Source organism: Myodes glareolus, chromosome 9 (assembly GCF_982192425.1).
Source record: "Myodes glareolus chromosome 9, mMyoGla1.1, whole genome shotgun sequence".
In the NCBI taxonomy this organism is placed as follows: Eukaryota; Metazoa; Chordata; class Mammalia; order Rodentia; family Cricetidae; genus Myodes; species Myodes glareolus.
The window spans coordinates 27,006,522-27,150,131 of NC_142034.1; the positions used below are offsets into that span (position 1 = coordinate 27,006,522).

At 46.6% G+C, this 143,610-nt stretch overlaps 2 protein-coding genes, 3 long non-coding RNA genes and 1 pseudogene across 8 annotated transcripts; 3 read left to right on the forward strand and 3 right to left on the reverse strand.

Moving 5' to 3' along the window:
- Positions 1-6,869: 6,869 nt before the first annotated feature.
- On the forward strand, positions 6,870-7,344 carry LOC125408576 (small ribosomal subunit protein eS12 pseudogene; annotated as a pseudogene).
- Positions 7,345-8,855: 1,511 nt separating this feature from the next.
- On the reverse strand, positions 8,856-63,867 carry Znf652 (zinc finger protein 652). Of its 2 annotated transcripts, XM_085695683.2 has the most exons (7): positions 63,646-63,867; positions 22,954-24,108; positions 19,957-20,104; positions 19,536-19,651; positions 18,947-19,091; positions 16,948-17,493; positions 8,856-12,879 (listed from the first exon to the last, which is right to left on the reverse strand). In XM_085695683.2, exons 2-6 carry the CDS (start codon positions 23,848-23,850, stop codon positions 16,973-16,975), a joined length of 1,827 nt encoding a protein of 608 aa, XP_085551809.1. In that variant the 5' UTR covers positions 23,851-24,108; positions 63,646-63,867; the 3' UTR covers positions 8,856-12,879; positions 16,948-16,972. The 2 variants fall into 2 exon arrangements, with proteins under 2 accessions (XP_085551809.1, XP_085551807.1); XM_085695681.2 differs by having other exon boundaries at positions 8,856-17,493.
- Positions 63,868-63,904: 37 nt separating this feature from the next.
- Positions 63,905-65,860, forward strand: LOC125408578 (uncharacterized). Its single transcript, XR_007234497.3, has 2 exons — positions 63,905-64,206; positions 65,588-65,860. It is a non-coding gene; the product is annotated as an uncharacterized LOC125408578 (long non-coding RNA).
- On the reverse strand, positions 65,387-90,416 carry LOC146893259 (uncharacterized). Its single transcript, XR_015003775.2, has 2 exons — positions 90,182-90,416; positions 65,387-66,108 (listed from the first exon to the last, which is right to left on the reverse strand). It is a non-coding gene; the product is annotated as an uncharacterized LOC146893259 (long non-coding RNA).
- LOC125408577 (uncharacterized) lies at positions 73,087-76,022 on the forward strand. 3 transcript variants are annotated; one of them, XR_015738764.1, is made up of 2 exons: positions 73,087-73,223; positions 75,702-76,022. It is a non-coding gene; the product is annotated as an uncharacterized LOC125408577 (long non-coding RNA). The 3 variants fall into 3 exon arrangements; XR_015738765.1 differs by lacking the exon at positions 73,087-73,223 and adding an exon at positions 73,588-73,715; XR_015003431.2 differs by lacking the exon at positions 73,087-73,223 and adding an exon at positions 74,927-75,078.
- Positions 90,417-99,952: 9,536 nt separating the features above from the next.
- Positions 99,953-111,949, reverse strand: Phb1 (prohibitin 1). Its single transcript, XM_048446978.3, has 7 exons — positions 111,815-111,949; positions 110,688-110,802; positions 107,972-108,133; positions 104,700-104,842; positions 104,474-104,590; positions 101,908-102,003; positions 99,953-100,309 (listed from the first exon to the last, which is right to left on the reverse strand). The coding sequence occupies exons 2-7, from the start codon at positions 110,773-110,775 to the stop codon at positions 100,097-100,099; spliced, it is 819 nt and encodes a 272-aa protein (XP_048302935.1). The 5' UTR covers positions 110,776-110,802; positions 111,815-111,949; the 3' UTR covers positions 99,953-100,096.
- Between the last annotated feature and the right edge of the window lie 31,661 nt (positions 111,950-143,610).

The following is a 143,610-nucleotide window of genomic DNA, read 5'->3' on the forward strand; positions in this document are numbered from 1 at the left end:
TCTCTCCAGCCCCTTCAGCTCTGTTTTATCTCATTTAGAGATAGGGTCTCTTTATGTAGCCCTGGCTGTCCTGGGTCTTGTAAGCTAGGCTGGTTTCAAATTCACAAAGATCAACCTGCCTCTGCTTCCAAAGTGTTGGGATTAAAGGTGCAAGCCGTCATGCCCAACCAGTTTAAATCACATTTTAGTGTGTGTGTGTGTGTGTGTGTGTGTGTGTGCACGTGTGCGCTCACATGCTCTAGTTTGCATGCACGTGCCTGGCCACAATGGTGCAAGTACGGCAGTGAGAGGACAAACTGTGGGAGTCGCTTGTCCCCTTCTCCCATGTGGACCCCATCAACTGTACTCAGGCCGTCAGGCTTGGTGGTCCTTTCCTTCCTGGGCCGTCTCACCAGCCGCACTTCACGGTTTTATGTAGTCCAGGTTTGCCTTGAAGACCCTATCCCTTCTGCCTCTACTTCCCAAGTGCTGGGATTTATCCCAAGCACAATTCACTACTCCCAGCTTGCTTTATTTATATATAAAAAACAAAAGAAAATTATTTGAGTGTGCGTGCACGTGTGCGTGCATGTGCATGTATGTAGTCAGTTCTCTGATGTTTCATGGGTTCTGGGGATTGAATTCAGGTCCTCAGGCTTGAGGCAAGCACCTTACCCATGGAGCCATCTTGTCTCGGGAATTCCTACCTCCCCTGTGGCTAGCTTTTCATTCAACAGTTCTTTCCTGGTGTATTTTTTTCTTCTTCTTACATGTTACCATGAGCAGCAAACTAGCAGGCAGGCTTTGCCCTGGAATTTGCCGTGAGCATTTGCAAACTCTGCTTTGCATAGAATAACCCAACACAGTTCCGCCAAGCTGGCCGCTCCTCTGGCTTCCAAGGGCACATTCCTCTCTCCTGCGCGTTCACTGAGTGTGTCCAGCTGCTTCTGTTGATGTCCATTCCTGAAGATTCAAGCTTTCTGCTGGGTGTGATCTGTCACTCAACACTTGAGAGCCAGAGGCAGGACTGCTGCAAGCTCAAGGCCAACCTGGTCTACACAGCGTTTCCAGTCCCATCAAGGTGGCTCCCTGAGACTGTCTCAAAAGGAAAAGGAAGACTGATGAAGTCTTCTCTGTTTAGGATATCTTTCTTTTTTTCTTTTTCTTTTTCTTTTTTTCTTTTTTTCTTTTTTTTTGTTTGTTTGAGACAGGGTCTTACTATGGCCTGGACTTGCTTATCCAGACAAGGCTGGTCTTGAATATCCTCTGCCTCCCGAGTGCCTCTATGCCTGGCATTTTTACCAAAGGTTGTTCAAGGCAATCTAGGATTTCTTATCAAACTTCTCAAAGTTCTTCCCAGCCCCCTCTCACCTGCCCAGCTTCAAAGCTGTGATTGTAGATTGCAGGTGCATGCGGTGCCGACTTCAGAACCATGTTCTGGTTGCCTGCTGTGTAACTCAGCAGCGGTTTTTCTGAGAAATGGTCTCACTGTATAGCTCTGGTTGGCCTGGAACTCACTCTGTAGACCAGGCTGGCCTCAGACAGACATCTGCCTGTCTCCGTCTCCCCAGCACCAGGATTAAAGGCATTTATCTCTGTGACCAGCTCAAATGGAGTGGCTTAAGCAACTCAGAGTCCTGTGACTTTACACTCATTCCTGTTTCTCCATGTGTAACAGAACACCCACAGTCGTTCTTCCTCCAGTTCACTGTCTGTGTTCACCAGAAGCCCAGGCAGACTTCCCTGATCAAATCCCCTGACCTGCATCGAGGGCTCTCCCTGGCTCAACACTGCACCCTTTAGCACACCGTACTTAAACTACCACTGGGGTGGAGACCTTACTACGAGTTGGCTGGAGAGTCCCACGTGAGAACTGCCTTCCTCCAGCCACTCAGCCTGTCGGATGTTCTGGGCACTGATACCAGCACCCAAAGCCAAAAGCTGGTTAGTGAAGCAAGTAGGCCAGGTCGGAGGTCGTGCTGGACACTAGGCCTGGCTGTGATAAGTCACCATGAAGTCTGCAGATGATGTCACAGGGGTTCAGGAGAGGGTGACTCTTGAATTCCATCTCGTCTAAAGCAACAGGTCTGATCTGTATACCAGTCATTGGACGTGGGCCTCCCCCTCAGTGCTGGGTTTCTAGTGGTGTACAAATGTGTTGTCTGACTCTCACAATCGTGTGTGTGTGTGTGTGTGTGTGTGTGTGTGTTTTGACATAGGGTCTCGTGTAGCCCAGGCTGGCCCCAAACTTACCACATTGTCAAGGATGAGCTTGAGCTTCTGATTCTCTTGCCTTCATTTCCTGAGGTCTAGAACTGCAGGCGGGCATGTGCGCCCTGTCTGATTTATGTGACGGTGGGAACTGACCCAAGGCTTTGTGCACACAAACACATACCCCTGGTCATTGTGATTATACTTTTATTGCTTCATAACAAATTATCCCCAGAAGCAGGCCTGGTAGCACAGTCCTGCAATCCCAGCTTCTTGGGAGGCTGAGGGTATGATCTGAAGTTAAAGGTGTACACGGACTACAGAGTGAGTTCAAGGTTAACCTGGGCAACTTCTTGAGACTTGAAGGACAAGGTGCTGGGGCTATATGCTCAAAGAGTGTTTGCCCAGCATGCGTGAGGCTCTCAATTTCCAGGGCCACCCAAACTCCCAACAAAAAATAAAATTGCTGTGCCGGGCAGTGGTGGCGCATGCCTTTAATCCTAGCACTCGGGAGGCAGAGGCAGGAGGATCTCTGTGAGTTCGAGGCCAGCCTGGTCTACAAGAGCTAGTTCCAGGACAGGCTCCAAAAGCTACAGAGAAACCTTGTCTCAAAAACCAAATATAAATAAGTAAATAAATAAAATTGCCCCCCAGATCTCAGTGACTAAAAACACATTCCCTCAGAGTTTCTATTGTCAGGTGGCTCTTGCTCCCGGCTCAGTCTCAAGGCTGTGCCGTGACTAGAGAGTGATCTTCTGACCTTGTTTATGTGACTGTTGGCAGGCTCTTGCAGAACTACGTCCAAGATCTCTCACATGGCTGCTGGCCAGCTTCAGTTCCGTGGTGTCCTGCACAGGCTGCCTGGGTGTCCTCATGACATGGCAGCTGGTGACTGAAGATCGAGGCCACGTCCAGAAGTGACTTTGCTTTTGAGATTATGTGTCATATAGCCCATACTGGCTCAGGACTGACTACACAGCTGAGGATGCCTTTGACCCGACTTCCTGAGGACTGGATGGCAGGCCTCCACCCCCAGACTAAATTTCTAGGGTTCTTCTCTGTTTCACCTTGTCAGTGGCATCCAGTCACTCCTGTCATACCACACTTACCAGAAGGAGGTCACTGGATACAAGCCAAATCAATGAGGGGGTTTTAAGGGTGGGGTCGCACCAGGGACATTTTTGAGTCACATGTTATTGGAAGTTACCTGTCCTCAAACCTACCTGGCAAACACTGAGCTGAGTCTTTTCCCCGCATGGCTTCACTTAATCCTCATGGTGACCTTATGGCAGTGGTTAGGAATACCACCACTTGCAGACACAGCAATAAGCTCCAAGTGGCTAAATTGCTTACTCACAGCCATGGACTATGATTCAGGGGTTCTCAGCCTGTGTCTCAGGGCTCCCACAGGGTCACCTAGCAGATATTTACACTATGATTCATAACAGTAGCAAAGTTACAGTTACAAAGTAGCAATAAAGCAATTTTATGGTTGGAGATCATAACATGATCTGTATTAAAGGGTCACAGCGTTTGGGAGGTTGAGAACCACTGGAGAGATGTGTCTTGTTCACCGGTGAACAAGCCCATGTGTTCCTGCTTCCTCTGCTCTAAGATCCCCTTCTGCAGACCCGGGAAGAATCCACGTTGTACAGATGAGTAGGGCTGAACTGGGGCTTGCCAGAGGGCTGGAAAACCTGACATGTCCTGACTGCAGAGTTCAGGAATGGGGCTGGCAACAGAACGTGGAGCGCATGCCCGAGGGGAAGCTTGAAATGGTTGTGTAGGTAAAATCCCTCCTCCTTCCTACAGAACAGAATAGAGGAAGCAGTGGTCTAGAAATGAATCTAAGCGCTGACAATTGCAATCAAGAGTATTTCGTTTCTTGTACGGGGGTGCAGGGGGGAAGGAGGTGCAGCGGAGGAGAGGGTACGGCTGTGTAGACCAATATCTGTGGGCTGTTTCAGGTTACCTACTGCTGCACTGCTGTTGCCCGACTCACATCTTAGTGGCCCAGGACAGCATTTGATGTCTCTGAATCTGAGGGTCACATCTTATGTCCCTGACTCTGAGGGTGGGTTGGGTGGTCATGTGCTCACTGGGGCTCTGAGCATGCCATCAGCTGTTGGGTCAACTGACCCGGGGCATTTCGGATCATCTTCTATCCTCCGGCCTCCACTGCAGAAGGGCTGGGGGCAGAGGTGTGTGCCACCACCATACCTGATCATAGCCTGGGCTCCCCCTTCCCTCTTCACATCTCTCCGAGTGTACACACATGTGCACACGCGCATGGAGGCCTGAGGCTGACGTCAGGAACCATCTTTCATTGCTCCTTCATGACTAAGGCATGTCCTCTAAGCTCCCCGGTATGGTTAGTCAGCGTGCTCTAGGGATCCCGTCTCTGCACTCTGCAGCATGCCTATGGGTTTGGGAGTATCTCAACTCTGGTCCTCAGGCTTGTGGGGCAAACGCTTCAACTGCTGCACCACCTTCCAAGTCTGTGTCTTTATCGGGAGTCATGTTCCAAGGAAATAAAGGCAGAAGCTGCCAGACGGCACCACACATGGGGAATTTGATGAAATCTGACGCACTATAAAGGGTGGGGACATAAGGAGGTTTTTGCTTTGTTTCATTGAGACAGGGTCTCACTGTGTATCCCTGGCTCACCTGGAACTCACTCTGAAGATCAGGCTGATTTGAAAATCACAGAGATCCACCCACTTTTACCTCCTAAGTGCTAGGATGGAAGGTGTGCACTGTGCCCAGCACAAAGAAACTTTAAGTCACAATAACTTAGAAAGCATGGGTTATGAAGGGCCTGGAAGGAAGCTAAGTTGAGGGCACTTGCTTGGGAAGTGTAAGCCCTTGGGTTCAATCCCCAGCACCCATTTCCCAAGAGAAGGCCTATGTTTGAATTGCAAAGAAGTACTAGTAGTTAGCCTCCTATTACGGTACTAGTAATGGGGTATGGTCTCCAGTGAGAAGGGACTGCAAGTGTCTGGGAGTGAAGCTCTTCACTGCAGGAGACAGGAACGAAGATGGCCAGTCTGTGTAAAGGGTCAGAAAAAGACACTGCTAAGACATTGGGAAATCCAGTTAAAACAGCCTGATTGTCTGTGAAATTGAATTCAGGCTGCGGCTGCGAAGGGATGGAACCGAGCTGTGCACATGCGCTGCTGTGGGACAGGGTTTTGTACTCCAAACAGGACTCACTGATGAGTCTCAAAATTAATTTAGGAGCTCATGATTCACATTAAAAAAAAAAAAAGTAATAAGGCCAGGGGCTGAGGAAGACAGTTCCAGAGTTCATCTGAGAATCCACACTAAAAGGCCAGGCATCGATGACACTTCATTATAACCCCAGTGTTGCAGAGGCAGCAAGTCTAGCCCAATCGATGGGTTCAAGGTTCAGTGAGAAGAGACCCTTTCTCAAAGGAGGGAGATGACATCCCTGAGGGTGACAGCTGAGGCTATTCTCTGGCCTGCTGACACACACACCCACTCACCCACCCACCCACCCACCCACACAAATAGACCAACACACACATAAGCACACACACACACATAGGCCAACACACACATAAGCACACACACACACACACACATAGGCCAACACACACATAAGCACTCTCTCTCTCTCTCTCTCTCTCTCTCTCTCTCTCACATGAACGAGCAGGCACACACAAGCATCAACAGGCAGATAAATAAAGAGATAAAGCTGGGCCCGGTGGCACACAGTAGTAATTCTAGAACTTGGCAGGCTGAGGTTGGAGTCTGTACTATACTGTGAGCTCCCGGTCAGCCAGAGGCTCATAGTGGAACTGACTCAAATAAACATATAAATAGAAGCACAGTGTATACAGCTATCTTTCTTGATTTTTTTATTTACTTATGTAACATTTACATGTTTGTTAGATAGAATATATATATGTTTGCTTATGTTTGTTTTGTTTTGTTTTGTTTTTGGAGACAGTTTTTCTGTGTACCCCTGGCTGTCCTGGAACTCGCTTTGTAGATTAGGCTGGCCTTGAACTCAGAGATTCACCTGCCTCTGCCTCCCAAGGGCTGAGATCAAAGGTGTGTGCCATCACCAGTCAGCTATAAATATATTTCTTACTAAAGTTGTGGTCAATGTCTAAGAGCCACTGATGTAATATGTGCTGGGGTAAAGGTAGCTATAGCATGTAATAATACGAAAAAAGTGTTGCTGGGCACAGTGGCACACACCTATAATCCTAGCACTTGGGAGCTGGAAACAGGACGAACAGAAGTTCAATGTCACCCTCAAACACATAACAAGAAGTATGTAGCCATGACTACATACATCTGTCTCAAAAACAAAACCAGCTGGGTGCTGTGGTTTTAATCCCAGCATTGAAGAAGCAGAGGTAAGCAGATCTTCACAGGGAGCTTCACGCCAACCATGGTTACTGTGAGACCTTATCTCAAAAGCAAAATGAGGGGCTGGAGAGATGACTCGGAGGTTAGGAGCACTGCCTGCTCTTTCAGAGGACCTGGGTTCAGTTCCCAGCAACCACATGCTGGCTCACAACCATTTATAGTGAGATCTGGTGCCTCTCTGCCTTGCAGGCATGCAGATGAACAGAACACTGTATGCATAATAAATCTTTAAAAAAACAAACAAACAAAAAACAGCTTTTCCCCTGCCGCCGAATTGCGGAATTGCGCGGAGGCGGAGCCACGGGTGCGGGTCAAGATTCAGCCTCACCGTAATCCACTGCCATGGCCAAGGAAGGCATTGCTGCTGGAGGTGTAACAGACGTCAACACTGCTCTTCAGGAGGTGCTGAAGACCGCCCTCATCCATGATGGCCTCGCACGTGGCATCCGCGAAGCTGCCAAAGCCTTAGACAAGCGCCAAGCCCATCTCTGTGTGCTTGCATCCAACTGTGATGAGCCTGTGTATGTCAAGTTGGTGGAGGCACTTTGTGCTGAGCACCAAATCAACCTAATTAAGGTTGATGACAACAAGAAACTCGGGGAATGGGTAGGCCTCTGTAAAACTGATCGAGAGGGAAAGCCACAGAAAGTAGCTGGTTGCAGCTGTGTAGTGGTTAAGGACTATGGCAAAGAATCTCAGGCCAAGGATGTCATCGAAGAGGACTTCAAGAGCAAAAAATGAATAAATAAAAAATTTGGCTCAAAAAAACCCAAAACAAAACAGTGTGTTAGTATCTGTCAGATACAAAAGGGCTGGAGAGGTGACTCAGCAGTTAAGAACCCTCAGTGCCCACAAAGGGTAGCTCATAACTACCAGTAACTTCAGGTCTGGGGAACTGACACCCTCTTTCTGGCCTCCTAGGGCACCTTCACACACACACACACACACACACACACACACACACACACACACACACAGCTCTGTTCCATTCTGAGAGGTTTCAAACAGAGGGAAATGTGAACAATAAGGTTTCCTTCCGAGACACTGAACCCTAATTGGAACCCTGGAAAAGGAACAAACAGGGTGGATGTGAGCTGGGAGGGCTTGTGACAAAGCTGGCTTATCTTCCAGCTGGCACAGCCCTATCTCAGAGGGCAAGCTTCAGGTTGCAGGGACCCACATCACCTGAAACCACATTACATAATTTTAAATATATACATGCCCCCTCCCCAGTGCTAAGCATAGCACCCAGGATCTTACTCATGCCAGGTCTAATCACTCTAATCACTCAACACCAACTCTAGAGCTCTTCTTGTTTTATATGTTTGAAACAGGGTCTCGCTAAGTTTTCCAGGCAACCTTCGACTTTGTGATCCTCTTGCCTCAGCCTCCCAAGTGGCTAAATTACAGGCTTTGGTTTCAAACTCAGTTGACATAAATACTTGTCAGCCCGTCTCCACTGGAAAGCACGCTCCCAGACAGTAAGGACTCCCTACCTTGCCCACTGCTGACTCTCTAGGTCCTAGATCCAAGCACTCAATGGACACAGGTGGTGTGACTACCTGAGGGACTGAACTGGGTGGGGGTGAGGAAAGGAGCTACATCGAGTACTGAATTTCCAATTGCTACCGTTCACTAACTACACTTGATAAGCTGTCTGCCCTGTGTTTAGCTGGGTCACAGCCAATCCTGATCCTTTCCCAAACACCCCCTCGGAAGTTCTGTGATTCCTGCTCAGTTGGTCAGGGCAGTGTTACTGCAGCCGAGGAGCAGCAAGGCAGCAACACTGCAGAGGGGACATCAGGCTAACTGTGGTCAACAGCCTGGGAGGCATGTCACTCAGCTGAACCTGGTGGTGCAGACCTGTGAGCCCAGATACTCAGGAGGCTGAGACAAGAGGATGGCATGCCTGAGTTCTGGAGTGAGTTCAGGGCTAGCCTGGGCAACTTAATAAGACCCTGGGTCAAAATCCAAAGTGAGACGAGGGCTGAGGAGGTAGCAGCAGCACAGCTGGCCCAATGTGCACAAGCCCGGGATGCAATCTCCAGGACTGGGCGGGCAAGTGACAAGAAATATGCTATTCATAAAAGTTCAGGCAGGATTTGGGGCTTGGGATAGGTGCTACCAACCAGAGATACCAACCAATAATCCAGGTGTGGCTTGCAGGATTATTTTATATAAAATGAGCAGTCATTAACCAAGGGACCCTCAGAATGTCATCTGAGCTTAAGGAAGAAATGAAGAAAGACACATAGGAATATGGCTACTTTTTCTTCTCTTTTACTTTGAACATTAGCATGAAGTTGGTTACCGTACACATCCAAAGGCCCAGCATGTTGGGAAAAAAATCATTATATGGCACACCTTGTACCAGAGTCTTAATAAGAATAAAATATACAATGCTACATTGAGTGGTTAAAAATACACAAAAAAGTAGTTTTAACAATCTATAAATTTTTTATACTTAAAATCATGATTGAGTTGAAATAAAAAAGTGCATTTCATTGCTAAAAAAATATTGGTATACTTAACACAGGAAGAAACTTATCACCGCGGGGGCTGGACAGGACGCTAGGAAAAAGGATGACTCGGACGCCAGGCATTGTGGGCCAGCTCAGAGGCCGCCTAACTCCATCCATCACACAGCTCCCTGGGCCAAGCAGCCCGCCTCTTCTGCCATGCTTCCCGTCTCAAGAGATCCTGTCCTACCCACCTGCCAACCCCCCAAGGTCCTTTAAGCTTCTTTACAGCATGACAGGTACCTTCCTTCACTAAGTTCCACCTTGACTTGACCTTCAACTGTGCCTCTACAGAGACACAGGGAGACACTGCCTCAGTCTATACAGTCAATCTTTTGACTTTGCAGGCTGGACCAGAAGCAAGGAGCTTCTCTCTTCTCTCACTCATTTGGACAAACATTCAACAGCAAGCTTTGTAAACCTAAGACTAAAGATTCCCGGCAAGCAAACTGAGTTTCCTTTAAGAAAAGAGAAAGCACAAGTGACCTCAGCAGTATGGGGACAGCCACCTGCTACCTAACCTGGTCACAGCTTCCATTCCACTTCTGCCTAGTGCTGGAGTTACAAGGAGTCCCCAACTCTATGCGTCCGGCATTGATCAGGTTCTTGGGTCTTGCTGGGGAAAAGGGATCAGCAAGAAAGAAATCAATAAGGGATGCCCTTCCACGGGTAAACACTTCCTGATCTTACAGGGTAAATGTTCACAGGCTGGTGTTTCCCCTAGTGAATACCCAACTTTTCATCTGAAGATGCTCAATGAGCACAATCAAAATTTCCAGAGAGCTGATGAGGGCCAGGAGCCCAAAGACAAGGAAATTCTGGCTTGAAGGGGTGCATGCTGTGGGAGGCCTCCCCACTCAACTGGAAGACCTGGTATAACCGATACCTATTGGAGCAGACCAAGTGAGAGCACGTGCCCTTACACACACTCCAGCAGCCCCACTGCTGTCACAGATGGGATGGTGCTGGGCTGCAATGGGACGCAGAGGAGGAAATAGGGAAGAGGCGTGCCTTTCAGCTCTGCATTTAGTTAGTAAACACTGGATCCTTCGTGACAAGGGCCTCGCTTCCAATCTCATGTCACCAGTGTTAACAAAGGCTGGATGATTATGCTGCCTGGCCCACACAGATCTCAGACCCAGGAATCTCTGCTAACATCATGAGGCCGGAGCAACTACTGAACTTAGAGATATGTGAAAATGTTTTCTTCAAATTCAATCAGTGAGCCAAGGGATACCCTAGAAGGGCATTAAAAGCTGAGAAGAAAGTACTTTAGCGCTCCCTTATGGTCAAAACAAGTACTGCAGATGGAATAGAATTAGCTCAAGGAATGAAAAAAATTATATTCAAATTTGTGGAAGATAATTGACTTGATTTTCTGGAGCATCTGGCGATAGAACTTGAGAAGTAAACACTTATTACACCACACTGTTTCTTTCTTTTCAACTTAGAATCATACATGGGAAGATACTTTCCAATGCTGCCAAGCAGTCTCAGGTCCTATGCAGGGTGAACGAGACCCTGCTTCTGGCTACACGGCCCCGCTCACCTACAAGGCAGACTGGAGAGGCTGTGTTCATTTAGAGGAGCCAGGGATGCAGAAACAAGCTGCTTCCTTCTCAGACCCGGACAGGCAGGCTCTTGACTCCACTGAAACCAGCCAGCACAAGCATCAGATTTCCTTTTGACCTTAAGCAAAACCCAGCTTCCAGATCCTTTTGAGTATCTCCATTTCCTATGAAAATCATTTTCAAGTAATTTGTCACATTCCCGATCTCACCAGATGCTCAAATAGGACAACGGTAACCTGGAGTTAAGCAACGGAACACTTCGGAGGGGGCAAGATCCCTCTGATACCTGGCCAAAGGCATCCTAATAACACACAAACAAGTGGCCATCCTTTCCAAGGGATGTAGTGCCCCCCAGTGATAGGTAAGTATGGCTCTCCACTACCCGAAGGCCTGGAACTCTGGAGAGAAAACTGACTGGTTTAAAAGCAGGTACTTTTAGGCATCCAGTGCTCCAGAAGTGACTGTCTAGACCACGGATGGAAAACAGCAAGCTGAAGCTAGCTAATGACTTCTACAGTACAGAATCTACATCTGACAATTTGCATACTGCTCTCATTCTAAATAGCCAGTGAAACATTCAAACGTCTTGACTCTATATTATTGAACTGGTTCTCACAATTTGGTACTACCCCACCAATTAACATCCTGTCTGTTCCCAGACAAAAAGTATTACAAATTTATCAACAGCTGCCCTTTGAGATGCCTGCCTCATGCAGCTATCAGTCCTGGATGCCTCAGTAACAGTAACTTTAAGGATCGAGGCAAGAGCTTGTAAGTCAGAAAGCAAAGACTAAGGTCAAATGCTCATTAGTGTTCACTCACCTACAAAAAAATAATTCCAATTTCCTCTCTGAAGGAGCTCATCTGTTTCCACTTTAGGAGGAGACAATGAACCCATTACACAGCACAAACTTTAATCTGAGATGAGCAAGACCAGCCAGTTGCTAAAGGAATTCTTATCAATGAAGTGCACATACTACACACAGAACACACTTCGGTTTCCTTTTTATTACATCTTTCATATATGTATACACCAAGTACACTTTTGAAATGACCTGTAAGAGGACAACTAGAAAAGAAAATAAACTGGGGTTTGCACGGGGGACAGGTGGCTGGATGAGAGGGGCTGATCAAAAAAATCAATAAAGGACTTCTGTTAACCCGAGAGCACTTTTAAATTCCTATGACTAAAATAAGATCACGGGAGGAACCCTGTAAAACATTTATGAAAGAAAGGATGTGCAGCAATAGCAGCATTCAGGAAGACTTCAGACGAGAAAAAGATGGCCCAGAGACACACTGGATGACCTTCGATTGTAGAGGAACACCCAGCCTGCAGTGAAGGACAGAAAGGTGGCAAAGGACAAGAACAGCTCTAGTACTAGAGGTGTCGTATGTGGGGAGTAAGACAAGCAGAGAAGCTACAAGGGTAACCCAGCAGCAATATGGAGGAACAAAACACTGATGTGTTCCCAATCCTCAGCCAGGTTCTAGTGAGTTTGTAGCTAAGCCCTTTGGAATAAGGGTGAATTCCAATACTCATGGAGAATGAAACAATCAGAGGTAGGATCCAGACCAGGGAAAGAAGGCTCCAGGACACGGGCTTGTCGAAGGCACTCGAGAGCAGAGTGATAGACAGCAGAGGGTCAGACGGACAGCAATTACTCACTCCTGTGCTACAGTAAGAGAGACAACTCCAGGAAAATGTCACTGAGTGAGCAGAGTGGAAAGACCACTTCATCACAGCCTCTAGCAAGGAAACAAGAAAAAGGAACTTGTTTGCAGAATATGTAGGTCTGCAAAGCACTTCTGATTTTAACATGATTTTTAAAAATAGTATGGCATCTGATTCTTAAACAAATTTACTGAAACTAGAGTTTCAAGGCTGGGAATTTAAGGAATTTTATTTTCCTTGGAGTCTTGCAAAAGCTATCCTCTAAGATGAAAAGGTCTGAATGTAAGTCTATAAAAAAGCTTAGTGAGTACAAAAGTATAGAACTGTGAAGGTGGCCAGACTGACAACGTTTATGGCTTCCATAGAGTGTAGCGAGGATCTCTGGGTTGCTTTATCGAGGTAGTTCCAGGGTTGGAAGGTCAGCGTTACTTCTCATGAATGCTACGGATGACAAGCAGATTAGCTAGTGAGTTGCTACTGCGTAACGATGCCATTATTTCTAACGGCCAATGACCTTTTATTCCTGAAAAAGAAAGAAAAAGATGGAGAGAGAATTCTTGGGAAATTTTCTAACTTAGTTTAAGTAAAGAAAAAAAAAACTTAAAAACTGGTAATTCTTTACTCCACTTTAGAGTTTGAAGAATTCCAACTGATTTTTTTTTTTAAGTTGATAAAATGGTTAGATCTAACATACCTCTTTTCATGATGTGTTCCACATATAGTCTGGAACAGCATTAAAATCTCTATCATGTGGACCATCAAAGCAACAAAAGTGGTATTTCTGTACGGCAGCGTAAACAGGAGCTTTAACAGAAATGGGTTCTTCTGACAGGCATTTTAGGTTTTCTCTCTTTCTCATAAAAACTCACCTACCATAGTGTGTTTTCCTAACCAAAATCTGCAAGAGAGGAATAAATCCACACACACACACACACACACACACACACACACACACACACATACCCTGCAATGGAGTTCTCTACTTCATATTCTCAAATTTTAAATCTTCCAGTGAGATAAAAATGAAACTAAATACATATCTATTTAACAACAGTAAAAACTGAAAAAAAAAATTCAAGAAGTTAAAAATTCAAAGCTTCAGAGAGTTTGCATCTGCTTGGCAGTGTGTGTGTGGGGGGGTCACGCTCAGAAGCCGAGGTTCTTAGACAGGCAACTCTGGAAGGGGCCCGTGCTGAAGGACTAAGACAGTACATGGAAATGATTTTCAAAGGGTTTTTCTGAATTTTATTAAAGTTTTATACGGAGACTTCTGCACTTGCTAAATATAAGAATTAAGTAAAAAATATACAGAAAAATGAAGCTACATGCCATTAAATGGTTCATCTTCTCTTCATTCAGTTTTAAAGTCTAACCATTATGAGCCTACCTAACTCAATCTGAGAGTAGCAGCCTTTCATTAGGCTAAAAAAGTGTATATCCAAATGATAAATCTATAAGAAAAGAAAAAAAGATGTACAACCCAACCTCTAAAAATGTAATGCCAACTCAAAAACGCCCTCGTGGAAGCCAGGCAGGGTGACGAAGGCACCCATAATCCCAGCACTTGGGCAGCTGAGCTGGGGGAGTCATTGGTTTGAGGCTATGTACTCCACATAGGGAGTTCAAGGCCAGCTTTGTGAGACCATTTCTCAAAACAACAACAACAACAACAAGTTCCTGGGTGCTGGCTGTTATAGTTCACTCCTTTAGACCCAGTCCTCAAGCGGTGAGTTTGAGGCTAGCCTGGGCTACATATAAGTAAATTGGTAACAATAAAAACCATTTGAAGATAAAGTAATCCTTGTGACAATATGTGATTTTGAAGATAGCATAAAATGGCAACAAGAAAGCCTCAATTTAATATCTGTTATTTTGAAATGAGGTCTATGTCTTTACAAAAGTACAGATATGGGCTTAGAACTCAAACTCCTCCATGATCTTTTTCCATGAACAGATGACAAGAACTGAACAGGTTCTGCAGAACCGTGGGTACCACAGCGCACATGGAGAGCACACACATGACGCAACTTCCATCTTAGTGGCGGACCTCAAGCATATTTTCAACCCTGAGTTTGAGTCTTCAGCACGTTAAACCCAATGCACCTGCATGTTTCAGGCTCAACCCTGTGGCCCTGGGCTCAGAAGCATCTCGGTGTGAATTTCACTATGCATATGTTCATTATTCAAACATGACACTGATGAGACCAATTTTTTAAAGAACAGGTTTCTTACAAATCCCAAGTCAGGGAAGATATACTTATCCAGGAAAAAAATTGGCATTTCTAGAATGTTCTACAATACATTTCAGTAAGAATGTATTACACAGTGTGACAGTGCTAATTCACTTTCTTAATTCCTTACTTTCTGCTTTTGTTAAGGATAGTGGTGGTTATTGAGTTACTACTGGATTTCCTATGTAGCAGACACTTTCTTATGGCTATAGTCATTTGAATAAAAAAAAATCAGATCTGACTACCTGAATTTTTCAATGAGTATTCATAGTACATCCATAAAATGGTTGATTCAACAGCCTCAAGTCTAGAATTTAGAATCTCTGTCCAATACTGTATTTAGCACAAAATAAGATAAAACCAATTAACTAAGCTATAACATACTTTTTTGATAAAAGTATTTTAATATTATAGGCTTGACCATGAAATATTGATATGTCTACATGAAAGTGTAGATCTGCAGACTTTCCATGGGATACAAAGGAGACTGTGGAAGTGATCAGAGAAGGAACTGGCTTCCTATTTGGCTTGGGTATATGGGGGCTCCAAGAATGTATGCAAATATTAAAACTACCATTCGTTAAAATTTATGCCTAGAATTGGAGGAAAAGTGTGTCCCGAGATACTTTCCTGTCTCAGCACACAATCTTTCCTATGCATTACAGAAGACAAAGGTAAAACTGTAGTAAATCTAGAAATATTAAACCAAAAGCTAATGCAGAGTATGATATGTGGAAGCAGGAACCTAACTTCAATCCAGGGTCCACGTGTCCCCCTCCAGAGTTACGTGGCCAGAAAAAAAAGTGCGTGACGCATATCTGCACATTTCATATCAAAGATAAATAAATAACAGCTAAAGTTCTGATTTACGAGCCTGAGGAAAGAGAAGTGAGGAAGAGAAGTGGAGGTGGCCACTCTTGGAACTCAGTCTCTAAGGTGAAGAAGTAGAAAACGTGTAGTTTCGTGGTCCACATTTGCCAGCTGACTGAAACCACTGTGTCGGCCCTTCTCTTCAGTTTCCTATATAATCCGCTCCAGGGTGATCATGCCCTGTGGAAGTTGCCCAGAGGCAGGGGTGTTGCTCCTTCCTCGCCTAACTGTGGAGGACGAGGCAGCAGTACCTGGGGTTTCCTCTCACTACAATTTAAATGGCATATGCAGATCAGAGTGACACCCCCATTTTAGACACTGCAGACATTTTAAAACTTAGAAGCCAATTGTCTTCTCATTCGCATTTCTCAGCCTCTATCAGCAATCACACTTATGATTTCAGTTCACCATTTAGCTTCTCCTAGTGGTTCTGGGAAACATAGCAACCTCAAAATTAGAGATTCCAATTTATCTTCCCCTAACAGCTGAGTATGACAAAGTTCCTAAGAGAAGTGAGAAACAGACGTGATCGAAGGGAAACCTTGCCACTTCGTTCTGAAGGTATTCACAATGTTACTCAGATTTTCAAATCAGACAAGCTTTTGGTGATCCTACTCCAACTCACCACCCCACTGAATCCACAGAGGGGCTCAAAGGGACACCAAGGATGGAGCATGTCAGGGAGCTGATGGACGGAATGCCCAGCAAAGATGGTCAAGTTCCTGAGTACTTATGAACCTTGCTCTTGCAGTAACCTGGTCTGGTGACCCTCACCCAGCCCCAGAAGCACCTTTGTGTTGTACGGATGTTAGAATAAATTTGAAATAGAAGTTATTATATGCATCTTTAAGAATCACATTTTGATGATTATAAAAATTTATCTATTTTACAACATGGGTTTAGCTACACTGAAAAAATTACACAGCTTATTGAAATACATTTCATTTTAGAAACAGACTACTAAAGTCTATACAAAAACTCTAAAATAATTTCTGTAGTAAAATAAAGAGTGTGTTAAAAGAGCTACACAAAGAAGAAAATTCCCATTTTCTCTATAATGCTTGATATTGTGTGAATTGTGGCCAGCTTGACTGCAGTCAGCACCAGAAGCTGAAAAGAACTTATTATATTACACAGTGATACAGTTAATGCTCTGGATTAATCTCACAGCCTTCCCGATTAGTATAAAGGAAACCAGGCCTGTCCCCTCTTTGAGGAGAAGACCAGGATATAAAAGCAAGCATACCTCATCCGCTGATATGAAATTATAAAATCCCACAATCTAAGTATCTGAAATTTATAAAAGTCATCAGAAAATGCAAGCAGATTGGGCTGTAGTTCAGTGGTTCCCCTGGTTGCGAGGGCAGTCTTCTTGTTCCCTCCTTTGGGTCAGTCTGATCGCTCCCCAGGACAATGGTCAAAGTCCGGAAGGGGCCATGGAGACAAGGAGACCCCAGAGAGGCACAGCTGCACCCCTTCTGCCAACTCACCATGGGGATGACACTCTGGCTGGCGCTAATGATGCTGGGCCTGGGGCACGCTGTTCTTCTCTGTCAGATGTCTCAGAAAGGTGTCCTCACTCTGGCCTCTGTGGTTTAGGGGCTCACTCTTGAAGAGGGCCGGAGGTGGGGGCAGGTGAGGCACAGGTGGGATGGGGAGGTGATGTGCGTGGTGTGGATGCGTGTGGATGTGCAGGTGCGAGAAAGGATGTGGGACCGGCCTTGAGGGAAGCGCGCCACCCACGGGGTTCATACTGACGGCAGGGGCTGGGCTCGTAGGAGTGTTGGCCACAGCTGGAGCAGGAGCAGCTGGCGCCGTGGACAGAGGGATCTGGACAGCTGGCGGTACGTTCACTGGGCTGGTCACTCGGAAGCACTTCTCCTTGTGAGCCTTCAGCATGTTGGAGAAACGGAACCGCTGACCACACACGTCACAGGGGTAAGGCTTCTCGCCTGTGTGAGTTCTGCGGTGCCTCTTCATGTTGGGGCGACTGGTGAAGCTTTTGCCACAGATTTCACAGATAAAAGGTTTCTCTCCTGGGATGAGCACAGACAAACAGGGTTGGTGTTCCTGCCACTCACGCTTCCACCCACAGCACTTGATTCCCCAAACGGAGACGTAACAGGTCACAGTAGGCACAAATACAACTTACAGCCTACCATGCTGGAAGGAGAGAGGAGGAAAATGGGAGGTAGTGGTGGATGGTGCAGGTGGGGCCTATGGACACCGTGTCTCTCTCCATTATCTACCGCTGTGCCAGCTCACGGTCTCTTCAGCTACCACCCTCTTTTCCTTGCAGCAGGTGCTCACTCTGTTGTGTATTAAGTATTCAGGGAACCTGGCTCTACTCCAGTCACTATATCTGGTAGCTTTCCTTCTTACAGCAACACGAGTTAAAGGTTTGTAAGATTCTTATCCCCTGGTGGTGGTAGTGGCTGAAGTCTTTAATCCCAGCACTTGAGAAGCAGAGGCACGTGGGTCTCTGTGAGTTCGAGGCCAGCCTGGTCTACAGAGCGATCCAGGACAGCCAGGGCTACAGAGAAACCCTATCTTACCTATAGGGTTTGATAAGAATATATATATATTCTTATCAAATGCTATGGTGCATATATCCTTACATACACAGAGATGATTAAAATGATTAACTTCATTTAGTGGATGTTTTCTTGAAAGATACTGAATTTTGGTAAATCAAATCCAATCAATCCTAAGAATTTTGAAAGGGCTGGGTGTGTAATCCCACGCCTTTAATCCCAGGACTCTGAGACAAGGCCAGCCTGGTCAACAGAGAGACCCTGTCTCAGAAAGGAGGACAAAACAAGCAAGTCATTTATGGTTGGACATGGTGGGAACACCCCTGTCTGTAATCCTAGCACACGGGAGCCAAAGGCAGGAGGATTGTCATGGGTTCCAGGATAACCTGTGCTTCAGTATGACAGTCTGTCACAAAGAACAAACAAAAAAAATTCAAAAGGCACTCACATAAATAACTCTTTTAAAAATAGTTATAAAAGAAAATTTTCAGTATTATAGATTAATTTTTTTTTTTGAGGCAGGATTTCTTTGTGTATTTTTGGTTGTCCTAGAATTTACTCTGTAGACCAGGCAGGCTTCAAACTCACAAAGATCTACCTGCCTCTGCCTCCCTGGTTCTGGGTTTAAAGTATGTGCCACCGTCTGGCTATAGATGAATTTTTATATCTCAGGCTTTCTTAAAGTGAGACTTTCATTTACAAAGCAAGTCTGTCCCAGGTATGGTAGAACATGCCTCTGACCTCAGCACCTACAAGACCAAGGTAGGAGGACTGCTTTGAGTCTGAGATCAGCCTGGACTGCACAGCAAGATTTTTCCTCAAGACAAAAACAAAACAAAACAAAATAAAAAACGGGAAAGTAAAACAAATTTATGGTTTGGGTTTAAAGACAGATCCGAAAATGACTACCGACAAGTACTAGGGGCTATCTGTACCTTCGCCAAGAGATCCTTACCAGTGTGTGTCTTCATGTGTTCGTCAAAGTACTGCTTCATGTTGAAGTCCTTGCCGCACCACTGGCACATGAACTGCTTGTGCCCAATGTGGATGCTCATGTGCGAGCGGAGCTGGTACTTGTACTGGAACCTCTCGTCGCAGTTCTGCATTGGACACAGGGGATGGTGCTGGATGCCAAGCACAGAGGCATCACTGCAGCCTACCCTCACAGGCTTACAGGTTTATTTTCATACTCAAAACACAAGCTGCTTATGGCAGCTGTTTGGATTTGCCATGTTCCCGTAGCTGAGTTATGAATACAAGGGAAATTTTTTCACGTAATTATCACTGGCTCATACTTTACTTCTCTGAGCCACTGAGAAAGAAAAGTCAGTTACTGCATATTACTTCCAAGCTACCCTAACAAACTCAACTGTGTACTAAGGGGACATTTCTCTGCCTAGCAGAGAGAGAACAACAGAAACCTGGTGCACACCCGAAGCTTCAGTGCACAGCCTTGTGCTTTGCACCCCACACTCCATTCTCACTGCTGCACCATCAATACAACCCTAGCTGTGGATCTGGCCTGTGTGTGGCTTGTTCCTTACCTCACATCGGAAGGGTTTCTCTCCAGAATGCTGCAAGGAGTGCACCTTGAGTGACATACTGCGCTTGAAAGACTTTCCACAGGTTTCACATGTAAACGGCATGTCTTTTGTGTGTGCTGTAACACAGAAAGCATTTAAATTCAAAACAATTCTACTAGAAGACCCAGCCTGGAAGAGACAGCTGCCACAGGCATGGCACGCTAGCAGCAGAGCTCCAGAGGGAAAACCAACAGCGACGCTGGAGAGAATCTGGTGGGAATACTGCACTTTCCAACTCGGTGATGCTGAAGACATGCTGTATTTAGTCTCAACACGTTAAAACTGATTGCAGGATGGTGGCTGTACTCAGCCTGCCCAATGTGGAGCAGACAGAACCCCAGAGATCGCCATAGGCAGAGAGCAGAGGGGCAGACAGACTTACCGACCATGTGTTTCCGCACGTGAGCCATGGTATAGAACTTCTTCTCACAAATCTCACAGGCAAATTTTTTTTCTGCATATCCATGGACAATCTTGATATGTTCATGAAGGGACCAGAGTTTCTTGAAGGACTTGTTACAGGAAACACACTGAGCAGGATAAACAGAAAGGGTCTTCATTTATCAAGACTTCAGGAGGCCATTCTGCCTCCTGGCAGATGAAATGGATCTACTTTAGATTCGTAGCACAAGGTCAGAATCTTGACAAAACCTATTCCTCCATGAAGCCCATATTCTAACACCAACAACTGTAAGTTCTATTTTCCAAGATCTATTTTTATACCTTAGGAGCATGCAAACAATGGCAGAATCTAAGGTAAGAAGTGGAAAATTCCACTAATGACAAAGAACTAATTGCTATTACCACTTCAGTGTTGCACACAGTGGCCTCAAACTTACTATCTGGCCAAGGCCAGCCTCAAATCATGGTCCCGCCTCTATCTCCCAGGTACAGGGAGCATAAGTATGTGCCAGCATACCTGTTAGACCTTTAGGCTTGTTTATGGCATAGACCAGCAAACACAATTGTTTCCTACCCAGGGTGCCATGCAGTTAAGAGGTATTTACCAGAGAGCATAAGTTAAGTTTGAAATTAGAACAAATAAAGGCAAGATATGTAAGTATTACAGATCTGAAAACTATAACAAGATCCTTCTGCATTAGAGAACACATTTTGAAAAATACTGTAACAAATGCTCAAGGTTTACTAACTTTCCCTAAATCTAATTTACTCTGTTGCCGTTTCCCTCTGACAGAAGCTAATACAACCTCTAAACCACTGGCCATTCTCCTGCTCCCCTCACCCGATCCCAGACCTCCTTCCATCACAATGGTTGGTTCCTCAGACCATAGCTCCTTAGCACCCTGCACTATCAAGCATAAAGTATGACTAAATCAACAAAACAATATCACAAAGTGCATGACAACTGCTAGGCTCTGAGGAATGAGCACAGGGAACTCAGTTACCAAAGCCTCTTGAGTACCACTGTCACTGCAGGAGAGAAGAACCCAAGAGCTCAGAGACAAGGTGCTGGCTGGACACTGCCCTGGAAAAGGACATGCTACTCTGTGACCTCCTCTTCTGCAAGGGTTAATTTTCCCTTATTATGAGGTTGCCAGGCGCTGTATGAAGAAACAGAGTGCAAAATTCTTTAGGAATGTGAAGGGTTTCCTTTCTAAAAAATTATTTTTATTTATGTATTTGAATGTTTTGCCTGCTGTATGCATATATACTGCATGTGTGCCTGGTGCCCAAGAAGGACAGAAGAGCGTGTTGGATCCCCTGGAACTGGAGTTTAAATGGTTATGAGCTGCCACGTGGGTGCTGGGTACAAACTCAGGTCCTCTGAAAGAGCAGACAGTGCTCCAAACTGTTGAGCCATCTCTCCAGTCTAGGAATGTGAAAAGTTTTCATCCAACAGAACCCATACAACGTAAGCACAAAAGTGCACACATCGTAATGAGGAAAGGCACAGGAGCTCATAGAAAAGAGCTGCTATTTCCTGTAAAGCTAAGCAGATTCAAGTGAAAAGAAAAGAAAAACAATCTACAAAATAGGGCTGGAGAGATGGCTCAGAGGTTGAGCATCGCCTGCTCTTCCAAAGGTCCTGCGTTCAATTCCCAGCAACCACATGTGTCTCACAACCATCTGTAATGAGGTCTGGTGCCCTCTTCTGGCCAGCAAGCATACACACAGACAGAACATACATAATAAATAAATAAATAAATAAATAAATAAATGTTTTTTGTTTTAAAAAAAAGAGCCTACAAAATAAGCAGCTCCTAGAGACAGAAATGAGGAACGTCTTTTCAGTAAGGAGCCAATATGAAATCCACATTTGACCTCTAGGGGGCAGCACTGTACTATGCTCCGTTGGACTGACCTGGCAACAACTGCCTGCCCAGACATGCCTGCCCAGACAACTGCTGGAGAACCCTGAGGGGTCTTCTTTTATTTACCCAGAATGTCTCGATCAAGTCATGATACACAAGTCAAATCAGATTAAAAAAAAAAATCCCTTTAAAGGAAACCACTAATCTCAGTCATTGATTAAAAACAATTGTCAAAAAGAAAATTAAAGGTGGTCACCAATATTAGTAGTCCCAAAACAAAAGTAAAACAATTTATCTTTTAAAAAGTTAGCTTCAAAATGGTGGCTTATTACACACATGGAAACATAAGAGACTTACCTTGTATGAATATATATATATATTTATACACCAAACATATGCACAAACCAATAGAGCTGCAATACCTTCAGCACCTCTTAACCTGCTATAGTACAGTCTTTCCCAGACGCCAGTCTGGTTTGAATACCATGTTTGTCACAGCAACATTATATAACCTGCTGCCAGGTAAGCAACATTTTCAAACAGCTCAGCCTCTGTTTAAGGTTTGCATATTCCCATGGGCTTGCCTCTTGACACATTTACTGTTGCCATCTCTCCACGGTGAAAGGAAACTCACTGCAGGAGATCTTCCATTTCCACAGGTCTGAGTCGGGGTTTCTGTCCCCATCAGCTGCACTAGACTCTGGCATCCTTTTAAACAGCAAGGAACCTTTCTCTACTCCTGACCTTCACTCAATATCTCCCACCTTGACAGAAGATGCCAGAATGAATTATCGCCCAGGTCCTACAACAGTGACTCTCAGTGCAAAGTCGGCGCTGACTTTACATCCCAGTCAGTCATCTACAACAGATCCCCCTTCCAGTGAACCTGGGTTCCCACTAGTCCAGAGTCAGGTAAGCATAATGCTTTTGAAAGACAGGATTAAGCCTTGGTTTTGAAAAGACCCAAGCAGCAGCGTCTAAACGATAAATTGGTGAAATCAGTCCCTTCAGCCTCTATTGTATTTATTCTCTTGGGCAGACACCAGATGACTCTGAACAGCCAGGTTCTATCCTGGAAAGTTTGCCCTCTCGGTGATGAGACCTACCTGAATGTTTTTTTCACAGTCTGTTTGCTGGTGAAGGGACAGCTCACTTTCCAGGACAAACTTCTTGCCACATTTATCACAGATCTGCATGCGCCTGTGAGTAACGTTCATGTGCTTCTCCAGGTACCAGCGAGTATTAAAGACCCTGGGGCACTTCTCACAGGTCAGAGTCTCTCTCTCTTCACACTTAGCTTTCTGGACAGGAGCTTTGGGCTCCTTGGCGGCCCGCTTCTTCCGCTTGGGTAGCTCTGCACTCTTCCTACGGCCTCGAGTTGTGCGAGGTGCAGGGGAAGTGGCAGCTGCAGCAACAGAGGCAGCTCTTCGGGTTCGCCTTTGTGTAACCCTGACTTTCTCCACTCGCTTCTCCTTTTTCTTTTGCCGTTCGTTCTCTCCGTAGTTATTGCTGTCATCTGTGGCCTCCTCCTCACTCTCTTCCTCTCCTTCCTCGCTGCTTGTCTTAAGAACAGGAGTCTCTTTGGACTGAGAAGAGACACCCTTTTCCCCTTTAGATACATTTAAAGTTTGATTATTAAGGTTTACCTCCACTATGATCTGCTCCCTTTTGTAAGAGACTTCTTCCTCCTCTTCCGTGTCATCGGAATTCTCCCGGTCTTCCTTGACAGTGTGCACATCAGACACTGCCCTTGTCTCCCTGAAATATGGCTGCTCCTCGGTCTCGTGGAGATGTGGTTTGCTCATCTTGGTGTCCACTAGCACAGAATAAGGGCTTCCAGACTCCCTTTTGTACACTTTGGTGGACAGGTCGAGCTCCTGGCTGGCACCATGGTAGAAGGCAGGTGGCGCCTGACCGCGACGGCTGTCTTCCTGTGCCATTCCTGCTGCACGCACTGCACAGTTCTCAGCCAGCTCCTGGCAAGGACTGGCTGGGTAGCTCATTGGGAAGTGGCCCAGTTTATAAAACAGCTCAGACTATAGAGAATACCTTGAAAACAGGGCAGTTAAGAATGAAATCGTTCTCCATCTACAGAGAACTAACCACTCAAGTGAAAACAAGAAACTCCAAGAGCCTGTGTGCAATTCTTCCAGTGTCACAGCACCAACGTGCAAGTCAAACAGGGCTGTTCTTACGGCAAGAGAAGAGAACTCTCCTGATTTTCTTCCGAAGAGAGCTACAAGGGACTTGGAACATCTTACCTACAAAGAGAAAGAAAACGGGGGAAAAATTATAGCACCATTTCCTCCTTAGGTCACGTGTTTCTCACAACATACAAAATTTAAAATCAAACTCCATACACCATGATGTGTTATATTTCTCAAATGGCTTGGGATGGTTATTGTTTTACAGGCTGTGTGAGTTCCTACTTCCAGTCAGAATGTAAATGCTATCAGTCAAGAGTCACATCTGTTAAATTCACCAAGCTACCTTTAGAGCTTACAATAGTGCCAGTATATAACATGTATTACAGAAATAAATACCTACTAGTGCATGATGTCTGCCATGCTGGAGGCTGCAGGACCTACTGATACCAGTCTAGGGACACAAGAGGCCATGGAGCACTCAAGAGACTCACGCAGGCAACTTCCTTCAGCAGCAGCCACCACACGCACCAGAGTGAGAACCCACCAACAATGGAGACAACATGAACACTGTAGGCCATGGAAATAAGGCATCTAAGTGGCATGATCACAGAAGAAAAATGTCCTGGTCCTCAGAAGTTATAAACGAAGTGTAACTAGAACCGCTTTCAGTCTGACATTTGTTGCACGGCTCCCTAGATCCTCTCTACAACTGGGTGATTTTTCATGTGTCAGTTGCGGAGAAGTCAAAATTCTGAGAATTAGTAACCACCAGGTCGATGTGGTTCTAAGAAAACTAAAACCATCCATTAAAAAAAAAATCAGGCATATACAATGTTTGCAACATGCCTTGTATTGCTATGTGGCCAAGCACCCAACAGCTGAGTCAAATGAGTAACACTGAAGAAACAGTCCTGCCTAGCTGACAGAGGCAGGAAGCCAGTGTTTGCTGAATGCCTTCATGTGGTAGGCACTTGAGATATATTATTATTATTTTGTTTTGTTTTCGAGACAGGGTTTCTCTGTAGCTTGGAGCCTGTCCTGGAACTCTTGTAGACCAGGCTGGATTCGAACTCACAGAGCCTTTCTCTGCCTCCCGAGTGCTGGGATTAAAGGTGTGTGCCACCACCACCTGGTCAAAAATATTGTAATTAATATACTTCATACCTAGTGCAAAACTTTGGGGTTGATTTTTAATTAATTAAAATAAGTAAAGCTTATTTTTTCCTTATTTTAATTGAGACAAGAGTTTCACTACATAGTCCTGGTTGTCCTGAAACTCATTACGTAGACTAGGCCACTTTGGTCTCAAGTGCCGGGATTAAATGTATGGCCACCACTCCTGGCTTTTTTTCATAAAACTGGTTCTACTTGCCTTAAATAAATGATATCTTGATATGTTGGTTTTTTTTTAAATAACCTTAATAAGAAACTGTTCAGTACACTTGATGTTATAACTTTAACAATTGTAATGGGAGTCAATTTGGCCTCTCTGGCCTGTTCTGCATAAAACAAGTGATAATATTAAGGAAGAAAAGGTATGAACAACTATGTTCATAAAGGGAACAAAAAGCAGAGTTAATTTCTAACCTGATTTTGTTACTGTCAATCCTACACTGTACCAAAATCTATATCTTAGTAGTCTACCAATCAAAACATGGGAGCCAAGCAGCACACTGCAAAACTTTCAAGCATGGCCGATTCTCTGGTTTATAAAATAATCATAAGGATTATGCTGGTGGGAGTGCAAGCTGGTACAGCCCCTTTGAATGTCAGTGTGGCAATTTCTCAGAAAATTAGGAAACAACCTTCTTCAAGAGCCAGTAATACCACTTTTGGGTATATATCCAAAGGACGCTCGATCGTGCCACAAGGACATGTGCTCAACTATGTTCATAGCAGCTTTGTTTGTCATAACCAGAACCTGGAAACAACCTAAATGGCCCTCGACTGAAGAATGGATAAGGAAAATGTGGTACATTTACACAATGGAGTACTACACAGCAGAGAAAAAATAACGACATCTTGAATTTTGCAGGAAAATGGATGGATCTAGAAAACATCATTTTGAATGAGGTAACCAGACACAGAAAGACAAGTATCACATGTACTCACTCATAAGTGGTTTTTTAAACATAAAGCTAAGAAAATCAGCCCACAAATCACAATCCCAGAGAATTTAGACAACAATGAGGACACTAAGAGAGACATACATAGATCTCATCTACATGGAAAGTAGGAAAAGACAAGATCTCCTGAGTAAATTGGGAGCATGGGGACCATGGGGGAGAGTTGAGGGTAGGGGAGAGGAAGGGAGGGGAGCTGAGAAAAATGTAGAGCTCAGTAAAAATCAATAAAATAAAAAAATAAAAATAAAAAAAAGGTTGGAAGAAAAAAATAATCCTAAGGATTTGTATTTAGGCAAAGCACTTTGTCACATACTTGTTGAACACTTAAGTGCTTCCCATCTGCTAGGTACTTCAGGAGTTGTAACAGGCTGGCTGGAAGAGGACAAAGCAGGGTTGCTTCCAGTTACTACCTAATGACTTGCAAGCATCAACAGTCTCCACATTTCCACACAAGAACAAAACCAAGTATGTATTACTCATCACACAGCCAGCTTAAGCAATTTTAACTTTCACCAAATAACCCCCTAGGGCCAAAGATGCAATCAAATACTAAGTAAGCTACATTGAAAGATCTACGGAATCCCAATGAGTGTTCAAAGCATTTTTCCACTATTCAGTTCTATCCACAAACATCATCTCTAGGCAGAAATATGTTTTAAACAAAAGGAACTATTTATTTTTAAAGTAAGGAGTTTTATGTGTATTACTGAGATAGTTTTTATTAAAATCTGACAAAGTTGAGGCTCTATTAAAATTCAACACCTCTCAAGAACCAGAAGAAAATGTGGTGTGACTCTGCCCACCTCTGCGTCCAGCAGGAAGGTGTGAGAAGACAACCCCAAAGTCAAAGTCATTTTTACCTATTTATCAAGTTTGATGCTGGGGCACTGGGAGGGCTCAGTCTACCCATGACCAAGGGTAGTTCTGTAGGATACAATTTTTAATACAGTAGTCTTTAAGATGGCTAACAAGGGGCTGGAGAGATGGCTCAGCGGTTAAGAGCACTGACTGCTCTTCCAGAGGTCCAAAGTTCAGTTCCCAGCACCCACATGGCAGCTCACAACTATCTGTGACTCCAGTTTGAGAGGATCACACAGATATACATGCAAACACAACGCCAACGTGCATGAAATAAAGATGGCTAAAAAAAGAAAAAAAAACTATGTAAAGAATGAAGATAAACATTTTCTTTACTTAAAAAAAAAAAAAAACAACAGGATCTCAGACTGGAGAGATGGCTCAGAGGTTAAGAGAACTGACTGTTGTTCCAGAGGTCCTGAGTTCAATTCCCAGCAACCACATGATGACTCACACCCATCTATAATGAGATCTGGTGCCCAGAACACTATATACATAATAAATAAATTTAAAAAAAAAAACCAAACAAACAGGATCTCACGATGTAGCCTTGGCTGACCTGAAATTCTCTATATAGACCAGAGTGATTTGGAACTAACAGAGATCTGCCTGCCTCAACCTCACGAGTGCTAGTATTAAAAGTATGTACCACCATGCCTGACCCCACAATTTTATATTTCACAAAAATTAAAAGTTACAAATACTTTATTACTTTGTTTTCCTTTTTTGACATAGGGTCTCACATTCTTCAAGCTGGCTTCAAATTATGTAACTTTGAATGACCTTGAACTTTTAAAAAATTACTATTAATTTTATGTGCATGGGTGTTTTGTCTATCTTATACTATGGGTACAGCTGGTGCCCAAGGAAGCCAGAAAAGGGCATGGGATCCTCTGGAACCGGAGTTACAGATGGCTGTGAGCCACCATGTGGGTGATGGAAATTGAACCTGGGTCCTCTGGAAGAGTAGCCAGTGCTCTTACCCCCGAGTCATCTCTCTAGATCCCACCTTGATCTTCTGCCCCCTCCCCATTTCCTGAGCTAGGATTACTGGTGGGTGCCACCACTGTTTTATGTGGTGCTGGGAACCAAATTCAAGTTTTCATATGTGCTAGCCAAACAGTCTCACTATATAGTCTAGAGTGGCCTCAATCTTGGGTTCTGTTCTGCCTCTGCCTCCTAAGTGATTGGATTACAGGTGCATACCACATGGCTTACACACACACACACACACACACACACACACACACAAACACCTACTTTAGATGTGTGGAATAGTGTCAGGAAAGGCTGGTGATCTGTTATTTTCTTTCTAGTAAATATTTTTGGCATCTCAAAAAAGTAACACTTTTTTGGGGGGAAAAATATCAAATCTTAGACCAACAGCTATAAATAAATAGTCTACAACAAAATATATTTCAACAGATAGAAAGGGTTAGTCCAAACCATAATATAGCCAAAGGGAAAGATGGATTGCTAATACGTCACCTGCCTTTTGCTCCCAGCAAGCCTGCACACATCTCTTCTTAGTAGAAGCTCTTAACACTGTTAAAAGTCTCTTAAAAATTAAGAATCTTCTCTACACCCCTAAAAATGAGTACAGACAATTTCACATGCAGTTTCTAGGTTGCTATCCATTTCTTAAAACCTACCAATGAGTTCCCAGGGCTCCAAGCTCCAAGATAAGAAAAAAGCAGATTTTATTCTTTCTTATCTGCATATTTAGACAAAGCATATGGACTGAATTTTTCTCTGCCTTTCTCACTTAGCTTCCTACCAACTTTTCTTCTTATTTCTATAGCACATATATTGGTCAGAAATGGATTAACAGGGGCTGGAGAGATGGCTCAGTGGTTAAGAATACTGGCTGCTCTTCCAGAGGACCCAGGTTCAATTCCCAGCACCCACATAACAGTTCACAACTGTCTGTATCTCCAGTTCCAGGGGATGTGACACCTTCACACCAATGCACATAAGATAAATTTAAATAAATTATTATTATTATTTTAAATTATTTATTTATTTAGTATACAATATTCTGTCCCAGGCCAGAAGAGGGCACCAGACCTCATTACAGATGGTTGTGAGCCACTATGTGGTTGCTGGGAATTGAACTCAGGACCTTTGGAAGAGCTGGCAATGCTCTTAACTGCCGAGCCATCTCTCCAGCCCTTAAATAAATTATTAAATAAATAAATTAACAATAGCATAAAAGGAGACCAAGTTTGAAGTTGTATACAGAAAGGTTAGCATGGTTTACAGACGTCAGACAGGAAGCAAGGTACAGGCTCAAGAGCTTATTATATACTGCAATATATTACCTACCCAAGTCTATGACAAGGCAATTAACTCTCACCCATTCTCAGGATGCTCCCCCAATGACTGTTGTGAAGACTAAATCCCACCTCACACGCCAAGTTTGTGTTGCATAGAGAACTGGGTGTTGAGGAGGGCTTTCCTGAAGAGATTAGAAGTATGACTGGCAGATCAGAGGTTTATGTATGGTATGTTACATACCCCATTGCTGGGGAGAAGGTTCAGCCAGTGAAATTCTTGCCAAACAAGTCTAAGTTCAGTTCCATCACCCCTGGTTAAAAAGCTAGGCACAATAGGGGGTATCTATAATTCAAGTACTGAGGACACAGAGATAGGACCTTGGGGCTTGCTGACAGCTAGTGTAGCCAACTCAGTAATTTCCAGACTCAGTTTCTCAAAAACTACAGTGGAGAGCAGTTAATGGAGACACTTGTCATCAACATCTGAGTGTCTCCATGCATAGGCATATACATACACACACAAAACGGGAACCACTGGTAGAGGCCAGCATGTAGAAGGTAGGAATGAGCAGGCCAAGGCCATTCTTGGCTAAAAGCAAGTTCATGCATAGTCTGCCTTCCGGGAGACCTTGTCCTACTCCACACCCCCCCCCCACACACACAGAGCACTCACCTCCCTTTGCTTGTATCTGCTTCCTGACTGCTGATACCATGTGACTAGCCATCTAGCACCCAGCTATTATCAACTGTTTTCCCTCAAGCTTAAGCCAGTACTTCCCTTCCGTTAAGATGTTTCAGTCAGTTTTGTCACTGCAAAGAAAAACACAACTGACACAAAGAAAATGTCTATGAAGAAGTCGGGCTTTTGATGTGATAAAACCCGACTGTGTTGTTCACCAGTCCTGGCAACTGGCTTGGGAGAGGAATGTGGAAGAGTTTGAACTGTAGGCTGAGAAACCTTAGAATGCTGTAAACAGCCAGATGGGCCAGGTTAATGGGAGACTGGAAGACCAGTATGTCAATGCAATCAATGGAGGCCTGGTCTAGGAGAACTGGGCTAATGGCCTTTTGTGTTACATTCTGGCAAAGAATTGGCGGCATCCTGTTTTGAAAATCTGAGTGACACTGAATTCGAATGAATGAGCTAAGGTGTTCTGAGAAAGAGAAGTCATGACAGCAAATATCCAGGCTGAGGCACAGTTACTGCTTACTTCTCTCAGTCACATCTACAGTGAGAGGAAGCAGAAAAATTAGGATTAACTTGAAAAGAGCTGTGACTTTAAGTATATAGACAAGGCCGGTACAGAGAACATTGTTAAAGAGATCAGTACCACGGAAGAGAAACCTGCAGTAGGAAACAGTTCCAGTCAGGTCTAGCTGAAGGCGAGGCTGGAACTGACACTGCTGCAGAGCAGTCTCTCTGCTTTGGGAAACAATCCAGAAGATGCTTTCCTGGGGTCAGGCATTAAAGTGCACAGAAAGTGTTGACACCTGGATGGTAGAGATGCTAGGGTTATGGTATATCTACTGAGGAAAGTCTCAGGCTCCGTGTGCTACCAGCACAAGAGCTCGAGACCAGGGCTGCCCAATGTTACTGGGGCCCACAGGATCCCATCCCAAGCTCCAGATAGTGTGTTTGTCCTGATGAGTTTCTGTTCTGCTTTGGCCTGATTTTTTTTCTTAGGGAGGTTTACTCTGTGTTTTTGTATACTGCAAGTACGTAACTTGGTTTTTACTTTATATGCTCACATCACAATTAAGGCATTTGTTTGAATCTCAGAAAAAGAATCTGGACTTGGGTTTTTGAACAATATTATGATCTTAATACTTTGGGAACTTTTCAGATGTGTGAAATGCATTTTGCATTCTGAGATAGTCATAAATCTTTGAGGAGGAGTGGTGAATTAAAGCTTAGCAGTGATGTGTTCAGATGTCAAACTAACAAGGGGTGACAATCTTCACTGTCAAACTGACTGCATTTGGAATCACCTACGTCTTTGAGGACATTTCCAAGGAGATCCATCTGGAAGGTGGGTGACACCATCCCATGAAATGTGGTCCCAGACTGAATAAAAAGGAAGACGCCAGGTGAGCAAAAACATTCATCTCTCTGCTTCCTGACTGCAGACAGTGTGGCTTGCCACTTCATGCTTCTGTTCAAATGCCTTCCCTACTAGGTTCAAGTATATCCATCCCCACACACTGTGAGCCAAACTAAAGGGGGAGAAGAGGAGAGAAAGAGGAGGAAGAGATGGTGGGGAGGGCAAAAGAAAAGGAAAAACTACAAACTCCTAAAGAAAAACTACAAACTGAACTTTATTAAGATTAATAATATTTGTACATTAAAGGATGATTATCAAGGGAATAGAAGCAACACAGAATCGGAAGGATATATTAATAAATCATAGGTTTGATAAAGGTCTGGTATTCAGAACAAAAAAGGAACTCTCAGAACTCAACAATAAAAAAACAAATAAACAAAAAATTAAAAAAATGAAAAAAAAAGACAAACAAAAAATGGAGTCAGGCAGAGTAGTGCATACTTATAATTCCTGTAAAGGCAGGAGGATCAGCAAGTCAAGGCCAGCCTAGGCTACAGAGCAAATCTGAGGCTATATAATCCTGGATCTTGCTCTGCAGACCAGACTGACCTGGAACTCACAGATCTGCTTGCCTCTTTCTCTCCAGCTCTCCAGTGCTGGGATTAAAGTTGTTCACCACCACACTTGGTTAAAATAAATCTTAAAATTAACTAATTCAGGGGCTGGAGAGATGGCTCAATGGTTAAGAGCATTAACTGCTCTTCTGAAGAAGCCAGGTTCAATTCCCAGCACCCATATAGCAGCTCATAACTGTTTCTAACTCCAGTTCCAGATAATGTGACACCCTCACACAGATGCACACGCAGGCAGAATAAAAAAAACACATTAAATAAAAAGTAAGTAAATTAAAAAAATAACTAATTCAAATTAAAAAGACTGAATGGAGAAAATATCTGAATAGTTATTTCTCCAAAGCTAACATGTAGAAGGAAAAACAGCTCACTAGAAAAATGTAAATAATCCTCAATGAGATTCTACTTCATATTTACTAAGATGACTACAATTTTTTGTTTGTTTGTTTATTTTTCAAGATAGGGTTTCTCTGTGTAGCCTTGGCCTGGAACTCGCTCTATAGACCAAGCTGGACTCAAACTTACAGAGACCTGCCTGCCTCTGTCTCCTAAGTGCTGGGATTAAAGGTGTGCACCACTACTGCTCAGCTATATATTTTTTTTAAAAAAGGGTAAAACAAGAGTTGGAGAGGATATGGAAAAAACATATATTCCATACATTATTTGTAAATATAAAATGGCACAATTTGAAAAACAGTTTGCTAAGTCCTAAGAAGGTTAAGCAAAGAGAGACTGGATGATCTAGCAATTCCACTTCTAAGCACATATCTAGGACTGGAAAACATGCATTCATCAAAACATAAACACAAACATTCATAGGAGTGTCATTCCTAAGAGCCCAATGTAAGAGCAGCACAGACCATGTCAGCTGGGAAAACAGTGCATAGTCAGAGAGTATCAGACACTCAACAGGGAGACACTCTGATGTCTAGTCTAACATGGAAGAGCCCTAAAAGCATTATGTTAGATACAAACATCCACGTAATTTAAAGATTCTTTTCCTGTGAGACAGCCAGAATAAACCAATCCACAGACACATAAAGTCAATCAGTGACCCGTGGGCTCTGAGGTTAGGGAGGTATGACAATCACTGCTGATGGACTCCAGATCAGTGAAAACGTTATGGAGTTATGTACTGGTGATGGTTATACAGTCTTGCGAATACACTAAACAACAACATCAACAATGAACTATACAGCTAAAAAGGCTCTATGGTGCATGAATTATATCTTGAGAAAGGGCCTGAGATGTAGTTCAGTGGTAATGAACTACCTTGCCTAGCTAGCATGTGGGAGGTCCTGGGTTCAATCTCTAGTACTGAAAAACAACTAAACAATAATTTAAAAATATACTGTTTGAATACAAACAATCCAAAGACTATATGAAAGCAACACAATATTTCACATAAAAGTGATATTCTTGATCCCTTGGACATCTCATTAAGTATATATTAGTTGACAAGCAAGAGCTAGGCCTACAATAGTGGAAAATAACAGCTTGAGCAAAAAGATCAAAGACAGGTCTCCCCTGGTGGATGCTGGGAAACCAATCCAATGGCGCCTTTCTCTTTTGGGAGAGTACAGGCGAACATAGAGAGGCTGATATTGAAATCTGGGGTGTTACACTATGATTAGTGAATATTTTTTGAAGATTTATATTATTTATGTGTTGTGAGCTATTGTACACTGTGAGAAGATGTATTGGTGTAATAAAAAGCTGCATAGCCAATAGCTAGGCAGGAGGTCTAGGCGGGACTTCCAGACAGAGAGAGTACTCTGGGAAGAGGTGGAGTCACCAGCCTGCGGCAGTACAGAGAGGTGAGATAACCGAGTGTAGATTAAAATAAATGGAGTAAGCTATAGGAGATAGTCGGACAAGCCTAAGCTAAAGCTGAGTTTTCATAATTAGTACATCTCCATGCCATTATTTGTGAGCTGACAGCCCAAAGAAAACTCTGATATTTATGTGCACTCATACATGTGTTTTGTGTAAGTGAATGCTACATATATACAGTGCCTGCGGAAGCCAGAAGAGGGCATTGAATCCCTTGGAGCTGAAGTTACAGATGACTGTGAGCCACCCTGTGTGTGCTAGAAACCAAACTTGAACCCTTAGAAGAGCAGCAGGCAACCTTAACTGCTGGGGCATCTTTGCAGGCCCCAGAGACTAATGAATCACACGCAACACTGGATATCACTATGTTGTGAGGTGACTGTTACTAAAATTGGTACCACTCAGCCTGGGGCACATATGTGAAACTTCTCTTTCTTCCAGAAGACGAGTTTATACAGCAAGTATTTCCTGCTCAACTCCTCCTGCACTTGTGAATGTACAAGCCTTGACTACTGTCTACACAGTCTAAGAGGAAGATTTTCCTTATTTATTACTGCTAATAAGCACTGTATTTATTTATTCATTTATTTTTAAGACAGGAAATCCCTATGAATACTAGGTAGGCTGGCCTCAAACATCTGCCTGCCTCTGTCTCCAACATGTACCACCATACCCAACTACTGTATTGATCTTAATTTTCACAAGCTTGTCAGGAAGTAAACCTTATATACTCAAAGTAAGTCATGAATGCCATTGACATTATTTAAAGGGGATGAAGAAATGAACTGAACATGATATACGGCTGTATGAAGAGCCTGTGACCTGACTGGGTTCTGAAGAATGAAGCTGAAAGCAGAAGCTAAATAAAAGATGTCCCGGGAACAGAGGAAGCTCAGAGAAAGCTGTCATGTTCCTGATGAATCACAGTCTACTTTGGAATAGACAAGGCACTGGTCCACCTAAAGAAACCCAGGGGCTAGCAGAAGATATGGTTAAAAGTAGAGCAGGAACAGAAGCACCTTTACCTCACATACACATCTTTACCTGATGAGCCATCCTGCCTGACCAGAACAGAGATGGTTTTGATGGAGGCTGAGAAAGAGGGGACAGTGAAGATGGCAGAGAGCAATAAAGGGGAGACGTGTGAAAGAAACTCAAGGCAAGCCTGGGTAGGAGTCCAGTCAGTTTGAGCAACCAGAGCAAGACTGCCTCAGACAACCAGAAAGTCTTATCACATATTTAATGGGAAAATACAAATGGGAAAGACAAAAAGTTACATTATTTTTTATTACTTTGCAAGTTTTAAATTTAAACACAGTATCATTCTACCTTTTGTACAGTGTATGAAAAACTGGGCTTTTGTTTGTTTGTTTGTTTTTGTTTTCAGTCCCGAGAAAAAAAAGGCTTTGGGCATGCTGCAAGTGCTCTACTGCTAAGATCTACCCTCAGCTCTCTTTCAACCTTTTATTGTGAGCCAGGGTCTATGTTGCCTGAATTCATTCTAGCCCAGATGGGCTGTGAACTTGCACTTCTTACAGGCTGTGTCACAGTTCTGACTCGTTTATCCATCCTCGCGCCTGGCCAGTGATCTGGAGGCACCCAATCAAGTTGGGATGTTGGGAGTTGAGTGGGACTATGCTGAAAACTTCTGAGAAAATGCTGTAAACTGTCCTAAAAAGCATAAGCAGAGGTTAGTATTACCCACTTCCGAATGCCCTCTTGTGTAGAAATGATGCCAGGAACTGGGCACCATCTTGCACCTCTGCTAGGACTGGGCAGAGGACAAGGCATGTTAAGCTGGTGTGGCAGAAAAGTGAGAAAAATGAGTCTTGAATTTTATCACTGAACCAGAGTTGAGCCAATCCTTGACAAAGACTTTCAGTTGATGATGAGAGTAAATTTCACTTATTTTCAAGTTGCTTTAAATAGGATTTTCTATTATCTGAAGCTCAAAACATCCAAGTTCATCTGATCATGTTTGTGAAATAAATTAGACACTTATTTTTGTTGTTAATTTTTAATGATGAAAACAGAAATATACCTAAAAGTGAAGCTTCTAGAAAACCACTTGTCCTTCCATGTCCTCTATCATCCCTCAGACTTGATGTTGGCCTGCTGCTGCTGGCCTCACATTTCAGAGCTTGTTGACATTTTTGTCCAAGGGGTTATCCACAGACTATCTTGGGGGCATGAGGTGATTGTAGCTATAAAATTTGACAAAGGACTTGATCTTCTGACCTCTTGGTGATTTTCCTCATGCCCATGGCAGCTGTCACTTTTCAGGAATAGCGGTCATTTCAGCCACCAGGGCATGGCTGTAAGGGTGGTCTGAGGTGCCATCATCAACGTTCTTCACAGTGATGGCTTTGTGCTTGTAGTGGGACCAATTCCACTCTCCAGGTTTCATGAACTTGCCAATTTCAAAAGCAAGCAGCTGGCACCCACAAGAAAGGAAAGGGCTTCTGAAGAGCTATCAGTAGTCAGGTGGACAGAAAAGTCTCCAAGTCACAGAAATGTCAAAGCTGTGTGTGTATACTGATTGTCTCTGATTACAATAATTTATAAATTTTCATCTTTATTATGACACAAAAATTTCGTTCAACAACCACATAAGAAAAAAATTAAGTGTTAGGCATGGTAACACATGCCTTTAACCCCAGCACTCGGGAGGCAGAGGCTGGCAAATCTGTGTGAGTTTGAAGCCAGTATGGTCTACATAGAGGGTTTCACCTCAGCCAGAACTACAGAGAGAGATCTTGTCTCAAATAAATAAATAAATAAATAAAACAAAAAATTGAAAAAAATATAAAATTAAAAACACTCTGTAATAGACTATAAGGACTTTTGAAGTTGTACTGAATGAATTTTTTAATTATTATATGTTCTACTCTGGTTTAGTGATAAAATTCAAGACCCATTCTCTCCCTACTTTTCTGCCATGCTAACTTAAACACGCTTTGTCCTTTGCCCAGTTCCCAGCATGGGTGCAAGATGGTACCCTGGTCCCTAGCATCACTCCTACAAGTCTATGGAGTCAAGGAGTAGAATGTGGTGGTTTGAATGAGGCTGGCCTACATAGGTAGATATATTTAAATGCTTAGTCACCAGGGAGTAGGACTATTTGAAAGGATTAGAAGGATTAGTCGTGGCCTTATTGGAGGAAGTGTGTCATTGGGAGTACACGTTGAGGTTTCAAAAGCCCAAGCCAGTCCAAATGTGGCTCTCCCTCTCTCTGCATATGGATCAGGATGTAGCTCTCAGCTACTACTCCAGCAGCTGCCTGAATGCCACCATACTTCTCTCCAAGATGACAATGGACTAAACCTCTGAAACTATTAGCAAGTCACAAATTAAATGCTTTCTTTTATAAGAGTTGCCATGGTCATGGTGTCTCTACACAGCAATAGAACAGTGACTAAGACACACTTTAAAATTAAAATATGACCACTTCAAAGAAAAGGGATAATCTCAAAGTCAAGACCAAAACAGCTTTTGATGCAAACCACTACACGTTGCAGAAGCAGTAACCTAGTTTCGTTCTGAGTAGAGCATCTGCTGTCCTCAAGAAGTTGTGACTTTCGAGCAAGATTTACTTCATTACATGCCAGATAACAGGTACAGCGGAGGAGCTAGGGAGGGCCAGTAACACATTCCTGTGCTGCAGCCTCATGCAAGCCTTCTGTCTCGGGGGAAAAGTATGTGCATGCACATGCATGCACACATACACACGCACACTGACAATCCTCTGTTCATTATTCTTGACCTAACATTGAAATTTAACTGTAGGCTAAAGGCAGGACTTATGATGATATAATGATCTGCAAGCATGCGTGTGTATGTGTAAATTTCAGTTGGTACAGAGAATTATTCTTGGCTATTCGCTTTATTCACAACTGCTCATGAATAATTTCAGCCAAGAAATATTTGAACATATAAAGGTTTTTCCACATTGTATGCGCCTTTTGTCTCCATATATGTCTGTTTACCATGTGTGTGCCTGATGTCAGTGGAGCCCAAAAGAGGGCATCAGGTTGGGCATGATTCATGTCTGTAATCCCTTCAGGAGGCAGAGAAAGGCATATGTCTAAAAATCAAGGCCAACCTGATCTGCATAGTGAGTTACAGGTCAGCTAAGCCTCTCTCAAAAGTAAAGAGAAGGATGGTTGCCCCAACCTCCAGTCCTTAGAAGAGGGCATCAGCTTCCCTGGAACTGGAGTTACAGATGGTTGTGAGCTGTCATGTGGGTGTTGAAAATCAAATGTGGATCTTCTGCAAGAGCAGCCAGCATTTTTTTAAAAATTTATTTATTTATTTATTTATTATGTGTACAATATTCTGTCTGCGTGTCTGCCTGCAGGCCAGAAGAGGGCATCAGAACTCATTTCAGATGGTTGTGAGCCACCATGTGGTTGCTGGGAATTGAACTCAGGACCTTTGGTAGAGCAGGCAGCGCTCTTAACCACTGAGCCATCTCTCCAGTCCAGCAGCCAGCATTCTTAAATGATGGGCCACCTCTTCAGACTCTGGTTTTTGTTGTTTTGTTTGTTTTGAGATAGGGTTTCTTTGTGTAGTCCTGGCTGTTCTGGAACTTGCTCTGTAGACCAGGTTGGCCTCAAACTCACAGGGATCTGCTTGCCTCTGCCTCCCAAGTACAGGGATTAAAGGTGTGTGCCACCACCATACAGCCTGTTTTTGGTTTTTAATTGCGGTACTAGAGATAGTTCTAAGGTTCTGTGTATGCTAGTCAAATGCTCTACCACTGAGTAGCCCGCCACATAGAGTTCTTATTCATCCTTCCCCCAAAACATTTCATTAAGAAAGAAGTTGTACACACCTTCATTTCTGTATTGAACAAACTATTCATTCCATAACTTCTTCATAATCCCAAAGAAATTACTTTCAGAATATAAGATAAATTGTTAGGAACCATGTATTTATGTTTCAGACATTTATATTTTAACTGCACAGGAATGTCTAAAGGTATCGATGAATAACAAAGGCACTGAGCCAAGGTAAGTGAGCAAGACACTTCTGGCTTGCAGATAGCAGGTGGAGGAAACACTGGGCAGATGATTTTCACATTAATCATTATGATTAACACACAGTACCTATATTAATCTAAAGAAAACCTTAACCCCTCACCCCTAACAATGTATGTGCTATGAATAGACACAATTACAAACTTCATTGCTTTGTTTTTGGGAGGGGGGAGGGAGAGTTTGAGACAGGGTTTCTCTGCTAGCCCTGGAACTCATTCTGTAGACCAGGCTGGCCTTGAACTCTGCATGCCTCTGCCTCCCGAGTGTTGGGATTAAAGGTGTGCACCACTACCACCCGGCTGAATACTTTACTTTTTATTTATTTCATTTGGTGTGTGTGTGTGCTAGTGTGTATGCCATGGCTCGCATGTGGCGGTCAGGAAAAGTTGCCAGGGGATACAGCACAAGTAATCTGGTTTGGCGGCAGGTGCCTTTACTGGCCGAGCCATTTCACAGGACTACTTTTCTTTGTTTTAAAACTGCTCTGTCATAACACAACCTAGTTTATGGCCAAACATAAAAGCAGTGATATGAACACAAAGAAATATGTCACCACACTGCTTGCCTTCATTAATAATGAAGAAAAACTTAAGTGAGTAATGAGGATTTTTGCTGTAATATCTTTAAATATAGTTATCTTTCTGAAACTAAAGAATTCTTACACTAGCTCAAACCATGGGAATTTCTTCTTCTTCAAAAAAAATTATGTTTAGGACTGAAGAGAGCCTTAGCAGTTAAGAGCACTAGGTGCTCTTTCAGATGACCTGGATTTGATTCCCAACACCCACAAAGCAACTCACAACCATCTGTAACTCCAGCCCAAGGGATCTGATACCCTCTCTGGTCTCTTCAAGTACAAGGCACACACATGGTCCTGACATATATGCAGACAAAATATCCATACACATTAAAAAATAATGTAAATTTTAAATGTGTGTGAGACAGAGATAGACAGACAGACAGACAGACAGACAGAATGAAAGTATGAATTAGAATATTTCATGTGCACAAGTGCCCTTGGAAATATTCTATCACTGCCTTTTGTAACATCTTCAAGAAATATAGGTAGAGCAGGTGATAATAGTTCTGACTGCAGAAACATGGCTAAACGAATGCTTCCATGACCTCACTCCTTAAAAACACATTGATCTAAGGTGCCAAAAGCCTTTAATCCCAGCACTTGGAAAACAGAGGCAAGATGATCTGTGAATTAAAGACCAGCCTGGTCTACACAATGAGTACCACATCAGCCAGGGCTACACAGAGACGCTGTCTCAAATAACCAAAATCTAAAACATTTTGTTTTAAACTTCACAACATTCCTGCTTAATAAGTACTCCTTATGGATGGAGGAGAAGGCGGCCCACTGGCTAAAACACGAGTCAGGAGGACTTTGAGAGTACAAGAGATTGTCCTGTATGTAACTGTGGTGCCTGTTCTTCCCTGAAGGTAAAATCTAACTAGGTACACAGAACTTTTTCCGTTTCTGTTTTTAGAACTGAAGTGAGGGGTAATGATGAGGCTATCTAGATCTTCTCATTCTTTTAATTTAATCTGGTGTGGGATATGGTGGGGGAGGGGTGTGCATGCACACCAATAGAGAAAAATGCTGGGTGTCCTGCTTCATCACTCTCCATCTTAATCCTATGAGAATAACTCGAAACAAACAAGTGGCCTTCCAACAATAGAAGCTAAGCTGGCAGCAGCAAACCCATGATCCACCTGCCCCACTCCACCCCCCCAGCACTGAGTATGCCCAACACACTTGGCTTCTTACAGAGGTGCTGGAAATTCTAACTCAGATTTTCATGCTTGTCTAGAAAAATGTTCATAGATGCGTACATAACTCTCTAGCCCCCAATTTTCACATTTTTTTTAGAATGCTATTATTATTGTGAGTTCGTGATATGTATATGCGGGTGTATATGTCAGGGAATAAGTTTGTGGAGTCAGTTGACTCCTACTTTATAGGCTGTAGGGATCAAACTCAGCTCCCCAGGTTTGGTATCTTCTCCCACTAAGCCCTCTGGCTGGCCTTCCCTCACCCCATCCCCATTTCTTTACAGAAGCAAACAGGTATTGTTTCTACAATAAACAAAATAACTCATCCCAACCCTAAAAAAAGAAATGAGTTCATCAAACCTTTAGATCCAATGTCTAAGATCAGTGTTCATAAGGTGAAATAACACAAGTACAACTTAAAAAACACTGAAAATGTACACCAAGCTTCAAAATACTAGTGATTCCATGACCATTCATCAATTATCTACCGAGCACCTATTGTGTATGTATGACGTGTCACAGACACAAATATGAGCAAGCCAAGATCCCTCTGTCTCAGAAGGCTGAGCATGCAAGCAACAAAAGAGATGGCCATTTGTCCTTGTTAATACCTGTTTCTCCCACAGTAGCTTTTAAAATTTCTTTTCTTCCTCTTTTTTTTTTTTTTTTTTTTTTTAAGTTTTTTAAGTCAAGGTTCTTTGTAGCCCTGGCTGTCCTGGAACTCACAGAAAAATCCAGCTGCCTCTGCCTCTCATGTGCTGGAATTAAAGGTATGCACCACCACCGCCCAGCAAGACTTATTTAATTTTCTATGTATGGGTGGTTTGCCTGCATGTACGCATGTGCACTGCATGTGTACAGTGTCCACAAAGGCCAGAAGAGAGTGGCAGATTCCCTGGAACCTGTTACCATGTGGGTGCTGCGAATCAAACATAGGTCCTCTGTAAGAGCAGCCAGTATTCTTAGCCACTGAGCCATCTCTCCAGACCCAGCTACAGTTAACTGTTAATAAGGCCCCTTTCACATTACCTTCACGTGGGGATATTACAGTTATTGTATTTATTAAAAATAACAACCACTGGGGCTAGAGAGATGGTTCAGAGGTTAAGAGCACTGGCTGCTCTTCCAGGGGAGTAGATTTGGTTTCCAGCACCCACATGGTAGGTCACAACCACCTGGAATTTCAGTTCCAGGGGATCTGACACCTCCTTTTAATTCCAAGGGCTTCGGCACATACATGATGCACACACATACACATAACATTTTAAAAAAACAAACTACTGTTTCTCTAGGGCAGTGGTTCTCAGGCTTCCTAATGCTGTGACCCTTTAACACAGTTCTTCATGTTGTGGTAACCCACAACCATAAAATTATTTTTGTTGCTATTTCATAACTGTAATTTTGCTACTGTTGTGAACCATAATGTAAATATTTGTGTTTTCCGATTATCTCAGGCAACCTGTGAAAGGGTCAGTCAACCATCAAAGGGGTCTCAACTCATTGGTTAAGAACCACTACTATAGAGACTTAGGTCTGTAAAACATGTTTTTATTTTTTGTTTGTTTTTGCTTTCTGAGACAGAGTTTCTCTGTGTAGCCTTAGCTGTCCTGGAACTAGCTCTGTAGACCAGGCTGGCCTCGAACTCACAGAAATCTGCCTGCCTCTGTCTTTCAAGTGCTGGGATTATAGGTGTATGCCACCACCACTTGGCCTACTTTTATTTTAAAGACAAGGTCTCATTATACAGTTCTTTCTGGCCTGAAACTTATAACGTAGACTAGGCTCGAACTCACAGAAATCACACAGACATACACAGATACACACACTGACAGACAGACACTGACACACACACACACACCTGTATGTGCGCATCCCTCTCATTAACCCTGCCTCCTGCCTGGGTGCTGGGATTCAAGGTGTACAAATCATCCTGGTTTTTTTTCATTTTTAAAATTTTTATTTAAAATTTTTAAAGAATTATTTTATTGTTTGAGTGTCTGGCCTCCATGTATGTGCACCATATGCATGCCTGGTGCCTGAGGTAAGAAAAGAGCATTAGATCTCTTGGAACTGGGATTACAGGTAGGTTGTGAGCCACCCTGTGAGTAGTAAGAACCGAACCTGGATCCTCTGCAAGACCAACAAGTGTTCTTAACCACAGAGCCATCTCTCCAGCTCTCTAAAAAAAATTTTTTAAAGGCAAACTTTTATTTCATAGCCCAAGCAGGCCCTACTTACTATGTGGCCAAGGCTAGCCTCCAAGTCATAACCTTCCTGCCACAGTTTCCATTTTCTGGAATTACAGATATAAATCACCATGCTTATAATTAACTCTACCAACCTATCATTTCCTTATTTAGACAAGGTCTCTATGTAGGCAAGGGTGACCTTGAACTCACTATGTAGTCAAGGCTGGATCTGAACTTAATCTACCTGGCTCTATCTTCTGAGTGCTAGCTAACATATACCATCATGCTGAATTATCATATCTATCTTTAACTTCAGTTTTTATTTTATTTGAGATTTTCACTTCTTCCTTTTTCTTTTCTTTCTGTCTATACGTATGTGGTATTAGGATTCAAACCCAGGGTCTGGATCCATGTTAGATAAATACTCCGATACAGAACAACTAATTATGTATGAGATTTCTCAAATTATATAAAACAGTATTTTAGATAACTTACTTTGATAAACACACACACACACCCACCTACCTATTGCATAGTGAAATCAAACCTTTGCTGGAATCAAGAGTAAAGTCTGTGGGGACTGAGGTGACAGCTCAGTTGGTAATGTGCTACCTCAGAATGGGAACCTGAGTTCAATAACCAACACCTGTGTAAAAACCTGGAGGTAGTCCTTTAATCCAGCACTTGGGAGGCAGAGGCAGGTAGATCTCTGTGAGTTCGAGGACAGCCTGGTCTACAGAGTGAGTACCAGGACAGTCAGAGCTGTTACAAGAGAAACCCTGTCTGAAAAAAACAAAAACAAACAAACAGAGCTGGTTCATATTTATGATTTCAGTACTAACGAGGCGAGAGACAGAATGATCTCTGGAGCTCACTGGTCGACCAGCCTAACCTAATGATCAGTGAGCGCTGGGTCCCAGTGAGATGCAGTCTCAAAATATTAGGTAGATGGCTTATAAGGAATGACACCCAAGGCTGAGGTCTGTCCCCCACACGAATGTCTACACACACATATGCAAGCAAACACAATTCAACCCTACCCACCCCACATGCGAATAAACTCTGATTTTGGTTATATCAAAATGTACCTTTTTTTCTTTTTTTTCCAGTTTTTTTTTGACACAGGGTTTCTCTGTGTAGCCCTGGGTGTTAGATGTGTGTGTGTGTGTGTGTGTGTGTGTGTGTGTATACTTTTTAATCCAAAATGTGTTTATTGGGAGGGCTCCCACTCATCTTAAATCAGGAGCTTTCAGTGCTGTTTGCCCCTAAAGGGTATCCTTCTGTCAGCTGTGTTTTTCCACCCATGGGTTGACAGAAGTCAATAGAGCAGCCAACACACAAGACTACCGTTTGTGCACGGCTAAAGACCATGGCGATGTTATAGCACCCTGGGCATTTCACATATATAAAGGAGGAATTGGGGCTCTGCACCAGGTGTTTTTTCTTGTGTTTCCTCTTCTCTTCTGGAGAGGGATATTTTTATATGGAGAACATCACACATCACCTCTGGAAAGGGAGAAATTTCTTTTTGTTAGTATTCCAGCTAATAAATGAATTATACAACTGCATATTGCCCTGCAACTCCTAATGAATGAATACCTAGGCAATGCTACTCAAGGGCTAGATAACAATACGAAGAATTGCATGCTATTGCCTATTAAATAATCTTCCCCAATGGCAGGCAAGAATTGAACGGTAATCTGATCAAGCATGGAAAGTTAAAACCCAATTTCGGGCCATAAAAAGAATTAAGGAGTATGTCACATGACATCAAATGGATATAATCAGTGAAATTCAGACTATAGGAAACTATACAACAAATGACTGCATTTTTCAACAAAAGAACTGCAGAGGTGGGAACAAGGTGAAGCACCAGAGTCAACCAGCCCAGAGATCTAAAGGGACTTAACTGGATTAAGCGACTTGCAGTGCCCTCCCCTCCTGGGGCTGCTTTTTTATTTTGAGACAAGAGTATCACCATGTTACTCTGTTAGCCTGGAACTCTCTACATAGACCCCGCTGGTTACAAATAGAGATCTGACTGCTTCTTCCTCCCAAACTCTAGGATTAAAGATAATCAAAAAGTTTGTTTTTGAGCATAACAATAATGGTAGTTAGTCTTTTTTATTTGTTTTGTGGAGTCAGAGTCTCATGTTGCCCACGATGGCCTACAGCTCGCTCTGTAGCCAAAGGATGACCTTGAACTGATCCTTCTGCCTTTACTTCATGAGTACCAGGATTTTAAGTGTGTGCTACTAGGCCCAGTTTTCTGTGGTGTTGAAGGTCAGACTCAGGGCTTCAAGAATGTCAGGCAAACATGCTATCAACTGAGCTACACCCCAGACTGGTAGCTGTCTTTTTAAAAGAGTCCTTATATTGTTAAAAAAAAAAAAAATAGTATCTGAAATTGCTTCAAATTAGTGATGGGGGCTGTAGGTTGAGAAGTATAATGAACATAAATATTCATAAGCAAAACTAATTCCATACAGGTAAGTGAAACTGAAACTGGTTAGATGGATATATTAACTTAACCTCTTTCTCCCTTCCTTCCCTACCCCCAATTCTTTTGAGACAGAGGACCTTACTCAAGTCAACTTGTGGGTATCTTCTGGATATTGCTGCCTCCACTCCTGAGCTGCTGGGATTACAGACATGAGTCACCAATGTCTAAATTTACATTTCCCTCTTTACTTTTTTATACTTAGGATTTTTTTTAATATAAGAGTTTTATATCTTTATCTCTGTTTGTTTGTTTTGTTGTTGTTTAGGGGATCTTGATTTTTTTGTTGTTGTTGTGTTTTGTTTTTTGAAGCAAATTCTCAATCCTCCTGCCTTGGCCTCTTGAGTGCTAGGCTTGTATTTTTTTTTTCCCTAAAGCAGTATTCTCTCTCTTTGGGAGGGTGTGAGAGTTTCGAGACAGGGTTTCTCTGTGTAGCCCTGGCTGGCCTGGAACTCACTTTATAGACCAGACTGGCCTCAAACTCAGAGATCCTCCTGTATCTGCCTCCCAAATGCTGAGATTAAAAGTGTGTAATACCACCACCTGACCAGTATTATCTTTTGAAAGACTCTAAATATCATAATTTTAAAATATTTGGAGGGCTAAAACTTGATAACAGAGAAAAATATTACAATGAAACCCGAAGTAATTTTTGTGAACATGTCATCTTTCCTTCTATGGAGAGTCCCCTCCCCACCATGCCTGTCATAAGGTCCTAATCATCCTTCCAATCCTTGTTCCATAGCACTTTCTCCTCAAAGCTTTTCATGACCAGGTCTGAAAGAGCTTCCTGCCTTCTGGAAAGAGCAGACAGATCATATCTTCTCCTTCCCTAAGTTTTCATAACAGAGAGCTCACCTCAGCATCTTGGTCTCAGCCTTCACCTCAGTATTCTCCTGACAACCATTTTCTCTAATCCCACTAAGAGTTAAGAGTTCTTTAAGGGAAGTATATGCTCCCAAGACACCCAGTGCTATGCTCTGCCCAAGGCACTCACAACACACACACACACACAAAACCAGGACTTCTCTTACCTCATGAGTCTCACTGATAAATGTGACAACTGCCATACATCTTTTCTGCTTTTTGACTCCAAAAACGGAAGATGTACTTCAGATTTGCCTTCCCCTCCCCACTCCCTGTTTTTTTAATGGAGCTCTAAAGTTGTCCCTATGTTATTGTTTCTTTGAAAGCTTAAGAAGTTTTTTCAAAAAAACAAAAACAGTGGAGCTGGCACTTAGCTGGCAGAGCTCTTGCCCAACAAGCAGAAGACCCTGAGCAGGGCTGAAGCCTGCAATCAATCTCTCAGTACTCAGGAGGTAAGTGAGAGCAGGTAAGAAGTTCACAGTCACTTTTGGCTACATAAGGCATTCAGACAAACTTGGGCTAAATGAAAGCCTGTTTTTAAAAATAATAAAGGGAGCTAGAGGGAGTCCTCAGCAGTTATGAGCACTGGCTGCTCTTCCAGGGGACATGGGTTCAATTCCAAATCCCACATGTAGCTCGCTACCACCTGTAATGCCATGCACATGGTATACAGACATACATGCAGGCAACATAAGCAACACATCTATACAGGTCCCGTTTTGGTTGTTTATTTTGGTTTTTTCAAGACAGGACTTCTCTGTATAGCTCTGGCTCTTCAAGAACTCACTCTGTAGAACAAGCTGGCCTCGAACTCACAAAGATCTGCCTGCCTCTGCCTCCCAAATGCTGTGATTAAAGACCAGACCATGGGCCATTACCACCCAGTTCATACAGTACCTTTAATCTTCCAGAATTTGGGAGGCAGAGGCAAGAGGCTCTTCTTTATTTATTTAGGTTTTTCGAGGCAGGGTTTCTCTGCGCAACCTCAGCTATCCTGGAGCCAGCTCTGTAGACCAGGCTGGACTTGAACTCACAGAGCTCTGCCTGCCTCTGCTTCCTGAATGCTGGGATTAAAGATGTATGCCACCACTGCCTGGCTGATCGGGGCGGGGGGGTTCTTTATGACTCTGAAGTCAACTTGGTCTACAGAGTGAGTTCCAGGTCAGCCAGAAGTACATAATAAGACCCTGTACCAAATAAATAAATGAACGAATACATAAATATGTAAGTAATCCATAATCTAAAATAAAAAATCATTTTAAAACAATTCATACTTTTTAAATGTAATTTATTTATTTAACTTTATTTTATGTGCATTGGTGTGAAGGTGTCGGATCCCCTGGAACTGGAGTTACAGACAGTTGTGGGCTACTATGTGGGTACTGGGATTGAACCTGGGTCCTCTGGAAGAGCAGCCAGTGCTCTCAACCTATGAGCCATCTCTCCAGTCCAAAAACTAATTATTTAAAAAAATTCATATCTGAAAGCTGGAGAGCTGGCTCGGTAGTTAAAACACCTGTGACTCTTGCAGAGGGCCCAGAGAGTACTTTGTCACCAAGCTGACCAATCTGTGCCTGATCTTCAGAACGATATGGTAGAGAAAACTGACTCCCCAAACTGTCCTCTGGTCTCCACATACACAGAAAACAAATAAAAATATAATTTTAAAATGCCGTATCTACTTGATGTCACCAATTCCTTCTTTCTCTGCCATAACATCATCTACTAAATGGAATGACTCAAATTAATCTAGTGAGTCTGGATGAGTGGCAGCAGTCAGTCTCAGCAGGGGTTCCAGGCACTGAAATACCCAGGGAATGATAACCAATGGTATTCTGCCTCAAAGCCAGTGCCACCAGACAGGGCTAGAATGAGGGAGGCACTTGCCTAGAATGCATAAGGCCCTGGGTTCAGACCCTAGTTCTAGAAACAAGACAACCCACAAGATATTTAAATGCTTAGCTAACAATCAAAGTGCCTACATAAGAGACTCTTGACTACCATTCTCAATAGGTCAACCTCCTAGTGAATGAAAGTAGCTGTTTCCCTGTGCTCCTGGAGATGGGAGCTCCTAACTACACTGGAAAAGGCAGCACTGTGCATGAAGCACACTTACAGGTGACTATAAATCATGTTTCTGCAGGAACGCAAGGAGGGTGGAGAAAGTTCTCTAGCCCTACCTTAAAATTGCCCTGGGCAGAATTGTCTATGAATGTTAAAAGATAATTTTTTGAGATATTAACATTAAAGATATTGTTTAAACAATTTCTACTTGTTTAAACAAATAGAGATTCATATATTATATATAACACACACATGTATATATAAATTTTATAAATAACATTAATCTATGACAAAGTTCAGGCATTTAATGTTTAAAAGCTTAATTCATTTTCAAATAGAAAAAGTATGTATCCCAAAAAAACTAATGAAATCTGAACTCTGAAACCTAGTTAAAAGGAACAGAGTAAAGTTGGTTTCTTAGTTCTGAGAAACACTGCTACATAAGACTTCATCAGTGGAGGAACTGAGAAAAGCGCAGATAGCTTTTCCAACCTTTTCTTCCCTCCTTCCATCTCCCTCCGTCCTTCCCAATCCCCACTATGTAGCCCAAGCTGTCCTCTAACTCATTAGCCTCCTAAGTGCTACTTTTCTGTAAACATAAAATCATTCAAATTCATAAAAAAACTTATTGCAACTGCCTATATAAAATTATAATCACCTTAAAAGATTTTGTCTGCCAAAAAAAAAAAAAAATCTACTTTGCGTTTCTCAAAAGAGACGTTTTTTGGGCTTGGGTTGTCCTACTGCCCCTCCCAGCCTCACCCTGCACTGGAAACGCATATTCTCAGCTTATTTGATAAAGATTATCAGTGAGCAAATGGGCTTGGGTTTTCACCAGAATCCATGCACAAACACATGTAAATACATTTTATGGCTAAAATCTCAAAGTGACTAACGTCAAGATAACCTGACTGACATTTGGCATTAACTGGCCCTGCTGCCGACAGATCATGACTGCATCTGGAACAAGGGGCCTGAGTGCAGTTCAGCGCTTTTCCTAACTCTAGGTGTGAAGACATGTGAGTGGGACACCCCATAGCATTATCTATTGGAACAAAAACTTTAAACAACAAAAATAAGCAATACCGATACAGAAATATTACAGAACCATCTGCATTTATGGTATAGATATATATTGACTGAAACAGATTAGGTCCATGTGGAGAAAAGGGATTTCAGAATATGTGAGAAGAAAACCATGCTTTTGGGGGATACAAATTAGGGTCCCTGTGAGATGGATTAGGCGTATTTGGATCAGTTTCACGCAGTTCCACTATGCAGCACCACAAACACACTCTCCCTGAGCCTGGAGCCTGCTTGCCAGCCAGTAAGTCCCTGGGACCTTTCTATCTCCGTTTCCATGGCACCACATTCTCTCTTACACACAGACAACATATGCATGCAATAATGATTAAACTTAAATAAAATTTAAAAATTAAGAGACAGACACGGTGGTTCACACCTGTAATGCCAGCATCAGCACCAGGGAAGTAACAGCAGAGGGGTAGCCATGAGTTCCAGCCCAGCACGGTTTTATATGAGAGTTCCAGGCTAGCCAGTGCTACACAGTTAAAGTCTGTCTCAAATACAATAAAATAAAAACTCAAGGAGTCAGGTGTGGTGGTACAATCAAAGTACTTGGGAGGTTGAGGCAGGAGGAACCTGAGTTCAAAGCCAGGGTAGACTACACAACAAGAACTGTTCCAAAAACACAAACGAATACTGCACTAGCCAATAGGCTAGTGTCTTTTTATAGTGGTAAAATATACATCATGTGACCCAGTAGTCCTCCCAAACCTGCCTGTGAATGTTATAATGACTCTGTTTATAATCACCAAAAACTAGAACTAATACAAATGTCTTCAAATGTTGAGTGATAAACAATTAGTGGTACACTCAACAATGGGATATTACCTAGCGATTATACCCAACCAACTGCTGATGTGCACGGAAACTTGGATACACCTCAAAGACACTGCATGCAAGAAGTCACCTTTATAGGGAACATACTGTATGATCCCATCTCTATGATCTTTTCCAGAAGAAAAAGCTACAGTGATGGGGGCTAGGCTGGGGGTGAGGGGATGATGCAAAGGGACAGGAGGGAGATCTGGGTGGGAATTATACTACACCTTGATTGTGATAGTATAGCTATACAAGGGCATACTCATACTGACACTCACACGAGTTTCTAAAAGTCAGAAATATTTATGGGATTTAAACTTTTAAATTACTTTTTCAATGGTGAAACTAAAATAGTTTCAAAGTTCTTTTATCAATGCAAAAACACAGGCACCTTGGAGCCAGGTAGTGGATGTACATGCCTTTAAGGCCAGCATTTGGGAGGCAGAGGCAGGTGGATCTCTGAGTTCAGACCAACCTTGTCTACAAAGCAACTTCCAGGATAGCCAGTGCTACACAGGGAAACTGTCTCTGAAAACAAAAACAAACAAACAAACAAAAAGTCACTTCAGAACATTAGCAACTGACCTGTTGGAAAATGGGAATGATAATAATTGATAATAATAATATGATACAATAATATTTGGAAAGATCCTAAGAAGATTAACTAGTAAATGGTATATAAGTTTGTTAAATAAACATGTATAAATATGAAGTATAAACAATTTGGGTATAAAAATGAAAGACCACTCCAACTAAGTAACTTGGAATTTTGTCCTCGGGAAGACTAGGTTCTGATTATTGTTATTGTCTGGCATAGGGTCTCCATGTAACGTAGGTTCACTGTGAGCATAAGTTTCTTGCCTCTGCTTCCTGAGTGTCTCTGAAATATCATCTAAATTCACTCACTGATTTCTATAGAAATAAATGTTTACTACTGGGTCCTTGTGTTTTTATTCTATAACCATCTACATGTACACTGCTGCTCAAACAAGACTGCTGCTAAAGGAGATTATACTATAGAGTTTTATAAAGTCTTCTGGGGGCTGGCAAGATGGCTTAACAGGTAAAAGTGTTTGCCGATAAGCTTGACGACCTGAGTTCTGACCCCAGAGCCCACATGGTGGAAGGAGAGAACTGACTCAGAGTGGTTTACAAACTGCTCTCTGACCTCCATACGTGCACTAAGGCAATGCAGCTTGTGCACTTCACATACATGGTTTTAAAAATCTTTCCATATAGTCATTAGTTCTATCAGTTTTACCCAGTATAACAGGATCCAGTAGTGAATGTATGTGCGTGTACATGTGTGTATATATTAAGCAATGCTAAGCATGCAGTCTTATAGAAGGTCATCAATTTAAATGTAATACAAAATGGAACCCAACCTTAACCCCTTTAGGAATTTCAGGTATTGAAAGAATTACCACTCTGAGTAGGATAAGGCCATACAAATAATGATTTCTTAAAATTATTTAATTATGTGTATATGTGTCCATGTGGTACTAAGAGCACATGTGATACAAGAGCCTGACGAGGTCAGAAGAGGGCACTGGATCCCCTGGAGCTAGAGTTACAGGTCGTTATAGACCTACTGATCTGGACACTGAGAACCAAACTCAGGCCCTCTGCTATAGTAGTAAATACTCTCAACTACTGAGTCATCTCCCAAGTCTATCTATATCATGATGTTATCACTATGTTTTCTACTCCCTTTAATCTAGTGAGCAGTTGAACCTCTATTTTAAGAGGTTACTCTTTGTGAAAAATACAGAGCAGTGGTTTTTCTTTATTTTTTAACCTTTATTTTTATTTTACGTGGAGAGGTGTTTTACCTGCGTGTATACCTGTGCACCATGTAGATGCAGTGCTTTGAGGAGGCCAGAGGAGGGCATCAGATTCCCTGGGACTGGAGTTAAGCAGTTATGATCTACCATGTTGGTTTTGGGAAGTGAACCTGGTCCTGTAGAAGAGCAGCCAGTGCTCTTAACAGCTGATCCATCTTCCAGCCTCAGGAGCAGCTTTTCCAAACTGCCTGCCCAGCCCAATTAAATTTGTCTAAATTAAGTAAGCCTGAATAGAAACAGAATGCCCATGAGCAAGGGTAAGCATTGTGGCATGAAGTTTTAATTCAGCTAAGGGGTAGATGTGAATGAGTGAATGAGCACACATGTCCTGCTCATTTCTGTGGAGTCAAGGTCCAAAAGTTTAACATGACTAGGTAGAGACAATAAATATCAGTTCTAGATCTGAGCAGTCTAGCCTTGCAATAGGTGGCTTCTGTGGCATCTCCCAGAGCTTAGCGTACTGCCATCCCCAGATGACATCTTCAAAGACGTTTTTAAAAATCTAGCTTTCTATGTGAGGTGGTGTGGTGGTCTGAATAAAAATGGCTCCCATAGACTCACAGGGAATGACATTATAGGAGGTGTGGTCTTGTTGGAATAGGTGTGGCCTTGTTGGAAGTATGTCACTGAGAGGTGGGCTTTGAGGTTCAGAAGTTCAAGTCAGGCCTAGTGGCTCACTGTCTCTTCCTGCAGCCTGCAGATCCAGATGTGGAACTCTCAGCTACCTCTCCAGCCTGTCTACCTGCATTCCACCACGTTTCCCACCATGATGACAATGGACTAAACTTCTGAACTGTAAGCCAGCCCCAATTAAATGTTTTCCTTTTTAAGAGTTGCCGTGGTCATGGTGTCTCTTTACAGCAATAAAACTCTTAACTAAGAAAGGTGTCAAAAGGACAGGAAAATGGAAAGGCAGACTGAAGACTTGACAAGCTGTAATAAATGCACAGTGCTCATTTCTTTACCAAAGACTGACAAGAAAAAATCCCCCCTATAAAATCAGATCATCGTACTGGGTATGGTGGCGGATGCCTGTGATGTCAGCACTTAAGAGACCAAGGGAGAAGACTGCTATAATTTTTGAGACCAGCCTGGTCTAAATTTAAGTTTAAGCTAGCTAGTGCTTCATAGTGAGACTAACTGATTAACCTAGTTGATTAAATATATAAGTAGGGCTAGAAAGATGGCTCAGTCATCAAGAGCACTTATTGCTCTTGTAAAAGACCCAGGTTCGGTTCCCAGCATCCACATGATGACTCACAACCATCCTTAATTCTAGTTCCATGGGATCCCATGTCCTTTTTTGACCTCCACAGGCACTGAACACACATGATGCACAGACATACAGCCAGGCAAAATACTCATACACATAAAATAAACACAAAAATATTAAAAATACATAAACAAAATCCAGTCATTTCTACTGTGTATATATTTAAGAATGTTTAATTTTTTCCACTAGGCAATATTAGCATACTATATTATTATCAAGACTTAAATATTTCTAAATTTAAAGGTAAAATTTAGGGGCTGGAGAGAAGGCTCAGGAGTGAAGAGCAATGGCTGTTCTCCAGAGTACCCAGGTTCAATTTCCAGCACTCACACGGCAGCTCACAACTGTTTATAACTCCAGTTCCAGGGATCTGATCATCTCACACAGACTACATGCAGGTAAAACACCAATGCAGATAAAATAAAAATAAATATTTTAAAATGTTTAAAAAGGGGGGCTGGAGAGATGGCTCAGAGGTTAAGAGCACTGACTGCTCTTCCACAGGTCCTGAGTTCAATTCCCAGCAACCACATGGTGGCTCACGGCCATCTGTAATGAGATCTGGTGCCCTCATCTGACATACAAGCATACATGGAAAGGATGTTGTATACATAATAAATAAATCTTTAAAAAAAAGTTTAAAAAGATAAAATGAAAATTTAATATAGATATATATTAATATTAGGTCACAATTTGAAATTTTAGAGCAAAGACCACATCAAAATCATAGATTTATCTGCTTTAAAAAAAATAAATCATTACTATTATATATTTGTGTGTGTGTGTGTGTATGTGAAGATTTTTTCTTTGTGAAACTCTTTAGTTAAAGGCCATATTCCAAGACAATTTGGCTTTGCCCACTGGAAAACTGCATGGAGACTTTGTTTTTTAAAAGGCGGGGGATGGAAGATGGCTCACTGGGTAAAGCATTTACCATGCAATTGTGAGGTCCTGAGTTCAGCTCCCCAGAATGCACACAAAACTGGGACTCAGTCATCTACCTCTGTAATGTCAACACTCCTACGGTGAAATGGGAGGTGGAGACAGGAAAATCCCAGAGCCCACAGGCCAGCTAGCCTGGTGTATGCGTAGGTGAACAAGAAACCTGTCTCAAGATGAGACCAACATCTGACGGAGGAGGGTCATCTGTCTATGTGTTACTTTCATTGGTTAATAAAGAAACTGCTTTGGTCCTTTGATAGGACAGAATATTAGGTAGGCAGAATAAACAGAACAGAATGCTGGGAGGAAGAAGGCAGTGAGGCAGTCGCCATGACTCTCCTCTCCGAGACAGACGCAGGTTAGGATCTTTCCCGGTAAGCCACCACCTCATGGAGCTACACAGATTACTAAATATGGGTTAAAGCAAGATGTGAGAATTAGCCAATAAGAGGCTGAAACTAACGGGCCAGGCAGTGTCTAAATGAATACAGTTTGTGTGTTGTTATTTCTGGGTGTAAAGCTAGCCATGCAGGAGCCAGATGGGAATGCAGCCCGCCGCTCCTTCTACAAACATCTACACTTGTCCTATGCCATCTATACATGCACCCTGCACACAAACACCAACATCCATGAACAAACTTGCCAGGTGTGGTGGCACATGGCTTTAGTCCTAGCACCTGGAAGGCAGAGGCAGGCAGATCTCTGAGATGAATGGCCTACATTCCAAATTCCAAGCTGCATAGAAACACCCTGTCTCAAAAAACAAACTTGTTCACTAAACCTTATACTACAGCATTCATATTTAGGACTATTTTTACTTAGAAAACAGCCTGTCTTATTTCTTCTCTAAGCCAGAATAAATGAGTTTCATTCATATACACAATCTAATGAAGTTGTCACTTGCCTCCTAGCACCAGCCTAGTCACTGCTTTCTCAGCCTGAGCACTGTAAACATTTAGTTCATGGCTGTGGTGACTCCTCACCTGTGTACTAGAGGGTTAGCGGTACCCAGCAGCACGTTCCAACCCCCAGGAACAAAACAAAACAAAAACAACAACCCCCCCCCAAAAAAAAACTTTCCGAGACATGGTCAAATGTTCTCTGCAGGCAAAATAAACCACCTGTTGAGACTCTGCTTTACAGATGTATAAGTTTTCATCATTTCTGTATTTGAGCAAAGGGGCTGGGTGGGCAACATCACTACAATAAAGGAAAAGCATCTATTAAATGAGGTTTTTAATGGGAACAATAATGCCTCAAGATTTACTTAAGTGTGTATCTATGACAACTGCATCCCATCAGACAATTGGTTGACAAGTTTAACAAATTCTAAAATATTCAAAGCAAGGTTTTGTTATATTGCTATTTATTTAGAACTTGTTACACTACAAAATATACTTTCCTGCCTCTATTTCCCAAGAGCTGAGATATAGATATGCACAACCATATCCAGCTGTGATATTGGTATATAAAATGATAGTAAAAGAAATACTTAGCAATTATAGAAAGATACCTTTCAGACCATATGTGTGTGTGTATATATTATTTATTTATTTATTTGAGGCAGGGTTTATGTTGCCCAAGGTAGGCTTAAATAATCCTTCTGCCTCAGCTTCCCCAACAGCTGGGACTACATGGATGTCCATCTCCACAGTTAGCTCAGCTGTAATTACCTGAATGACATTTCCCATCACACACACACACACACACACACACACACACACACACACACACACACACACTGGAAACAGCAAGAGGTAAAGAGCAGGAGGGGCTTCAGACTTCAGTCATCTATCTGCTGTTCAGCTGGTCACAGTGGCAGCACCTGTAGTACCAGCTACTCAGGAGGCTGATACAGGGAGATTTGAGCTGAAGAGTTCAAATCCAGTATGAACAATATAGTAAGAGGTTTTTTTGTTTGTTTGTTTTGTTTCGTTTTTTTAAAAAATCAATTTCCAGGGCTGGAGAGATGACTCAGACTCAGTGATCAAGAACACTGTTGCTCTTGCACAGGATCTGGTTTGGTTCCAAGCACTCACACAGTGGTTCACAGTCATCCGTAATTCTAGCTCCGGGAGATCTGATACCCTCTTCTGACCCATGGCACAAGGAATGTTTGTAGTATACTTACATATATGCAGGCAAAACATTCATACATGTAAAATAAACAAATCTAAAATAATGTTTATTAAAAAACCATATTCCTGTTCCTGGTGTGGTGGTGCCCATAGAGGCAGAGGCAGGAGAATCTCTGTGAATATAGGCCAGGCTGGTCTGGTCAACACAAGGAATTTCAGGACAGCCAGAGCTAAATGATGAGGCCTTGCCTCTTAAAACCAAAACAAAAAAAACAACAACAACTACTTCCTCTTCTGGGTACTGATTACACACACACACACAAATCAAACTGTACATTTTTGTAATGTAATGATTTTTCTATTTTTCTGTGTGAACTTTAATAAAATTTTACTTTAAAGAAAGTATATACTGAACAACTACTTACCTTCAACTCAGGTTCCCCATCATTCGATTTAAGCCCCACAGACAACCAGTATTATTAGCTTTTTTTGAAAACTACTAAGTTTTTAAGAAGTTACTTTTACACAGAAAAAATCCCCATAATGTAAACAGTGACACACCCACTCAAAACATTAATTTGTGCCTTTTGATTTTGTTTCTGGTTTTTGTTTTGTTTTGAGGCAGTTTCATGTAGTCCAGGAAGGCCTTAAACTTGCTATGTAGCTGAAGCTGCCCTTGAACTCTCAATCCTCTGCCTCAACTTCCCAAGTTCTGGGATTACAGGCAAAAGCCACCACACTAATTCCTCTGGCCTTTCAAAATTAACATTACTGGGGGGCAGGAGAGATGGCTCAGTGGTTAACAATACTGGCTGGTCTTCCAGAGGTCCTGAGTTCAATTCCCAGCAATCACATGGTGGCTCACAACCTATAATAGGATCTGATTCCCTCTTCTGGCCTGTAGGCATACATGCAAAGCACTCATACAGAAAATATAAATAAATAAATAAATTTTTAAAGTAACATTACTGTATGTGTTCCACAGCAATACAGTGTCCTCATTCTTTGTTGCAGTGACTATACATATATATGTGTGTGTGTGTATATTTTATATATATATATATATATATATATATATATATTCCTACTATGTAAATATATGATAATTTGTGTAATGAATTCTTTATCGGAAGACATTGAGATGGTTTCTGAATCTTTTGTTGTTGTGGTTGGTTTTTTGGTTTTTTGTTTTTTTTCCCCAGACAGGGTCTCGAAGCAGCCCTGGTTGGCCTAGAGATTGCTAGGGAGACCAGATTAGTCTTGAACCCACAGACGCAGAGATCCAACTGCCTTTGCCTTCTGAGTGCTGGAATTAAAAACCTGCATCACCATGCTTGACTGGTTTCTGAACTCTGATTAATTAATTTTAATTTAAATGACTCTATAAGCTAAAAAGAAAAGTATAAGGGGGCTGGAGAGATGACTCAGGGTTAAGAGCACTGACTGCTCTTATACAGGTCCCGAGTTCAATTCCCAGAAACTACATGGTGGCTCACAACCATCTATAAAGGGATCCAACGCCATCTTCTGGCAAGCAGAGGAACATGCAGACAGAGCAAGCACTCATATAAGTAAAATAAAAAGTATAAGGCTATCTACAATGAGTAACCTTCAAGCGAGGTAATTTCAAACTCCAATCGTGTCCTAAAACAGGAAAAGTCCTTGGCCGTTCCAGTTGCTCAATCATACAGATTATTCACAGACTTGAGATCACACTCTCTCCTCCAGCACAAGAAGCTGCTCTAAATGTGTTAAGAGTGATACATGTTGAAGAGAAAAGTCATTCAGGTCTTCTCATTTTCTAGGTCACACAATATAAGTAAAAAGTTCTGTTCCAACACCAACCCAGAAGAGTCTAAATTCCAAAGCTGAGAGGCATAGATACACTTAAAAATCTACTCTCACGGTTGACATTATGTCTTGGTTTAACTTTCTAATGTCACATGCACAGTAAAGACCAAAATCTCACTACTCGTTCATGGGTTTGTGAAGGGGGGGAGGGAGCTCGAAGATTAACTTTCTGCTAAACCATTTGATTTATTTACTCAGGAAAAACAGTGTTTGTTAAAAGAAAGTATCCCTTCCAGAAAAAAATTTACTCAGCAAAATCTATTACAATGGACTAGAACGTGTAGCCCCATTCTATTTTGTTTGCTCTTTCATTCCCGGCACACGGCTTTCATTCCCGGCACACGATGTTAGTGTTATTACCATTCCATACTCTGGCCAAGGGTAACTTTGTCTTGGTGTGCTGCAGAATCTATGGCAAGTCAACGACCATTGTTTGCCAATCCCTCTTTATCATAATTTAAAGTTAATGACTGATTCCACCACTAGGCAAGTCACTAGGCAGCTCAATAATAAAGAAAATCAGGATTAGCAGATTCTCTTGAGGTCAGTCCTAGAACACCGCTGATATGTGTCTTCCTTATCTGAACTGTCGTAGACTTACCACAATGCTATACTGAAAAAAAAGACAGGAGTTAATTTATTCTACAGTAGCCAAACTATTTTAAAAGTTATATGCATCAAATAATACTGCATATATGACCTTAACCTATTTTTCTTTTCTCCTCTCTTTCTTTTCTTTTTTTGTTTTTTGTTTGTTTGTTTGTTTTTGTTTTTTTGTTTTTTAGAGACAGGGTTTCTCTGCGTAGCCCTGGTTGTCCTGGAACTCACTCTGTAAACCAGGCTGACCTCAAACTCAGAGATCCAACTGCCTCCTCCTCCCCAGCACTGGGATTAAAGATGTGCACCACCACCGCCTGGCTGAACCTATTTTTCAAAACTGTCAATCTCTAGCTTTAAAAGAAAATGAGATGTCATATTTTGCCATAAACTTGCCTTTTTGACTAATAAGCAAGGCTCCACACAATCTATAGATCAAAAGCAAACCATTAATTAAATTTAACAGGTACAAGACCTTACCTTTCGTTTCTTCCCCCACCAAAGCAAAAACGTACAAAGTACAGTCAACCTATAGCCATACTGACAGCTCATGATCAAAAAAATCAGATGAGCTTTGGGAATTCTCACAAGTATTCTCACAAAATATTCACAAGTATTGTTTAAAGTCAATCATAACTGCCATATAAACAAGCATCTGCACCTCCACTGACTCTCCCAAGCACTTGATGGCTGTGCTAACCATGAGAATCTACACAAGGTTTTGCATGTGATTCGACTCTGGACACAGAACTCATTGAGATATGTTAATGTCCGAAAACACCCTTTTTATCACATAAGTTCTGAATAGACTTAAAAACAAGCACAACCTGTGGGGTAATGTTGCAGAATTTAGAGCTAGGTTTTTATTGTCTCTACCAAGTTTGACACAAACAAATCAACTTTCTAATAATCATGTTAAACCTGCAAGTTACAGTCCAGCTCCAAGTCAAATATTTGCAATTTTTCATCCTAAATTTGAATAAACAAAGAAATACATCAAATCTCTAAGTGTGGTCATATGTTACAATGATCTCCACTCTGACAAGCTCCAAATCCCACTATTCACTGAGTTCCTGATGTGCACAGAGACCAGGAACTGTGCTGGGAATTTGCATACTTTATCTCTAATCATCACAAGAATCTCATTGTACTGACTAGGAAACTGAGGCACAAAGAATCAAGGTGATTGGTCCAATGCCATAAGGCAGTAAACAGTGGGACTGGAAGGTCAGGTTCCAAGGAACTCTTCCTTTAGCTAAAATCACCAAACACAGTCCCAGGTCACCCCATCAAAGTCAACACACACAAAAACAAGAGCTAAGAAAAACACCTAAAACAGTGGCACACAACCCAGGAATTACCAAGGACACGCAGTCACCTACTCCACAAGAACTAGTTTCAAAGACTATTTGTTCAAACTCCAAGACAATCCACTCTTTCCTCCCCCACTTTCTGGTTATCTTTCAACTGGCTTTTTAGAACAAGAGAAAGAACTCAAAATCATCAAAAACCTATGAGAAAAGAGACAAAGGTAAATATAGTTCACATTATACTTTAGTTCTTCAATAGGCTTCAGACATGTAAACCTACTAACACATCAGTAACCCTACTAACCTCTATACACACACACACACACACACACACGTGTATATATATATGCAGATATGTATAATACAGATTTGAAAAGTATTTTCTTACCACACTACAAGCTTACTCCCCAAACTTAGTGCACAAATAGGAACCACTCTGGGTGTCTGGAAGCAGATCTTGAGGCATCAGTTCCAGAGAGGAGCTGCTGGTCTGAAACCTCCTAAGGAAGGCTGTCTGAAGAGAAGTGCTGAAGAAACCAAAGCTGCTAGTCCTAATGAGGGTGAGCTGTTGGCATCACTACTCCTCTGTCTGTCTCACTGCTGCGCTGAGCAATTGTTTCCCTGCATCCATGACCTGAACCTGGCAAGCAGAGAGGATGCTGTCCTCATAGCCCTAAATGTTACCTGACCAGCACACTGCTCCCTGAGATTCCAGTGATCCTCCCCTAACATTACATTCACTGATTGGGGGGGGGAGGGCTGTTAAACATATTTGAAACTTTGAAGTCCTTTGAGTTTAGGATAGGCAAATAATTCAGATGATAAAAACTACAGGCGTGCCACCAACAAAAAAATAACCTGTAATATAAGTCACTTCAGTCATGCACATTAGGTAATATTAGGTAATAAAAATGCAACATATGCAGCCTCAGCATACTTTCAAACACCACAGAGTACACTGAATAATTATTAGAATAAAGGCTATCCTCCAGGTGTGTGGAACAGGTTCTGTGCAAGATTCCAAGCCTCTCTTGCCTTTCAAAATGCTAGTTAATACCAGGAATTCCTTAAGCTCTCAGAACCCTAATTATTATTTTTAAAGTGAAAACTGTATGCTTCTAGAGACCTGGGAATGTGGTTATTATCACTGCCTATCGCCCACTATTGTAAGCTGGAACATATGTCTCTTGGTTGAATTACGATCCAAAGACAAAAGTGGAATGTAGAGTAATTTAAACACACACACACAAACTGACATTTACCAACTGTTATTGACAGAGTAGTGCAAAGTTCATCCTCAGCGCGAGATTCCGAATGTGGAGAGCAAATTTTCCAATTATAACCAAAATTTTCCCATTAAAATGGACGGTTTTGATGGCACCATGAAATCAAATTTAGCAAAGCTGGGAAAAACAATCCTTAACCCTGAGCAGGTGCTCTACCATGGAGCAACAAAGAGATCAGCCTCAATCTTTAAGTACCGTATAGTCCCATAGGGCCACTATAGAACATACAACACATTTGACTACATTTGCTACATTTAGACTATGCCATGAAGATAAAGGATCAATTGGTCAACTCTAGATTATTTTGGCTCTAGTTTTAACTTCTGAATGATTCTCACCCATCTCGCTCTTCACAGGAAGACAGAGGAAAATATCTTCTAATTCCTAACTGCTCTTATTTACCCAAAGAACAAATCACAATAATAAGCCACCTGGAGAAATGGCTCAGTAGTTAAGAGCACTTGTTGCTCTTACAGAGGACCCAGGTTCTATTCCCAGCACGCATGGTGGCTCACAACCATCCTTAACTCTAGTTCCAGGGCTTCCACCCCCCTCTTTCACTCTCTTCTGACCTCTGTGGACACCAGGCACACATGTGGTACACATACATGCAAGTAAAGTATGCATACAAATAAAATTTAAAAACTGACAATGATACATATGAAAGCTTCTTTGCTCTTTAGTACAGAGCCAAAGTCAGTCTAATGCTCAACAGAAACAAAACACAATCTCAAACTGCTTTCACTTTTGCATAACATAGATCTTAACTTGAGGCTCCAGGACCAGCTTCAAGATGACTGTTTAGTTGCATACAAAGCCCTATGTTACATATTGTTTCACTGCAGAGAGGGCCCTGAAGACTTCCACCGCCCCAGTAAAGAGTTTAGGATCACAAAACTTGGCGGTGAATCTTTTATACCGAAGACAGTATCTGTGTGAACACATGTGTACAGTGAAGATACAAATAAGCAAGCCGTTGACACAAGGCGACTTACCCACCACACACCAGCCCCCCTGGGGAACATCAACTGCCTCAGCCCTCAGCACACCGTTCGAACAACTGGCAGCTTTCCTTTCCTAAGCCAACATACATGCTATCAACAAAGCGTGTGTTCTTTGCCAGTCTCAGAACAATACGGATCAGACCATCCTCTGGAAAAAGAGTATATAGACCTTCATCCCAAAAGATTACACTACTTACACAGGCTATGCCTTGTTACGTTAAACGTTGCAACAAAAAACAAAACCAAAAGAAAAAAAAAGATGAAATTACTGTGTGCGGTAAGTATCTAATTAACTGGGGGGGAGGGGGAGGGAGGGGACAGGAGAGCACCGCTCAGGTGATACCGAGAGTGTGCTGGCAAAACATATAAGGGAAATACCACGACGATGCTTAAACATGGGTATGATCCAGGGGCAACCAAAGAGTGGTTGACAGAGGAATATCCTGTAGCTTGGTTGTGGAAAACATCTTCCTCCAAAGGCACATTCCTTTGATGGGCACAAGCCATTTCTGACAATGGATCCGCGATGACAGGGGCCGTTCTGTAATCAGGAAGTGCGCGAGTGTGCGTGTGCATATGTGTGTGCTCGCGCGTGTTCGTGATATTGTTGTTGGGGGAGGGATGAGCTAGATGTAATCACAGACTGGCCCGCTTCAAAGAGGAGCATATGGGATCTTAAATCCCCAAGACTGACATCAGGGCGAGGCAGGGACATCTATCATTTCTTCCGGAGACATCCCTCGACAATGATCATGTTTCGTAGAGATGTAACAGGGTGTCACTCTCTTTGGTGTCTCCGACCTGAGACTCTTCAGCAGAGCCTGATTGGAGGGGAGGACGAAGTGGGGGTGGAGAAAGGTCTGCATCGCCCACTGGGCTGAGTGTGGTGCTGCCGGTGGCGAGTGTACATACATCACATGTGTGTTATCTTCTAGTGCCACAATACTCCAGAAGGCTGGAGGTTTGGGCGCAACCGCAGGGCGGGGGAGGTAGTGGGTGCAAGACACCAGCTGCAGGGCAGGAGAACGCTTCCCTCCGCCCGCTAACCCGTGCACTCCGGCCACCCCGTCAGGCCTCGAGGCGAGCCGGCTCGCTGCAAAACTGCAGCTAAGCGAGAGTCCCGGAGGGAGGGGGCGGGGGGTAAGAAGCCGGCACCCGCGGCCAAGCCGGGAGCCGCAGACGCGCAGCGCCCGGGGCCTGCCCGCCGGATGGGGGCTGCTTCGGCCTAGCGCACGCAGCTGCCCCAGCGCAGTTCCGCCAGCCCCGCCAGCCCGGCCAGGCGCAGAGGAAACGCGACTGCCACGGCGCCGCCGCGGCGGGGGGCGAGAGCGCGGGGAAGGGGCCCCTACTCACCCGGGCCGCCGCCGCCGCCGCCGCCGCCGCCTCGGCGGCCCATCCCTGCGGCGGGGGCCTGTCGCCGCGCCGCGTCGCTCCAGTCCCCACCGCCCGCCGGGCCGGCCCCTCCCCCTGCCCAACGTCTGCGCTCTGGGCCGCTCCTCAGACCCGGCCTCGGCCGCCGCCGCCGCAGCGCTACGTGGCCGCCGCTCCGACGTCTCGCGACTCCCTTCCGAGCGCGCGAGGCCGAGCGGGGCCGCGGGGCGGGCGGCGGGGGAGGGGGGTGCGCTGGAGGGATGTGTGCGCGAGGGGGCAGGGAGGCCGGCGGGAACGCGCCCGCGCGCGCGTGCCCGCGCCCCCGCGCTCGCGCCCCCCCTCCCCCCGCGCGGTCGGGATCCCGACACCTCCCCCCGCCCCATCCCCGGCTGTGGGGTCGGCGCGCATGCGCGGCCCTCGGCTCGGCCTGGGCGCACCTTTTCTCCCTCCTGCCACAATGTGAGCGCTCAACCGCGCAGATAACCGCCGGCTGCCTGCTCCACCCCCGGCCCGCGCCCACTCCGCCCACTCCCGAGCGCCCAGGTAAAGGCGTGGGCAGCGCGTGCGCGTCGTTTCCGGGCGCTGGAGGGGGGGGGGCGTGGTTGACAAAAGGAAGCCTAAATGCAGAAGGTGAGGGATTTGTGGCCAGGAGTTTGGGGATCCCACCAAATAGGGAAAGATAAAAGTGAAAAGGGGGAGAAAGTGGAAAAGTGGGTCACAGTGAGATTTGGGCGTAACTGTCTCTGACTATGGAATATGTTAAAAAAAACTTTTAAAAAAGTGCTGGCCACCTTGCTAGTGAAGTGAGTGAGTGACACAACAGGAATAAAAGCAGCGACAGACATAAGCAGTAGTCATTCTCCAGATAAATAGGATAGCTGGTAACAACTAGAGGAATTTAGAAACTGCCATTATGGTCAGCAAAACAGATGGATTGTGGCGCTTGTCCCATGGTCAGGAATAGGGAAGTGTGTGTGTGTGTGTGTGTGTGTGTGTGTGCGCGTGTGTGTGTGTGTGTGTGTGTGTGTGTGTGTGCGCGCGCGCGCGCTGGAATCCCAGAACTGGTGCAAGAAAGGAAGGCTCCACTGTTAGAAGTATGACCACATTATGACTAATTAGCTATTAATCATTAATATAATTAATGGTACTATTAGCTAACAAGGTAGCATTTATCCGAGATCAGAGCCAAGAGAGTGTCTGCAGTAGAAAGTGCTAAGGATACAAGGAGAGGAAATGACTTGACAAGGGGAAGGCTCCACAGGGGAGACCCAAGGTGACATTCCTAGGTCAGGATAACCCTTTCCCATCAGAAACAAAGCTTCCTGAAGTTCTCCAAGCCTTAACTGGAACTCCTTCCATTACTTTTTTTTTTTTGTATTTATTTCTTTTACTTTGTGTCTTTGCATGTTTTGCCTGCATGTATGTACGTGCAACCTGTGACTGTCGGATCCCCTGGAACTGGGGTTATGGATGGTTGGAGGCTGAACCCAGGTTCTCCGTAAGAGTAACAAGTGCTCTGAACTTCTGAGCCTTCTCTCAAGCCTTCTTCCTTCTACCATTAAGCATATACATTATTAATGTTCTTCACTAAAGCTGGCGTCCCCCCCACAACATGGAAACAGTTTCCATATAGATGCAGCTAACTTTTTCTCCCAGTACATCGTCTGTATCCCTGGCCCACCCAATCCTCCAGCAAATAAAATGACCTGAGTCTGGGACAACATTAAGAAAGAAATTGAAACTTTATAAATAAAGGGTCCAAGAGCTGACTCTGTCTTTGGCGCCTTCCAGAAACAGATGTTTGGAGTTTATTATACTTGGACTCCAAGCCCCAGGGATCAGAGTTTTGAAACTTTGGGCCATCGTCTTCAATAGTGAGTGCTTCCAGTGGATAAATACTAACATCTACATCATGTTTCAACAGGTGAAGAGAATGTCTTCAAGCAGAACAGAAGACAGGAAGCATACACAATAAAATGAAATTCAAGAATGAGTTCGGGGTCTAGTACACTCAGACTGTCTTCCTGGACACTTGACCCATTCTTCCACCCTCTCTGTTGGTCAGGTTATCCTGCTTGGATGAGGGGTGTGTAGAGTGATGGCCAAAAATTGAGGTGACCTTCCAAGTGTTATGACTCTCCATCCAACTCTTTGTTTTTGTAATCACAGTTTATATTAATTCAACTTTCCATTTTAACAGTGCTTTGTGTATTTTTTTAGAAAAATTATTACACTTTTGTTATTTGTTATGTATGTGTGTGGTTGGCCACTCCATGTGACAAAGGACAACTTATGAGAGTCAGTTCTCTCTACCATATGGTCCTCTGCATTGAAGTCAGGTCCTCAGGCTTGGGGATGAGCAGTTTTACAGACTGAGCCATTTCACCTGTCTCTGTGGTTCCTACAGGGAGTTTTTATCCATTATCTCATCAGATCTTCCAACAACTGCAAGGGCAGACAGAACAGGCATTATTCACAATGAAAGAAACTTAAGCCAAGGAATGTTTTGATGGCTTAGCCAGTTACCCAATCCAGTAGACAGCAGAGCCAAACCAAGACCCAGGTTCTCTGGTTCCCACTGTGCTAGTCCCCTGGAGGATTTGATAACCCTACTCTAAAAGCTGTCACAAAGTTTTTAAAAAGAAAAGAAAAAGATTTACTGACTGGGTGGTGGTGGCACATGCCTTTAATTCTAGCACTTGGGAGGCAGAGGCAAGTGGATCTCTGTGAGTTTGAGGCCAGTGAGGTCTCCAGAGTGAGTTCCAAGACAGCCAAAACTGCACAGAGAACCCATTTCTCGAAAAAAAAAAAATGTTTTTTATGAGCATTGGTGTTTTGCCTGTATGTACGTCTGTGTGAGGGTGTCAGATCCTCTGGAACTGGAGTTACAGATAGGTGTGAGCCATGTGGGTGCTGGGAATTAAATCCAAGTCCTCTGGAAGAATAGCCAGTGCTCTTAACTCCTGAGCCATCTCTCCAGTCCTTCACATATTCCTAATAGTGAAAGCTAGTACTTTCAACACACAGTGGAAAGAAATCCTAATTTTAGCTCTGTCTCTGTATCTTCTTTAATTTTTTCCTTCTTTCTCTCTCTTGGGCCCCAGGATTTGCCTCTAGAAACCTTTACAGACTCATGCTTTTGCAAGTGTTTGGATTCAAGTCTAGCTAACAAGATCCAGCTAGAGAGCCCAGTTCTTCTCTTCTCCTTCTACTCTTTTCCCTTCACTCATCACAGGCAGAGGATTGCCTCCCAATGCTACTAATCCTGCAAACCACAAGAAGAGCTTGGTTGCAAGCCGCCCCCCCTCCACCCAACGTTCACACTCAAGCTTGTCAGTCACTGTAGGAGACCTTCACCACATATCCATTCTGGGTTTTTTTTGGTCTTGGATAACTCTTCACTAATTTTTTCTCCACTAAGACAGTGAGCAGAAGCTGTCAGAAACCCATCCCGCTTTATGGGACAGGGTCTTATGTAACTCTCGCTGGCTCAGAAACTCTAGGTTGCCAACAGTGACCTGAACTTCTCCACCTCCCAAGTACTGTAGTTACAGATTTTCATCACCATGTCTGACTAGAGGCCTCTCCCCACTCCTTTCATGGAAACAAGGTCTCACTATGTAGTCCTGGCTGGCTTGAGATTCCCTGTAGAGACCAGGCTGACCCAAACTCATAGAGATCCAGCTGTCTCCACCTCTGGAATGCTGGTACTAAAAGCGTGCACCACCATACCTGGTCCCGTATTAATGTTTTTAACAGCCAATTAGAATAAGGCCGTAATTTTAAGAGTCAGATGGACAGAGCTAGAACCTGATGTCCAGAGTCCAAGTCCAGGACTTCTCTGACCCCATCCTGTAGCTCTTTGCTGGATACCATACAAAGCAAATTGAACAGATCTGGTCTCTGCCCTCTGAAAGTTTGGACTCAAATGGACAGCCAGGATGCCGACAGACATAAAAGACCAAAGTGATTAACGGTCAACACATGCCAATAAATAAATGAGCTGAGTAGATAAGGAGAGGCGCTTTACCGGGTCTACTAGTATTCTATTCATTCCAGTCAGGCAAAAAGGACAGTATTAGTAAAACAAAGGCTTAGGACTAATCTCAGTCTGCCTACTCACTTTTCCCAGATGAAAAAATATTTGTAGGTGGTAGAAAGATGGCTCAGCACTTAGAAGTACTGGTCTCTCTCTTCCAGAGAACCTTGGTTTGATTCCCAGGACCCAGACAGCTTGTAATCATCTGTGACTCGGGTTCTGACCTGATGGATCTCTGCCTACCGCTCTCCTCCCAGTCAGTAACATCTTCAGCGTTACCCTCCATGCAAGGTCTATAATGATGGCCAAAGAATAAACCAATTCAATATTCATTTTAGTGTTGAAACACACAGTAAAGACACATCCTGACCTTGCTGGACAATGGTGGTGCATACCTTTAAGTCCAGCACTTGGGAGGCAGAGGCAAGAGGACCTTTGTGAGCTCTAGGCCACCCTGGTGTACAGAGTGAGTTCCAGGACAGCCAAGACTACATAGAGAACAGCCGTCTTGGGGTGGGGGTGCGGGAGAGGGCGGATATATCCTTACCTCCGTCAAATGGCCAGTTCCCATAATGGAGAGGTGGACTTTTAAATTTGAGAGACTTTGTAGTCTTGCCCTAGAGCAGTGGCTCTCAACTTTCCTAATGCTGCAACTCTTTAATACAGTTCCTCATGCTGTGGTGACCCCCAACCATAAAATTATTTCCGCTGTTACTTCAGAACTGTAATTTGGCTACTGTTATGAATCGTAATGTAAATAGCCATGTTTTCCGGTGGTCTTAGGCGGCCCCTGTGAAAGGGCCCTTGGCATCCATAGTTTGAGAAGCGCTGCTCTAGAGAAACGAGGCCACCACCTGCAAACCTTAGCTTCCTTGCGATTTAAGCTAAGCAAAGGCAGAGAGGAAGCCTGGCCTTAGGGAACTGGGCGCAACTTCCTCCTTAGGGTTTGACCTCCTGATCTGTCTATAGCTGAGGGCTCTAAGACCCTTAGGTTGCACTTGTATGAGTCTTCAAAGAGCTTCATTGACTCTATTAGGTAGTAGGGTTAATTTGTTTGTAATTGATGTGACATGTGCCTCAGAGGCATGCACTGAGGTCCAATTGAGATTTTTTTTTTAATTGGAATTAATTAATTAAAGAGGGCAGCTGAGAGGGGCTGGAATCAGTGCCAAACTCTGTAACCCTAAACCAGCCAACCCATCCAACCGGCTGTACCACCTGAGAAATGTTCTCAAGAGGAGACCCTGGAAGCAGGGCCGGAATTGGGGGCTGCTAGGGAATTCTGGGCACCTCAGATTTCAAAGCCCTCGCCCGAGGCGTGATTCTTGAAGACTCTTAGGGATAACTTAGTAGCTGGAAAAAGGGAAAAAAGAAGGTCAAAGGAGACACGTGAGATTACCAAGGGGGCTGGAAGAGCCGTGATTGGCAGAAGCTGGAGGATCCGCCTAAGAAGACCCTGTGAGCGGAGTCAGGAGGAGGAGGAGGAGGAGGAGCCTGGCTGTGAAGTTGTGGGGGCGGACAACACGTTGCCTGAGGGCTCGGCCTTCAGAGGTATTAATTAAACCCAGACCTGAGGTTGTTAACAGAGCTGTGGCAGCTTTTCATAGGAGTTGGGTTAATAACAATAACAATAAACAATTAAGAGCCAGGAGACCTTATCTGGAGCGAGTTTTTCTTAGAGGTTATACCAGTAAGTCTTTAATTTCCCTAGCCCCTTGGGGCCACCTTTCCTAGAAAGTAAATAAGGTTTGAGGATACCAATTGTCCTCGGTACCTGAGGATGCATCTGGAATCCCTAACTAGCCCTCAAGGCCTTACTTTTGCTAAAGTGGCTTTGTTTGTTTCTCAGGAATAATGCCCAGGATTTCTTTTAAGATTTCACGGGGGCTGGGAGCGGAGGGCTGGCTGGAGGAGACTGGAGTGGGGACTGGCTCAGCCGCTCAGAGCACTGACTGATTTTTCAGAGAACCAGGATTTGGTCCCCCCCCACACACACACACAACAACAACTCATAGCCTCCAGCTAATTCTAGTTCCATGGTTTCTGACACCCTCTTCTGATCTCCACCGATATCAGGCACTCATGTGGCATACACACATACATGCACACGCTCCAACATTCTCACAAAATAAAAGTAAATTTAAAAATTAATAAATAAAGGATCTCATGAGCCGTTTGAGTATTTTGCATCGTTTAGTCTCTGAAAGGATACTCGGAAGAGTATGGAAATGTAGGCACCAACACCACAAGATGCCTGGACATTGTTGGGAAAACCGAAGGCTGGCTGAGAGCACTAGGCAGGGCAGTCGGACAAGACCAGGACATATATGGAGTGGAGAGCTGAGAAGTGCTCCAGAGGGTGGAGGTTGGTGGACTGCAGGGAGAGGTCTGGCTGGCACAGCCCTGAGCCCTTACCTTCAATCATGATGATAACCTAGCCAGGCATGGTGGTGCACCCCATTTAGTCCTAGCACTTGAGTGACAGAGAGGGGCAGGTGAATCCCTATGAATTCAAGACGAGCCTGCTTTACATTGTGAGTTCCAGGGCAGGTGGAGCTACACAGAGAGACTCTGTTTGGGGTGTGGGGGAGGGGGAGAAAGAAAGAAAAGACTGGGGACAGGGTAAGGCAACTAATCCACAGACCATGGAAGGAAATTTAGAGGAGGAGTTGGGGGTGATGGATCAGCAGGGGAGGAGGATGCTAGACTAGATGAGGCATCTGTAATGGATCTTTGGGGAAAAGGCTTTGAGCAAACTTTCTTGTCAGTAGAGAGACCAACCTTGTAGAGTCAAACCACAGCTGGTTACAACAGATCATATTCACCAATCTACTGCCCATCCCATAGGTGGTAAGGGTTGACTTTATCCTAGACTAGGCAATCTAATGCCCATCCCATAGGTGGGAAGGGTTGACTTTATCCTAGACTAGGCAATCTAATGCCCATCCCATAGGTGGTAAGGGTTGACTTTATCCTAGACTGCAATGTAGAACATTCTTTGTACAGCATGCAGATGGATTGGATGATTCAATTTTGAAAGATGGTCTTTCCGAGCAGTTCAGGTTGGGTTCCAACATGAAAACCTTCTGCCTCAGCCTCCCAGTTGTGGGGTTACATGTCCCCACCATGTCCATCTAGCACCTGCTTTCAAAAGAAAGCGGGCCAACAACCTCAATGTACATCAACAGACTGAGTATCCTGAGGGCTCCTTAGATCCCAGGGAAGAAGACTGCAGCACTGCATTAGTGAGGAGCTTGTCTGTGTTTGTTGTGAAACACAGAGCTGGGCAGCAGAAGGGTCTGTGTCGTGAGACAGGAGGGACCCACTCTTCTGAACACCATCCACCCAGAACCATCATCTGCCTTCCCTCCTCTGGTTACCACATAGAACTACTTATAAAAGACACTGGAACTTTCTGGAATTGAATATCAATTTACCTTGTAAACTGCATCAGAGAACAAAGTGAAATGTTCCTTGGTGATGCTAGGGAATGGAATGTTCTGGTTAATAAAATAACTGGTTAATAAAGCACTGTTTTGAACAGATAGTAATATTTGGAATATACTTACATTAAAATTACTCGTTTACCTGAAACCCAGATTTCACTGGCTGTCTTCCGTTTTATTTGGGCAGTCCTGCCGATGGGAAAAACTGCTAGATCCATGGCGGTACTTAGAGAGGAAATCAATAAGAGGAAGAGAACAAGGGGCTTCTTGGTTCCTTAGAAAGTGGGGACCAGAGATGCTCATATATGTGTAATGGCATCTAGGAACCCAGAGCAGGTCACTCTCAAATCAGTCAGGTATATGTGATCACTCTGGGTACCTGGCTGGGACATTACTGAGTCTTCAAGTGGCCGAATGTCAAGTTAAATAGTGTTGCAGAAATCTCGGGAGGGATTAAATAGATAAATATTAACTAAACAATCATAGATGGCCCTAGCAGCTCATGTTGGTAATCCGAGCACTCAGAAGGCAGAGACAGGTGGATCTCTGTGAGTTTGAGACCAACCTGGTCTACAGAGCAAGTTCCAGGACAGCCAGGGCTATACAGAGAAACCCTGTCTCGAAATACCTCACCACAAAAGATATTTCCAGTTAACTGAATGGTTCCTCCTGTCCTAAGTCTAATCACTGTTACCCCCATATAATCAAAGTAACTAAGGCAAAGGTAGGTATCTCTCTTTTACAGACAAGAAAACTAAGGTATTGAGACCACAAGCAGGAAACGTCATAAGGTCTCATTGTTCTTACACAGCAGAGGCAAGAGTGAACTGGGGTAGCCAGAGCCCGTAACTGTGATTTTCTTTCCCTAAGATTTTTTTTTAATGTGAATATATGAGTCCATGTATGTATATGCAGCATACACATACCTGGTGCCCAGAAGAGGGTGACAGATTCCCTGGACCTGGAATTATAGCTGGTTGTGACTTACCGTATAGGTGCTCAGAATTGAACCCCAGTTCCCTGCAAGAGCAAACCACTGGGCCATCTCTCCAGTCCCCACACCAGCTCTTCTAGCCACAGTGCTGTACCACCTGGCACCCCAAGCTCCTCCCAGATTTCTTCACCGGCTCCGGTCATGAGTAGAAGAGTGGTTCCCCAAAAGACCCACATTCCCTTCTCTGAACCTGTGAATATGTTACCTTACATTGCAAGAGGGACTTTCCAAAGTGATTCAGTTAATGGGTGGAGATTACACTGGATTCTCATGGGCCCAGCACTGTAAGAGCCCTTAGAGGGTTGGGACAGAGGTGTTGGACTCTGAGATACAGTTAGGGAAGTCAGGGAAGCAGGATCGAAACCACGTGATGTGACTGTGGCGACGGACAAGGATGTGAGCTGAGGAATGTGGGCCGCCCTGAAAAGCACAAGTAGGCAAGCTAGGACCCATTTCTCCCCTTTTCTGACACAATGCTGTCTGCCTCAGCCCAGTGAGACTTCTGGCCTCCAGATCGGAAGGCAACACATGGGTGCTGCATTCCGTTACCCTGTCTGTGGTGATTTACTAGCGCAGGCACAGAAAATACATCCCACTCTCCACAGAAACCTGAACCGTTTTGCTGGATGTTCCGGGACTTGCCTTTCTAACAAGAGAGGAGGTAAAGGAGATGAGGCAGCGGGTCAGTTTTAAGAAAAGGCTCTGGGCTGGGATGCAGTTCACTTGGCAGAGTGCCTGTCTAGCATACACAAAGCCATGGGTTTGATCCCCGGGAGGGTATCACCTGGGTGCGGTGGTGCCCGCCTGTAATCCCAGCACTTAAGAAGTGGATGCAGAAGGATCAGAACTCATGAGAGCCTGTCTCAAAAGAAGAAGGAGGAGGGAAAAGAAGATGTCGAGGTGGTAGGGAAGATTATAATAATCTAATAGTCCCCACTGCATATACAACTTCCTCTTCAAGTTCAATCTCTTGGGCTGAGACGTGAGTCTGGAGACAAGCCTTACTACAAAGAACCTTGTCTACCCTGCTCCTTCCTTCCCGTACCTCCAGCTTACCGTTTACACTGGTCTTTAGTCTCAGGTGAGTTCTCCCATGTCGACAGGTGACAATCCTACAGAGGGCTTTCCCACATTCTTTGGTTTCCCGGATTCTTCCTAAGGTGCACACTGCTATTTGGAACCACTTGGACCGCAGATTTCCCCATAGGTAATTGAACTGCACGGTGTTGTGAAAGATGTCCTCCAACCTCCAGACTGCCCCCAGGGCTCTCCATAGTGCGCGTCTAAAGGCAGGGATTCTGTCTATCAGGAATTTAATTGATGTTGTATAATATGTTTCTCCACCCAAACAAGCTGTGGGCCTTGACTGCTCCAGCGGCCGCCTCTCAGTGCCATCCTCCCACGTTTGATGAGAAGCAAAAGAAATAGAAAAAAAGAAGCTCCATCAAGTCCTACAGTGACTCCTCCCCGTGCTCGGCGCTCTAAGAGACTCTGAAATGGTCTTGTTCTCTCACATTTACGCCCTGCCTGGGGAACCAAGACTCAGGCGAGTTATGCAGCTGGACAATATCAGGTGTGGCATAGTCAAATATATCAAATAACACACCTTATGCAATGAAATTAGAATTCAGAGAAAGGAGCACTCAACCAGGGCTTGACAAGAGGGGGACGGTGGTATAAAGGACATGAAGTTGAGTTGAGGCACTGTAGAATGAATAGGAAAAGGGGGTAAGTGACGGTGAACTAGAGAGGCCTCCTGATGTAGGGACTCGCCGCTGGGTTCCACAGGGAAGCAGAAAGGAGAAGGGCTGGGGGTGGAGAGGGGGAGAGGGAAGAGGAAGAAGGGGAGATAGGGAGGAAAAGGGCGAAGAAGGAAGAGAGGAAGGAAGGCAGGGATGGAGGGAGGCAGAGGGAAGGGTGAAGAAAGAGGAAAGGCGGAAAAAGGGAAAGAAGAAGAGAGGAAGGAAGAAGGAAATGAGAAGAAGGAAGACCGGGAGAAAATAAGGGAGATGGGAAAGGAAGGGACTATTCCCTTTGGAGGAACTTTTTAGAGAAAGGATTTTTTTTGGTGTAGCCTGGAACTCACTCAGTAGACCAGGCTGCCCTTGAACTCACAGAGATCCACCTGCCTCTGCCTCCCGAGTGCTGGGATTAAAGGCATGCGCCACTGCCACCCAGCAGGACTCATCACCCTATGGTGTGACCCACCCTTTGATTTGGGAAACTCCACACTCAGGGCAGCATTTTGACCATGTTATTTTCCACGCCTGCTTCACTGTAGAGCCCCAAATGCTCTCACTGCTGTCAGGCAAACCTCAAAAAGAACTGCCTTCCTGCTGGCTTCCACAGGCACAGCAGCTTCTTCCCTGGCATTCTTGGGAGCTATCACAGTTTCATGACCAGGAATTCTACCCCTTGGAGACAGTGCCACAAAGTTGCAGGGAGAGACCCAATTATAAGAGGACCCTAAAAGAGCTCCAAGAGACTAGGCCAGCATGTTCTGGCTCCCAATTGTCACGTTCTTTCAAAATTATCCATATGGTTGATACTTAAGGAAATAAGAGCGAACAGTTCCAAAGGGTTCTTGCTTATGTTGGTTTGGAGTTGCTTATGTGCCTTCAGAGCAGAGAATATTGAACATTTCATAATTTGCCGTGTTGTCTGGGGCAGATAAGCAAGGAGGAGGAATTTGTAGCATCTTCCTTGGTGAGACAGTTGGAAGACTTTGCTTCTGCTTATCGTGGTTAAACACCCACCCACATCAAACAACCGCAGGAGGAGTTAGAGTCTTCCTTCAAGGACAAGTCTCACACCGCACACAGGAGAGTCACCTACCATTGTAGCTAGAGCTAAGGAGAGGGGGTTTCTTTCCTCCACAAGATGGCTGCCCTCTGGGTCAGGGCCTGGGTGCTGTTATTTCCTAACTGGGTGAAATGGTAAGGGCCTTTTGCAGCCCTACATAACTTCCGCTGTTTGAAGGGTGTGTGGGCAAGGTGAGCATGTGCATGGGCACGCATGTGTATCAACGCCAGACATCAGCACTGTGTCTCCCTCACGCGCCATCTTGGGAGTTTGAAACAGGGCCTCTCACTGAACCTAGAACTCACGGACTTGGCAGGACTGGCTGACCAGTAAACCCCAGACAGCTGCTGGGCCGTGCCGCCCCTGTGCTAGGATTACGATGAGGGCCTTCACACGTGGTTTTTTACATGGATGCTGGAGATTGAGTTCAGGTCCTCATGCTTGTGTAGCAAGCATTCTACTATCCAAGCCCAGCCTCCGAAGGGCTTGGTTTTTTGTTTTGTTTTTTGTAGCTTGTTGTTTGGTTGTTTGGTTGGTTGGTTGGTTGGTTGGTTGGTTTTTTGAGACAAAGTTTCTCTATGTGGTCCTGGCTGTTCTGGAACTAGCTCTGTAGACAAGGCTGGCCTCAAACTCAGAGATCCTCCTGCCTCTGCCTCCCGAGTACTGGGATTAAAAGTGTCTGCCACCACTGCCCAGTAAGAGCTTGTTTTTTAACACAGAAATTTTAGAGTCTAATTTCTGCCCCTGTTTCCTGTAGGATGCTGACTTCAGGAATGGAGAAGCAGTTTCCACTGGAGAGCAATGTGGTGCCTTCAGGACTGTGCCATGTGAACATCTCGTTAGCACGTTCTCCATTCCTCCCAGCAAGGCACTCTCTGTGATGGGAAGAGATGAGGAGGGAAAGCTCTGTGAGACCATGGTGGGAGCAAGGCTTGGAGAAGCCAGGAGCGCCGCTCTGTCGGGATCTTCGCTGCATCATCTTCATTAGTATCCGTCCTCCCTGGTCAAGCATGGCCCCACTCCGTGACAGAAGGCTCATCTCCCCCCAACATTAAAAGAGCTACTTTAGTGACTCTCATGGGACCTGGTCCATCGCCTCTGTTCTGTACATATTTGTCAAATGAATTGGCTGTAGATGTGGAAAGGAGTCCTTTGGAAAAGCTTCTGGTGGGGTTCAGATGTTGACAGTTATGTTACTGATATTTGTGTGCTGTGAATGGGAAGGGACACTCTGGAGAATGAAAAGGGACACTATTGGGGATCTGAAGGGACACTGTTGGGAATGGGAGGGAAGAGACACTGTTGGGAACGGGATGGAACACTACTGGAGATCTGAAGGGACACCAATGGCAGTAAGAATGGAAGCTTGTGGCAGAGCCCTGAAAACCCCCAGAAGCTCATATTGTATCTAATTAACTTTGGGAAACTGTTGTGGGTTTTTGGATCACCAGTAGGAGAAAGAAAGTGGGTACAGGTCTTATAGGCAAAGGGGTGTGTTTGGTGTCACAGTGAGTCTTATGGCGGTCTGACATGGTAGGACGCTCAAGGGATGGCTTTCGTAGCTGAAGGATGGATGTTTTGCTTGGGTGGGTGTCAAGACACCAGCAGGAGTTCTAGTGAAACTTGCTTTTCCATGTGTGAACCTCCAGAGAATTAGCAGACTGGTGGCAGAGGTAGAGCAGGGACAGCCACTGCCGGGGAGGAAGGAGATGTCTCCGGGCTCAACTCAGGAGTTCTTCAAAGAGAAAGATTTGTCTTTCTCCATCTAGAGAGCCTCCCGAGAGCAGAGAACGAATCTCATGTATTGCGCTATGAGCCAAGTAACCCGCCTTGCTCATGGTAGCTGGGTAATAAAAGCTAGCTTCAGGAATACACGGCAGGCAATGGCCCTGGGAGATGTGGGTCCTGGGAGCGATGGTGGAGGCTGCTGGAGCACTGTTTATCACCTCCCGTCCTCCAGCTTCCACAGCCTACTCGTTGACCCACTTTCTCCCTTTAAGCCAGAAGGCGTTTGCAGGGGCCGCTGCTCTTGAAGTGGCATTGCATAAAAGGAGAAAGGAGACAGGGCTTCAGTCTGCAGCCTATAATAGGCCCACTCCCTTCCTTCCCCAGTGGGCCAGAATCCACGTGTTTTGTAGGATTCCACTCAACCCCGTACCTACTCATCAGCCTGCCACTCACATTCCCTTCCAGCCCTTCTCGCTTTCATCTCATCTCAGCAAGCAGAGACTCGTCGCCGCTGCGAGCTGGTGTTAACAAATGTGCACACAACACACGCAGACTCACACAACACACGCGGACACACACACCTTTCTCAGTCTATGATCCTTTGTCTGGCCCTTTGCTCCAGGGCCTGGCCCATCTTTATGAGATCTAGGCTCTTCCTATCCCAGGATGCTGAATCTGGCCTCTGATGGACAGAGCTGGGCATTTTGCACGTCTCCAGCCTTGCCTTCCCTTGGGGGCTTGCGGAAGATCCACCCATATGGCAGAACCTTCCAGAGAGACTTGAAATCAAGAGCCTGACCTCATGATGCCCGCAGCACCTGGCACCGAGGGTAACAGCTCTGATGTCCTGGCCCCAGCCCAGTTCTCTCTTCTGGAATCCACACCTTTCCTGACTCTCCTCCAGCCCTACAAGATCAGCCCCAGCTTGAAGAGAATACGCCTCTGGCCTTATGAAGAACAAGGGACGGGAAGGAGAGGTCTCTGCTGAAGGACTTTGACTGACTTATTCCTTGCTGATGTGTCTCAGTTTCCCCAGGAGAAACTCTGCCCAGGCATCCATGGTTACAAAGGATCTCAGAACTGCCAGAAAACCCCAGCTATGTCGTGTTCCCCGGCTGCCAGGAGCCACCTGCCCCACCCTTTGCTAGCTGATGACGCGCCTGCCCAGCCAGGCAGGGTCCTGTAGGATGAAAGTTCCAAGAAACCCGAGCAGGAATAATAATGATAATCATCAACACTGAGCGTCTTAGCCACCCGGGAATGCAGGGCCCCACGCCCTGTGCCTCACACCCCAGGACACTGCAAGGGTTCCTTTCCCTGCATTTTATTGCAGCGATCCCACACTCTGCCATTCCCAGCCCAACCCATCGGAGTTTCCAACAGCTTCAGTCCAGTCACCAGGCTCATCCGCCACCCAGCTTCCATGGGAAGATTTGGCTTAAGAAGACCAAGCCAACAGCTGAGAAGGACGCCCAGTGCTTGGAACCTCCAGCTCCAGGCTTTCCCAGAGAAGCAATCTACCTGCCCCTGGCCCCGGGCACTTTCCCACACACCCAGCTGTGTCTGGTCAGTACAAAGGCCAGAAACCTCGCAAGTGTCCATCTGAATCTCTATTTCCGAGTAACTCACTGGCGGGCCCTAGACAGGTTTTGTCTTGACTTTCATTCATCTAGAAATTTCCCAAGGCTTGTCCTGGTCATGCGTGAGAAACAGGGGTCTAAGTGTGGGGAGCGTCTCTCATTTCCCATACACATCTGCAACCCTACATTTCTCCCATATTCTGAAGTAACTATTCACTTTGGCCACATGTGTCCCATGCTTCTCCATTTGTGGGATTGGTTCATTCTTTGGGAATGTCAGTATCTCCAGCTCTCCTTGATCAGAATCCCTGACCCTTCAAGGCCCGGCCTTGACTTATGACTCTGTCTGACCCCCGTCCACTTTGGTTCCTCTTCATCGGAACCTCTCAAGTCCCTATCCATCTGTGCCATCATGACCTGCACATCTTAACTTACCCACCGGCTCCTCTGTGCCCTGGCATTTCCTCCGTGTGTGCTGATACAAGACTTCACAGCCAAGGCATAAGCTCAGTGAACATGAGTTGGCTAGAAACTGTGGAGAAGTATCATTTCTATCCTGTTAAATTCCTCACGCAGATGTGCTTTTAAATGGGAGGCATAATTATTTTTACTACAAAATGTAATTAGTGTGGGGAAACAGAAAGAAAGACAGGAACCCCACCCTAACTTTCTTGGCAGGTGGGCCTATACCAGGTACCTCTACCTTAGTGAAGACTTCATCCCCATGGCTTTGATCCCTAGGCTGACACATGCAGTGCTTTCTATGGCCAGTCATTGGCCCAGTTCATTATTGTCCAGAAGAAGGTAGGCTCTTCCTTCCAGAGAGAGTTACCCTCTTTCGGGCTTCCATTTTCCTAAGCCCCAGCAGCCTCCATGCCCCCTAGGACTCAGGCCACAGGGACCCCTAGATTCATATGGCTGAGAGATCCAGAGTTGGAGTGCTATAGACCCCTGGCCTAGATGTTCACTTGAACCCCTTGGAGGCACCCCCCCCCCCCCGAGCTGTTAGTGTTGTTAGGAATAGAAACAATAGCTCGGCAACGTCCTGTATTTACCTAACGCTTTTCTCCAGGGAGCTCAACTAATCTTTCCCTCATCTCCAGAAGGAAGGGAAAAGCTAAGGCGATGAAGGACAAGTGAGCCATTGCAGCCACACTCCCGAATACAAGAACCCTTTGTTCCGCAGGGTAAACACAATCCTTAGTGGTTCTGATGTGGAGGGCTGCTGAAAGGCAGCTCATTCTCTGAGATCCGAGACCCATGATTTTAAAACTTTTGCTGAAATTAAAGCCTTTTTAAGGTGACAGTCTCCCACATCAAGCTGTTGTTATTTTGAGACACGATCTCACTACTAGCCCTGTCTATCCTGGAACTCACTATGGTTTTGAACTTATCGAGATTCACCTGCCTCTACTTCTCGAGCTCTGGGATTAAGGGAATGTGCCACTATGCTTGGCTAAGGTATTATATCTTATCAGCAATAGCATTTGAACATTAACCCTCAATATATGTTTAATTAATGTGTGTGTGTGTATTCAAAAGTTATATGTCTGTGTGCTTGTTAGTGGAGGCTAAAGGAGGACATCGGGAATCCTGCTCAATCACTCTCCACTGTACTCCCTCCCTAGAGACAAGGTTCTCTCACTGAACCTGGAGAGCTAGGCGGGAGAGCTAGTTAGCAAGTGCCAGTGATCCTCCCGCCTCCACACCCCAGCACTGGGGTTACAGGCCCATGGACTCAGTCACACTCAGCCTTTTATACAGCTGCTGGGATTCAAACTAAGGTCCTCATGCTTTCAAAGCCCAGGCTGGCTTCACACTTGCTACTGAGTGGAGGCTGGCCCAGAACTCCTGTTCCTCTTGCCTCCACCTCTCAAGGCATGCATCACACCTGGCTCAGTTATTTCTATATTGTACACACAGCCTGCTACCACTAATATCTCAAGCCATAGTATATATTTGAGATGAGTCTCATTTTTTAACAATGGTACAATGGTCCACTTCTAATTGTTGTCTTAATAATGGCAAAAATTATTTTGACCTTCTTCCTGGTCCATGTGGATAACACATCATTTTAACATCATAATGGAACTATCGACAAAGACATATGAAGAAGAGGGTCAACTTTTCTCTTTCCTTCTTCCTCACCTCACTTTTTTTCTTGCTCCCATCACCTTCCCATCATGCCCCCATCACTCTCTGATCACCCTCCCATCACGCCCCCATCACTCTCTGATCACCCTCCCATCACGCCCCCATCACTCTCTGATCACCCTCCCATCACGCTCCCATCACCCTCCGATCATGTCCCTATCACGCTCCCATCACGCCCCTATCACCCTCCCTTCACGCCTCCATCACGTCTCCATCACCCTTTGATCACTCTCCCTTCACGTGCCCATCATGTGCCCATCACGCTCCCATTACCCTCCCTTCACGCCCCCATCACCCTCCCATCACGCCCCCATCACTCTCTGATCACCCTCCCATCACGCTCCCATCACCCTCCGATCATGTCCCTATCATGCTCCCATCACGCCCCTATCACCCTCCCTTCACACCCCCATCACGTCCCCATCACCCTTCGATCACTCTCCCTTCACGTGCCCATCACGTGCCCATCACGCTCCCATTACCCTCCCTTCACGCCCCCATCACGTCCCCATCACGCCCCCATCACACTCCCTTCACGCTCCCATCACGCTCCCATCATGCTCCCTTCACGCTCCTGTCACGTTCCTATCACCCTCCCATCACGCCCCCATCACCCTCCCATCACGCTCCCTTCACGCCCCCATCACGCTCCCATCACACTCCTATCACACTCCTATCACGTGCCCATCACGCTCCCATCACGTCCCCATCACGTGCCCATCACACCACCAACACATCCCCATCACTCCTATCACGTGCCCATCACGTGCCCATCACGTCCCCATCACGCCCCCATCACGTGCCCATCACGCCCCCATCATGCTGCCATCACGCCCCCATCACGCTCCCATCACACTTCCATCATATTCCCATCACGCCTCCATCACGTGCCCATCACGCCCCCATCACACTCCCATCACGCCCCCATCACCCTCCCATCATGCTTTCATCATGCTCCCATCATGCCCCCATCACGCTCCCTTCACTCTCCCATCAAGTTTCCAATAAGCTCCCTTCACGTCCCTATCACACTCCCATCTTTTATTTTTATTGTTTTTATTGAGCTATATATTTTTTCTTCTTTCCCCTCCCCTTCCTATCCCTCTCCCATGGTCCCCATGCTCCCAGTTTACTCAGGAGATCTTGTCTTTTTCTACTTGCCATGTAGATTAGGTCCATGTAAGTCTCCCTTAGGGTCCTCATTGTTGTCTAGGTTCTCTGGGATTGTGAATTGTAGGCTGGTTTTCTTGCTTTATGTCTAAAAGCCACTTATGAGTGAGTACATATGATATTTGTCTTTCTGGGTCTGGGTTACCTCACTCAATATGATGTTTTCTAGATCCATCCATTTGCCCGCAAATTTCAAGATGTCATTGTGTGTGTGTGTGTGTGTGTGTGTGTGTGTTTTGTTTTTTTGTTTTTTTTTCTGCCGTGTAGTACTCCATTGTGCAAATGTACGACATTTTCCTTATCCATTCTTCGGTCGAGGGCCATTTAGGTTGTTTCCAGGTTCTGGCTATGACAAACAAAGCTGCTATGAACATAGTTGAGCACATGTCCTTGTGGCACGATTGAGCATCCTTTGGATATATACCCAAAGGTGGTATTGTTGAATCTTGAGGTAGGCTGTTCCCTAATTTTCTGAGAAATCACCACACTGACATCCAAAGGGGTTGTACCAGCTTGCACTCCCACCAGCAATGCAGGAGTGTTCCCTTTTCCCCACAACCTCTCTAGCATAAGTTGTCATCAGTGTTTTTCATATTGGCCATTCTTACAGGTGTTAGATGGAATCTCAGAGTTGTTTTGATTTGCATTTCTCTGATGACAAAGGATGTTGAGCATTTCCTTAAAGTGTCTTTCAGCCATTTTAGATTCCTCTGTTGAGAGTTCTCTGTCCATTTTTTTTATTGGATTGTTTTGTTCTTTTGATGACCAATTTCTTGAGGTTTTTTGTATATTTTGGAGATCAGTCCTCTGTCTGATGTGGGGTTGGTGAAGATTTTTTTCCCATTCCATCCGTAGTCTGCCATTTTGTCTTGTTGACCATGTCCTTTGCTTTACAGAAGCTTCTCAGTTTCAGGAGGTCCCATTTATTAATTGCTTCTCTCAGTGTCTGTGCTGCTGCGGTTATATTTAGGAAGTGGTTCCCTGTGCCAATGCACAGTGTACTTCCCACTTTCTCTTCTATGAGGTTGTGTAACTGGCTTTATGCTGAGGTCTTTGATCCATTTGGACTTGAGTTTTGTGCATGACAATAGATGTGGATCTATTTTCATCTTCTATATGTTGATATTCAGTTATGCCAGTACCATTTATTGAATATACTTTCTTTTTTCCATTTTATATTTTTTGCTTCTTTGTCAAAAATCAGGTGTTAATAGGTGTGTGGATTGATTGACATCTGGATCTTCAATTCGGTTCCATTGGTCCTGTCTGTTTTTATGTCAATACCAAGCTGTTTTCAGTACTGTAGCTCTGTTGCAGAGTTTAAAGTCAGGGATTGTGATGCCTCCAGAAGTTCCTTCATAGTACAGGATTGTTTTCGCTATCCTGGTATTTTTGCTTTTCCTTATGAATTGAGTATTGTTCTTTCGAGGTCTGTGAAGAATTTTGCTGGGATTTTGATGGGCATTGCATTGAATCTGTAGATTGCTTTTGGTAAGATTGTTATTTTTATTATGTTAATTCTACCTACCCAAGAGCATGGGAGATCTTTCCATTTTCTGGTGTCTTCTATTAATTTCTTTCAAAGATTTAAAGGTCTTTCACTTGTTTGGTTAGAGTTACTCTGAGATATTGTATGCGATTAGTGGCTATTGTGAAGGGTGATGTTTCTCTGATTTCTTTCTCAGCCCATTTACCATTTGTGTAAAGGAGGGCTACTGATTTTTTTTTTTGAGTTAATCTTGTAACCTGCTACACTACTAAAGGTGTTTATGAGTTGTAGATGTTCCTTGGTAGAGTTTTTGGGATCGCTTATGTAAACTATCGTATCATCAGCAAATAGTGAGGGTTTGACTTCTTCTCTTCTGATTTGTATCCCCTTGATCTCCTTTTGTTGTCTTACTGCTCTGGCTAGACCCTCAAGAAGTATATTGAATAGATATGAAGAGAGTGGACAATATTGTCTTGTTCCTGATTTCAGTCCTCACTTACTTTTCATCTCTGCCTTTCATTTTCAAAAAGTGTTTATTCTGTGGTGGTGGTGGTGGTGGTGTGTGTGTGTGTGTGGTGTACACATGTCTGCAGGTGCCAGTGTATACTTGGAGGTCAAATGAGGTTTTTGGGTGGCTTCTACCACTGTCTACCTTATTCTTTTGAGACACGGTCCTTCACTGAACCTGGAGCTACGCTGGTGGCCAACAACTTCCACTGTCCCTCCTGTCTGGGTCCCTCACAGCACCAAGATTACAGGAGCTGACAACCACCTCCACATCTTTTACACAGGGCAAGAGTTCTAAGCTCAGGACTCCAGGTAGTGGACACGCTCACCCACTAAGCCATCTCCCCAACCCTCCCTTCTTTTTCTTTTTTCTTTTGGAGTGTTCCTGTTACGTGTGTGTTCAGGTACACACACATGGAGGGGCTTTATGAAGGCCAGTGTTTGACACTGGATGTCTTCCGTAGTCACTTTCCACCTTCTTTTTGGAGACAGAGTCTCTCACTAAACTTAGACCTTGCTGATTCAGCTGGACTAGCCTGCCAAGAAAGCGCAGGATTCTTCTGTGCTACCATAATGGGCATTATGTGTGTGTGTGGGGGGGGTGTTGGGGATCAATCATGGTTAGTACATCTCCTCAAACCATGGTTTGCACATCTCAACCTTTCTCTCTTTGTCTTTCCCTCCCTTCCCTCCTCCACTCTCCCCTCCTTGCTTTTAACAGGGTCTCATTATATAGCCCTGGCTGGCCTGAACCTTGTTGTGTAGACCAGGCTGGCCTCACACTTGTGTTCCTCTGCTTTTCCCAAGTGGTGAGAGACCGGGCATGCACCACCATGCCTGGCTTGCCATTTTCTCGTGTGCTAGCGTTTCCTGAATTCAGATGATCTTTATCTGCAATTTTTTTTGGCAAGAATCTCTTTAAGTTATTTTTCTATTTTGTAAAGTTTAACTTAGCACAAACCCAATGATAATATATAGGCCATTTACGATGCAGCACGAACAATGATGTTTGACCATCTTTCTGACTACAGTTATAGGACAAAGGAAACTTCTTGGCCCTGGGATGCTTCCCATCTCCTCTCCCTGGGAGGCTTCATCTGTCATACAAAGCCAGTGACTCTGTGTTCAGTTGTACATTAAAACAGTAGTAGGGGCTTATAAAACTAATTTTTAAAAGTAGTGATGATTAGGTATGATGGCACATGCATTTAATCCCAGCATGCAGGAGGCAGAGACAATGGATTTCTATGAGTTTGAGGCCAGCCTGCTCTACATAGTAAGTTTCAGGACAGTAAGGGCTATGTAAGGAGACCCTGCTTCAAAAAAGAAAAATAAGGGTCAGAGGTTAAGAGTATTGACTGCTCTTCCAGAGGTCCTGAGTTCAATTCCCAGCAATCACATGGTGGCTCACAACCATCTATAATGAGATCTGGTGCCCTCTTCTGATGTACAGGCATACATGCAGGAGGAACATTGTGTACATAATAAATAAATCTTTTAAATACATAAAATGAGGATTGCTTAAGTCTGAAGGGAATCTTTTACACCTATCACTTGCACCTTCTCCACATCCACCCCTCCCCCCCAGCCTCCAGATATCTGGCCATCTCGGCCTCCTCCTGAAACTCACCTTTCTATAAGATTCCTGTAACCCTTTCTCCCGCTTTATCAACCGTGTCTCCAGTAAGGAGACTACTACTGTACATCCTGCTGAGGGAGAGTACATCATGGAGATTTCTCCTCTCTCCTCTCAGCTTCCCAAGTTACTCTGCTTGCTAAGAGTTTCCTTTTTGTCTTCCTTTGTCTATTGCCTGGCCAAAGCTGGGGCCATTTGACTTGTTGGCTTCCCTGTCAAAATCCTCTTCCCTTCTCATTTACCCTCCTCGGCTCTACCAGTGAAATCTGTCCGACAAACAAATTTGATTCAGAAGCCACCTTCTCAAGCCCTCCTTTTGACTCATGCCTGTGCTATAAGGTACAAAAGCTGTTGTCATGGTTACAGCACTGGCGTTCTATCCCAGGGCCTCAAGTGCATCAGGGGAGGGGATTCTGGCTTTGAACTACACCCTAGCCTCCAAAGTGCAAACTATTCTTTCTTTTCTTTTTTTAAATATTTATTTATTTATTATGTGTATACAGTATTCTCAGTATTCTGTCTGCATGTATGCCTGCAGGCCAAAAGAGGGCACCAGATCTCATTACAAATGGTTGTGAGCCACCATGTGGTTGCTGGGAATTGAACTCAGGACCTCTGGAAGAGCAGGCAGTGCTCTTAATGGCTAGAGCCATCTCTCCAGCTCGCAAACTATTCTTGTATTTGATTTTTTTTTGACACAGGGTCTCTCTAATAATCCTGGCTCTCTTCCTTCATGAAAGACCACCCATTGGCATTAGTGTCTTAAGAGCATCTCTCTTAACCTCTGAGAGATGGCTCAGCGGCTAAAAGCACAGGCTGCTCTTCCAGAGCTCTGAGTTCCATTCCCAGCACCCACATGGCAGCTCATAACCAGTTACTCTGTAACTGTAGTCCTATAGGACCCAATGACTTCTGGTGTGCAGATGTACATGTAGACAAACCATCCATTCGCGTAAAATAAGAAAATCAAAAAGAGCTTCTTTCCCACCCGCACTGCCCTCCATGACACGCCCCCTTCCCCAGTAGTCCGCTTTAAGAAGCACATTGCAGGGACCAGTAGCTTTGATTAGCTCTCTTAATCCTCCCCATGATGCTCCCAGGTCACCACCTACAGCCCTCTACAGAAGCAGGAGAGAACCGGGCACTGGTCCAAGGTCACACAGCTACTAAGACTAAGGGAGAGTCAGGCTTCCTGTACCCAAGCACCTCTGTGGCACTGACACTGTGCTGCCTGGATTCAGCCATCTGTTTCACTGGTCTCCCTTCCTCCCAAAGAGCAGGTGAGATTCTAGGTCAGCTAAATCCCTTTCCACTCTCCCCAGGCGGAAGGGCTGGTGCCTCCATGACTCTTTCTTCCCAGAGACCGTAACAAGGATGACAGGCTCCTCCTCTGGGCCTCCAGTCCCATTGACCTGAAGGTCTCTGCTCGTCCACCTCAAACCTGACTCAAGACTTTTTGTGGGGATCTGAACCCTGCTTTCAGTGGACCCAAATCATTTCTCTGGGAGAACCTGCCTGAACGGCCTGTCCACCGAGGATACTGGCAGAGTGTGCCCCAGAACCTCCACCTGAGCCACTCTCAGCCATTAATAACACCTCATTCTTTGGGGCTTTTTCTCTAGCCTGCCTCCCCGCACTTCCTTCCTGTGCTTATAACTCTTTACAACAAGGCTGGGTATTTTTAACCTGAGGTTTCCATTTATCTCTCGTCTGTCTGATGGGGACTGGGCTGAGCGGGGGTGCTGGCTAGGAGTGTCTGACCGGTCATCACGACTGGCCTCTGCCCTGACCTCTGGAGAGAGCTCTCTCTGGCTTGCTTTTCTTGTCTCTTTTTTTCTTTTTGGTTTTTCAAGACAGGGTCTCTCTGCAGCTCTTGTCGATCAGGCTGGCCTCAAACTCACAGAGATCTGCTTGCCTCTGCCTCCCGAGTGCTGGAATTAAAGGCGTGCGTCACCACTGCCGCCCGGCTCTCCCTAGCTTTTGAATTGGCTCTGGGGCAAAGCTTTGGAAACTGCACAGGATACCGGAGAAGTTCACACCGACAGTGCTGGGAAGACTGTCTGTGCTAGGAACCTCATGCTCCGGCAAGCTGGGATCAGCCACCAGGCTATGTCTTGATCCGCTTTTCCTGATCTTCATTATGAGCATGGTAGCCCTTAGGTCTCAAGGACTCGATCCCTCTCCCTTCCTCCCTTTGAACTCTAGTGCTGGAGTCAAGGCCCTGAACTGAGTCACACACCCAGATCTTGCTTTGGTCTTTTGTCACACAACTCGGAGAGCCCCATGCTCCCTCCTGGCCCCTCCCCACATCTGCTTCCATGCTGTCCTATCACGGCACCATCCTGGCACGCCCATCATTTCCTACTGCATCCTCCCCGCCATCCTCACCTGCGTGGACTTCCCCACCCTTCCATATCTGTCTCACTTCTCTGCATCCAGGTGCTTCACGAAGAAACTTATTCTAAGTCCAAACAACCACAAAGAAAAGGTGACTGGGTGTTCAGAGTTTTGGTGTGTGTGTGTGTTTCTTTCCACATCTAGTTTTCTTAAAAAACAAAACAACAACTAAACAGATTGATAGGAGAGAGGCTTCTTTCCCCTCCTCCCCCTCCTCCCCCTTTCTTTTTATAACCGACAGTGACTCAGCCCAGGCTGCCAGGCCCACATCTAATGTTCTCCAAGGTAACTGATAGTCACAAAGATCGCCCCAGGCGCTATGGTCTCCTACTTTGTACTGTGAGTCACACTGTAAAGGATTAGATAGATATTCAACCTTGTGTTTATATCTGCCGATAGCTTTTAAAATTGTATTTATTTATTTTATGTGCATGGCTGTTTCGTCTGCTTCTATGTCTGTGTGCCACGTGCATGAATTCCCACAGAGGCCGGGAGAGAGCATCAGATCCCCTAGGACTGAAGTTACAGAGGATTGTTAGCCAACACGTGGGCGCTGGGACTAGAACCTGAGTCCTCTGGAAGAGCAGCAAGTACTCTGAACTGATGAGCCAGCTCTCCAGCCCCTCTGGCAATAGTTTTTATAATGTTAGTTCCTTTTGAACATTTGCCCTCTGATGTCTTAGGGACTTTTCAGTTAGGCAGCCTATCTCCCCCCCCCCCCCCCCCCGTGGGCTGGTGGCATTCAGGACTTGTTGACTGCGCCAAATATCTGTCGTTCTCATCTTCAGCCTCCACCCCAGCCACACCTCTGTTTCCCACTCTTGTAACTGTCCTCACCACTCCCTCTGGTTCAGCTGCCCCACAGCCCCATGTCCACAGCCCCGTGTAGCAACGCCTGCTGGCCCCACTGAGAGCCAGCTCCTCTTGCTGTACCTTTGGTGACTGGTTTAGTCTGCAAATATTAATTGGGCGTCCCAGGGAACAGAGAGAGCTGTGTGGGGCAGCCACTAAGAAAAGCACAAGGAAATATGTCAGTATCACTTCTGGGGCAGCGCATTCTCTTGCCTGTTTCCCGGAGAGCAACTTCACTAAAGTCCAGAGGAGCACACAGCTGAGTGGTGGGCGCTAAGGGGACCTAGGCAGGGTTAATCAGAAAAGCCTTCCCACTGGAGCTAAACCTGCATTATCAGGAATGCTGGCCAACCTGGGCAAACAGGTGCACGTGGTAGGGAGCCCATCCTAACGGTGGGACCAAAATTCCCTGTTACCTCCACCAGGAAGTTGCCTTCTGAATCCTAAGCGGCTCCTTCCTCTCTGGGTTAACTGGCTCATAAAGACTGGGGGCCAGCCTCACCAAGGAGGAAGTGGACTGGCTTCCTGTTTGTTTGTGACTCTCAGAGCTACGGGGCCCAAGCCATGTACAGCAATCCAACAGAACAATCTGGTCTGAGCCAAGAGTCCTGGGGAGCTCGTCTGCCCACCAGCACACCCTCCGCAGCTGGGCGTCTCAACACTCCATCCCAGAGCAGTGGGCACTCAGAAGGGCAGATCTGGAGCAGCTAAGCCTGCAGATCAGGAAGAAAGCAGCAACTTCCTCAAAAAAGCCAAAGTCAAATAATTCGCAATGTTAAGCCACTGGGAAGCTCAAGGCCCAGAGCGTTGCTGTCACTCTTACCCCAAAGGATATTTCCTGGAAGAGACCCTGGGTACAATCTTGTGACCTGTGATCAAACCAAGTGCAGGGATCTCGGGTCTTTTTAAGAACCACACAGCAAGGGGCTGAAGAGATGGTTCAGTGGTTAAGAGCACCGGCTACTCTTCTAGAGGACCCAGGTTCAATCCTCAGCACCCACGTGACAGCTCACAGCTGTAACTCTTGTTCCAGGGGGTCCACTTCCCCCATACAGACACACTTGCACACAAAACATCAATGTATATAGAATCAAAATAAATAAGTTAAGAAAAGGAACCAGGCAGCAAGTGTAAGATTTCCTTAGCAACAGTAAAAGTCAACTAGAGACAAAAAAAAACCCAAAAAACCCTTCATGAATCCGCATGAAAGAAAAGATGTCCTGAGTTTAATTCCCCAAATCCTACAGGACTATTTTGTTTCGGTTGGTCTTGTTTTTGGAGACAGGGTTTCCCTGTGTAACATCCCTGTCTGTCCGGGAACTCAAGAGATCCGCCTACCTCTGCCTCCAGACTGTTGGGACTAAAGGCGTGTGCATGCACCACTGCTGCTGCCGCCACCACCACACTGAATCATCGAAGTTCTGCACACGTGTGCTGTGGCGTGCACAAACACTCCCCCCCCCACCAGTGTAATGCAAAAAGCACAGAAAGACTAGAGCGAGAGAGAGTCCCACTACCATTTCTCTCGGTTCTCCCCAAACCACTTTTTGATCACTTAAATTTCCTTCCTCCACAAAAAGAAAAAAAAAAAAATTCAGTAGGGCAATACTCTTAGTCTTTGAGAAAGATCATATTTATAGCACCTGATTATCCTCCTCCTTCCAAAAATGAATATTTAACATGATTTATGTATGCACGTGTTGTGTGTATGTCTGAAGTATTACCTGTGGGCAAAGAGAAGATGGTCCATTCCGTTTTCTTTTTTACATTTCTCTGTGTCGTTGACAGTCAGGAGTATTAAGCCGTCAAGATTCTTCTAGATGTGCAGGACGAAGCAGGGTGGGGCTGGGGTCAGTGATTCCCTGAGCCTGTGGCAGGGAGGAGGTGGGAACGACGCTTCACTCTCAGATCTGAGCGCATTAGTCACGGTGTAGAGGAGCCCACATTCTGCTTTGTGGATCCCTTACGGCCGAAGTCAAAGCCCTCTAACCATTTGGCTCCCTTCCAACCACTCCCTTTTTGTTTCTTCCCCATTTCACCTCCTTATAGTTTAGCTTTTGGCCTGAGCCAGATAATAAAGAAGAGAAATCTGAAGGAAAAAGAAGAAACTCAAAGCCGGGCGGTGGTGGTGCAAGCCTTTAATCCCAGCACTTGGGAGACAGAGGCTGAGTTCAAGGCCAGTCTGGTCTACGTAGAGCTAGTTCCAGGACAGGCTCCAAAGCTACAGAGAAACCCTGTCTCAAAGAAACAAAACAAGAAGAAGAAGAAAAAGAAACTCAGTATTATAAGGCCCTTTAATACAGATGACCCGATCAGCCATCATGTGGACTAAGCCTTTTAAAAAACTCTTATTTTATTTATGTGTGCGGGTTATTATTGCTGTTGTTTGGTTCTGCATGCATCTGTGTGCCACCTGTATTCCTAGTACCTGCCATATCCGGAAAAGGGCATCTGATTCCCTGGGACTGGAGTTACAGAGAGTTGGGAGCCACCTTGTAGGTGCTAGGAATCAGAACTGCATCCTTTGGAACAGCAGCCAGTGCCCTTAACCGCGGAGCTCCTTCTCCAGTCCCTGACTGAGCTTCTTGAAAAATGACCTGTGTCATATCTGCATTTTCATTCTCTGGAACATCTAACCTAGGAATGCCCTCAGTACGTGTCCATGACCCTGGCTGGAAGCGTGAATAAACAAGATCATTCACAGCATTTGCCTTTTCAGGTCTATCCATTCATAAAACACCCACAAGATTTCAGGTCCTTAAGCACTTGACCTATCAGATTTTAAAAAATAATCTAATTTTAGGCACATTGGTGTGATGGCGTCGGATTCCCTGGAACTGAGTTACAGACAGATGTGAGGTGCCGTGTGAGTGCTGGAAATGTTTGGACCCAGGTCCTCTGGAAAGGCAGCCAGTGCTCTTAACCGCGGAGCCATTTCCCCAGCCCCAGTCTATTAGTTTAATTGTGGCTCTCCTCCCAAGAGTTTTGGGAAACTGAATGGAAAACTAGTATCTCAGAAAGAAAATCGGATGTTCCTTTCGTGTCCTATAAATTCATTAACAACTGGATAAACTCCTTCAAACTGACCTCAAGCTACTAAAATCTAAACATTCAGCACCCTGAGAACCTCACGGGTCTAAGAACGGGTGGGACCAGAGCTGCCTGGAGGTTCGCTTCTTCTTGGTAGAAACATGGGTGGCACCAGTTTGGCTTGAGGTTGGGACAGTTTGCTTATTTAGAGCCACAGATGCCCGGGGTGTTCTATATCAGGAAGTCATCTACAGAGGGTCACCTCAACCTATTTGCTTATCTTCAGTGTTGGCCAGAACACATGAATCTTTTTCTGACCATCTTGTTCCTGTCAACCAGCCTGGAAGCAGCGATGGCAATCAGGCTTCTGCCATCTGGTGGCGAAGAGCAGCCATAGCCACGGTGGAGAAGAACAGCCAGAGCCACCCCTGGCTCAGGGTTTGGCGCTATGAGGAGGGTGACTTCTGAGAAGAAACACTGGGTTCGGAACTTGCCCAGCACAGACCCTTCCCACAGACAACAGCAGCTCTAAGACCTCGGCAGGAGGCAGAAACTCTCCGCAGCGCTCTGCTGGAGAGTACATCCATGTCTTGCTGCTTATCCTTCCACAGCACTGTCAAGATGACGATGTTAGCCAACTTTATTTTGCTGCAGCCGAAATACCTGAGAAAAATCAGCTCACAGGGGGGAAAAAAAAGGTTTACTTGGACTCAGAATTTCTGAGGCGTCAGTCATGGTTAGCTGGCTCCATTGCTTTCAGGCCTGTGATGAGGCAGAAACTCAAACCAGTGAGAGCAAGCGTGTGTGGGGGGACACTGCTCACTTCATAGCAGTTGGTGGTGAAGAGGAGAGGAGAGGAGGGGAGGGTGAGGGAGGGGAAGGGAGAGGAGGGGAAGAGAGGAGAGCCAATCACTAGCCCATGCTGACTGACTTCTTCCAATGAGGCCTCACTGCTAGTTTCCTCTCTCCTAATGTCATTACATTGTAAATCCATCAATGGACTAACAGTGTGTGTGTGTGTGTGTGTGTGTGTGTGTGTGTGTGTGTGTGTGTGTGTGTAGAGTTGTATGCATCGACCAGCCTATGTGCAGAGACCAAGCCTGGTGTCCTGCTCTATTACTCTGAATTGTCTTAGGATAGGCTGTTTTGCTGAACCTGGAGTTTCCTTTTTATTAGTTGTTTTGTGGCTAGGCTGGTGGCCCAGGACCCCAGGACCACTGTGTCTCTATCCAAGTCCATGCTAGGGTTACAGACACAATAGTGATACTTGCCTTTTTATAGGGGTGCTGAGGATTTGAACCCAGGCTTTAATGCTTACGTGTAAAGCACATCAGCCCCCTGCCCCAATCACACCTTTGGACATTGCACTGGGAACCAACCCTTCAATTCAGTGCCTTTTCTATCCAAAGGATGAGAGCCATATCCTCAGGGATTTCTGCTGTAGCTGCTCTTGCTGTGATTTTATTGTGGGATACTGCAGAGGGAACCCCCGAACCTTGGACCTGCTAAGCAAGTGCTCTCTCCTTCAGCTACATCTCCATCCCTCTCAATTTTGTTTTTATTTATTAAAAAACAAGCAAACAAACAAAAAATCAGGGGCTGGAGCGATGGATCAGAATTCAAGAGCTCTTCCAGCGGACAGGGGTTCAATTCCCAGCACCCATATGGCGGCTCACATCTGTCTGTAACTCCAGTTCCAGAGACTCCAACACCCTTAGACAGACATGCAGGCAAAATACCAATGCACATAAAATAAAAATAAATCATAAAGGGTAAACACATATCTAAAAAAACAAACAAACCCAGGATGAAGAATTTGTAAAATTGACCAGCGATCCCCCAAGAGCCAGAATTCAACCCCAAACTTCTCCGGTTCTAAAGCGCTCCCTCTACTTGGAGTGGCTGCGGGAGTATCTTCCGCTCCTTCAGCCAATAGTCGCTGAAGTACGAGCCCACAATGCTGCAGGAGCGCCTTCCATTCCTTCATTCAGCCAATAGCCACTGAAATACCAGCCCACTGGGGCGTGGTATATTTCTCTTTTACAAAGAGTCGCAAGTCTTGGCTCGGTCTCTCTTGGTTCCGGCTCCTGCTCCAGCGACTAGGCTCCTTTCCTGACGGTTTGTGTGTATGTAAGTTTTACCCCCCCAAAATAAGTACCCCTTTAAAACCTAACTAGTGTGGGATTGATTCGCCATTATGGAGTTGCCTTCTAGAGTGAGAGACTGGGAAGCTCCACCCAGTGGACATCTTCATCCTGGCAGGAAGCACCGCTGCAGGTCACTGGCATGAAGGGGCTTCAAACGAGAAGGTACTGTTCTGCGTCCTGCCCAGTCTAGTCTAGCTGGTGACAAAACCGTGTTCACGAGAGACAGGAAAGATCATGCCAGCACCTGTGAGTGCAAAGGAAGGATTTCCAAGTCAGGCAGCCCCAAGCACGGAAGCAGCTGAGAGCTGAGTGCCAGGCTGGGAGTAGCACTAGACAGTGTGCAGACATCTGGACTTCTCCAGTGACCCTTGTAGAAAGGAGCTGCGGGCAGGCCTGCTTTTCGCCTCACCCGGCTCCCGCACGGCTAGCTTAGTCCCAGAAATAGCAACACACAAATCGTATTCATTTAAACACTGCCTGGCCCATTATCTCTAGAGAGTTAGTTACTGACTAACTCTCATATCTTGATATTAACCCATTTCTAATAATCTCGTGGTAGCACCACGAGGTGTGGCTTACCGGGAAAGATTCAGTATGTCTGACCTGGTGGCTGGCTCCATGGCATCTGGCTCATTGCCCTCTTCCCAACATTCTATTCTGTTTACTCCGCCTACCTAATTTTCTGTCCTATCAAAGGGCCAAGGCAGTCTCTTTATTGACCAATGAAAATAACACAATAGACAGATAACCCTCCTCCATCAGACCCTGCTACCTGGATCCTGTGGGATGTTGGGCAAGGCTCCTGGCCCTGCACACCTAAAGGAAGGAGGGTTCCCAAGGAGCTAAAAACTCCTTGCTCAGTTCCATGCTGTCTAGGATGTCCATGGAGTCCTGGAGGAAAAGATGAGCCAAAGAGGAACTTGACAAAGGTAGAGGTGGTGGTGGCTCAGGGTAAGGAGAAAATCCCCGAAATTGCAAAAGATCATGTTTGGCACAATCTCCCATAAAGAACATTTGCAAGTTCTCTTTGGGTCTCTGACTGTCTCAGATGGATATAACCTTAGCTAGAGGCTGAAGCTGCCGAAACCCGACTTTTGGGGGTCAGGGGGCTCATCTCTGCCCTTGTCTCCATCCTAGGCTGTGTCTTCTTGCATGGTCAAGTGGTCCAGCAGCAAATAATTCCCAGAGGACAGAGCTATGGAAGTAAAGGCATTTGACCTACATGTAGAGCTCCTCAGACCCATTGGAGACTATGTGATTCCCCTTCTTTCCTACTCCCTGTTTGCTCCCCCACCCTCCTTCCAGGGCCTTGGAGATGTGTACAAGCCAGTGAACAGCAGACAGTGCGGGTCTGTACATCAGAGTCTCGGTGTAAGCCCTCCTCAGACCACTGCAGCCTTGGGCACAATCAAGGACCCTGGTGACAGCCCACTGCACCTAACAACTCCTCCTGGGACCTGAGACTTCCAGATTCCAGAGCTCTTTGCAAGTCAGGGGTCAGCCGTGCTTTCTAGAAAGGGAGAGACAGTATTTCAGGCTCTGTGGGCCACACGGCTTTGCTGCAACCCTGCAATGCTGCACACAGTTGGAGCACTTGAGAGCATAGATAACTGTGCCCCAGACAAACTCAGCCATGGACATTAAGCCTGGACATTTCCACGTATCACAAAATAGTCTCCTTTGATATCCCCCCTCCAACCCTTCAAACGTGTGGAAACAGCTCCTAGCTCGTGAGCCGTATGAAAACAAGTAGCAGTTACCGTTAACTGACTCGCAGGTGACTTACAGCTCGGGCAGCCAATCTTCGAGGGTCCCAGCCTTCCCCCGCCAGGCAGTTTTTCTCATCTCCCAGGATGATGACAGCCTTATGCTCCCCCCACAGTAGCCCTGCCATTCTGGCTTCACCTGCTCTTCGGCAGTCGCTGGACTAGAGGGGTCTGTAGAGAAACTGCCTCTCCTCCACCTACCCAGCGTCAAAAACAAGGCATTCTCTTCTAGCTACAGACAAGGCCCAGTGCATTTCCCTCCGTTCTCTCTGCCAGTTCTGTTCATCTGGGCTTTGCCAAGGCACCCAAGCCTCGACCAGCTGGGGCAAGTTTCATCACTCCTTTGCCACCGGATTCTCATTCCTGGTGTTGCCAGAGTTCCAGGGCTCTTCTTTACAAAGGGAGATGTCATATTTGAGGACAGCTTCAAGGAGGCCAGCCAGAGGGGAAGTTCTGGGGAAGAGGGGTTGTAAGCTGGGCTGGAGGTAGGGCGAGGACAGGGGTCAAAGGAGAATGAATGCAGAGAGGTGGGCAGGTGAGTGGGCTGCTGGCAGGTGACCTCAGAGGGTCAGTCTCTGCTCACGGGGTCACCATATGGAGGGAGGGACAATTCTCAGGAATGGAAGGGCACTGTGAGCAGGTATCCTTCCTGACACGGAGAACACGATGCAAGAACGGCTTGACGTAAACTAAGTGTGCCTGGGGCACTGCCAGGACCCTCCAGCACTTGGGAGGTAGACATCAGAAGGATGACGAGCTGCTGGTCACCCTCAGCTACACGGTGAGTTTGAGGCCAGCCTGGGATACATGCGACTAGCCCCAAGCAAGAGCCTGCAGCATGAATTCTAATCGGTCTTAATAATAAAAACTCAGAATCAGCTATTGGGGGGGGGGGTGGTGAAAGCTGAAGGATCAGAGCAGCAGAGCAGCCAACATTAGAGTTCTCACCTCTACCTATGCTCAGACCAAAGGAGCCATCCTGTCCTACAAATCCTCAGACGGCGTCTCAGGCTGAATCCTCAGACTGCCTCCGAGCTCCTGTCTCCTCCCACCTTATATTCCTCTCTCAGTCCAGCCATATCACTCCTGTCTCCACCTCCCTAGTGCTGGGATTAAAGGCACGGGATTCCAAGTGCTGGGATCACCTCTGTGTGAGCTCTGTTTCTCTTCTAGACAGAGTCAATCTTGAGTAGCTCAGGGTGGCCTTGAACTCACAGAGATCTGGAATTAAAGGTGTGTGCCACCACTGCCTGCCTCTAAGGCTAACTAGTGGCTAGCTCCACTCTTTGATCTTCAGGTGAGCTTTATTTGTTCTAGCACAAACAAAATGTCACAAGAGACTTAGCTCCCAGCTCTTCCTTCTAACTCAGCCCCATGAGCTCTGTTCCTTTTTCTATTCACTTGACAAACATCAGTTCCCGTAAGGAGCAGCCACTCCCAGGGCAGGAAGAGGAAGGGTACCTTGACCCAGGGTATGGCAGAGAATATGCATCTGCACGGACACAAACGTGCACGCAGAACTGCACTCCAGGCTGGAATGCTGAGAGCCTCACAGGAATGTGGAAGCTCAGTGTTCAGGCCAGGGAGAGGCAGTGGGGCAAGGGGACAGGGGACCCTGGGCAAGTGTTGTTGAAGAGAAGCAACTGAACAAAGACTCAAAGGCAAGGCTGTGTGATGTCGGGGTAGGACAGGCTGTCCAACATGGGGTGACTGTGAGAAGAGGTGCAACACGGTATGGGGGGCAGTGGCAGGCAAAGGCGAGGATCAGTGTTTTCCGAGGAGGTGCTATTGACAAATGAGACTCCTATGAGTTTCTTACCCAGGTTACTTCCTATCGGAGCTAGTGGCTTTACCCAAAATTAGTGACAGATGGCAAAGGTCAGAGGGAGGCCCTAACTACATTGTTCCCCTTGCTGTTGCTGGGAGGCCCTATTAGGACAGAGCATTTGCAAACTGGGCATGGTGGCATGGTGTGCGTGTAACCCTAGAACTCAGGGTAGAGGCAGAAGGATCAGAAGATCCAGGCTAGCCTGTGCTACGCGAAAGCCTGCCTTCCAATAAACAAATCAATAAGTAAAGTTTAAAAATAACGAATAATGTCATTTGCTAATTGATATCTGAAAATCTCCCTCTCTCTCTTTTTTTAACAGAAACCCACACAGGAATGGCTACCCTCCCACACCATGAATCTGTCAAATTCTCAGAAGTGAGAAAAATGGCAAGCCCTTGAGGTTTTCGTTCCCTTCCCTGTCCAGGGTCCACTGTCTGAGCATGCAAGCCTTTGAGCCTGAACAACGAAACTATTCATCCTCCATGGAGCCAACAGGGAGGAAGCCACTTCCTGTTCTCTCCCTTTCCTGGCCAGGCCAGGACACGGCTTTCCATCCCAGGCTGGGAGAATGGCGTTGATAAAGGCCCATTGTGACAGTCTCACAACCCAGAGGCCATCAAGGGGCTAAGAAGCCACTTAACAGCTCTTGAACATTTGTGGAAAGAATCACTCTGCGGAAGTGGAGGCAGAGAGAGGCCCCAAAGTTGCCACTGGGAAGCACCTCTGCCACCCACGATAGGGAAGCTGACAGCAAAACCAGTAGGGGGCCAGCCTGCCTGCCACACCCAGGGCTGACCTGAGGCAGAAGGGACCCAGACACCACCAACAGGCAACTTTACAACTCAGGGCTCCTGGACACCTGGAGATGAAACCCAATCTCCTGCCAAATGCAGGAAACACAAGGGTCCTTGAAAGGGCCTGAGGGAGAGGAGCCTCCTGCCTCCTCCTCCCAAGGGTGTCCAAGTAATAAATGGCAGGAAAAGAGGAAGGCTGTGGCGTGGATGCTGGTCTGGAACTTATTAAGAATCAGGCTTTTTGCTGTAGTCTTCTTCAATGTGCCTGAGTCAGGCACCTCATCTTTCTCAGGCCTCCCAGTCTCACAGGCAAATGGACAGGCAAGGAGATAGGAGGTCTGGGACCGCAAGAGACACCCGGGTGAGCGGCAAGACGCAAGACGAAGCTTTAGGGTCAGGCTTGAGGGCCAGGAGCCCATCACATTCGTGTTCCTTGGGAGGTAAGAGACCAGATTCTGCACAGGCCTAGGGAAGGGTGTATGTAGAGTAGTTGGGAGATTCCATCCTTTAGCTCCACCCTAAATCTGTCCAACTGTTCAGCCTGGTCTGGTGGGAGAGGAATTGGAGGGTCCAGGTCAGACAAGAGCTTGAAGTCTTCCTAAGGGCCCCTCTGTAAGGCCAGGAGGTGAAAGGGAAGGGGTTCCCACCTTGTTCCTAGGTGGTGGTTGCTAGTGTTCACCTCTCGGTCCTACGTCAGCTCTCTCTCCACGACCTAAATGCATGCACTTGGTAACCCTCGGATGTCAAGGCACTGCCAATCCCACGAGTGAAAGCAAAGCAAAATAACCCACTGCATAAGCCACCCGATGTCTAGATCTGGGCGTGGCTGTAGGCATCTGATACCAACTGCATCCCTCCTGGGGAGCAGTGTCCAGAGTTGTGGGCAGAGCAACCCTGTTTGTAATGATACTAAAAGACAGAAGACAATTAACCTCTTGCCCCTGCCTCACCTCCTATGAATTCATTTCACGACAAACTCACCCGAGGTTTGGTACCAAGGCTCGCTTCAGACATCACTAGGCATTTTCTAAAACCAAAGCATTTTCTGTCTCGCTCGATATTCCTTCCCATCTGGTGACACAAACGTGCACACGCAAGCAACTGTTGGGACACTCTGTTCTGATCCTCTCGCTCGCACAAATTGAAAACAAACCCCGAAGGCAGCTGGAAGGTCTGGGTGTCATTTATTGACAGCAGCTTACATTGCATTTTCTTCCCTTGATTGCTTCCTTCGGAGCACGGCCCCGCAGCCCTTGGGAAGGAAGGGCAATCTTTTAGAGGGAGCAGGAAGGCAGATGCACATGTCCTTGGCAGGTGTGCTCAGCCCCGGCAGGATGCAATCCTTCAAGCTGGAATCCCATTGGGTATTTGAGAGGACCAATGTGGGGAGTGGAAAGGAAGTCTTCAGCAGGACTCATCTCAGTCCAGGCCTCTTGTGCTACTCCAAGTCCATCCCGGTGTTAGGACTCTGATGGGGGCAGCAGAACTAGGCCCACCCACCTTGCCGGGCAGATTCCTCACTCCATGCCCTGTTCGCACACACCTGCTTCCGCTGGCCACAGTCAGAAGGAATGGATCTTACGGTTAAGATAGACCACTTCCTCTGGCCCTCCCCAGCTGTGTCTGCACAGGTTCAAATGGCTGGGAAAACTGAGGGCTTGCCTTTCTGGTTCAACTGTGTGTGCCACCGTCCTCAGACCTTCAATATACGACAGGATGGAGGCTATAGGTCTACCCAGGCTGCCAGCTGTGCGCCTATCCGTCACACACTGCCCTGCCTGTCTTCTGCCAACTGTCAGTGCCTGGGGTGGGAGGCCGGCAGGCTCCAAAGGCGCAAAGCCAGTCTGCATAAGCACTTGGCAACTCTGGATATGAAAGTGGGTAAAAAAAGTGGAACAACAAAAGTTTCATTTGGTAATTACAGATCTGAAGTGATTCTGCTTTTATTTCCTTCACGTTAAGCCAATCATGGAATTTCACAGTGATTTCTGGGGTGGGGCAGAAGGAAAGTGTATTCAGAGTGATCGAGGCCACGGCCTGGTTGGCCTGAGAAGGTGCAAGCAGGGGGGCCTCACTGGGGAAGCTGGAGGAGCACCGACTGCCCTGCTGGCAGGTAGGTGATGTTCCGAGAGCGGGAGAGCTGGTAAGCAATGTCCTCAGCTGCCTCCAGCTTCCGCAGCTCAATCAGGCCGTCGCCGGCCGTGGCCAGGGAGTTGGCGATCAGCTCGGCTGCCTTGGAGTCGCCCTCAGCAGAGATGATGGCTGCTTTCTTCTGCTGCTCAGCCTGTAAGAGAGGAGTAGAGACTGGGATGACACCGGAGCATTGCGTGTCAGGCACCCTCAGAGTCCTTAAGGCGCTCTGGAAGAATCCTTCCCTCGTGATGGAGTCAATACTGTTCACCCAGCCCTTCTCTTTCCCCTCAGGCACACTTTGCTTAGCTGTACAGACGTGGTCACTCCTACTCTGATGCAAAGCCATGGAAAATAGAAAAGGGAAGTTGGAATCAATCCTCGGGTCCATCTTTCCCTCCAATGCCAGGTCAAAATGACGTCCACAGCCAGAACATCCAGGTGTAGTGACTGACAGCTCTAACAGCACTAAGGTGGCAGGGGCAGACTGGAAGACCACACCAAGTGTGAGGCCAGCTTGCTTTACACAAGCCATTTTAGGCCAGCCAGGGTTACAGAGCTCTAACAGCACTAAGGTGGCAGGGGCAGACTGGAAGACCACACCAAGTGTGAGGCCAGCTTGCTTTACACAAGCCATTTTAGGCCAGCCAGGGTTACAGAAAAAAACCCCAAACCAAAACCACCCTAGCAGAGTTGGGCTGGGGTGCAGCCCAGCGACAGCACGCTCCCAGCCTGCACAAAGCCCTGGGTTTGACCCCTAGCGCTGCAAATGAACTAAGCGCCCAGAAGAGCTCACAGCACAGTGCGCTCCCGTGAGTTGCCTTGAAGTCGCCTGTGGAAAACACCGACTTCTCCACCGACACCCAAAGATGACCTTGGCTCACAGTACCAATACCAACAGGATGACATCTATCAGGATATATGACTTCAGAGTGTGAGAGGGGAGTTTGTCCTTAAGACACCGAGATCAACAGTCTTCCCTCCCGTCCTCCGTATCGGTGCTGGACAGAATCCAGTACACAGCACACGCTAGTGAAGCACCCTTCACCAAGCTAACACCCAATTCAAACCATTAAGCTAACTGTTCAACAAATGTTTCCTATGCACCCAACATCACCAGGCGGTGCTGCACCTGACAGGCTCTGCAGTCACAGTAGACACAAAGAGAAACACATTCCTGCCCACTCAGGGTTTGCGCTTCCGACAACTAAGTCCCTCTTCTCGATTTTAAGAATTAAACATCCTTAGATTAGGAACACTAGCAGTGGGGAGAGGCAGATAGCAAACAGCCTCTACATACACCAGGAAGAACAGGATACTGAGCAAATACATTGTGTTCTACTCCTCTCAAACATCTGGATGGATTCAGCAACAGAACCCCCCCACCAGGAACCGACAGCACATCTGGCATGTTTGATCTTCTCTGCTGTCAGTTTCACTATGTAACCGCGGTGTAAAAGTAATTCCTCAATGAAACTGCAGAGAGTCCAGGAGTAACATTTTTTATGTGGAGGAGAGGGTTTTTGATCTTGGGAGAACAGGAAAAGAGTGACCCTTCCGTGATTTAGGAGCATAACCCCATATCCCTGACGGCCCTCAAAGCCTCTGGAACCGATTGTAGGAGTAAGGTTCCTCAACCTTCTGGTTATCCGGACAGATGACAGATGACGAATTTCTAGGCCACCCAGCAGATGGGGAAGCCGAGCACAGGAGAAGGGGAAAACTGCCCCTGCCATCTGGTTGAACGCTCACCTTTTCCACCACAAATCTGGCCCTCTCCGCTTCCTGCTGAGCCACCTGTTTGGCTTCCACTGCTTCTGTGAACTCCTTCCCGAAGGTCAGATGTGTCTATGGGGAGAAAGTGAGTACAAGCTGAAGCAGTAATTACTTAGACAGCATTGCTTGGAGGCCTCCCTGGCCACTCGAAGAAAGAGGCCAGGAATGGCTCTAGCAGCAGCTGGAGGCACAGGGAGACGCTCTTCCATCTTGATCTCTCATTCACACCTCTGTATTCTTAGCTGCTCAAACTGTGCCTACACAGAATCTTGTCACCCTCACTGTGGTCACTCCATGAAGAAAATGGCACCTGGGGCTTTTGATGGGGCCCATGGACACCAGAAGGATCTACTCAATCAATCACTTCCCTAGAGGAGACTTGTGGGCTCCAAGACCCCCATGACTGACTATTGCACTTCCAAGATCTTTTGATGCCCTGTTCCAAGACTTGGGTGGGGGGAAAGCAGATGGAAAACTGAGCCCCTGAGAGCACAGGCTACAGCTGGTTCCCAGGGATGCGAGAGCCTGATGCTCTCTGCTTATGGATTAACCAGTCCACTTCCTTCTCACAGCACGTCCACTCCTCGACAGGAAGACAGAAACGGTGGTGTGCAAATCATGGCAACCCAACACACTAGGTCTGGTAAAGGTTTTAAAAGAAGAGCAGGTAAAGCCATTGGCCGGGCTGAGAGCTTAGGTCAGACAATCTACAGACCTTCCTAATCACAAATAGCTGGGACTATTTGGCTGATGTGACTGTCTCGAAAGACAGTAGAGAACAGGACCAGAACTCGATGAGCCTAAGGGCTAGCCTAGAGCAAGACACTGCATCCAACTTTCTATTGAAAAAGAAGGCACAGGGGCTGGAGAGATTGCATCCGGAGCATGTGTTGCTGTTGTAGAGGACCCCCAGGTTTGTTAGCACCCACACGGTGACTCACAACTATCTGTAATTCCAGCTATGGAGCATTTGATGCATACGTGTAGTACGGCTACATACACACAGATGAAACACAAACACAAGTAAAAGATAAATAAATCTAGGGGGGAAAAGCCCGAAAAAGGGCACAAAATGAAGAAATGCATTGGTTTAGGTACCAAAGGCAGTTTGCTTCATTTCTTCCTCCACTCCCAAGTTCTGCTTTTTAAAATACAAGCAACCTCAAAGTTTAGCAGAGAAAATGTTGGCCCCAGTTTCCAGAATTTTTCTCATTAAGCCCTTAATTCTTTTGGTTTGTTTCTGGTTTTTGTTTTTTGTTTGTTTGTTTTGAGACAGACCCTTTCTCTGTAGCCCAGGTGGGCTAGAACTCATGGCAAGACAGGGTCGGGATTACAGGCATGGGCCAATATGCCCAGCTAAGTCTTATACGGCAGCTGCTCAACTCTGCCTGACACTCTTCTGTACTCTTGTTCAAACTCTGGATATGGAAATACAATCCTAAGAATTGAGAAGCTAAATGTGTAATTAAAGAATAAAATTTCTTTCTGAGAGGGCCAGCTGAGGGCAGCAAATTCCCCAGGAAATCTAATTTTCTCCTCGCACCTCTTAGCAGTGGTTTCTTGTGGTCAGCCCACATTTCCCCAGGATGGAGTATGTGGTCAGAGTCTAGAAAGATGCCAAGTTTCTCTTAGGTTTTTACTCCATGCAATCTCACAGCCAAGGTCGTGTTAACTGTGGCAGAGCCTGGGGTACAGTGCTCTGCAGAGCCCAAGGCTGCAGCCTGGCAGGTTGCCAGTAGAGGGAGCCACATGCCCTTCTCTTAGGAGAGAGAAGAGAGGCCATGCCTGGGGGACAGAGTTTGTTCAGGGATGGCTGTTTGAACAGCTGCTCAGATGCTGAGGGAGCCCAGCCATTCCCAGGCCAGCCACAGAACAGGAAGCCCTCTGCCTTGTTACACGAACAAATCACTCCAAGACTTTCCCAGGGATTCTAGAAACACAACCCCTTCCCCTCACCTCGGTCTGAAACACTATACTGCCCATATTGCTTCCTGTCCAAGTTACAACACCCAACATCACATTAACACGGAGAATATAGAGTCTCAAGAGGTCAGCATATACCTCAGAGGGGTCTCCTGCCCCTTTAACGGGGCCTGGGGACAGTCACTCACTTGCGCTCTGTCACCTTTCACCAGGGGTTCCCCGGCCCCCTTAACTAAGCTCTGGATCCTCAGCATTGAGGAATCTTGGAGCCAGGCTGGGTCTACTGTAGAGAGGGAGACTCGGCCTCTCCCAGACCTGCCACTCTTTCCCTGTGCCCGATGAGGCCAACAGGAATCACTTTCTAGGGAGCCTGGGAAATAGTTCAGAGGTTAGGGACCATCCAGGGCTATCTGAAGTTATAAGAAAGCGTGTGTGGCAGATGGAGCATAAAGAATGCTCAATGGAAAACAGACCCAAGGCAACAGCCTCTGGGATCTGTAAGTTTTCACGCCCCACAACCAGTTAAGTGGACATAAGACCTAACCCTGTGTGCCCAGAAACAAAGCCCATCACCTAAGCAAGAGAAGCCCCTCCCCATCAGTCTCCCCAAGGATCTTACCAAGGACACGTCATCCAGGATGAGCCCAAATGTTGCTGCTCTCTCTGTGAGGTCATCACTCACCTGCCGGGAGACCAGCTCTCGCTGGGTGATCAATTCTCCAGCATCAAAGCGAGCCTGTCCCCAGGGGAATACAGACAGAGCACAGGTCAGGTTACCGAGGGAGGGGAAACGACAGCTGCACCCACCCACCACCACCTGGCCAGCTCTCCGGCTGTTCACTCACCACCACCGACTTGAGGATCTCTGTGGTGATGGAAGGCAGCACCCGTTCATCATAATCCTCGCCGATGCTGGTGTAGATACGGGGGAGCTGGCTGGCAACTGGCCGGAAGAGGATGCGTAGTGTGATGTTGACATTCTGCAAATCTTAGAGCAGGGAACGCATGGGAGTTAAACACAAAACCACAGGCGACTTCTCTACGCCCTTCCTACCCCAAGTCCACTACAAATCATACACAGAATGTCGGTCAGACCAGAGAGGAAAGGGGCGGCTCTGTCTGTTCTGCAGCGGAGAGCCCAGTAGAGCGCTTGGCACCGCAGACTCAGAAATCACTGGCAGGATGGGGATGCACTGGCTTCAGTACACTGAATGCCCTCTGATGAGAGCAGTTCACATGGTGCTACTGAAGAGTGTTTGGGGCTGTGAACACCTTTCAACAAAACACAAGCTAATGCCCAGAATTCTAGAGTGAGCCTTTCCAAGGGCTGGTGTGTGCGCTCAAGTCAGGCCTCAGGCCTGCGAGACCTGGACCTGGGACCAGCATCCGGAGCCTGCTGACCTGGGCTGCAGCCCGATGAAGCCTTAGCCAAACTGACAGTACTAGTCTGTGAGAACGGGGAGAAAGCACAAACGGTGGGGGAAACTGGAGGGGAAATCAGTGCGAAGAACACCTTCACATATATAGCAGACCAAGGCTAGAGGATCACACTCAGCCAGGGCCCACCTCCTGCTACCCGAGAGAAGGGGGCAGATCATGCTAAAGTGCAAGGAATTTTGATAAAGTCTAAACAAAGGTGGCAGAGCCCCTGGCAAGGTGAATTCAAAAGGCTCACCACCCACCACAACCAGCCCCTATCTGCTCCCTGGCAGGTCAAGCCTAGGCGGAGCTAAAGCACAGCCACACTGGACTTAAGTAACCAGCACCAATGGCTGCTCATGGTTACAGTTCACGAATACACACAGCCTGACCTTGGGAGTCTCGATTTTAGCAAATGCAGGCACACACTGCACCCTTAGCGCAGCTGTGCGACCACAGAAGGGGGTTCAAAGGCGGAGTCTAGGAGGATTTTAAATCGGACCTAGTCTTCTCCATTACCGCACCTCATTTCACTTTCTCTTCGCTGCAGGTGAGCCAGACCCAGCACACTGCAAAGGAGCAGCAGGCAGACTTCCTGCTCCCCTCCTCCCTCCTCTGTCCTAGCTTGTCACTCTCCGGGTTCTCCAGTCCAGAGTCAGCACAGGGAGACGGGCAGCTCTGTGCTCCACGCACCCTTGGCCATCTTCTCTTACAATTACAGCTGCTTATTTTCACACCTGTCTTCGTGAGGAACGAAGTCCCAATAGTTTTAGTCACCCCTGAACTCCAGCCTTCAAGCCAGCACCAAGCTTGGCACAGCACAAGAAGCAAGCATCTGCTGGGGAACAGCCCCGAGGGCACCCAGTGCTCAGCGCACCCAGCCCACAGGATCCTTCTTCCCAGGAGTGTGATTTGCTGCCTGCGCCGTGACTGGGAGGGGAACAGTAAGGGCGCACCACCATTTCAGGCTCTCCCTAGATATCCAGTGGGCATCTCAGCGCGGGGCAGTGTGGCCCGACCACTGAGAGAGCGATCGGAGGTCTGCCCCACTGGAGCAGAAACCGTGGAAAGCAAGGCAAAGGGAAAGTCGTCAGTCACAGGGGTTTGGACAGTCACTCTGGGGAGCAAGGGCTGATGACAAGGGTCAACCGCGGCAGGAAAAGGCAGGAGCCAAGAGCTGATGGGAAAGGGTCAACCACAGCAGGAAAAGAAAATTAGATTTCCTCAAAGTTAGAACAGCATGTAAACATTTTTCCTAAGATTTATTTTACTTCATGAGTATGATGTTTGTCTGCATGTGCAAGTATGAGCACCACGTGCATGCTTGTTGGCTCCCCTGGAACTGGGGTCACCATATGGGTGCTGGGAATTGAACCCAGGCTCTCTGTAAGAGCAGCAAGTGTGCCTAACCACTGGGCCACGTCTCCAGCCCTCTATATGAAACTCTTGGGTTAACCCGTTATATTTGTCTCTGAATTTATCCTGCTGCCTGTGTTTACCTTAAATATGTTTCAGTCTACAAATCCACACACACCTCTCCAGGGCAATCACATTACGAATTCTCTACAATTATTTTTTAATTAAATTATTTATTTATTTATTTTACGTGCATGTGTATGTGTGGGTGCAGCACAGTAGACACGCGGAGGTCAGAGGACAGCTTGCAGGACTCAGTTCTCTACTTCTACAATGGTGTTTTTAGAGATCAAACTCAGGCTTGGTGCCAGGAGTTTTGCTCGTTGACTCAACTCACCAGCCTGGAACTCTTTTTTTTTTTTTTTAAAAAAAAAAAACTAACCTTTAACATTTATGTATTTATCTATGTATTATGTGTATGGGGGGGTGTGCACATGCCAGGGTGTGTGTGAAGAGGTCAAAGGACAGATTGCAGGCATCATTTCACTTCTCTTACATATCGGGCCTGGGAACTGAACTCAGGTTGTCAGGCTTGGTAGTGGGCATCTCTCTAGTCCTTTTAAGTTAGCAAGCAAAGTAAAAGATTTTATAATGGCATTTCCTTTCCTTCTATTTCTTCTGAAACAGGAACTCAAATATCAGAGCTTAGCCATAGATGACCTTGAACTTCTGATCCTTTGCAATGGAGTGCTGGGGTTACAGGCAAGTACCACCACCCCCAGTTTACGTAGTGCTGGACTGAATTTAGGGACTCTGGCATGCTAGGCCAGCATTCTACCAACTGAGCTCCACCCCCGGACATACATCATGGTGCTTTCATACGTGAACCATTATACTTTGGTGTGCCCTCTTCCAATGCCCCCAGTACTCCCACCTGCTCCCATACTAGAAATTCTTTTTTAAGACAGGATCTCTCTACACAGCCTTGCCTGACTTAGAACTCACTCTGTAGACCAGGCTGGCCTAAAGTCCACCTGCCTCTGCCTCCTGAGTGCTAAGATTAAAGGCGTGAGCCACTATGCCTTGTCTCCCCACACAGGAAATTTTTTTGTTTGTTTTTGTTTTTACAGAGAGGGTTTCTCTGTATAGCCTTGGCTATCCTGAAACTCAGAGATTTAGTGGCCTCTGCCTCCCTAGTGCTAGGATTAAAGTTGTGTGCCACTGTGCCCGGCACAGACATCCTTAACCTCTTGCATCCTGGTAACCCACCGATGTTTCTGGGACGAACAGAACGGCACAGCACACCTCCACATCTCCTCTATCAGCTACGTGCAAGACTCACCTTTGCTACCAGTGATGACTGGTACATTCCGTGGTCGCGAGCGGCAGTCAAAGATAATTGGCTTCTGAACCCACGGGATGAGAAAGTGAGTCCCTTCCCCTACCACGACGTCCTGTACTCCACGGAATCGGTCAAAGATGACAGCTCTGTGCCCAGCATCCACTAGGAAGAAATAATGACAGGTCAGAAAAACCCTGTCACTCTAGCAGGAAGGAGTATACCTTTGCAAGATCCTTACTTCTTTAAAATTTGCAAAAATTCTTTATTTTTGTGTATGTGTGCGTGTGCACGCCACGGTGCTCACGTGGAGGTCAGAGGACAAACAGCTGCAGTGGTCAGTGCTCTCCTTTCACCAAGTGGGATCTGATAACCTGAGTTATCAGGCTTGGCAGCAAGCGTCTAGCCACTGAGATGTCTTGCCAATCCTTTTTTTGGGGAGGAGGGGAGAGAAGGGTCACAAGCACATCATGGCGCATGTGTGGTCGTCAGAAGACAGTTTTGTGGAGCCTGTTTGGTTCTTCTGTCTTAGCACAGGCTCCAGGGATCAAACGCACTCAGGTCCCTCAGGTGCCGTGCGTGCTTTCACCTACTAAGTCATCTCACCGCCCCTTTCTCCCTTTTAATTAACGTCTCAAGTGTTTAGAGACCTGCCTCTTTCTCTCATTAATTACGTTTCCTTCCGCGCCATCTTCTTGACCAATCACTTTCTGCCCTGTAGATCTCCCCAGGTACTCCGAGGCTGCTCCTTAGCACCCCTTCCCCTTTAAAGAACGGGTCACTGAGTTTCTGATTAACCATCCTGCCCCACCCCCAACTCCCACAGCACAATGCCGGGAATGGCCTCCCTAGAGTTCTATAACTCAAGAGATCCTCACTAGAGGCATGCATATATGAGCTCCAACTTAATCAGCTGTTCCCAGAAGCAGGGTCCTCACTATGGGAATCCTAAAATGTAGATGTTCCCACTGCTTTGTCCTTCTTTTGGAGATAAGGTCTCAAGATATAGCTCAGATTAGCCTGAACTCACAATTTGGTCTCACCCCTCCCTGCCAGTTCTGGGAGTGTAAGGGGCGGGGTATCACTCCATGAGGTTTTTTCGTTTGTTTTTTTCAAGATAGGTTCTCACTATGTAGTTCTGGCTGTCCTGGAACCCACTATGTAGACCAAGCTGGCCTCAAACTCAGTCAGAGAGCTACCTGCCTCCACCTCCAGAGTGCTGGGATTAAAGATGAACACCGCTATGGTTAGCTTGCCCAGAATCTAATGGCTATCCTGTGAACTCAGAGTGAAATTTAAAAATGGTCCAGCGTACAGGTGAAGCTACACGAGGTGTGCCACACGAGCCCCAGATCTCTCTCTCATCCTCCCTCTCTCCTCTTTGACTTTCTGAGACAGGGTCTCACTGTGTAGCCAGGTGGGCGTGGAACTTAAGACCCTCACACCTCAGCCTTACAAGAACTGGGGTTACAGGAGTATGCCACCAGACCCTGGCTGAAGTAGCTACTTCCTCTTTTCCTATTTGAACTGAGAATTGGTCCAAAAACTTTCACTCTGAAAGTAATACTCATCAAAAAGGCATGGAGCCAGAGGTTCAGGAATTCAAAGCCAAACTGGGCTACAGGAGACATTGTCTTAAAAAACAAACCAGCAGGATGCGGCTCTGAGCTGCTTAAAGCCACTGCATTTGCGCTGGGTATAGAGATGCACACCTTTAAGTCTAGGACTCAGGAGGCAGAGACACGTGGATCTCGGTGAGTTCTAGACCACCCTGATCTACAAAGAGAGATCTAGGACAGCCAGAGCTACACGGTAAGATTCTGTCTCAAAAAAAATGAGACACCCCAAACAAAAGCCAGACAGGAAGTATATGAAATCTGCTGCCGTTCTGAAAGAATACCGAAGTTGGAGGGAATCCTAAGAGAAAAACTAGTGTTTTCTAGTTTTGACCAACAAGAAAGCAGTGGACCAGGAGGAGGGGCTTGCTTATAAGGCCATATAATACGGTCAAAGAAAACCCAGCTTAAGCCCTGTGAAACTATGAAATGCCCGGCAATGCATCCCAAAAATTATTTTCTATGCAACTAGCTGAGCAAAACCTTTCTCAGGACTAGTTCTCTCAGATTGAGAGATTTTGCCAAGTTATTTCACCCACGTGCAGAAGAGAACCAAGGAGATCCTGCCGCTCGGCAGAGGCTAATAGACATCACTTCAGACTGCTAAAGCACTAGACACATCAACCAGCAACCAGACAGGAAGGCTCCTGTTGGACAAAGGTTCTCAGTCATCAGCCCCCAACCTGTGGGCCTTGAGCCCTTTGAGGAGGTCAAACGACCTTTCCACAGGGGTCACCTAAAATCACTGGAAAACACAGATATTTACATATTCTGTTACATATCAAGTGTAAATAAAGATTACGTTATTAAGTAGTAGATTCATAACAGTAATAAAATTACAACTAGGAAGTAGCAACGAAAATGACTCTATGGTTGGGGTCAGCACATCATGAGGAACTGTACTAAAGGGTCGCAGCGTTAGGAAGGTTGAGAACCACTGCCTAGGTGAAGACAGGGCCTCTGCTAACACACAGCCATAGTATGTGGGATAAGCCTCCTTCACCGCACACACCTTCAGACAGCTGCTAGCGTCAGGGGTGCCAAGTGGACTAGGCAGGGCAACAGAAACCATCCAGAAAGCACCACCCTCCTCAGGGCCTCACCATTATACAAGGCAGAGTTCACCACGCCTCCTGCCACGGCTAAAGCCAGGCCGAACTTTCCGATGGACTCAAACACTTTGGCAGCCATGATTCCTTCTGTTGCACCCACTCACACCTAAACAAGAGGTAAAAACAACAAAACAACTTGACACGAAATCCTCGGGGAAAGCCCTCTCCGATACAAGAGGTCTTGACGTATCTGTGAGCGCTAACTCACTCACTGAACACCCAGTAACAACATTCCACATCTTGCAAAATGTAGCATCACCTTTGCTTTTGCAGGTGTTTTTCCTAGAAAAGTCTAGGGCACCTGGCTCATCATAGGAACGATGCTTCGTACCCACAGAGAACTTAGTACCACAGAAAACCACGCTCCCATTCCCTAGCTGAATAGGCCACAAGAGTGTGTGTGTGGTTGACTCTGTGCAATTTGGGTTTGGAAAAATAACTCAAATAATGTACTACAAGGATCATGCCAACAACGAAGAGGATAATGCCTGTTAACATTGAAGTTAGGCAGTCTCCAACGGTTTTATTCAACCTTCCGTTTCTTTATGAAAATTATTACTGGTGAGGTGCACGGAGAGGTTAAGCAGTAGAAGCAGGGTTAGAATGAGGAGCTCGAATTCTAGAAGGCATCGTAAAACTCCTCCCCATACCGGTTAATAGGAAAGCCAGAGCTGGCAGGGGTGCAGTGAGGCAGAGCAGTGACGGACTGGAGGTGGGGCTGCGGCGGGATGGGGGGTGGGAGAGAGCACGTAGCGGACGGACCAGAAACCACTCAGCCTTGAACTTTTTAATGCCCCGCCCCTGTGTCGCCTTATTCAAAACCTCCCTCCCTTTGCCAGCCCTCAACAGCAAGTCTATCCCGTTTTCTCTACGCACATCTATCCCCCGCCGATGACACTGAGACACCAGTCCCTTCTATTTCTACTGGTTTCTGGACTTTCCCTTATCCTGTCCCTTCCCTTGCACAAACCTCCGGTTCGCTTTGGACTCAATCTTTTTCCCCCTTCTCCACTAGGCGTATCAACACATGCATCCCACGCCCCCACTGCACGCGGGAGAGCTAAGGAAGGCTACAGAAACTTACAAACAGAGGCCTGCACCACTCCAACCACGCTCACCTGCTTTCACTCTGACCTCCACATGAATTCCCCAGCCTCGCGAACTGCGCGTGCGGCAGGCAGAATCTCCCTTTCTCCCGCCCTCTTCAAGATCCGTCCCTTCAATTGGTGGAGGCGAGTACATTGAATTCTGGGAAGCGTAGTTTGCTAACTTCCGTGGGCCCTGTGGCTTTATTGAGTTCAACTACAACTCCCAAAAGGTTATGCAGCAGCGGGCCCAAGCAGGAAACCTTCTTCTGTTTGGTGGTAACTGATGGGATGTTGCCGTAAAGCCTTTCGGGCACGGTAGTTCCTAGGTAGTAAATGCACGTGCCTAGTTTGTAACGCGGTGCTTGCTAGTAGTGGAGCAGCGGGGAGGGGGGGGGGGGGAAGCTGGATCAGAAAGCAGCTGGACTTCCACTTGGTGGCGGAAGTAACTGGCTGGTGAAGGGGATGCGTGGGCCTTTTGAAAAGGGTGAGGTAGAAAAAAAAGAGACTGATTCATGTCTTGCACTACTCCAGCAAAAGGGCTTCATTTAGAGTCTAAGTCTTCTGGGCACTTGTTTTTGTTTTTCTTTGCTTGTTTTTTGTTTGTTTGTTTTGTTTTGTTGTTTTTTTAGTTGTATTTGTGTACCTTTTCTTAAGTTTACCTGTTGTCAACAAGCGTTTGTCATTTTTCTCCCTGTGCTCCACTTTTCTCTCTTCTACTATTTGTTCAATTGACGAAACTGGAGCGCAGACGTGGGTTATACTTACTCAAGTAAGAAAGAGTCTTTGTATTTACAAATAGTGACTTTTATAACGTTCCTCTCCACGATACGATAAAATCTAAAGTGAAGTACTGAGGTTATTTCTTGTGGATAAGTTGCTCTGTAAATACACAACTCTTCAGGGAATGCGTGCGTATACACACAAAGACATGAAACAAGCTGGGCTTGGTGTGCATGCCTTTAATCCCAGCACTTGGGAGGAAGAGGCAGACCCAGATTTCCAAGAGTTCGAGACCAGCCTGATCTATTTTAGCAAGTTCCAGGACAGTCAGTACTCTGTAGAGAAACCCTGTCTCGGAAAGAAAAGACAAGAGAAGAGAACAGGAAAGAGACATGAGGAGGAAGAAAGAGACTGCTGGGAGGTGGGAGAAAGGAGTAGGGAGGGTAGTAAGCGGTGAATATAAGCAAGGTACTTCAAAATTAATAAAAAACAAACTTTGTCTGAAAAAAAATGTGAATGATGCTATATAACTCAAATGAGGACGACTCACTATGTGAAGACCCTGAAATGGATTAAAGAAAAATGCTGCATCCCCGGCGGCTGCAGTGGCAGAAATGCTGTAGGTCCTCCAGTGGCCACGAGGAGAGACAGACATATGGGCATGCAATGAGACCACGCTGCAGGTCTCCACCATGCAGAGTGAGGTTGGATATTTATTAAATGGGTTATGGAAGGGAAGAAAAAAGGGAGAAGGAAAGAGGGGGGAGAAAAGGAGGGAAGGAGTGTGACTTGTCTCTTAAAGAGACAGAACAGATCATTACAGACCCTTCTCTCCTAATAAACCACTGAATAAATGAACCGCGGGCTTGTATTTTAGTGTGGGATTCGCCAAGGAAGGGAAGGGTCTTGTTGGTGAAGCTGCTGAGGCTGGTCGTGTGCCTCAGGTGCAGAGCACATCCCTATTGTGTGCTAGATCTTCAGTTCAAACCTCAGCACTTAAAAAAGGGGGGGGGCTTATAAAATAGTCAAAATGGGGGAGGGCTGAAGAGATGGCTTGGTGATTAGGATCACGGGGTTGCTCTTCCAGAGGACTGGAGCCTGGTTCCTAGCATACAGCAGGTGGCCCTCAACTTCTTGTTACTCCAGTTCCAGGGGATGCAATGCTTTCTTCTGGCCTGTAGGGGGCATTATCAGTGTATACACACCCACACAGACACACACACACACACACACACACACACACACACACCAATAAAACTTTTTAAAAAGCCAGAATGTATTGAAAATTTATATTTGCTGAAAGATATTTGGCAGTACACTTATTCAATAAACCCTTATTGAGCACTTACTAAAAACAAATGCCTTTTAAGCCCCATTTTTATGTCTCCATTTGAAAATAACAAAATGGAGTTTAAAAAAATTACATTTATAGGACTGGAGAGATGGCTCAGGGGTTAGGAGCATTGGCTGCTTTTCCAAAGCACTTGGGTTCAATTCCCATCACCTATGTGGCAGCTCACAACTGTCTATAGCTTCAGTTTCAGGGGGTCTGATGCCCTCTTTTGGCCTCTAGGGCCACCAGGCACACAGATACTACACAGACATACCTGCAGGTGAAACACCCATAAACATCAAATATAAATACAGACATTGATTTACTGACGTGAGTGTCTATGTGTGTGGTCACGTGTGGCAACAGTGTATGTGTGGTTAGAAGACAGATCACAGGAGCTGGTCTGAGGAATAAACTCAGGTTGTCAGGTTGAGCAAGTGCCTCATCCCACTGAGCTGTCTTCCTGGCCCTCGTGTGAAGTCTGGTGAGAGAAGTCAGGTAACGCGCTGTAGTCACACAGCTGACAAGTGGCAGATGTGGTCTTACTGCTGACTGTAATTTTCCAAGCTGAGAGACTGCATGATCAGTAAGTAACAGCTTAGCAGTGTTAGGTCTGGAACTCCACACACAGAGAAGGTGGCAATTAAGTAAAAGATCACAGCTCTTTTGATTTATTCACTTAACGCGTGTATACAAAGAAGCCCACTCCAGGTGTGTTGGATGGTGGGCTAAATGAAGAAGACAGGGGACTCTGGCCCCCTAGAATTTACACTCTGAGGTGGGGCTGGGTAGACCAGTAGTTCTCGACCTGTGGGTCGCGACTCATTGAAAATCCTCCTCCAAAAATATTTACACGACAATTCACAACAGTAGCAAAATTACAGTTATGAAGTAACAACAAAAATAATTCTGGCAGGGGATCACCACAACATGAGGAAGCTAATTAAAGGGTCACAGCATTAGGAAGGTTGAGATACACTGCTAGACAAAATCAAATTAGGAATGAAAACCTTGAGTAGTTTCATGAAGGATATGAGGATTTTGTGTGGCAGGATTTTGGGCGGCAGCAGCAATGTGAACTCAACTCTCTTAAGCAATAAGGAAAGATCCAGTGTAGGAAGGTGGCTTATCCAGTGACCCTCACACTGTTAATTACTTATCTAATTGCTGTAACAAGATCTGCAACAAAAGTGACTTAAGGAAGGAAGAGTATTTTGGCTCACCTTTTGAAGGCACAGTCCACTGGGCAGGGAGAACAGCAGGGTGGGAGGAGCGTGAAGTAGGGTGGGAGGAGCGTGAAGCAGGGTGGGAGGAGCGTGAAGCAGGGTGGGTGGAGTGTGAAGCAGGGTGGGTGCAGTCCTTGCATCTGCAGGGAGGAAGCAGATCAACATTGGTACACTTTACTCACTCTCTTTCTCCTTTATATCTAGTCCAAAAGGCAGCCTATGGGGTAGCGCCATCCACACTCAGGGTAGGTGCAGCCTATGGGGTAGCGCCATCCACACTCAGGGTAGGTACAGCCTATGGGATAGCGCCATCCACACTCAGGGTAGGTGCAGCCTATGGGGTAGTGCCATCCACACTCAAGGTAGGTCTTCTCAGTTAAACCTTTCTGGAAACTTCCTCACAGACACACGCGGATGTGTGTTTCTGTCGTGATTCTAGATCCAGGCTAAGTGACAGTGAAACTTTGCATCACATGGATGATGGAGTCCTCCATCTGTCAGTCCTGACACCTTTAGGTATTGGCTGTTGTTTTCACACTTGTCACCTCAAGGTCACAAGATGCTATAAGAGGTCCAAGCCTAATCTCATAATATAACCAAGAGCCAGGAGGCAAGAATGGGGCATGCCATATTTTGGGGACTTTTTTTATAAGAGTGAAGAAAAGTGTTTCAGATATGCCTATCAGGCATCTTCTGTTACTGGGCAGACCTGTGTCCCTGCCCATTTCCAGGCCAGTTCCTGGCAAAAGAACAGCATTGACATATTGGGGCTCAAGGACTGAAGAGGAAGGCTCTGACGGGAGGCCTTGATTTCTAAACCTTATGATCTCCAACAGCCTAGCAAATCAAAATGAGCATTCTCCCCAGCGAGGAAGAAGGATGGAAGGGAGATTGGGCATTGGAATTGGAGCTCACAGTGTCTTCCAGAATGGTCCATCTTGGACAAGCTAATCAAGGAAGTCTTCATGAGGAGAAGGTGATGGAGGCAGGTTATAAAAAAGTGAGCGATAGGAAGGGTGGAGGAATGGAGAGTGTGTGACCTAAAGGATCCGTATGTGTGTGGCAGACACCAAGTAGGCAGCACCAGGAGGTCTGGCAGGTAAAGGCGTGAGAAAAGAGGAGCCCAAGGTGCCACCTCCTGTTGACCCCTCTGCGTGGAAACAAGAGCAGTAGCAACAACAAAGGTCAGAGAGATGCATGTGACATGACAGCCATCCCTTCTGAGGAGCGGATGCCATGCCACGCCGCTGTCGGCAACTGTCTCTGCGGGGTGGGGGACAGGAGCCTAGGATGTCATCAGAGTTGGTGGTCTGTGACAAGCTGCCTCGCAGCAATGTGCCTGGAGGACAGGCAGGTGAGGGCGAGAGAGACCTGTATCCCTTCACAAGCTTCCTTTGTGTTTCAGGAGGACCAGAAGTCGTTCCAACAGGACTGTGATTCCACTCGGCTTTCTCTCAGTCGTTCTGAGGGGGGCTGTGAGTGGCTATGTTCCATAGCTGGCCTGTCGTGGTGGAATGACTTTCCTACAGTGCAAAGCACTTGAGGCAGGTCAAGCTTGGTCCACTGAAGACATCAAATGAAGATGAACACGGCCGGGATGTAGTGAATGGGTGAGAAAGTGACCCCCAAGACTACACACTAGGGAAAGGAGCAAGCGTCAGTTATGGTAGGCGTGACTGGAAATCTTTGCTTTATTTTATGTGTCCTGGGGAGTCCTGGAAAGTTCTGAAGCACCAGAGTGGATCATTCTTTCAGAGAAGAACCCCAGACTCAAGTGTGCTAACACTTGAAATTCCCCGATGAAAGAACCCACCCTCTCTCAGTGTTTCTTGAATTGTTTTTTTTTTTTTTGTTTTGTTTTTTTGAGACAGAGTTTCTCTGTCTAACAGTTCTGACTGTCCTGAAACTTGCTTTGTAGACCAGGCTGGCCTCAAGCTCAGAGATCCGCCTGCCTCTGCCTCCTCAAGTGCTGAGATTAAAGGCGTGCGCCACCACTGTGTGCCACTTCTTGCAATTAAAAAAAAATAAATTTAGATTTTTTAAAAAGAAGTATGTATTTTTTTTATTTGTATGTAGGTGCTGGCAGAGGCCAGAAAACATCAGCTCTGCTGGAGCTGGAGTCATACATGGTTGCGAGCCACCCGACGTGGGTGCTGGGAACTGAACTCTGTCCTCTACAAGGACAAGCACTTTTAACTATGGAGTCATCCTTCTAGCCCTTAATTTTATTTTTGACAGTACTAAGATCTGACCCCAGGACCTCAAGCATACTAGGCAAGCACTCTATCGCTGAGTTACATCTCCTCCAGCTATTCTTAAACTATTTTATTATAGAATACTGCTCTATTTTTAAAGCTATCAAGTTCCCCAAAGAGTTTTAAAATATGAATTCCATATACTCAAAATAAAAATGGGAAATTTAATACTTTGAATCCATTTAAAAATAAGTGTAACCAGGTGTGGTTCATACAAATAATCCTAGTACTCAGGAGGCTGAAGCGTAAGGGTCATGAGTTGAAGGACAGTCTGGGCTACATATTAATATCCTGCCTCAAAAAACAAACAATAGCAGGACATGTGGGGCCATCCTGAATCCCAGTGTTAAGGAGGCACAAAACATAGATCTTGATGAGTTCAAGGCTGCCCTAGTCTAGATAATGAGTTCCAGGTCAGTCAGGACTGCATAGCAAGAACCTGTTCAAAGCTGGGCCGTCGTGGCGCATGTCTTTAATCCCAGCATTAGGGAGGCTGAGGCAGGTGGATCTCTGTGAGTTCAAGGCCAGCCTGGTCTACAGAGTGAATTCCAGGACAGACTCTAAAGCTATCCAGGGAAATCCTGTCTTGAAAAACCAAAAACCAAACCAAACCAAACCAAACAAACAAAAAAAAAAACCACAAAACAAAACAAAACCCAAGAAATGATTAATAAAAACCGATGGTCTGCCAGACAGAGTTGCTCGCTGAGGAGAGCAGTGCTGTTTCTCACTATTGTAAATCTTGGATCCTTCATTTAATCTTCTGGGTCATCATAAGTCAAATGGCATCTGGAGAACTCAGGAGAATGACAGTAAGCTAGACAGGTGTGGTGGCACATGCCTGCTGTTCTGTACTCTGGAGGTTAAGCCAGGAGAATCGTAAATTTAAGGCCTGTTTGAACTACGTATGAGAGACGACTATTTCAAAAAACAAATAAAATGCACAATAAAACATGACAGACTGGAAGATGCTCTGTTGTGGGATATTAGTTGAAGATGTGTCACATTTGCTTATGCTGTGGACCATTTGTTTCATAATGCAAAGACATGTTGCATTCTTTTATGTTGCATTTGTTTAACTCTGTGAAGCTGTGATACTTTGCCAGCCTAAAACACCTGATTGGTCTAATAAAGAACTGAATAGGCCAATAGGAGAAAGAATAGGTGAGTCTGGCGGACAGAGAGAATAAATAGGAGGAGAAATCTGAGAGGAGAAGACCAAGGAGCAAGAAGGAAAAAGAGAGAGGACACCAGGGGCCGGTCACCTATCTACACAGCAAGCCACAGAAAGAAAGGTATGTAGGATAAACATAGAAGCCAAGCTAAGACCAGGCATTCGTAAGAAAGGATAAGACTCTGTGTATTTATTGGGGAGCTGGGTGGCGGGCCCCACAAAAGAGCCAAGAGTAAAAAGTGAAAAACAACACCAGTCAGTAAAACAAGCTTGAGGACCTGGGTTTGGTCCCACACAGAATGTCAGTTCAGTTGCCTGAGCCTATATGAACCCCAGTGCTAAGGGGATGGAGACAGGAGAGTCCTGGGGGCTCACTGGTCAGCCAGTCTGGTTAAATTAGCAGATCTGGGCTGAGTGAGATACCCTGCCTCAAAAGATAAGGTGGGGAGCAATTGAGGAAGTCACCTGACAATGACCTCTAGCTTCCACATGTATGCGTTCACATGTACACACACAAAAACACATACATACACATATATCCTCCACAGGCACACAAAGAAGATAGAAATTAACTTCTCACCAGGCGGTGGTTGTGCACGCCTTTAATCCCAGCACTCAGGAGGCAGAGACAGGCGGATCTCTGTGAGTTTGAGGCCAGCCTGGTCTACAAAGTGAGTTCCAGGACAAGCTCCAATGATACACAGAGAACCCTGTCTCAAAAAATAAAAACAAACAACAACAACAACAACAAAAGAAATTAACTTCTCTTGAAGCTGGATTCCAGGTGTATGCCACTATGCTTAGCAGCAATTAATTTAGCTTTGATCTACAGTTCACTCAGAGGCTCAATTTCTCTTTGTTGTGTTAGATGTTTAAAAATTATTTTTATTTTATCTGTCAGAATGCTTTTGCCTGTATGTATAACCTGTGTACCATGCACTTGCCTGGTGCCCACAGAAGCCAGAAAAGGGTCCCCTGGGACTGGAGTTCTACATGTGGTTGTGAGACACCTCATGGTTGCTGGGAATGTAACTCTGGTCAGCTGAAAGGGCAACCAGTACTCTTAATGTTGGAGCCATCTCTCCCGCCCTCGTGTGTGTGTGTGTGTGTGTGTGTGTGTGTGTGTGTGTGTGTGTGAATCACTGCCCCCTAAATGATAATCTTCATCTTGCCACGGTACATCTGTGTTCTGATTTGCCGGAAGGAGAAAACAGAGGAAACAGTAGAGATTTTATTTTTGGCAAATGAAGCAGAAATGGCACATATATTTTCTGCCCAGTTTTATTGGTGAAAATTCAGTTACTTGATCTCACGAGGTCACAAAGCGGGCTTGAAAATGTAGTTTGTGGCGGGACTGTCAAATCCACAGGAAGAAAGGATCTGAGGACTAACGAGTCACCCTAGGGGGTCTTACTCTTCTTCCAGAGCAAGCAGACAACTGACAATAATTCCATACAAGAAAAACAGTAACAAGAGAGAAAATCAACTAAACAAACCCAAACAAAAGAACACAAACGGAAAGCTTAGCATATTCTGAGATCTAAGCAGCAAAGATCTAAACAAACCATTTGCTGTAACTGACATATTCAGAGAAAGATTTTACCATTCATGAAAACAAGACAGTATTCAGAAAAAGAGGAAGAGATGAAAAATGAAATGTTTTCTCTAAATGAAGGAAGATGCCCAGGCCTGAGAGACGTGATGGCCAGAGCACTCGCCAAGCTTGAGGACTAGGGTTTAGTTCCCCAGAGCTCACAGGAATGCTGGGTGGGCTTGGCCACCTTCCTGTAATCAGGAGCTTGGGAGGAAGCTCCTCTAAAGCAAGCTGACTAGCTAGGCTGTCTGAATCAATGAGTGCTGGGTTCAGCATGATATCCTGCCTCGCTAAATAAAGTGGATGGCAGTCAAAGAAGACACCCTACATCATCAATCTTTGGCCTCCAGACACAGGAACACACCCATGCACACACACCTATACCTGTGTTCTCACACACTTGTGAATACTCACACAGATATATGCAGCTCCCCGCCCCCGCTGAAGATGATGCTCACTCTCATTCATGCAGAATAGTCCTGGGGATGCAGAGCCTGTGCGGAAAAGAAACAAGAGAAGTGAAACTCCATTAGCAGACGACGTGATTACACATGTAGGAAACCCTAAAGAGCATGCAAAACCACTGTTATAGGAATGATGGAAGATGCAAGTCACACTTGGAAACTTATCACTTATAGTGGTGTCAAGACCATGGCATATTTAGGGATACACATTTATACCCGTGTGATAAAATGATAAATGTCAACAGGAGAAATTAAAGACCTAAGTACGTGGAAAGATGCCAGCAACCTATTTGTATGAGAAAAGGCTTCATCCAGTATATGTAAAGAGTGCAACTGAGAAAAAACAAAAACCCAGACTTAAAGTGTTTGTGGGATGTTGAGCTGACTCGGTGGGAAAATATGCTTGCCACAAGACTGGTGACCTAAGTTTGAGTCCCAGAACCCACATGGAGGAAAGACAGAGCTAACTCCCACAAGCTATCAGGAGACATATTCTAAATAAGGTCACAGAAATGTTTTATCTTGTGCATTTCTCTAGAAATTACTTAAGGATGCACTAGAGCAAAGGAGGAAGGAAAGTTGAAAAAAGATAGGGTTCAGAAAACAAGACATCAAACTGGAAGGGGGGAAAGGGACCTAAGAGGATGGAAGCTATCCCGAAGTTATCTGTAAGCCTAGAAATGTGGAGAGTAGATGGGAGCAGAGGGGAAGGAGGAGGGGAAATTGTTGAACATACCAAGAGAGGGGCTGGGGAAATAACTCATCCAAAAGCATGCTTGCTGCCCAAGGAACTAAATTCAACCTCCTAGAACCCATCTAAAACAATCTAGGTGTGGCAGTGAGTGCCCAGAATCCCAGCACTGAGAAGGTGAAGAAGACTGGAGGGGGCCTCTGGCTAGTCAATCCACCTAATGGGTGCGCTCCGGGTTCAGAGAGAGACCCTCTCTGAAAAAGCAGGTAGAGAGGGATTGAGGAAGACACCTAACACCAACCATCGACCTGCACCGACCTGCACACACAAACACACACACACACAAACATATACACACATTATGAACATGCACACACCAATAAGATGGAGAAAAATTAAGAAAAAGACTGATATGTTGATATCTGGTTTCCACATACATGTCCACATGCGCGCACACACACATACACACAAAGTTTGTGATCCCAGCACTGGGAAGGCAAAGACAGGAGGCTCCCCAGCTTAATTGCCAAGCTGCAGGTCAGTGAGAGATCCTGCCTCAAAAGAAAACAAGATAGGGGCTGGAGAGATGGCTCTGGACTTAAGATCACTTGCTGCTCTTTAGAGGACCTGGTTTGAATTTCAGTACTCATATGATGGCTTCCGATCTCCTATAACTCCAGTTCCAGGGGATCTGATGACCTCGTCTAACTTCTGCAGTCTCCTCCACAGACACAGAAATAAAACAAACAAAACATAATGAGAAGCCAGCGGTGGTGGTGTGTGCCTTTAATCCCAGCACTCGGGAGGTAGAACAGGTAGAACTCTATGAATTTCAGACCAGCCTAGCCTACGGAGTGAGTTTCCAGGACAGCCAAGGATACAGAGAAACTCTGTCTCAAACCAAAACAAACCAAAAATTAAAAAAAAAGACAAAACCAACCAACCAACCAACCAACCAACCAAACAAACAAGAGTATTATGAGAAGATTTTACTTCGGTGTGAGGATTGGTCAGCAATAGGGATATAGTAAACAAGTCAGAATTGTTAAAAAATTTAAATTCATTCCTAAGATGTGAGCATAGGAAATAGCTTATTGTGTTCCTAGTGATGATTTAGCACTTCAAAGATTGCCTGAAATACAAGACGGCTGCTCCAGGTAAGAAGGGATGGGGGACATGCATGCGCTCAATCTTCATCTCCCTGGTGGGAGGCAATAGGCACATATTAACAGTGGGGAATTCTGCAGGTAGTGCATTTGTGTTCAGAAACACAGAGGGGACACCAACACTAACAGATAAAAGAGAGATAGAGTGTAGCCAGGTGTGGTGGCACACAGCTGTCCGGCACTTGGAGGTGGGGACAGGAGAATCAGGAGTTCAAGGAAGGCTATCCTTGCCTTGACAGTGAGTTTAAGTCCAACCTGGGCTACAAAGGCCCATTCTCAAAATACAAAGAAATGAGACTTGGAAGTGGCTGGGAGTCTTGGCGTCTACTTACAGTCTCTCCACACCACGGAGATTGTGGCGGGGAAGTTAGATGAGTTAGAGGGCGGTCTGGGCTACAGAGCAAGACCTGGCCTAAGTTAGCTAGTTAGTTAACCAACTAATAAACTAACTAGTTAATTAATTAAAATGTGTATCGTTGGGAGCAGTGAGGTAGGGTGTTCCTCATTCTTTTTCACCTTCTGGAACTCTGAGTTCATTTTCAAAAATTTTAAGACTAGGCAGGCCTTGACTCAGAGAGAGCCACCTGTTTCTGCCTTTCCAGTGTAATATTTAAAGGTGTGTGCTGTCACAGATGGCTGAGTTCTGTATGTGTAGGTACTATATACACATCTATCTTTGACAACAAGAAGAGGGGAAAGACAAGCACGGTGGCACATGCCTACGGTCAGAGAACTCAGGACGAGACAGGAGGATCATGAGGTGGAGACAGCCTGGCTTACATAGCAAGACACAGTCTCAAGTGATAGGAGGAGGGGAAGGAAGAGGGAAAGAGGAGGATGAGGAGAAGGAGAGAGTGAGGCTAAAAAGAAGACGACAGACAAAGTGACAAAACTTTATGTAAATGGAATCCTGTCGTCAGAAAAAAAGAAAGAAAGAAGAAATCAAGCAAGAAAAAAAATTCTAAATGTAACTTAAGTTGCTTTCCTAGACTTCTAAAAATAAGCAGAAGGTGTTAACTCACTTGATTGGAATAATCATCTCATGATATGTGTATATCAAAATAATTACTCACAGTATTGATTAATTAATTACAGAGAACATGCCATGATAATTATGCAGCAAAAGGAAATGCTTATTCCTCTTAGGCATAAACACAAAACATCTAGTTAAAAGCATTTTTCTCTTCTTTTCTATAATGCTGTTTTTTGGATCACAAAAACTGAAATAAAACCCAGCGAATCGTAAGAAACAGACACTGTTAGAATTTTGACATCCTTCCCTCATTTATAACGTATGGATAATTGGGATCTGACTGAACACCTGGCTTCCTATAGCGCCTCTTTTACTTGGTGTTCTCCCTGGGGAGTTCCGTAGTCTATGAATGTTTTTGCAAGCACAGGAGAAGATGACAAGCAGGGCACAAGGAAGTGGCAGTTGAGTGTGTCAGAGATTCTTTAGGGATGGGAAAACAGCAGTGAGGTGGGGGCTGCAGGACGAGGCAAGGAGAAGGGGTCCCTACCCTGGATGGGGCTGGAGTTAGCCAGTCCTGGAATCCTCTGCAGCAGTGGCTGGCTGGCTCTTCCCCAAGAGGGGAAGTTGGGTAGAGAGACTGGAATCTAGGAAGGCCTATCAGGCAGTAGAAAATGGTACCTGACTGGGAGCCCTTGAGGAAGAGTTGCCACGGGGACCCAAGAGAGTGAGGAAGGACATGAGGTGCCTGCCAGGAAGGAGGTGTTGGGATGAGAGGGTTAAGAGATGTTCTGGGTAGTGGGGAGGTTCACTGTCCCCTGTTAGTCAAGGAACAGGTAGTCAGAAAGGTGGGGGGACGTGAAGGGTCTTCAAAAGACTGGGGCAGTCATCAAAGAAGAGAAGCAATTAAGGGCGTGTCTACTATGTCCGAGGTCCTGAGTTCCACCTCCACCAAAGCAAAGCAAAGCAAAGAAAGAAGGGCAGGAACGAGAAAAAGTAAATTTGAAGCAAGGAGGTGCTTACCTTTCCTGGGTCCCTGCAGGAAAGCTGCAAAGGAGACTGCCAGGAACAAGGGGCTTTCTGGGAAGGCAGAAAGGAGTCTGCGCATCAGAGACCAGGGCACTGTGAAGAGTAGGGATGGGGCGGATCGGAGATGTGCAGAATGGTGGGAGGGAGGAGAATCAGAGTTGGACATAGCGACACTAAAGCCAGGGCTTCTCTTGGTGATGGTGGAAGGTTATGGGGGAGAGAGGTGGGGAGATCAGGCTCCCTCTCTTTCCTTCCCCTGGCAACTGGTGTTCTTCCACAGTGGTTCCCAGGTCCCTTCTAAGAGTGGTACACAGACTCTTCCTGACCCCACCCCCCACTCTGTTCAGTGGGATGAGGACACACCTTCCTAACCACCTTGGCACCTGGACACTTGTATATTGGTGTGTTTGCTGGCTTGCTCTAGGCTCCTGGAGGCCTGAGCCACACCACAGAGTGTACCTTGGAGTCCTGCACTAAGGCCAGGCAGTGCACAGGTGGCAGTTTTTGTGGGCCTATTACATTAAGCAGAATTAATTTAGAAGATGAAGGGGAAGAACACACACTCTGTGAACATTTTCTGTATCTAGATAGACCAACACTTGAAGGCAGGTGTTGACTTCCTGGAAGGGTGTTGACCCTTAGCAAATATCCTTTAAGTCCTCTAAATACCTCCTTGAGAGGGACATTGCTACCCCTAATCTATTCATTCACTGTACATGGATGGCTCTCAACTGCCTACCACATACATATCAGACACTCTACTAGACCCAGGAAATGCTGTGTACCCCCTCTCTGGACTCTGGCTTTCCTGGAGCTCACTATGTAGACTAGGCTGGCTTCTGACTCACAGAGCTCCATTACCATCCTGAGAGCTTGGATTCAAGGCGTGCACGCACCACTATGCCCAGGTTCCGCTTGGTTAATCTCAACTCCACACACGCTCTTTCAATTCCGCCCTGTGAGCAGAGGCCTCGCTTACCAGCTCCTTCCAGGAAGGCTGGCTCACTGGTTAACGCTGGAGGTGGTGGGAGAGGGAGCTGGAGGGTTTCCTCCCTATTGCCTGTCCTCTGGGCTGGGTTCCTTGCTGTGGCACAGTTGCGCTTCTCTAGGGTCTCAAGGAACACTGTAACCCTGCTCTACCCTGGCACTTAGCACTCACAGAGAGCAAAACACCATTCAGATCATTCCAGGATGCCAGGCTTGGCCCAACTCCGCAGCTCCTCAAGAGTGAGCTCAGAAAAGCAGATCTCAAATGTTGGCCGCTTCCTTCTTCCAACACAGCTACTGTCCAACTGCGGCCTGCCAGGTTTCCTGCTGGGGCCAATTCTCAGAAGTGACAGAAGCCCAGCTCTTAACCTTCCAGGGCCTCCTGACCTGCAGTCTGATGCTAACATACAGACTGGAAGGAAAGGTGGGAGATGGAGGTGGGCCTGTGTCTGAGTGGATCCTGGGAATCCATCTCTCCAGGTGGCCAGGCCTGAGGCCATCACCACACAGGTCTCCTGGTCTCCCGGAGGCCCCCGGCTGTGCAGAGGGAGCAGTTGTGGGAAAGGACACCGGAGTCAGGACACCCGGTCGTCACACTTGCCAGTTCCATGTTTGACCTGTTTCCACTCCTGCAAAATGGGGGTGATGGAGCACATCGCTCACCCCAAAATGATGCACAGAAGCACCTCAGGGCTTGAGTGAATGCCAGCTAGTCCTGGGATCACACCCAAGGCTATTCCAGGATAGGTAGCTCTCCCTACTCAGGACCTTTTGTTGTTGTTGTTGTTGTTGTTGTCCCAGAAATCCAGCCCATTTGGAAGGAGGAGACATAGTATTGTACTTTAGGTGGACCATGCAACCAATTTGCCCTGGGAAAAAGAGGTAAAGTCACAAAAATGGCATCACCCACCTCCGCGGTGACAAGCGTGAAAAACCCTTCAGCTCTTGGGCACGGGGAGAAGCAGCAGCAGGGTTCTTGACAATGCTGTGGTGGCTGCTTACTGCCCTCCAAGGGAAGAAACAGGGAAGGAGCTGGAGGCCACACGCAGACTGCACCAGAGAACTGGGAACTGGGTGCACCCCAGAAGCTCTTCACTACCACTGATGCCACCAGAGGTACCTGGAGTCTCTCCCTCTCTCCCACCGTGCGTGCATGTGTGTGTGTGAGAGCACACGCGTGCATGTGTGCCTGCATGCATGCTTGCACACACATGTAGCATCTGGAGGCCAGAGGCCGATCTTGGGTATCTTCTTCAATCACATTTCTACCTTGTTTTTGTCTTTGTTCTTTTTCTTGAGACAGGGTCTCACTGTGTAAGACCAGATGGGTCTTGAACTCATAGAGACAGGCTTGCCTCTGCCATCCGAATGCTGGAATGGAAGGCATGTGTCACCACACTCTGCCATCTTGTTGACAAGGTGTCTCCCTGAGCCTAGGGCTTGCTAATTCAGTCAGACTGGCAGATCAGCAAGCCCTGAAGACCCTCTTGTCTCCATCTTCCTAGATCACAAGCATATACAGCCGTCCTTCATTTTTTTTTTGCCCAGTGCTCCTGTTTAAGGGGCAAACTACCAATTGAGCCATTTCCCCAGGCCCTGGAAACTCTTTTATTTAAATGCCTACATGACAAGGGCTGGGCATGTGGCTCAGCATAGACGCCTTGCCTAGATATGATAGTGCATGCTAGCCTCTGGGTTCGATCTCAAACACCTAAATAACATGTTACTAACTTCATGATGGATTGAACTGTGGAGGTTCCATGCGTGTGGGTATTTCAGTCAGGAGTGAAAGGCTGATGGGTGGGATGGGCTTCCATTTCCACCTGAATAGCAGCGTTGCAAGACCTATGTTCAACCTGGAGGAAACAGCAGGGAAATTGGGGTGTCTCTGGTCCTCCAGGAGCTCCCAGCTGGCCTGGCCATGAGAAACAGGTGTGGATTGACTCTTTAAGTCTCCCTGCCCCTTGCTGGAAGTCATTGAAACATTTCTGTCCCTGAAGAAGCAAGCACCTGTGGGCCAGCTCTCAGCCTTGTTGAGAGTGGCTGTGCCCTCTGTGAGGAGGAGGGTCTGTCCCCAGTGAGGGTCACTGGGACTTGGCTCAGTTTGGATGGATTAGCGGAACTGAGTCCTAGTCTCTTGGGACTTCAACTCCATGCCAGCAGGGGACCAAAAGCAATGTTCCAAGAAGCCACTAGGGGGAGCCAGTGTCTTTGAGTACAGGGTGACATGCTCTAGAGATTGGGAGTCATCCACCCTAGAGAGGGAAGCCATTCCCAGGTCTCCAGACCCTCTCCCAGAACACCCTCCCCCCGCCCCCTTGACCCTGTGTGCCAGCTCCCTCTGTCTGCCACACTTACGCTAAATGGAAATAGATTGTGCATGGATCAAAAGTTAATGCAGAATCCACCTCCCCACCAGAATGCAATCATTTTTTGGCAAGGCCATCCTACCCACGGAGTCTCCATTTCTGCATCTGAAAAATGTGAGGATTTGTTTAGTCAGGTATTTTCTAAGGCATAGTTGTGGGGGGGTTGAAGCTCACTGGTTCCCAGCACCACCGTTACCCTCTGGGTGGTGCTGGTTCCTGCAGGTACACAGCAGTTCCTGGTTCACCGTACACGGGCATTCCTCTGGAAGGTGAGGGGCAGCAACCTCCTTGGAATGCCAAGAGGGATTCTCTGGAGATCCATACTCTTGACATGACTTCCTGGGCCCTCTCCCCAGGCACATTTTGTCTCCAAGGGTAGACTAAGTCTCCAGGTCCCTCAGGAGTCTGCACTCCAACACACCCCAGCCTTTCCCTCCCCCATCGCCTAAGCTTGAAATCCAGGTGTTGCCATCCAGCCCTCTGGTCCCACTCCATGGTCACGAAGTCTGGACAGGCTTACTTTGAACAGGCCCCCACCTCCTCTGTCACTATTCCTTCCGGAACCAGCCCGTCTCCCTGACTCCAGCCTGTTCCCTCTCCGGTCTATCATATCTCTCTGCTGCCAGAGAGAGCTTTCTGAGGCACAAATCTGATTATGTGCTTTTCTGCTCTAGCAACTCCTCTGTAGCCTTGTGGTCTGAGGACCACGCCAAGTCCTAACAAGGCTTCCGAGTCCATTCATGGTCTGACCCTTGCGTTCCCAGCCCGAGCTCATTTCCCAGCATGCTCCTTGACCTGTCTGTACCACACTTCATATCCTTTCAGGGACTTTACCTCTCTGCCAAGAATTCCAGCCTGGACTTCTGCCTGACTCCTCTGTGAAGGCTGAGTTCAAGGACAAACATTTGTCTCTTTTGCGTCCTGCTGTCCTCCCTACGTTACATCCCCAGGGTTCCAGACAGGCTTCCCATGACATCTTCTGTCTCCCTGTAATCCGCCTTCCGCGCCAGGCCATAATTCCTATTTATGGACCGCCATGCCTAACCGGGGCTTGATTCGGTTGAGGGATTCAATACATGTGCTGAGTGATTAAATGCTTGCACAAATGGTCTGGGAAATTACACACTGGGTTGTAAGCTCCCCTTCTCTCTGCCGGATCTCATGGAATCAGGGAATAGAAGAATGACAGGAGCTGTGGGCACGGAGGGCGACTTCTTGAGTCACTGCGGGATCTCGGTACACAAGTTTGATCAGTCCAATGTATTCCTCAAAATAAGACTATCGGCCTCTCCGTATCATTACCGCCTGATTTTGGCAGCATGGGGGGGTGAGGGGGGGTGGGGTGAGCTCCCTCCTCACACACAAGGAAAAATCAAAACCCCCTTTTCCTTGCCCTTCTTTCCGCCCTCCCCACCTCACTCACAGCAGAATCTGAGTTCCATTCTCTGGGCAATGAGAAGTCTGTGGAGGCTTTTAAGTGAGGAAGTGACATGATTTGATTTCCATTTCATAAAGATTGCTCTGTCTGCTGTGTGGCAAATGCGTCGGAGGGGGACCAGAGTGGAAGCAGGGAGGTAGGAGGGAGGGGGCTGGTGTGGGCAGGTGAGAGGGGGAGTCTGAGAGACCGGAAAGCGAGCAGGTGGACACAGGCTTTAGAGGGACAGACAACGGGCCTGACTGGTAAATGAGACACAGGGTCAAAAGAGAAAAAGACCTCCCCAGAGCAGGGTCTAGAAGTGTACACAGAAGAAGTCTTTTGGTTGGGAAGAGAACGGGAGAGGTTGGGTTTGCCTAGCTAGCACATGGTTCTTGTATAGGCTACTGATATGGCGGAGACAAACGGGCTCTTAGGGAGATAAACAGGGAGGGGCCGATTCTGCCTCTTCGAGCCAATCGTTAATGCCACCACTGGTCACAGAGCCTTTACATGGAAAGATTCCTGCCCTAAATCTATCCAAACAAGTATCTCTTCAGGGGGTTCTCGGCCTAAAGGTCATCTTGGGCAGGTCAGCTTGGACATAGTGGCTGGAGAGGAGAGAGACATCGGTCCTTACCCACCACTGCCACTTCTGAGGATGTTTTTTTTTTTTTTCGTTATTGCACTTTTCAAAGCTTTGATAGTTTCCTAATGCTGGGGAGTTCCTTCCCAGCTCTCTGGTACGGAGGCCTCTGCCAGTTTTGATGCCGCTGCCACCGCGTAGAGAAGAACCAAATGAATACAGGAGATTGTGGGGCCTGGAAGACAGTTCAGAGCAAGAAGGTGGTACCTGCTCCCCCTCTCCCCCCACCCCCGCTGCCGCCCTGACTGCCGCCCCCTCCCCCAGCTCCACCAGCTGCTGAGGAGGGAGGCTGGGGAGGAAGGAGGCCAAGTGATTAAGAGCTCCGGTTGTCAGGGCTGGGGGCCAGGGGGCACGCCCCCTGGGTGACATTTTCTCGCATTGTGTCCTGCGAACAAAAACGAGTCTTATTTGAGGAGCTGGAGTGGGGAGGGGCAGGGGGCGCCGGAGCAGCCGAGTGGAATCGTGGCTCCAGGGAATAGCTATTACTCATCAAAGGCCGGGGCAGCCCGCGTCTTTGTGTGCCCTCCGCAACCCGCCCGTGCCTGGCCACAGGCCCCGGCCGAGACGCTCAGGGCTGGAGGCGGAGCTGGGATCCTGTGTGGGCAGAGCTGGCGCTGGAGGCCCAGACCCCGGTGGGCTTCCTGGAGGAAGGGGTGTGGCGCCGGGCGGCGAGGAGCGCAGCGCCAGCAGGTGAAGCGCTTCGGGCTGAGTTGGGGGGGGGGGGGGAGGAAGGACGGGGCTGGAGAGATCAGGGGCTAAGCGGGGGAAGAGGTAGAACCTCTAAGGTGTCAAACTCAGCCCCTGGATGGAGTGTCCTGAAGGGGCTGGGGGCAGGGGCCGCTTCCTGCTACAATGGCTATTTTGGGGCCTGAATCAAATCAAATCCGCCGCAGCCCCCCTTCCCCCAACAAACCCCCAGCAGCTGCGCAGAACAGCTGTCCGGCCACCGAGGGCGAGGGGCGACTGGAACCGCGCTTCCTGCCCCCTACCCATCTCTCCACTGCTCAAGGGTGTGCTGCAAGAGGGCAAGAAAGGGCTTTGGGCTCCAGGCCGAAACCTGGGCTCCCCCCTACCCCGTGCTGTGCTACGGTTATGGCTGAGAAGGGCCTCTCTGTGTTCTTCTCTGCGCATTCCCCCTAGGGTAAGCCCCTTCCTGGTATATTTCCAGGCCCAAACCACGCCTGCCAGAGCAAGTCCCCCCACTCCCACCCTTGCACGTCCTTCAGAAGCCTTCTTGGCGATCTCTTGATGGGATGTTTTTTTCTTCTCTGAGCCCTTATCCTCAATCAGGTCTCTCTGTCTCTCATTTTTGTCCCTGACTTTCTTGGACATCTGTTTGGTGAGCACCTCTCTCATCAGACTGAACCTTCCTTTCTGAGGGACCAGGAAGGGAAGGAGCCAGGGTGTGTTCTGAGTTCTCCTTCCCCAAGCAGGCTCCTTTAGCATCACCACCCTGAGCTCTTCTTCCAGCCTCCCTGCTCTGGGAGTCTACTTGCTAGGCACTGAGTGTTGGCACCAGACACAGGTCAGCCCTGGCAGGTGCTCTTCAGGCCCAGCCATGCCCGGGAGAGCCCTCTCATGCCCAAGCATTGACTTGTCAGAGAGTGAGGAGAGCCCCTCTTTCTCCTTTGTCCACCCTGGCCTAAGGCCAGCTAGTGACCACAAGTGTGAGCAAGGCCACCCATGGCCTGGGGCAGGCCTGTCCCTCAGGTCACAAGCCCATGACGGGTCCTCTCGTGCCCATCTTATGCAGAAAGAACCCCATTGTCCTGGGGGCATAGCTGAGGGGTGAGTTCAGAGGCCAGAGATGGAGACCACTGGCTTGGTCATGGTTTTCTGACCACAGCAGGGCCGTAGCCCAGGAAATCATCCACTGTGGGGGCTGATGGGACAAGGCACACAGAGCTAAAAGCCCTACCAGGGGCCCCAGCACGCCCCCTCACCCCACCCTGGGGACAGCTCCTCCTCTTCTTCCGCATTCCTGCGGGCAGATGCTTCTCTTCGCTACCCCAACAAGTGGTCAATCTCCCTGCCGCCGCAGTGGGTTGGATTCCAAAGCAGCCACTCTGAGGGGAAGCTGGGGGTGTGACACCTGTCCCTAGAAGCCCCTGGGCACTCCCCTGGAGCCCCACCTACACTGGTGCAGGAGTCCATGGTGCTTTGATCTTCTGGGTCACACATTTATGGTCAAAGCTGCCAAGAGACAGGAGATGCACCAAGCAGGTCTTTAGGCCACGCCTTCAGACAGCTAAGCTTGCCTTCTGGTCTGAGGCCTCCTCCTCCACACGCTCTTCCTCTGACAGCCCTCTGTGGACCCGCTGAGCTCTTCTCCTCCCCCAGTCTCCCCCCCTCATCCCTCTGCTCTCCTCAGAGTGCGGCCTCCTCAGGACAGCAGCTTCCTTTCCTCTGTAGATCCAGAGAACACGCATACATGATGTCTGAGACAGTTTGTGCTTGTGTTCTCCTAAACACGTAACACACACACACACACACACACACACACACACACACACACACGAGGCTCCTACCCTCACCCTCAGCTCCTGCAACCAGCCAGGCCAGCCTGGGATAGCTTGAAAAGGAAGCCTTTTCAGTAGGTGGGAATCCCCTTTGCCTCTTGGCCCTACAGGGTTGGCCAGGGTTCTAGTAGACACTGATGGGAAGGGAATGAGTGGCAGAACCTGATCGGGCCCTGGCCTATGCGGCTGGGGTCCTACAGCGGACTTTGTCGGATCACTCACATCTGTTACCTCCTTACCCCACTCCACCCCTGGGGTCAGGAGATCACTGTATCTGCGTCCACCTTCAATTCCTCCTGTTGCTGCCCACCTCCTACCCCAGTGACAGCAGGGACTGTGGGATTCAGAAAAGGAGACAGAGAGAGACTCAGAGAGCCTGAGCCTGGGATGGCAGAGCCAGCAGTGAAAAGATGTGGGGATGGGGGGGGGGGAGATAGCAGCAGGGGGAGGTGAAGGGAGAGAGAGGGGAAGGAGAGCAAGAGGTAAGAAGTGCTGAGCCAGGAGCAGGGAGGAAGGAAACCATCAGCTTTGGTCTCCCTCTCTCTCTCTCTCTCCCTCCCGCAGAGCAGGCACCCTTCCAGAGACAAATGCATCCGATTGGGCGTCTGCCATGGAGGCTCCTCAGGGCTCTGTCCTGCAGAGCTCACCTGGCCCAGGGTGGCAAAGCACTCACTGCCGTTACTCCGGAATCATCCACGAGCCAGGCCATTGGCTCCAGTCTGAAGCTAATCCTGGGAACCAAAAGGAAACAGAATCTGCCCAAGTCCCCTTGGGGACACAGGATCCTTCCTAACTCTTGCACTGTGCGAGCCACTAGGAGACCCAGCCGCTGGCCACCCCCACCTTCCACTTTGCCAGGCAGTGACTATTTGCTGACTGTCTCTTTCATGTTGCTAATCGCCCAGCCCCATCTAATTGGTAATTAGCCTTAAGAGCCCAAGCCTGTACTCCCGCTAATTGCTGTTTGTCTCACCCTCATCTCCGGCAGCAGAGCCATGCCAACTCAGTGCCTGGGCTCTATCCGGGGCTGCTGGCACCCATCTGTGCCAGGCTCAGGAGAGGCTTCTGTGGCCCCACCCTATTCTGTCTTGCAGGGGAGCTGATCTACAGTCTGGCTCAGCAACAGTGTCAGCCCTGGGGGTGGGCGGCCCCCAGTGGACCATCTTTCTTGGCAGCAGCAGACTGTGGCCCTCAGTTTTCATTGATATTCCATATCCAGTTACCAAAAAAAAAAAAATGGTAGCCAGGAGTGGGTAAAGGCACTGGCCACACAAGCCTGGCAACCTGAATTTGATTGCCAGAACCCACATAAAGATGAAAGGAGAGAACCAACTCCACAAAGTTGTCTTCTGACCTCCACACATGTGCCATGGCATGTGTGCCCAGTCACACCATGCATACATACTCAGTAATGATTTTTAAACTAAAAGACAACCATGAGTCAAAACCCCTGGCGAGGAGAGTACAGAAGGGCTCAGAAGAGAGTACAGAGGAGGTGTCTTTCTGGGGTATTGAAGTGTATCTAGGATTTAGCTCTCAATTAAGAGAAAAGGGACATTCTAGACAGAAATAAGCAGGTCACTTATTTATTTATTGGTTTTTCTCGAGACAAGGTTTCTCTGTAGCTTTGGTGCCTGTCCTGGAACTAGCTCTTGGAGATCAGGCTGGCCTCAAACTCACAGAGATCCACTGCCGCTGCCTCTGCCTCCCCAGTGCTGGGATTAAAGGCTTGCACTGCCACCGCCTGGCTGTAAACAGGCCACTTATAAAGGCAGGACTAGATGAAGGCTGCCAGGGATCTGGAGGTGACTGGCTGCAGTAAGACTCTAGGGTCTGCTGAATGGAGACAGTGAACTTTTCCCTTCAGGCAGTGGGAGCTACAGAAGGCTGTTGAGCTAGGGGAGATACATAATCTCTCCTGCTTTTAGAGTGTTACCTAGGAGGCCTTGGGGAAGAGAACTGAGGAGGGGGAGGAGCCAGGACTGTAGGGCATAGAGACAGCTGATGCCTCTGTGTTGGAGGCTGAGAAGAGGGGAGTGGGCAAATTATGTAAGAACTCTGGGAAATCCCTAATGATGATGAGCGGTAGTCACCCCCAGGACTGTGACCAGGTTGTGAGTGAAGATGTCATAAGACAGCCACAGAGGTCACCTCATCCTTTGCTAATTCTGCTGGGAGCCAAGCAGGGGCATCTCACCTGTCTCCCATGATTCTCAAAGTAGCTTGGGACCACTTTTTGAGGTTCTTATCAAAGGCCTGCCATTGTGCACCCAGAAAGCCCTCCTGACCCTGACCTCTCCGTTGTGCTGGAGTGACATGTGGGTGTCAGCAGGGGCGTGCCCCTCTTTTTCTGTGGGGACTTGGATCTGCACACACTTCCTCATGTTCACACAGCAAGTCCTCTTACCTTCGGATCCATCTCCCCAGCTCCTTCTATCTGTCCTTCCCAGAACAAGTTACTTCCTCCAGAAAGTTAGCCTGGACTCTGTAAACTCTGGGGGTGACTTCTTAGGCACATCCTTCACTTAGCAACTATACCAGCGCCTCCTAGGAGGGTTAGCCTCCCTCCTCACTCCAGGAGGTCCCAAATGTGTCTCACACATTCCCCTTGGCTGCTCCAGGGTGGGTCTTAGTCTCCCTGATGGACAGCAAACGTCTTCAATCCTTTGACTACGGTTGAGCCACCTCCTCTGTCACTCCAGCCTTGCAGCATGTGCATAGCAAGCTGATCCACAGTGCTGTGTGCTGCAAAGCTCACCTTCCCACCCAGATACTCACCTTGTTCTCACAGCATCAGGTTCCAGGGGACCCTGGATGTTCTCAACTCAAGTTCTCTCCCAGGAAAAGAGCTCTGCCTCTGTCCAGGAGAGCCAGGAGCCGAAATGACAGCTCGAAGGCTGGTCCAGACTAGGCAGTTCTCAGACGGCTGGGGGCTCCGGGGAAGATTGCTTGGGAAAGCACAGTGTGTGGTGAGATTCACGAGGTCTGGTGCTTTCATCAAAACCATCAGTGACATCTTGTGTTTTCCTTTCAGGCCTTCCTTTATTTCCTCCAGCAGTGCTGGCCTGGTGCCCCACGGGGTGGGGGAGGGGGAGCCAAGTGTTCCCTGCCATACCAGCAGGGGCCTCCGGAAGAGCTGCTGAAAGTGGGGAACAGTGGGCAGATGAGTTTCAGATCTTGAGAAGTAGGGGTTGGAGACCCCACTAAGGGAGGGTGCTGGAAGAAGATTTAGGGTGCTTTCAGCTGTGTTTTGGAGACCCATAGGGGTTCCCTTGCAGGTAGGTGTTGGGGACAAAAGGAGCATCTTCTTTAATCTTTCCCATAAATGTTCTGCCATCCTGACCTGCATGCTCTTTGGAAACTCAGCTAGCTCTGTCCCTCTTTTCTGTGTGACCCTGCGTAGATCACCAAGCCTCACACGGAATGATAGTCTCTGGACCTGAAGGTGGGGTGTGACAGTCACCGCGTCCAGGACAGTGTGCTAGGCTCCAGGAAGGATTTCTATCATCAGCTTACATCATTTTAGTCACCTGGTCTTTTTTATTTATTTATTTATTCTCATTGTTCTTTGTCTTCTGTTCTTTTAATTCTCTCTTGCCCACTTGCCCTACTGTGGGAAAGGGTTGGGTTAAGGCAGGCAAATGTGGAAGATATCCCTAGGACTGTCCCACTTCTTGTTCAGCAGAGGCTCACAGCTGAGTGATGGAAAAGAAGCACAGGTATCCCACGACCTCATCCTTCCAGTATGGCCCTGCCCTTACTGCCTTGGAAAACCCTCCAACCTTTGAGATGTGCTCCCAGCCGGCCTCGACACCATGCCGGACAATGGGAGCTTCAGAGGGGCTCTGGGGTCAGGACACAGACCCTCTGTGAGCCAGAGCCAGCTGCTGAGCTAGTGGAGCTCTGAAGACACATTCCTCATGGGGCAGGAGGGGAGGAAGAGTCAGGGAAGAGCGCTGCCCCCTGGCCTCCAGCCCTGACCCAAGGGCCGCCGGTTGTTTTGGGTTCAAAGGGGGTTGTGTAGCCTCTGTATGTTTTGGTGCCCATGATGCCTACTGTTAAGCTGGGGGCAGGCTGAGTGACCCAAGTGAGCTCCTGCAGGGCAGGGCATCTGTGCTCCCCTGAGAACTTTACATGTTGTTAGGGACAGTGCGTAACCAGCAAAGGGTTGGAAGGACTGAGAGACCTAAGTTCCATCTAAGATGCCCAAGAAGTGGACTCTGAGGATGCCAGCGGGGTCCTGAGAAGTTCCATGATGGAGATACTTGAGATTTCGTGATGGAGGGTGGCGGAGGTGTCAGTTGATGGGGAAGAACAGTGGGCAACTGTCCATAGATCTGAGTTGCTTCAGACAGAGAGTCGGCACCAGACAAGCTTCTCTCTGTGTGGTTTCTGCTGAGTGTAGATTTGTCCATCTGGAGACAGGGAGCAGGGCAGGGGCTGAGAACCAAGGGAGTGTGAACATACACAGGGGACCTGGAAATGACCCTGAACTCACCTCTGGACCTAGCAGAGGGGACAAACATGACAAGGTCTTAAAAAATCGGAGCTCTTGGGCCAGTGAGATGGCTCAGTATTAGATCCTGGCTGTGCAAACCTGAAGTCCTGAGTTTGATCCCTGGAACTCACATAAAGGAAGAATCAAAACTGATTCTACAAGAAACCCTCTGGCTATGACATATGTGCCCCCAATACAAATTTAAATTTTTTTTTGAAAAAATAAACCAGAACCCTGAGTTATGTTAAAGGGGTGCAGAAGTTGGCGCTGGCAGTTGGCTGCTTGACCAGCCCTGGGAAATCCCTGTTTGGAGTCCTGCTCATTACAGTGGAAGGTCCTAGAATAGTGACTGTAGCTACCGTGGGATTCCCCTGGGGACGCTTGCTGAGATACAGACTCTGATTCCACAGGCTGGGTGCGCGGGGCCTAAGAATCCAGCAAGCCCCTCTTCTGCACTTCTGCCTGTGGGCCCAAAATCCTATAGTTATCCATAGTACACAGCCAACAGCCAACTCACGTAGTGAGGGTTTTCAAAGAAAGAAAAAGGAGAGAGAGAGACAATGGGCGGGGGGGGGGCTAGAGGGAAGGAGGAGAGAGGGAGGGAGGGAAGGAGGGAGAGGGAGAGAGACAGGAGAAAGATAAAGAAAAAAGAAAGAAAATGGATGGTAGATGAATGGGTGGATGGATGGACATACATATACAGATAGATAGATACAGGGTCTCACCCAGACCAGTTAAATGTCTTTCTAAGCTCCCTTGGTTACTGAACCGGGTAGGAAAATACGAAAGAAAGCTCCAGAATGTGCCCATTCAGGCGGGGGCAGAACCTCAGAGCTCCCTTCTCAGCAGATGGTCTAGAAATAGAGAGCAATTCACCCACATTCAGGACCTTGCCCTGTGGATGGCATTCCTGGTAACCCCAGAAGGGCAACTGAGGGGGTCCCTACACCAGGAAGGGGAAGCAACAGGAAGGGCAACCCCCTGCCCTCAACTCCATCCCCACCAGCTCCTTGGAAGTGGCTTTGTCTAGTGTCTGAAGCACTCGGCTAAATATATCCCGGGCTGGGGTCTGAATTCAGGCTATTGAGGCCTCTAGATGCTCCTGACCTACCCTAGAATTCTAGTGCTAGGGCAGAGAAGGAAGGAATGGGGAGCTGAGGAAAGGGCAGAGGTTACGTTGTGCAGTCGGATGAAGAGGAAGCTCCCAACTAACTCGTCCTTATGGCTGGGGTGCGCTCTGGGAAAGGATGGAGTCTCTCTGACCTGCAGGTGACCTGCTGAAGCCCTTGCCTACAGCCTGATTAGATTAAAAGGAAGGCCTTCAATGGGGAGTCCGCATTGAATGAGGCCACAAGGAGAGAGACCTGGTCCTGCTGGAAAGATGCTGGACATCCCTCTGAGCCCTCTCTCAGTCTTCCAAGCCACCTGGTACATGAACAGCACAAATTTGATCCAATGGAAAAAAAATAGGGCAAGAAGGACATGGTGGCACACCCTAAATCCCAGCACTAGGGAGGCAGAGACCGGTACATCTCCAAATTTGAGGCCAACCTGGTTTACAGAGTGAGTTCCAGGACAGCCAGGGCTACACAGAGGAACCCTGTCTCAGAATGCCCCCCGAAAGGACATAATAAAGTTAAGGAAGGAAATGGGGAGGAAGGTAGATCTGGGAGGAGCTAAGAGGAACGAAAATGAATACAATTAAAGTTCATTGTATATCTGTCTGAAATGCACAAAGAATTAATAAAAATGTGATTTTAAAAATATGGTGGCGAGTGACTGAGGGAGACCTCTGGTCGCGTGTGTATACCCCATGCATGTGTGTATCTACACCACACACATATAAAACTCACCCCTTCGTTAGGGTACCTACTAGAAGTTTGAGTGAGGCCCAAGGTCAGGATGGGGCACACGGCAGAGAGTGGGTCAGACACACCCATGGCTTCTTGCACACCCACCTTTTATGGGAAGCTCTTTCAGCAGACAGGCACCCTTGGAGCACACACAGCCTGGCAGCATCCTTGGTACAAGGCTTGCCATGGCACCAAGCTCCGCCCCGAGGAATGCATGCTCTGTGGCTGGTCCCCACCCGGCCTGTTTAAGCGGTGAGTTTGTATAGCAGCAAGGCCAGAGGCACATTAAGGATTAACTTCCTGGCTGCAGCCAGCCTGGCTCAGCCTTCCTGTTAGAGGATTCTGTGGGCTGTCTCCACCCAGAGCCACAATGCTTTAAAACCGCAGACCCCTCCCAGGCCTGGGCCACCATCCACCCACTAAGCCCCTCTGGCACCCAGTCGAGAGCTATAGCTGACTTCTCTGTCGAAGCCCTTCCATGCTGTCTTCAGCAGTGGGCTCCAGTGGCGAGGGGGTATCACTCAGGCTGTGGGAAAGCGTGCAGAGGGATCTCAGTTCCCAGCATTGGTGGTTAACGAGGTCTAATTGGTCTGATTACCTTCTAGGGCCAGGAACCACTCACCAAAGTCTCCTACTTGACTTTGGAAATTTTGGGGAGATAACTCCTGCCTTCTAGCCCCCAACATGAGTCAGATGGTCCCTCGTTCTCCCGGCGGGGGGAGGGGGGGTTCTAATCTGATGAGAGTGTGGCACCCCACAGTTGGTTGAAGCGATGACAGAGAGCATCAGAGTTGGGGAAGGTTGTGGGAAGGTGAGGGGCCTTGGTGGGCTTAGACAGGTACATCAAGGCTAGCCGATACTCAGGATCCCAAGAGGGTGTGGTGGCAAGGTCACAGTTCGTGGCACCAGAGCCTTCTCTAAGAGTCCCCAGTAGAGCCGTCAGAGGCCTGATCGGTGTCTTCTCACAGAGGGCAGCGGTCCTCTGCCTTCTGCACCTTCTAGAGGAAGGGTCCCGTGAACTGGGACCGCCAGCACCTTCTCTGGTACCCCGACAGACGGAGAAGGGCCTTTCAGTCCACCCTGGAGTCCAGGTCCAGATTTGCCCAAGCAGGTCTTGAAGCAGGGGCCTTTCCAACTGGCTCGGGGGGGTTGCCCACAACTCCTTACTTCTGCTCCAGTAATAACTACCTCCAAGTTCCAAGTAAGCCAGGAAAACGGTCCTGGGTGGGGGTGGGTGGGAGTCTAGGTTGAGGGGAGGGTGAGTCATTAGGGAGTCGTGCTGCGCAGGACTAGGAGGGTTCTAATCGATGGGCTCATGTTATATTTATCAGCCACAGTACTTAGGCGCTACCCTGAGAAGGACTAATGGGCTCCCCATTGGAGACGCCATTACAGGAAGTGCAGGGGGGAGGGGCGAGGTGCTGAGAGGAGATGGGGACCTGGCAAGGTCTGCTCCTGGCAACATTCGCTCCCAAGCCCCTACCACCCTGGCTGCAACGCTGTTGGGATTGGAGGCGGTAGCCATGAAGTATGCGCACGGTACTAATCCCCTTTGCCCCACTGTCTGACTTCAAGCCATCGAGAGTCTTGAGCCAGCGGGTGATCCCAGTTACTCCTCTTCCTCCCCTTCTACCCAGTCTTTTCCTCTACCCTTTCTGGTTCTCCAGACAGAAGATGTTCTGGCCACCCTTCTCTCTGAATGACAGGGATGTGAGCCAAACAAGTGGCTCAGCCTTTTCTGGGGAGGAGCTGGCTGTGGTTGCCATGGTGATAATTCAGGGCGGTGGTGGGGGCATCTAGCTATTTTTTCTAACAGTCTTAATTGCTCATTTATTTAGGGCAATTAGTCCCCAGCGTCCCTCCCTTCCTTGACCCCAGCAAAGGCTATTCTCAGCTCCCATAGCATTCTACCCAGATGGGGTGGAGCCTTGTCCGGAGTGAATGGGGTGGGGTGGGAGGAGGTAGGGTGGGGGACCGAAGGAACTGCAGTCTGAGAATCCACAGTTAGAGGATGACCTGGTCAGATCTTGTCCTGTCACTAACCCAATGCCCTCTGACTTCCCTTGACCCATTCAGTTTCTTGGGTGGACCCAGCCTTCCATACACTCCTCAGTCTTTGGACAGCAGCAAATTCCTCCAATGGCAACACTGTCCTCCCTGCCCAGTCAGTCAGGGCCATGTGGGATCTGCTTCCTCCCTACAGACAGCTGTTCCAGTTGTCACAGGCTTCAGGGAGCCCCTGTCTATCCTCCTGTGCTGTGTCGCACTGGGTAACGCTAGGATTCTCTAACCCTGGCCTAATGTCCCCTGATAAGTTTCAGCATCGTCTGCCTAGACAACTGGTCCAGACTGTTAAACCTGACTTTGCCCCAAGTATGAGGCAGAACAGGATGTGGTCCCAGGGCCCATCTAGGAACATCACATTGCATTTACAAGACCCTGCCCTGGCTTTTCTCTAGGCCCCATTCTTCCATCCCAGGGCCTCTCTGCTCAGTTAGGCCCCACAGTCCCTGGATGGAGGTGCTTTTGCCTCCATGGGGAGCAGATCCTGGAGGTCTCTTTAAAGCCCTCCCCACTCTGATGTAGTTGGGGCTCACCAGTTTTCTGAGGAGCCTTTGGTCTAAAGTTAGAGCAGCAACCAGAACCTCTTCATTTTTTTTTTCCTTTTGAGTTCTGAAGCACTTTTTGGGCCAAGCCACATTTGTGCCCGAAGCTCCTTGTGAGGAAGGGCTGTGCACTTCCTGGAGACTATTTCTCAGCCCCACTCTGGGCCTTTCTGTACTCTCTTCACCTCCTCTGGTACCTACCGTATTAGCCACCTTCCCTTTGAGGGTATCTCCCTGTGACCTGGAGGAAGTCCTTGGGAGATGGCCAGGGCTTGGGGAGAGAGAATGCAGGCAGCCAGTCTAGACTCAGCCTTGATGTTTCACTGGTTATGGGACAAAGAGAGCCATGTTGGGGGTGACCTCACCCCTTGGGCATCCTCTGCTGGACAAAAGGCCGGTTGTTCTCTGGCCTGGAAGCAGGAGGCAGAGATGACACTGTGGTCCTGTGACCCTCGTTAGAGCCCTGCTCTACACCCAGTGCAGCCTGGCTCTGGGAGGCCTAGCTGAGGGAAGCCACCATTCCATCAAGAGAAGACGTGAGAAATGCCCAAAGACCCTTGGGTGCTCTCCTGGGGGTCTGACCTCAATCAGGACAGTAAGCACCCTGCCCAACAGTGGGCAGTGCAGGGGGCTCAGGGGCCTCTCTGCTTGCTGCTTTCCAGCATTGGCCTGGAATGGGGCTTTCTTTTCCTTCCCTTCCCCAAGACAGAAGTGAAGGAGTCCTTCAGATGAACTCCCTTGGAGAAGTGGTGAGATTTGGGGAAGGTGGTGAGGGCCAGAGACTGCCCAGCCCAGTCGTCATCCCCAGCTTCAGCCCTCTGTGCCTTGCTCCTCCTTCTCCCCATCCCCACCTGTCTCTGAAAATGATCCTCACCTCCCTCTTCCTGGCCCCTCCCCTAGGAATCTGAGTCACTATTCCAGCTTAATTTACAACTCCCTCCGTCCCTCTGTCAAGGTCCTCCTTAGGTATTGTCAACATCCTTTCTCTAAGAAGTTTCTAAGGGCAGGGATCCTATGTTGCCACCTGAGAACCTCACTTCCTCCTTGCTCCAGCAAGGCCTTGTGGGAGGGGCCTTAATGATGACAAGCATGGAAGACCATCCATGTGCATGTATGTCCAATAGCCAGCCCTTCCCCAGAGCCATCACTCTGAGCTGAGAGTCCCCATGGGTGGGGCCAAGTGCAAAGAAGGTGGGGGAAGGGACTGCCTTCCAGATGTTGTTGGAAATCTAACACAACCCCTCCCCACCTCCTTCTCCCACTTCCCGCTCCATTTCCCCTAAATATTTACTGATTTTTTATTTACATTCTTTGCCCGAGGTGCCCAGACCCTGTCAGGTCCCATTTGCTTGCCCGTCCCCTCCTGCCAGCTCCCCTCCACATCCCTCACATCTGGAGCCAGCAGTCCTGCGGAGCTGGTCACAACCCCCCCTCAGTTCCGAGGGAAAAGGGGAGGGGAGACCAGTGGATTGGTAGCTCTGGGCAGGGCTGGGGTGGGAGAGGCTCTGGGACAGGGGCAATTCACAGGCATGCTTGGCCTGCCCCAATCTGGGATCGCTTTAATCACCCCCTTTGTTTCACGAGGACTTCTGGATGGGGTTGATGGATGCCAGATGCTGGGAGCACCCTTACCCTAGGAGGACTCCAGAATGAAGGAGGGAGGAAGGGCAGAGGGTGAACCTCCACTGAACTGACAGCCAGGGATCCAACTCTGTTCCTGGCATATGGGGGCAGAATTAGGGTTGCTGCCCTTGTGAGTTTGCTTCCTTCCAGCTGAGCGGGGACCTGCTAGGAAATCACGTATTCCTCTCCACTCCCAGTTCCCAGCCCTTTGACTGACACCTTCCATGGGACAGGTACTGTCCGGGGTGCTGATGTCTGCCAATCAGCGGACGATCTCCACTTCCGAGGGAGTAAGTGATGGAACGAACGTTCTAGACAGTGCTTCTGTGGTGGAAAGGCCACACAGACGAGGGAAATGGGGAGGGCTGGAGTAGCTAAAGTGTGGCATTACCTGACAGAATCAGGGATTCACACAGCGGAGTCTCAGGGAGGCCAGGAGAGAGCTGCGGCTTTGTAAGGAAGCCATAGCCTCAGGTACATGGGGACCCCACAGGCTCTGGTGCCCGGTGAGAGGGCAATGGAGGAAATGGGAGCGGGGTGGGGGGAGGTAGCCGGTTCTCTAAGTGAGGGAGAGCCCCTAGAGCAGTAGTTCTCAACCTGTGGGTCACGTCCTCTTCGGAGGGCTTACCGCCGTTTCTCAGGAATCACCTAAGACCACCCGAAAACACAGATATTTACACTACAATTCA

Excerpts from the sequence above, each read along its gene's own strand:
- Znf652 (XM_085695683.2), bottom strand. The coding sequence starts at position 23,850 with ATGAGCTACCCAGCCAGTCCTTGCCAGGAGCTGGCTGAGAACTGTGCA. Across the intron at positions 19,652-19,956 it reads CGTGCGGAAACACATGGTCG|CACACACAAAAGACATGCCG; the intron begins GTAAGTCTGTCT and ends TCTGTGTTACAG. Across the intron at positions 19,092-19,535 it reads AGAAACCCTTCCGATGTGAG|AACTGCGACGAGAGGTTCCA; the intron begins GTAAGGAACAAG and ends TGTCCAATGCAG.
- Phb1 (XM_048446978.3), bottom strand. The coding sequence starts at position 110,775 with ATGGCTGCCAAAGTGTTTGAGTCCATCGGAAAGTTCGGCCTGGCTTTA. Across the intron at positions 108,134-110,687 it reads GAACTCTGCCTTGTATAATG|TGGATGCTGGGCACAGAGCT; the intron begins GTGAGGCCCTGA and ends ATTTCTTCCTAG. Across the intron at positions 100,310-101,907 it reads CCAGATTTGTGGTGGAAAAG|GCTGAGCAGCAGAAGAAAGC; the intron begins GTGAGCGTTCAA and ends CCTCTCTTACAG.